Source organism: Mixophyes fleayi, chromosome 3, assembly GCF_038048845.1.
Source record: "Mixophyes fleayi isolate aMixFle1 chromosome 3, aMixFle1.hap1, whole genome shotgun sequence".
Lineage (NCBI taxonomy): Eukaryota > Metazoa > Chordata > Amphibia > Anura > Limnodynastidae > Mixophyes > Mixophyes fleayi.
Genome location: NC_134404.1, coordinates 138,426,118 through 138,561,203, shown reverse-complemented (window position 1 = coordinate 138,561,203; position 135,086 = coordinate 138,426,118). Strand labels below are relative to the sequence as shown.

Here is a 135,086-nt window from a genome sequence, read left to right as displayed (position 1 = left end):
ATATTATAAGCTTGTCTGAAAAGGTTGGTTTTCAGAGAACGCTTGAAGGATTGAAGACTAGAGAAAAGTCTTACTGTGCAAGGGAGGGAATTCCACAAAGTGGGTGCAGCCCAAAAGTCCTGTAATCGGGCATGGGAGGATGTGATGAGAATAGAAGAGAGACGTAGATCTTGTGCAGAACGGAGGTGTCGAGTTGGGAGATATTTTGAGATAAGTGAGGAAATGTATGTCGGTGCAATTTTGTTGACGGTCTTGTATGTTAGTAGAAAAATTTAATATTGGATTCATTGAAAAACAAGTAACCAATGTAGAGACTGACAGAGTGGCTCAGCAGAGGAAGAATGGTTTGCAAGGAAAATCAATCTAGCTGCTGCGTGCAAAATAGATTGTAGGGGTTCAAATCTAATTTTGGGAAGACCAGTAAGGAGGGATTTGCAATAGTCGATGCGTGAGATGATGAGTGCATGAATTAATGTTTTTGCAGTGTCCTGTGTGAGATATGTGCGTATTCTGTAAATGTTCTTTAGATGTATGTAACATGATTTAGATATTGAGTTGTCTGAAAGCGCTTCAATCAGCTGGAGAGAATAGACACAGACCAAGTTCTGTATAGAAGGAATATTCTCTGTTTATTGATACCAAGATACAAGATTTTTTAGCCTGAATAAATGAATCCTACGTCATAAGCATACAATAGTCTATGTGATGCGCTGCGGATTAACTATCTCACATATTCTTGAGGTGTTTAACTTTCTTCCCCTTCTCAGACAGATGTGCCATTTATTCTTATCCCAAGGGGGGCTGGAGTTTATCCTGTCTGCCATATCGAAAATCATGGTCACAGCTTCCACACTACAAGCTGAAAATGAAACCACCTATTGTTCACAAATCTCGCTACATTCTTACAGGAGTTCTCTATGTCAGCTTAACCTCAAGGCTGTGGGCTTACATCTTGCAAAACTGCATTGCAGCAGAAAATTGAATAACCTCTTTTAGCAAATAATATATCTGCGAGTTAAAATCGCTGAACAAAGGCCTTATGAGGCCTTAACAAAATATCATATTTAAGAGAGTCGATGTGGGGAATAAACAATAGTTGTGAGGCAAGGATTACACCTAGACAGCGAGCTTGCAGTGTGGGATTTATGGTCATGTTGTCAACAGAAATAGAAATGTCGGGCAGGAAGCTTCTGTTTTTGGGTGTGAATATTATTAATTCAGTTTTTGAAAGATTGAGTTTTCGAGAATACATCCAAGATGTAATGGCAGCAGAAAGACAGTACCGCAAGACAACACAGATGGTGAAAGATCAGGAGAGGATAGATAGATTTGTGTATCGTCCGCATAGAGATGGTACTGAAATCCAAAGGAGCTTATTAGTCTTCCAAGAGAAGTGGTGTAGATAGAGAATAGCAGAGGACCTAGGACTGAACTGTGTGGTACTCTAACTGATAAAGGAAGTGGAGCAGAGGTGGATACAGAGAAATTAACACTGAAAGAGCGATTAGATAGGTAGGATGAGAACCAGGATAGGACAGTGCCTTCAAGACCTAGGGATTGTAGCATTTGTATGATTGTAGCGTTTGAGATCCAGGAGAATTAAAAGAGAGTAATGGCCTTCAGTTTTTGCTGTGATCAAATTATTGACAACCTTGGTCAGCGGAGTCTCTGTGGAGTGTTGAGAGCGAAAGCCTGACTGAAGAGAATCCATGAGGTTGTTTGCTGTAAGAAAGTGTGTGAGGTGAGTGTAGGCAATTCTCTCGAGATGTTTGGAGGGGCATGGGAGCTGAGAGATGGGGCAGTAATTTGAGAGAGAGTTTGGGTCAGAATTTGTTTTTTTCAAAATAGGAGTAATCACTGCATGCCTGAATAGGGATGGAAAAATACCAGTAGGTAGAGAGAGAGAGAGAAAGATTACAGATTTTAGTTAGAGGTGGAATGAGCACAGGAGACAGGGACCTACCAATTTGTGATTGTATGGGATCAAGAGGACAGGAGGTAGAATAGGAAGATGAGAAGAGAGTAGAAACGTCCTCTTCATTTGTGGGATCAAATGGAGAGAGTGTCACAGGGTGCTACAAAGGAATTGAGCTGATTGCTTGTCGAGGGAGATGATACTATTTTAAGCAATTGTATATGTAGTAACCGCAGTGTCGGTGCTGGCTCTTAGGCGCTCTCCCCCATCCTTGGTGGCGGCACCCTGTCCATCATTCCCACCGCTGTGCTGCTTACCTTAGGAGGGGGATGCAGCATTGTCTGCTCATGAAGAGTTGGTGTGGTTCTTGACCATGACATCATAGCCCAGCAGCAAACTCCAAACCCATCAGGGGCTGGCTTTGCTAAGGGGAATCTCCCAGGCCGGTCCCATAGTGAGCCACCTTGGGCTGGGTCACTGGACTACCTGCATTTTCCTAATAGGCTGCTGAGCCGAATCTCTCCACCTGGGTTAAAAGCCAGCCTGCCCCTGGTAGCCCATCACATTCACATGCAAGTAGCTGCTGGCTGATTCTCCATGTCAGCAGCAAGTGCTCTAAAACACTGGTTGAATTACATGTATTTCACTTATTCAGTGTTTTAGACAGTTGCCTACTGGTAGACCCTGAATGTTTGTCTCTACATTAATCCTTGTATGACTGTATGCAGTGTACAAACTTTCTTTCAACATCTTTAATAAAAGTTTTTGGGAAAATAAATCTCCAACTACAATTAGTTTACTCTAGTTTACACCTCCCCCAGAACTGTAAAAAGGGTCCAGGCATGGGGAAGAGTCTAGCACTCCCCACCTAAGAATCTTATTCTACTCGCATCAAAGCTTGGTGACAAGTTTAAGTCTAATCTGCAAACAATGCAGTGTGTTAATTGCATAGGGAGTCCTATAGGAAAATGTTCCAAACAAGGAATTAGAGCAGTCCTAGAAAGTTAACACCGGAAATTAAATTTCTCTCCAGTTTAGTTATACCAATTACCAAGAACGACAAAGGAAATTTAATTGGGGAGAGGATTTGAAGAGGCCTGGGTATGGAGGTTTGAAGAAGCCTGGGGAGGGAGATTTAAAGAGGTCCTGGGAGGGGGATCTGTCATGAAGATGCCCATGGAGGATGTGTGTGATGAAAAGGCCCAGATAGGGGCATGTAAAGTGAAGACGCCAAGGGATGGATGTGTGGTGAAGAGGCCCAGGTAGGGGAATGTGTGATGAAGAGACACAGGGAGGATGATGCGTTGTGTGTTTATTTGCTGCATGATCTGTGGTATGTACTGTGTTCACTTATTGCTTGACTTTCCATATTTTGTGTATCTATACATTTTCCAATAGGCCTAAATATACCAGGATCCAGACAAAAAAAACAGCAGCAGGTTGTGAAAGCTGCAATAACAGATAGGAGAGAATAACACAGTCCACCAACAGCCTCATCCTTTAGTCCTCTTAATTTTGTTTCCGAATCTCCCTCGCTCTCTCTTTTGCTCTATTTTTTGCCCTATTTTTTGCCCTGTCCCTTGCTCTCCTCTATTTCTCACCTTCCACAATCTTCTGTCCATCCACCTGCAGTGTTTCTACCCTCCCTGCCACCTTTACTCCTCCTCATCCTCTCCAATCTTGCCCACTCTTCATAGACTTTCAGGAGAGTGAGAATTGGCTTTTGGCTTGAGGCACAAAGAGCAGAGTGAAACTATTAATTTTCACCTAAGTGAAAATGTTATTTTATTTCAACTTATATTTGTCAGAGAACAACTATTTTTTTTCCACTTTAGCTTGCCCCCACATGCTGGCCATGCCCCCTCCCCTTGTGCCCATGTATTCTACACTACACCTTGACATTCAGCAGCCCCAGGAAAACTGGGTTCCAGGAGAATGGGGGGGGGGGGCTGCATATTTTACTTGTACAGGGCCTCACAGTTTCTGGTGGCAGGCCTGCTTGTTTGTACTATGGTAGGGGGGACCCCACGCTGTGTATTTTTGTACTATAGGGTCACCAGTCCTGGTCGGCATGGCAAAGTGCTGGTATTGGCATTTTTGGGGAGACCCATAAGTTTTGTCATCGATACCAGCCTAGACTTTTTTTTTTGGCGGGGTGCGTTAACAATGATCCAGGAATGGGAGAGGTTAATAAATATCTTACCAAAATTAATTCAGTGACATGCTTTCGGAGAACTTACAAGCAATAACTTTGATTTATAATTTCCAAAGTCATGGGCTCAGTAAAGCAATATCAATCCTATGTTCCTGAAGATTTACCTGAAGGAAACTTTAAATAAGTTATGTCTGTGGAAGCAAGTATTCGAGAAGGGTCAATATTATGGGTGAGTTCATTCAATGATTTGGAGTCATTGCAATCACATTTTTAGGAAAAGCTGTCTGTTTTTAGTGGGGTTTTTTTTAACCAAAGTGAAAAGCCAACAAGAAATCAAACTAGCAAAAGAAGGGGGGGGCAGTGGTCCTTCCAGGCATTCATAAATTGTACCTTTTGAATATAATACAGGTTCTTATAATCAGTATATCAATAAAGAGTGGTTTATCATAGGGATGAGCGCACTCGGATTTATGAAATCCGAGCCCACCCGAACGTTGCGGATCCGAGTCGGATCCGAGACAGATCCGGGTATTGGCGCCAAATTCAAAAGTGAAACTGAGGCTCTGACTCATAATCCCGTTGTCGGATCTCGCGATACTCGGATCCTATAAATTCCCCGCTAGTCGCCGCCATCTTCACTCGGGCATTGATCAGGGTAGAGGGAGGGTGTGTTAGGTGGTCCTCTGTGCTGTTTAGTTCTGTGCTGTTTAGTTCTGTGCTGTGCTGTGCTGTGCTGTGTTCTGCAGTATCAGTCCAGTGGTGCTGTGTGCTGTGCTCTGTCCTTCTGAGGTCAGTGGTGCTGCTGGGTCCTGTGCTGTGTCCTGTTCAGTCCAGTGGTGCTGTGTCCTGTGCTCTGTGCTTCTAAGGGCATAGTTATTTCCCCAATATTCCCCTGTGTTTAAAAAAATAAAAAAAAGTTTTTTTAAAAAATACCAAAAACTACTTTAATTTTTTTTAATTACCACAAAATTTGCACAACCAATCCTGCAGTATAAGCCCATTGGTACTGCAATATTACCAAGTTCACACATTCAGCAGTAAAAGTCCAGTGGTACTGCAATATTACAAAGTTTACACATTCTGCAGTATCAGTCCAGTGGTGCTGTGTCCTGTGCTCTGTCCTGCTGAGTTCCGTAGTGCTGCTGGGTCCTGTGCCGTGTCCTGTTCAGTCCAGTGGTGCTGTGTCCTGTGCTCTGTGCTTCTAAGGGCATAGTTATTTCCCCATTATTCCCAAGTTTTTAAAAAATAAAAAAAAAGTAAAAAAAAATTAAAAATTAAAAAAAAAAAAATATATATAATAATTATAACCAAATTTGCAAAACCAATCCAGCAGTATAAGTCCATTGGTACTGCAATATTACCAAGTTCACACATTCTGCAGTATCAGTCCAGTGGTGCTGTGTCCTGTGCTCTGTCCTGCTGAGTTCCGTAGTGCTGCTGGGTCCTGTGCCGTGTCCTGTTCAGTCCAGTGGTGCTGTGTCCTGTGCTCTGTGCTTCTAAGGGCATAGTTATTTCCCCACTATTCCCAAGTTTTTTAAAAATAAAAAAAAAGTAAAAAAAAATAAATTTTTTTTTTAAAAAAAAATATATAATAATTATAACCAAATTTGCAAAACCAATCCAGCAGTATAAGTCCATTGGTACTGCAATATTACCAAGTTCACACATTCTGCAGTATCTTGTGCTACATATAATGGAGACCAAAAATTTGGAGGATAAAGTAGGGAAAGATCAAGACCCACTTCCTCCTAATGCTGAAGCTGCTGCCACTAGTCATGACATAGACGATGAAATGCCATCAACGTCGTCTTCCAAGCCCGATGCCCAATCTCGTAGTACCGGGCATGTAAAATCCAAAAAGCCCAAGTTAAGAAAAAGTAGCAAAAAGAGAAACTTTAAATCATCTGAGGAGAAACGTAAAGTTGCCAATATGCCATTTACGACACGGAGTGGCAAGGAACGGCTTAGGCCCTGGCCCGTGTTCATGACTAGTGGTTCAGCTTCACCCACGGATCTTAGCCCTCCTCCTCCTCCCCCCCCCTACAAAAAATTGAAGAGAGTTATGCTGTCAGCAACAAAACAGCAAACAACTCTGCCTTCTAAAGAGAAATTATCACAAATCCACAAGGCGAGTCCAAGGATGTTGGTGGTTGTCAAGCCTGACCTTCCCCTCACTGTACGGGAAGAGGTGGCTCGGGAGGAGGCTATTGATGATGTAGCTGGCGCTGTGGAGGAACTTGATGATGAGGATGGTGATGTGGTTATTGTAAATGAGGCACCAGGGGGGGAAACAGCTGATGTCCATGGGATGAAAAAGCCCATCGTCATGCCTGGTCAGAAGACCAAAAAATGCACCTCTTCGGTCTGGAGTTATTTTTATCCAAATCCAGACAACCAATGTATGGCCATATGTAGCTTATGTAAAGCTCAAATAAGCAGGGGTAAGGATCTTGCCCACCTAGGAACATCCTCCCTTATACGTCACCTGAATAACCTTCATAGTTCAGTGGTTAGTTCAGGAACTGGGGCTAGGACCCTCATCGGTACAGGGACACCTAAATCCCGTGGTCCAGTTGGATACACACCAGCAACACCCTCCTCGTCAACTTCCTCCACAATCTCCATCAGATTCAGTCCTGCAGCCCAAGTCAGCAGCCAGACTGAGTCCTCCTCAATACGGGATTCATCCGAGGAATCCTGCAGCGGTACGCCTACTACTGCCACTGCTGCTGTTGCTGCTGTTAGTCGGTCATCTTCCCAGAGGGGAAGTCGTAAGACCGCTAAGTCTTTCACAAAACAATTGACCGTCCAACAGTCGTTTGCCATGACCACAAAATACGATAGTAGTCACCCTATTGCAAAGCGTATAACTGCGGCTGTAACTGCAATGTTGGTGTTAGACGTGCGCCCGGTGTCCGCCATCAGTGGAGTGGGATTTAGAGGGTTGATGGAGCTTTTGTGTCCCCGGTACCAAATCCCCTCGAGATTCCACTTCACTAGGCAGGCGATACCAAAAATGTACAGAGAAGTACGATCAAGTGTCCTCAGTGCTCTTAAAAATGCGGTTGTACCCACTGTCCACTTAACCACGGACATGTGGACAAGTGGTTCTGGGCAAACGAAGGACTATATGACTGTGACAGCCCACTGGGTAGATGCATCCCCTTCCGCAGCAACAGCAACAGCTGCATCAGTAGCAGCATCTACAAAATGGCTGCTCATGCAAAGGCAGGCAACATTGTGCATTACAGGCTTTAATAAGAGGCACAACGCTGACAACATATTAGAGAAAATGAGGGAAATTATCTCCCAGTGGCTTACCCCACTTAGACTCTCATGGGGATTTGTGGTGTCAGACAATGCCAGTAACATTGTGCGGGCATTAAATATGGGCAATTTCCAGCACGTCCCATGTTTTGCCCACACCATTAATTTGGTGGTGCAGCATTACCTCAAGAGTGACAGGGGTGTGCAGGAGATGCTTGCGGTGGCGCGCAAAATTGCTGGACACTTTCGGCATTCAGCCAGTGCCTACCGCAGACTAGAGGCACATCAAAAAAGCATGAACCTGCCCTGCCATCACCTCAAACAAGAGGTTGTGACGCGCTGGAACTCCACCCTCTATATGCTGCAGAGGATGGAGGAGCAGCAAAAGGCCATTCAGGCCTACACAGCCACCTACGACATAGGCAAAGGAGTGGGGATGCGCCTCAGTCAAGCGCAGTGGAGACTGATTTCCGTGTTGTGCAAGGTTCTGCAGCCATTTGAACTTGCCACACGAGAAGTCAGTTCCGACACTGCCAGCTTGAGTCAGGTCATTCCCCTGATCAGGCTGTTGCAGAAGCAGCTGGAGAAAGTGAGGGAGGAGCTGGTAAGCCATTGCGATTACACCAAGCATGTAGCTCTTGTGGATGTAGCCCTTCGTACGCTTTGCCAGGATCCGAGGGTGGTCACTCTTTTAAAGTCAGAGGAATACATTCTGGCCACCGTGCTCGATCCTCGGTTTAAAGCGTATGTTGTGTCTCTGTTTCCGGCGGACACAAGTCTACAGCGGTGCAAAGACCTGCTGGTCAGGAGATTGTCCTCTGAAGAGGACCGTGACATGCCAACAGCTCCACCCTCATTTTCTTCCACATCTATGGCTGCGAGGAAAAAGCTCAGTTTTCCCAAAAGAGGCACTGGCGGGGATGCTGATAACATCTGGTCCGGACTGAAGGACCTGCCAACCATTGCAGACATGTCTACTCTCGCTGCATTGGATGCTGTCACAATAGAAAAAATTGTGGATGATTACTTTGCTGACACCATCCAAGTAGACATGTCAGACAGTCCATATTGTTACTGGCAGGAAAAAAAGGCAGTTTGGAAGCCCCTGTACAAACTGGCTCTATTTTACCTGAGTTGTCCCCCCTCCAGTGTGTACTCGGAAAGAGTTTTTAGTGCAGCGGGGAACCTGGTCAGTGAGCGGCGAAGGAGGTTGCTTCCTCACAACGTTGAAAAAATGATGTTTATAAAAATGAATAATCAATTCCTCAATGAAGTACAGCACTGCCCTCCAGATACTACAGAGGGACCTGTGGTTGTGGAGTCCAGCGGGGACGAATTGATAATGTGTGATGAGGAGGAAGTACACACTGTAGGGGGAGAGGAATCAGAGGTTGAGGATGAGGACGACATCTTGCCTCAGTAGAGCCTGTTTAGTCTGTACAGGGAGAGATGAATAGCTTTTTTGGTGTGGGGGCCCAAACAAACCAATCATTTCAGCCAAAGTTGTTTGGTAGGCCCTGTCGCTGAAATGATTGGTTTGTTAAAGTGTGCATGTCCTATTTCAACAACATAAGGGTGGGTGTGAGGGCCCAAGGACAATTCCATCTTGGACCTTTTTTTTTTGCATTATATGACCAATCAACAGTCGTTTGCCATGTTCAAAAAGTAAAACCAAATTTAAAAAAATACAAGAAATTAAACCAAAAGTAAAATGCCGTGTCATAATTTAAAACAAGAGGTATTGACGTGCTCTAAAACTACTGTATTGTTGTTTATATTTTATAAACACTACACTTGAAAGCTTGAGTCTTTCAATAAAAAAGTAACTGTCCATTGCACGAATATTTGCAACAGGGACAATTTTAGGGTTAAGAAAGTCAACTAATAACACTTCGACGCTGTCTGTCTTTATAAACACTACACTTGGAAGTTGGAGGAGGTATTGTGGCCCCGGCACCAAATTTACTACCGGGGCCACTCCACTGTGCAGTCCATATTTAGGTGTATCAGATATTAAACAACGGTGACAGTTGATGCCCAATTTTTTAATTATATTGTGGCCTCGGTACCAAATTGTGTACCGGGGCCACCACACTACGCAGTCCAGATACTTGTTTGGTGGAATTCAGACCAGTTGAGGGTTTTATTATTATTATATTGTGTGGACCACTCTATCTATACCACACTACAACTCTATATACCACTCTATTTCATACTTTAATTCTATGACTAATTACCATAAAGAGGAACAAAATAAACCAATTTTACCAAAAGTATAATATGACTTAGACTTACAAACACTACACTTGAAAGATCGTGCCTTTAAATGAAAAAGTCAGTCTTCATTGCACGACTATGTGCAACAGGGACAGTTTTTTGGGTTTACAAAGTCAAACAATAACACTTTGACCCTGTCTGTCTGGGATCTCAATGACGAATTGTCTGTACCATGTTTGGAGGAGGTATTGTGGCCCCGGTATCAAATTGGGTACCGGGGCCACCCCACTATGCAGTCCAGATACTTGTTTGGTGGAATTCTGACACGTGGAGGGTTTTATTATTATTATATTGTGTGGACCACTCTATCTATACCACACTACAACTCTATATACCACTCTATTTCATACTTTAATTCTATTTCATACTTTAATTCTATTTAATACTTTAATTCTATTTCATACTTTAATTCTATTTCATACTTTAATTCTATTACTAATTACCATAAAGAGGAACAAAATAAACCAATTTTACCAAAAGTATAATATGACTTAGACTTACAAACACTACACTTGAAAGATCGTGCCTTTAAATGAAAAAGTCAGTCTTCATTGCACGACTATGTGCAACAGGGACAGTTTTTTGGGTTTACAAAGTCAAACAATAACACTTTGACCCTGTCTGTCTGGGATCTCAATGACGAATTGTCTGTACCATGTTTGGAGGAGGTATTGTGGCCCCGGTATCAAATTGGGTACCGGGGCCACCCCACTATGCAGTCCAGATACTTGTTTGGTGGAATTCTGACACGTGGAGGGTTTTATTATTATTATATTGTGTGGACCACTCTATCTATACCACACTACAACTCTATATACCACTCTATTTCATACTTTAATTCTATTTCATACTTTAATTCTATTTAATACTTTAATTCTATTTCATACTTTAATTCTATTACTAATTACCATAAAGAGGAACAAAATAAACCAATTTTACCAAAAGTATAATATGACTTAGACTTACAAACACTACACTTGAAAGATCGTGCCTTTAAATGAAAAAGTCAGTCTTCATTGCACGACTATGTGCAACAGGGACAGTTTTTTGGGTTTACAAAGTCAAACAATAACACTTTGACCCTGTCTGTCTGGGATCTCAATGACGAATTGTCTGTACCATGTTTGGAGGAGGTATTGTGGCCCCGGTATCAAATTGGGTACCGGGGCCACCCCACTATGCAGTCCAGATACTTGTTTGGTGGAATTCTGACACGTGGAGGGTTTTATTATTATTATATTGTGTGGACCACTCTATCTATACCACACTACAACTCTATATACCACTCTATTTCATACTTTAATTCTATTTCATACTTTAATTCTATTTAATACTTTAATTCTATTTCATACTTTAATTCTATTACTAATTACCATAAAGAGGAACAAAATAAACCAATTTTACCAAAAGTATAATATGACTTAGACTTACAAACACTACACTTGAAAGATCGTGCCTTTAAATGAAAAAGTCAGTCTTCATTGCACGACTATGTGCAACAGGGACAGTTTTTTGGGTTTACAAAGTCAAACAATAACACTTTGACCCTGTCTGTCTGGGATCTCAATGACGAATTGCCTGTACCATGTTTGGAGGAGGTATTGTGGCCCCGGTATCAAATTGGGTACCGGGGCCACCCCACTATGCAGTCCAGATACTTGTTTGGTGGAATTCTGACACGTGGAGGGTTTTTTAATTATATTGTGGCCTCGGTACCAAATTGTGTACCGGGGCCACCACACTACGCAGTCAAGATAGATAGATGCGTATCATAGATAAAGTACATTCAGTGGTGTGGGGCAAATTGAAAAATATTCAAAATGCACTGACATTATCAAAAACAAGAGGTTGTCACACGCTAAAACTCCAACATGTATATGATGGAGAGGATGGAGGAGCAGCCGTATGTGTAGTGTAATGCAGATCTGTTGAAGGTTTTTTATATATTTTATTGTGGTGCCCAGTGCCCACTCCTCTACGCAGTCCAGGTACATTTATTGGTGCGATTCATAAAAGTTCAGGGTTTTTAAGATATTGTGGTGACCCACTCCTCTACGCAGTCCAGGTACATTTATTGGTGCGATTCATAAAAGTTCAGGGTTTTTAATATATTGTGGTGACCCACTCCTCTACGCAGTCCAGGTACATTTATTGGTGCGATTCATAAAAGTTCAGGGTTTTTAATATATATTGTGGTGACCCACTCCTCTACGCAGTCCAGGTACATTTATTGGTGCGATTCATAAAAGTTCTGGGTTTTTAAGATATTGTGGTGACCCACTCCTCTACGCAGTCCAGGTACATTTATTGGTGCGAATCATAAAAGTTCAGGGTTTTTAATATATATTGTGGTGACCCACTCCTCTACGCAGTCCAGGTACATTTATTGGTGCGATTCATAAAAGTTCAGGGTTTTTAATATATATTGTGGTGACCCACTCCTCTACGCAGTCCAGGTACAATTATTGGTGCGAATCATAAAAGTTCAGGGTTTTTAATATATTGTGGTGACCCACTCCTCTACGCAGTCCAGGTACATTTATTGGTGCGATTCATAAAAGTTCTGGGTTTTTAAGATATTGTGGTGACCCACTCCTCTACGCAGTCCAGGTACATTTATTGGTGCGAATCATAAAAGTTCAGGGTTTTTAATATATATTGTGGTGACCCACTCCTCTACGCAGTCCAGGTACATTTATTGGTGCGAATCATAAAAGTTCAGGGTTTTTAATATATATTGTGGTGACCCACTCCTCTACGCAGTCCAGGTACATTTATTGGTGCGAATCATAAAAGTTCAGGGTTTTTAATATATATTGTGGTGACCCACTCCTCTAGGCAGTCCAGGTACATTTATTGGTGCGAATCATAAAAGTTCAGGGTTTTTAATATATATTGTGGTGACCCACTCCTCTACGCAGTCCAGGTACATTTATTGGTGCGATTCATAAAAGTTCAGGGTTTTTAATATATATTGTGGTGACCCACTCCTCTACGCAGTCCAGGTACATTTATTGGTGCGAATCATAAAAGTTCAGGGTTTTTAATATATATTGTGGTGACCCACTCCTCTACGCAGTCCAGAAAGATACCTTGTTGCAACGTTTTGGACTAATAACTATATTGTGAGGTGTTCAGAATACACTGTAAATTAGTGGAAATGCTTGTTATTGAATGTTATTGAGGTTAATAATAGCCTAGGAGTGAAAATAAGCCCAAAAACTTGATTTTTAAACTTTTTATGTTTTTTTGCAAAAAAATCCGAATCCAAAACCTTAAATCCGAACCGAGACCTTTCGTCAAGTGTTTTGCGAGACAAATCCGAACCTCAAAAATAACGAAAATCCGGATCCAAAACACAAAACACGAGACCTCAAAAGTCGCCGGTGCACATCCCTAGTTTATCAAGTCAATGGCTTCACTGTCCGAAACCTAGTTTCACAGCCAAGTGTTCTCAATCTCCAGTTCAATAATTATCTTCCTTAATTGTCTCCACGTCCGGCTCTTCCACCGCCCCCACGCCCCTCCAAGTAGGAGTCCCCCAGGGCTCTGTTCTCGGCCCCCTTCTCTTTTCGCTCTACACTTCCTCCCTTGGTGCGCTCATCTCCTCCTTTGGTCTTCAGTATCATCTTTATGCTGACGACATTCAACTCTACATCTCCTCTCCTGATCTCTCGTCCACCCTCCTCTCTCGTGTATCTGACTGCCTCTCTGCCATCTCCTCCTGGATGTCCTCACGCTTTCTCAAAATTAACATCTCCAAAACGGAACTCATAGTCTTTCCTCCTTCCAGACTCCCCTCTCACCACAACCTCTCAATCGTTGTTAACAACACTACCATCTCATCTGTCACCCAACTCCGTTGCCTGGGTGTCACCCTTGACTCCTCCCTCTCTTTTGCCCCCCACGTCCAATCCCTTGCTCAAGCCTGTCGCTTGAAACTGCGCAACATCGCCCGCATCCGACCCTTCCTCTCACAAGACGCCACCAACACCATCATCCATGCACTCATCATCTCCCGCCTGGTCTACTGCAACCTCCTCGCTGGCCTCACTCTCTCCCATCTCGCCCCGCTCCGATCTGTACTCAATGCAGCTGCCAGACTTATCTTTCTCTCACGTCGCTCCTCCTCTGCCTCCCCTCTCTACCAGGCCTTACACTGGCTCCTTTTCCCTTACAGAATCCTCTTTAAACTCCTTACTACCACTTACAAAGCTCTCTCCCAGTCTACTGCTCCCTACATCTCTAACCTCCTTACCATTCATACTCCCGCTCGCTCCCTGCGCTCGGCAAACGACCGTCGCCTCTCCTCCACTCTCATTACCTCTTCCCACTCCCGAGTCCAAGACTTTTCCCGAGCTGCCCCCCTGCACTGGAATGACCTCCCTCGCTCCATCCGTCTCGCTCCCAATCTGTGCTCCTTCAAACGGGCACTCAAAACTCACCTGTTCCTGAAAGCCTACCAACCATCCACTTAACCCCTCATCCACTCTGCTTGTTCTCCCTCCTCTCCCCTGGTCCCTTTTTCTCCATTGCATCACTGCCTCCCTTCGTGCCTGTTTTGTCCACCCTCCCTTAGGATGTAAGCTCGTATGAGCAGGGCCCCTCTCCCCTCCTGTCTTCATACCGACTCTTCTGCTCCGCCCTCACTCCATATGTCTGCCTGGAGTTTCCGAAGCATTGGTACTTAGTGTTTATTGTTCTGTGATGTTTTACCCTGTATGGTCTACTGTTCGTATTATGTAAGGCGCTGCGAAAACCCTGTGGCGCCCAACAAATAAATGTTAATAATAATAATAATAATAATAACTGTACGTGACCGTAGAGCGCAAGATGTAATTGGTTGTTGTTATGAGGTGTCTCGGCTGTTGTCTGTGGTGTCTAATGTTGGCAATTCGGTCGTGATCCGTGGAACCGGATGATATTTTCTGGGGCCAGCTTGAGGTAAATTGGGTGAAAAAATGTTAATATAGAGCAGTGGTTCCCAAACTTTTGCAGTTCGCGGCCCCCTTAGAGTCTCCATAATTTTTTCAAGGCACCCCTCCAAAATAATTACTGAGCAGTCCCATTTTATAAGTAGCTGGGTCAAAAAACGTAATAAGTATTTAGGTCAGGACAGAAATACTTATTTAGTTGTATGCAAAAATACACATAAATCCAAGGGAAAATAATATTTTTATATATTTTTTTCAATTATATTTCTGTCAAAGAATAATTTACAGCTAACTCACTCTGTGCCCCCTTGCATCATCTCCACACACACTGCCCACCTGCATCATCTCCACACACAATGTGTCCCCCTGCATCATCTCCACACACACCGTGCCCCCTGCATCATCTTCACACACACTGTGCCCCCTGCATCATCTCCACACACACTGTTACCCCCTGCATCATCTCCACACACACTGTCCCCCCCTGCATGATCTCCACACACACTGTGCCCCCCTGCATCATCTCCACACTCTGTGCCTCTCTGCATCCACACACTCTGTGCCCCTCTGCATCCACACACTCTGCGCCCCTCTGCATCCACACACTCTGCGCCCCTCTGCATCCACACACTCTGCCCCCTGCATCCACACACTCTGTCCCCTGCATCCACTCACTCTGTGCCCCCTGCATCCACTCACTCTGTGCCCCCTGCATTCTTTCTGCCCCCTCTGCATTCTTTCTGCCCCCTCTGCATCCTCGCTCTGCCCCCTCTACATCCACGCTGTGCCCCCTCTGCATCCTTGCTGTGCCCCCTCTGCATCCTCGCTGTGCCTCCTCTGCATCTTCGCTCTGCCCCGGAAGCAAAAAAAACTTACCAATTCGGCGACGCCTAGGAGCCAGCATCCTCCTCTCAGGTAGTGAGCAACCAGGAGGTTAATAGCAGAACTCAGAGGCAGACAGGCAGGGGGGAGAAGACAGCAGTTGCTTTAAACAAGCCAGAGGTCAGGGCAGGTAGATATAGAGCAAATCTGTTTAACAATCCAAAGGTCAGGAGTAGAGAAGACAGCACAATCCTTTAAACAAGCTAGGGGTCAGGGCGGGTAGAGCTATGCAAATACGTTTAACAAGCCAATGGTCAGGACTGTAGAAGACGGCAGAATCCATTAAACAATCCATGTCAAACACTAATAACAAAACAGGCCATGTACACTAGGTCAAGCAGGAACTATCAACATCATTGGACTGGCAAAAGGAAGCTGTTTATAAAGCCAGTAAAACCAAGATTGCAAAACCAAGAGTGCAGCAGTGATTGCACAGCAGATGTTATAAACTGCAACATGAAGAGATGCTGGTTGTTATTTACATAGCAACCAGGTAAATGAATGAAATCCTGACTGAGTATATGGAGAATGCCAGCAAGAGATCAGATATGTGGAGGTGCTACACACATGAGAGCCCCAGGCATTGTTAACTGACAGGGAAGGAATGCAGATAACGGATCAAGTATACAGATGAGATTCTATTTCTTACCAAAGTGTTCTCTTCTTTGGAAAGACAAGAAAGAACATCCCACTTGAATGGAGTCGTCATTGAAAGAAAGAATGGTTGTTAAAAACTTAGCGTTAGACCAGAGCAGATTATCTGACTTGTTTCTTTTCCAGACAGCGTTCTCTGCAACGAAGATTACTATTATTACATAAGGTGAGCAGGTCATTAAAGGTTGTCAGATGACTTAGAAATGCTATCTTATCATTAATAAGCTTTGAGAGACTCTCTTAAAATGCCATGACTAAAGCCTCATTATTCCAACCCAGTTCTGAGGCCAGAGTCCTGAATTGTACAGAATGTTGACCCACTGTAATGTTGCTCTGCTTAATATGTAGAAGACTGGCAGAGGCAGAAGACTTTGCTGATTGATAAGATAAAGGCAGAACAATTGTAAATCATATGGTAATTTTTTTCTCACACATGAAAAGACCAGGCAAAGGTTCAGATGCGACATTGCCTGATGATAACTCAAAGTGTATTAATCACTGGTTGAGGAAACCTGTGGCAATCCATTATAGTTAGGTGGTGGAGAAATATGATTGCTAGCCATTTCTTGTGCAGGAAGAGGCATTACAGGTGCAGGATCCGGAGTGTCACTGGAATCTCTAAACACAAGAAGTAGGAGCTAAAGAAGTCTGAAGTGCATTCATGTGTTTAGGACTTTCAGAAAGTGATTCAATTTTTCTACCTTTCTTTTCAAATGGAGAGGCCCCATTAAGTAGAGACTCAACATCAGCAGAGTCCATTGCTTGAGTTAGCTCTGCAGTGCCCCACCAGTCTTCATGAAGTGTCTTCCCCAGTCTAATCTTGCTAGGTGACTACCAACATACAGGAGAATTGGTCAAGATCAGGGCTGGCAGCTCAGTTACAAAATCAGAATATTAGCTGAAGGCTGCAGTCCCTAAACAAGGAAGCTTCAGCCACGTTACATCATCTCTGGAGATCCAAAACCCATCCTTTGCACTATAAACAGACCTGCCACCTGCAAAAGTACTTTAGTACTGCCAAGTGCCAATGGAAGAAACTTTACTCCAACACTGACTTTCTCCACTGCAAATGTATCATGTCTTCTTCCTTCAGTGGCCTCTATCTCACCAAGGAAACCTACTTTAAGTTCTCAACATCCACCCAGTCTTATCAACCCTGGTAATTTATTCAACTAGCATCTCTTCCCTTCCCACTCCCCAATTCTACCCAGCTTGCTCTCAACTTCACTACCTACTTCAAATGCAATTTCAACACTATCTTTCTATAAAACCCCTCTTGCCATATTGAACACCCTACCCCCAGCTTCTCCGCTACTCCCCTATCCATTCTCAGTTCTTCCTAGTAAACTTGTCCCCATTATCTTCCAACTTCTCTGTTCCCACCCCCAACAATTGTCAACACCTAGCTCACCTCTACAACCTGTCCCTCTTCACTGGCACTTTCCTTTCAAAAATGCACTAATCTTTCCTATCCCCAAGAAACTGTATCTCAAACCTACCTTTCTCTCTAAGTATTGCTCTTTCTCCTCCCCTTTGCTTCCAAACTACTGGAGAGGTTTGTATACAAACACTTAAACCCTATTGCTCTTCTATCACTCCTTCATTCACTTTACCAGATTCTCTCCTGCCAGTGTCACTACCCCCTGCTCTAATCTCCTCCACAGTTGACAACATCACACTCTCCCCAGTCTACCATGCCCACTGCCTCTGTAACATTCTTGACTCCGCCCTCAACTTCACTCCGCCCTCACTCCCTTGCATTTTTCTTGTCATTTCCTGCCATGATACATCCCTTTCTCATTTTAAAAGTTACCAAAACACGTATCCATCCACTCATTATTTCTGCCTTAACTACTGCAACCTCTTCTTATTTGTCATCCCCTCACCCATCTTTCACTGCTCCAATCCATTCTGCTTTTCCTCTCTCGCCATTACATACCCTTCTGCACCACACTTCAGATCCCTACAATAGCCTCCATAATCCAATTTAAACTACTTGTAATCACCCTCAAAACCTTAACCAATACCTTGGGCCTGATTCATTAAGGATCTTAAATGAAGAGGTATCTTATTTCAGTCTCCTGGACAAAACCATGTTACAATGCAAGGGGTGCAAACTGGTTTTCTGTTTTGCACATAAGTTAAATACTGACTGTTTTGTCATGTAGCACACAAATACTTGATAGCTTATTTGTACACTGAAATCTAAAGTTGATATTTGTGTGGTACATGAAAAAACATCCTTAATGAATCAGGCCCCTTGTCTTTATATATCTATGACTTTGTCATGAGATAATCTACCTCACGTAGAGCACTTAGGCAAAAACACACTAAAATGTTTTCAGCCGATTATCGGGTCAATCATCTGATAATCGAGTGCTTGGCCCAAAATCGCATTAGTGTGTACGCTCCAAAGATGAATGAGAATCGTTCCAAAGCACATAATATTGTTTTATTTGATTTATAAACTGGACTAAAAATCTTGTTCATCACTGGAATGACGTTGTTCGATCCTGCAGTGTATACGTACTCGCGACTAATTGCCAACTGCAGACTGCCAATAGTTCCTCCACCAGCGACACCTTTCTGGGGGTTTATATTTCAATATATGATGTTGTCTCAATGTCTGTACTTATGATTATTTTAACGGTTAATCTGGCTACAGGCTTCAAACATGACTTTCTCATACATGTGACAAAAGTTCAGGTAATTTTTATCCAGTTTGTGGAACTTTTTCTTCACATCATTTATTGTCACACTGCGGCCCCTAGACGGGGTCCAACGTTCTTACCTGCTTCCCTCCTGAGTGCTGCGATTCCCCACTGCCTGCCGCCATCCTGGATTCGGGTCTGCACATGCACAGACACCATCTTTCTAATCTCCAATTCATTGGCCTGTCAATCATCACTGCCAGGATATTTAAAGCACCTGCGACAGCACTATGGTGCCTGTTCTTTGTGTCAGTTTCCCTGCTAATGATCAGACGTGGCTCCTAGTGCTCTGGTATCTCATTTTTGTAGCAGCCAGCTTTTCCCTGTTACTCCATTATATCCTGCCACACTGTCCTCCAGTGGTTACTAGTACTATACAGACTATCACACCTTTGTGTCCAGCTTGTTGTATCCAGTGGTTGCTAACAAGTCTGCAGACTATTACTTCATTGTAACCTGCTCCGCTGTCTCCAGTGGTCACTACAGTTCGCAGACTTCTACTCCATTGTATCCTGCTCCGCTGTTCCCGAGTGGTGACTACTACTCCGCAGACTACTTTGCAGTGGTTACTACTGGAGTGCAGACTATTACTCCATTGTATCCTGTTCCGCTGTTTCTACCTCTCAGCAGATTATCACACCCTCGTATCCAGCCCCGCTGTTCTAGCGGTTACACAAGTCCACAGACTACCAAACCATTGAATCTTGCGCCACTGCTTCCAGTGGTTACGTCGGCAGACTATCTCTCCATAGAGTTCTGTTGCCAATAGTTACTACAAGCTCTGCAGAACTTCAAAGTTCTGAAGACTTTCTCCCTTCCAACCTTTCCGGGTTCTCCTAACAGGTCTTGTCTAGCACTATCTTACCTTCTTGCGGGGTTCCCTGAATACCATCTGCCTCGTTAGACTTCACACTTTAGGGTAGAGTAGAGCTAAGCCGGACAGACCCTAGGGTCCTACTAGCTTTGTTTTTGTGACATTTATATTAGCCCTCATTTCGTTCAGCTTTTCCATCTTCTCAGCCACACCTTTTCCAACACCGGAAGTTATATCAATGTTTGTGTTTGTGCCCTCCTCTCTCTTTCCATACTTTCATCAGAAATGATGATGATATCTAAATGAAGAAAGGAAAATTATTTTAATTATGTTTAACAAAGAAATGGAACACAACATCGTCTTCAACAGTGGAACTACTACCATTTGCTCACCTTGGACACTGCTTGAAATCAGTTTATGCTGATGTCCCTCCTGTGTCTGTCCAGGCATGCTGCCATGCTGGGCCATTTTTTAATATAACAGTAAAAGTCACTGCTTACATTTTTTAGCCTTTTTAATGATGTTTAAATACCATCTTTTGGTTCCTTTTATTTCTGAAATTTCTATGTCTATTCTTTTTTTTATAGCATCTTCTTCCATTTTTAATTTCTGTATATCTATGCAGCACATTTCATTGCACATTTTTCTTTCTGTAAATAATAAAAAGTTTTACTAATCATACTAATCGTTATTGTTACCGTTAATTACTAACACTGTTTACTAACTAGCTCTACAAAGTTTTAATAACCACTTTTAATACTTTTTTAATGTTCACTCTGATTCTCTTGAGTCTTCTTTGCTCCTTGCTCTTTAGGTTGGACCTGTCACGCACTAGGCTCTCAGGTCCTGTTACTCCTTTGCTGTCTTTCTAAGTTGTCCCTGCAGTCCACAGGCTCTGCTGGTCTCAGATCTCTCTGCCCAATCTGTCTCCACTTCAGAGATCCCTCCAAAAACAATGCATTGGTGTTGCCATCTTGAATTCAGTCACCTGCTCCCTCTCACCCTCCTCCCTTTTCAGCTCAGCTGACCGCATCTTCCAATCAGGAGATAGCAGTCACTGCTCCAGAGTTCCCTCCAAAACCAGTGTCTGGGCACTGCCATCTTGTATCTAGTCACCTGTTCCCTCTCAGCCAGTCAGAGTGCTGCTTCAGCTCAGCTGACCGCACCCTCCAATCATGTGATAGCAGTATAAAAGGAATTCCTGGAATCCTAACCTGTTGCCAGTGCAATGTTGATTCCTCAGATGCCAACCAGGTTTCCAGCAGTCTGCAATCTTCTAAGTTATTCATGCTCAGACAGTGCAGTCTGCATTCCGGTTCCAGTCCGGTCCAGCATTCCAATACAGCATTCCGTTTCCAGTCCGGCACATTATTCCAGTTCCAGCAATACGGTTCCAGCCTGGTGTCTCTTGCTAAATCCGACCACTGTCTTGCTATTCTTCACTACTTGCCAGTCTCCAGTGCCATTCTGTAATGGAACTTACCTCTCGTTGCTCCAGCACCGGCTTCTCTGTGCCGCTTGCGGGAATCCCGGGAGGTGGGTCACATGACTCGTTTTCAGAGGCAGGTTTTTCAAACTTGCCTCTCTACTTAAGACACTGTATAAGTGTCAGTGCAACTTGTTTACTGTGCCACTGACTCCTGAGCTGCTCCCTGTGTGTTCCTATTGCCTGATCTCCTATGTACTGAACCTTGCCTGTCTAACCCTAAGCCTGATTTCCTGTGTACGGAACCTTGCCTGTCTGACCAAGCGCTGCCTGATCTCCCATGTACCGTGCCTGGCCTGTCTGACCAAGAGCTGCATGACCTCCTGTGTACTGAACCTTGCGTGTCTGACCAAGCACTGCCTGATCTCCCGTGTACCGTACCTGGCCTGTCTGACCAATATCTCATGCAGTTTCTTCAAGGTTTATCAGTCCGGCTGGATTCTCTGCAAAATACCCTGATGCCACCTTGTCCAGCGGTCACCCTTGCTGAGCCTGTTTCTGTCTCCACAGCTACCTCTCAGTTGCGAATTCCCAATCCTCCTATGTTCAACTGGAACCCCATGCTTTGTAGATGATTTTAAACCAGTGTGCACTACAATTCAAATTGTTGCCTGGTAATTTCTCCACTGAGAAAGCTAAGGTTGCCTATATTATAGCTCTTCTTTCAAGTCAGGCCATTGCCAGGGCTTCGCCTCTGTGGGAAAGGAATGATAATCTTTTACAGGATTGTTCCCAATTTTTGAAGGCTTTCAAAAAAGTATTTGATGAACCAGGACAGGTATCGAGCGCAGCCACAAGAATTCTTCACCTACGTCAAGGCTCTCAGTCATTGGCACAAAACGCTGTCCAATTTATGACAATGGCATTCAAATTATGCTGGAACAATGAGGTGCTAGTTGCTACCTATTGGCAAGAATTGTCTGATAAAATAAAATATGAATTAGCTTCCCGTAATCTCCGGTCTTCCCTTGACAATTTCATATCTGTACGTAAAAGTGGACTTACGATTCAAAGGAACATCAAAGGAGAAAGAACAGACTCGGCGCCCCATCATTTGCTTAGCCCTTCAGTTTCAAGCTCCTCCTGTACCACCTGAGGAGCCAATGCAGCTAGGTTGCGCTTGTCTTTCTCTTGAAGAAAGGGAGAGAAGATTTAAAAACAAATTGTGTCTTTATTGTGGAGGAGATAGTCACCTTATTGGTTCTTGTCCTATCCTTCCAGGAAACGTCAGAGCCTAGCGGGACAAGAGGGGGTTCCTTTGGGTTCAGATGATCTCTCTCTCCTCAACTCTTTTCAGAAAGAGAATCTTCTTTTTGCTGTTTTCCTCTGCTGCAGGGAACGTTCTTTCCCTCTTTATGCCCTTTTAGGTTCCAGAACAGCAGGTAACTTTATTTCTTCTGCTGTGGTACCAGAATTTAGTATCCCCACAACCCCGCTAGAACATTGTGTACGTCTCACGGCCATCGATGGCAGTAAGATATCTGGGGGTCTAATTCAGTTCCGGACGGTTCCTCTTACATTACAATTTGGAGTTCTACTTGAGGAGATTTCTTTATTTGTAATTTCCAAGGCTATCAACTCCCTGGTCCTGGGTCTTCCATGGCTTCGTCTCCACTTTCCTACGTTGGACTGGCAATCTGCCCAAATTCTCGCCTGGGGACCGCAGTGCCACTATCGTTGTCTAAAGAAAGTGGTTCTGCCCGCCTAGCTTCAGTTTCTTCATCCTTGTCCTTATCACCCCAATACCAGGAATTCTTGGACATCTTTGTGAACTGAAGGCAACCAAACTTCCACGTCATCGATTCTGGGATTGTGGTATTGAACTTCTCCCAGGGAGACCCATTCCCCCATGGACGCGTCTACCCTCTCTCTATTCCTTAGACCCAGGCCAAGTCCGAATTCATTCAAGAAAATCTTAAGAGGGGCTTTATCGTCTCTGCATTGATTTTCATCGCTTCAACGCCATAACTATTAAAAACAAATATCCTCTACCACTGATATCTGAACTTTTCAACTGTATCAGAGGGGCTACTATCTTTTCCAAATTAGATTTACGAGTAGCTTATAGCCTTATCATCATCGTCATCATTTATTTATATAGCGCCACAAATTATCTGCATCAATGAAGGGGACGGCAAGTTGAAGACGGCATTTAATACCCATGATGGCACTTAGAATATTTGGTAATGCCCTTTGGGCTATTTAATGCTCCAGCTGTGTTCAAAAATTCTTCTTTACCAGTTTGTCATCATATATCTGGACGATGGGCCTGATTCATTAAGGATCTTAAATGAAGAGGTATCTTATTTCAGTCTCCTGGACAAAACCATGTTATATTGCAAGGGGTGCAAACTAGTTTTCTGTTTTGCACATAAGTTAAATACTTACTGTTTTTTTATGTAGCATTTGTACACTGAAATTTAAAGTTGATTTTTGTGTGCTACATAAAAAACAGTCAGTATTTAACTTATGTGCAAAACAGAAAACTAGTTTGCACCCCTTACAATGTAACATGGTTTTGTCCAGCAGACTGAAATAAGATACCTCTTCATTTAAGATCCTTAATGAATCAGGCCCGATATCCTTATCTTCTCTCGGGATCTCTCCTCCCATAGGAGACATGTACAAGTAGTCCTTAGTCGTCTTAGGAAACATCATCTTTTTTGTAAATTAGAGAAATGTCTCTTTGAGCAAAAAACAATTACCCTTTTGGGTTATATTCTGTCAGGAACTGGCCTACAGATGGACCCTGCCAAACTGAAAGCCATCTTAGATTGGCCTCTTCCCACTGGCTTAACGTTTCCTTGGATTTTTCGAATTACTATAGGCAATTCATCAAGGGCTATTTCACCATCATTGTCCCAATTACTGCTCTTGCTAGGAAAATGGCTAACCATAAGGTTTGGTCCCCTGAGACTTTAAACCCTTTTGATCTACTAAAAACAGCATTTTCCTCAGCACCTATTCTTCGCCAACCGGATTCCCAGCTTCCTTTTTTCCTAGAAGTGGATGCCGCTACATACGGTACTGGTGATGTTTTATCTCAGCGAGGCCCTTCAGGAAAATTGCATCCTTGAGGTTTTTTCTCCCATAAATTTCTTCCTGCGGAAAGAAATTATGGTATTGGAGATCAAGAGTTATTAGCCGTCAAGTTAGCCTTTTCTGAATGGCGTCATCTTTTAAAAGGGGCTTTGTTTCCTATATATACAGATCTCAAAAATCTTTTTTATCTTCGTTCTGCCCAGTGTCTGAACCCTAGTGAAGCCATATGGTCATTGTTCTCTTCAAATTTTGAAATTATTCTAACCTTTCGGCCCAGGTCTAAGAACAAGAAGGCTGATGCGCTCTCCAGATCTTTCAATTCGAATGATCAGGACCTCCCAGAAGAGATCAAGCCTATTCTGGACCTTCATATTGTCCATACAGAACTTGTACGATAGCCTTACAGGTCTCAGGTATGATCAAACTGTTACGAGCCGCTGCAGTATGCCGCATCCTGGCGTGAGGTAGCAGCCGAGCACGTGCATTAGTTTCAATGCACTGTTATATTTGTAGAGGTTGTAGGGACATCCTCCAACTCCAGGGGGAGCTCTCGCATGATTTTATTTGTCATTCATACATGTTCCTGGTTGTGATATGACCTATGCTAGTTCCCAGCTAGTAATTAATCAGCAGCCTCCTGAGGCTGATTATCAGCCCTGTCCTCCTCCTTTCTGATTTGCCCATCATAGTATTTAAGGCAATGAGGACTGGGCCTCACTGCCGGTTATAGTTCCTGTTTCAGTGCTCTAGCCTGCTCTCTGTACCTGCTTGCCTTTGTACCTGTTTATTGTTGCCGACCCTTGCCTGGATATCTGACTACGTTTGACTGCCTGTGCCCCTTGATCTATTGCCTGGACTATTACGCTGCTGTTTTGCCTGCGACCTCTGACCTCGGCTTGTTTACTAGATACGCTGTCTGCTGTCGGCCCTCGACCCTTGCTTTGGATTTCACTCTGCTGTTTGCTCCTACACTCTATCGCTGGGTTCTCCCCAGTCAGTGCACATCTCACGACCCTATGTTTGTCTGTGGCCAAGTTTGTCCCCACCACTAGGGGCTCCAGCGAACACCAGACTTTCAGAGCAGACTCCGGATTTTGATGCACTGGCTGGAGGGGTTCCTAACATTATAACCGGCCCAAATTATACACTATAGAGAGTGAATTGTTTTGCATTCGGTCCTATGGAAAAAAGTCCGGCGCAAGTTCTGGCAGGGCAAATCCAGACCTTGTCCTAAATAGTCCAGGAGTTGCCTCAGCGGCAGACTGCCCAGGAACAGGTGTCAAGAGCTTCACAAGCCGCTCAACCTTCTGTGGTGGAGCCAAAGATGAATTTACCGGATCGTTTTTCAGGAGACCGCAGACTCTTCCGCAACTTCCGTGAAAGCTGCAAGCTTTATTTCAAATTGAGACCACTCTCGTCCGGATCACCCCAACAAAGAGTGGGGATAGTGATTTCCCTGTTACAAGGGGATCCTCAATCTTGGGCTTTCAGCTTGGATCCCAATAGTCCCCAATTACAATCTGTGGACGCATTCTTTTCTGCTCTTGTTTTGCTTTATGACCCGGACCGAGTGGCTTCTGCAGAAGCGCAGCTGCGATCTTTAGTACAAGGACGACGGTCCACGGAGGAATATTGCTCCAATTTCAGACGTTGGGACTCAGATTGTGAATGGAATGACCCAGCTCTCCGTAATCAGTTCCGGCTGGGGCTCTCAGAACAAATTAAAGATTCCCTTGTCCAGTATCCCACTGTGGGATCTCTCGAGGAGCTCATGCAGCTAGCAATTCGGATCAACAGACGATTCCGGGAAAGGAAAGCTGAGAAGTAAAATCCTTCATCCTATTCTCTTACGCCTTCCCAAATTTCATTCACTGACCAGGTCGAGCCTATGCAGCTGGGAGCATATCGACTGTCGTCTGAGGAACGTACCCGGAGGCGTAGTTTGGGTCTCTGCTTGTACTGTGGAGGAAAGGGCCATCTTCTCCGTTTCTGCCCCGTGAAACCGGGAAAAGACCAGGCCAAGTGAACATGGAGAGTGTCCACTTAGACCTACAAGTCATCTCTCCAAAAGATTCCCTGCCTGTACCTACTCAGCTCACTTATAACGGGTGGGATATTTCCGTTCCTGCATTCCTGGACAGTGGAGCTGCCGGAAACTTTTTGGACTTGGCCCTCGCCCGGTCCCTGGGTTTCTCAGCCGTTCCTCTGGAATCCATCATCACTGTTCATGGTTTGGACGGGAATCGCCTGGATAAGGGTGAAATTCATCATCGCTCTCCTCCTCTGCAGTTAAACTTGGGTGCCCTCCACTCAGAGACCATCTCTCTGTATCTAATTCATTGCCCTTCGGTACCTTTAATTCTGGGCCACCCCTGGCTTGTTCTTCACAATCCTTGTATCGACTGGACCAAGGGTGAGATCATCAAGTGGGGTCCTCGGTGTCATTCCTCATGCTTGTCTCTACCACTCAGAATCACTCAGATCTGCCCTAAGCGGTTGCCTTTTCATTACCATGAATTCTCTGACGTTTTCTCTAAGAAGGAAACAGATATTCTTCCTCCTCACCGGGAGTACGATTGTGTTATTGACCTTATTCCTGGTTCTAGGTTGCCCAAGGGAAGATTATATGCTTTATCTATTTCAGAGACCCAAGCCATGGAATCGTATGTAAAGGAGAACCTGCAAAAAGGCTTTATTCAGCCTTCCAAGTCTCCTGCCAGAGCAGGCTTCTTCTTTGTGGCTAAAAAAGACGGTGGGCTTAGGCCTTGTATCGATTATAGAGGGTTAAATAAAATAACCATTAAAAATACTTATCCCTTTCCACTTATCTCAGCCATCTTCGATCAACTGAAAGGAGCTAAAATCTATTCTAAAATTGACCTACAAGGAGCCTACAATCTGATTTGTATCCGAAGTGGCGACGAATGGAAGACGGTTTTTAATACTCAAACGGGCCATTATGAATACCTCGTTATGCCCTTTGGCCTCAGCAACGCTCCAGCTGTTTTTCAAGACTTAATTAACGATGTCCTTCGCAAATTCTTGGGTTCCTTTGTAGTGGTCTATTTAGATGACATACTGATTTATTCCCGCTCATTAGAACAACACCGGGAACATGTTCGACAAGTACTTCTGAAGCTCCGTCATCATCATCTGTACGCTAAACTAGAAAAATGTGAATTCGAAGTCTCCAGGGTCACTTTTCTGGGATATGTCATTTCTCCTGAAGGCTTCGCTATGGACCCCACAAAGGTACAGGCTATTCTCGATTGGGTGCAACCCTCTAATTTGAAGGCCATCCAAAGGTTCCTGGGATTCGCCAATTATTATAGGAAGTTTATCAGTTCTTTTTCTATTCTCATCGCCCCCATCACAGCTCTGACCCGCAAGGGTGCTGATCCTAAAGCTTGGCAGCCTACTGCAGTTTCCGTCTTCGAAGCCTTGAAACGTGCTTTCATGTCTGCCCCAGTTCTGAGACATCCTAATCCAGACGTTCCTTTCATTGTTGAAGTTGATGCTTCGGATGTAGGAGTTGGAGCCGTATTGTCTCAGAAAGATCCTAAAGATCACCGCCTTCATCCCTGTGCTTATTTGTTTCGAAAATTCTCTTCCGCTGAAGAACATTACGATGTGGGCAATCGTGAATTACTGGCCGTCAAATGGGCATTAGAAGAATGGCGCCACTGGCTTGAAGGGGCAAAACATACTATCACCATCTATACGGACCATAAAAACTTGTCCTGCATCGAGTCCGCTAAAAGGTTGAACTCTAGGCAAGCACGGTGGTCCCTCTTCTTCTCCCATTTCCATTTTATTATTACCTTCCGGCCTGGTTCTAAGAACTTAAGAGCAGATGCCCTGTCTCGTAGCTTTATCTCTTCTCAAACTTCAGTTTCTGAGCCCTGTTCCATTATTTCAGCTTCTTCTATTTTGATTGCCTTCACGCGGGAACTGGGTAAAACCCTTCAGCAGTGTCAACCACAGGCACCTTCTGAAACGCCAGTGGGCAAATTTTTTCGTGCCTGTACACTTTAGAAAGTCGGTCCTCTCACAGTGTCATAATAACAAGGCTTCTGGACATCCCAGTATTGCCAAGACCATTGAAATTGACTCTCGTACTGTCTGGTGGCCATCATTATCTGCGGATATAAAAGAGTATATAGCATCCTGTGACCTGTGTTTCAAGAACAAAGTTTCCCGAAGTTCCCCTTCTGGGCTATTAATGCCGTTACCTATCCTGGTCAGACCTTGGACCCATGTGTCCATGGACTTCATCGTTGATTTACCTCTATCTTCCGGGTGCAACACCATCTGGGTAACTGTGGACCGGTTCAGTAAACTGGATACGCTGTCTGCTGCTGGCCCTCGACCCTTGCTTTGGATTTCACTCTGCTGTTTGCTCCTACTGGGTTCTCCCCAGTCAGTGCACATCTCACGACCCTCTGTTTGTCTGCGGCCAAGTCTGTCCCTACCACTAGGGGCTTCAGTGAACACCAGACTTTAAGAGCAGAATCCGGGTTTTGATGCACTGGCTGGAGGGGTTCCTTACACAAACCAGGAGCTTGCGGTGAAATTGTTGTGCTGTATTTGAGATCATCCATTGTCCTTCCTGTGGCCAAAAATCTTATGGTAGCAACCAGTCTCTGCTCTGCAAATATATTTTTCCTTAAATAGGTGTACTCCTTCTGGATGAGTGGGGTGATAAGCTGGAGCAGCTTCTGGAATGTGGGATCAGGAAATTCCTGAAGTCATCTGGGTTGTTGTCCTGTATCTCCTGTTGCAGGGGCATATGTGTTAGGCAGACAGGTCTCGTAATGAACTTACAGAACTAGCGGAAGAGGTCTTCGCCTACAGCAGCCACCTTTCCCATAAAGTGATGTGCTCACAGGTACTCAGAGTCCCCCAGGTCTTAACTCTAAATGTAGTGTAAGTTCATTAACAAAACCGCAGCGGCAGGGCCGGAGGAGGGGATCCAGATGGTAAAGGGTGGTCAGATGTAAGCCTAGGTCAAGGGTCCGAAGCAAGCAGAGTAGTCAAATAACAAGCCAAAAGGTCAGGGTCACCAGCACGAAAGCAGAATCCAGAAACAGACTAAAGGGTCACAAAGGGGAGGTCCAATAACAGAGGGGCAGAGTATCCACAGGAACACTGGAACAGGACAGGAGCAGGTTGGCAACAGACAGCATCTACGCTATATGCTATAACTCATCTACGCTATAACTGGAAGGGAATCTAAGCCCTCCCTGCCTTAAATACTAAATGTAGCCAGTCAGGAGCAGGAGTATGGTCATATGATTAGCCCCCCCAGGCACACTATAATTAAACTTTATTAAGGCTAATTAACCCACAGGCTATATAGATAGACGTGCACGCGCCCGGCTGCTCTGAATCGCTGGGACGCGGGAAACTAGTTCACAAGCGTCTGACCATTGCCCTAGCAACGGTTGGCCCGGAAGTGACGTCCCGGTCGTCAAGGAGACGGCCGGGACGCAGGAGACAGAAGGGAGCGAGTCGCGGTGGTGCATGCTGCTGCGGCTCATAACAATATGTGAAAAAGAGTCTCCTCTAGAACCTCTCCTTGGCACAACAAGTTTGATTCTTTCTTCTTCGTTCCCTTCGTGTTTGCAGTGTTCTTGCCTTATGGCTGGCATTCCTTATGTGTGTAGATTCCAATGGTGTCAACCCTATCACTATTTACTTCTCTATTATTTTCAATAACAATAGGTGTGCTGCTCACACTTGGGCTTTTACGCCTAGGATACAACAAGCCATCACTACCTTATCTATTTTGTCTAGGCGTCGATGATGATATATTGTTGTGCAGTGCAAAGGCCTCATCAGCAACAAAAAAGCAAAATTTAGCCCAAATTGTGGACAATCAGAATAATGATAAAGAATCTTTTGTAGTTGTAGTAATAGGATCCACTTTTTGAGGGAGGCATAATTCTCACGTTTGCCATCTATGACGCTGCCACAATTGGGGAAATTCCAAAGTCTTTCAAAATCTTGAGCAATAAGTTGCCATTCCTCAATCATTGCAGGAAACTGTAAGTGAAAGATTGTTGTAATGTTAAATCAATACTTGCATACATTATCATACTGACTAGTTTACATTCTATTTTTATTACACAGCCAGCTGTTTTATTTGAAGCCTGATTCTGTGATGTGGCAGAGCAATGTGAGACAACGCTGCATGTCTCCAAGCTGACAGAAGACAGCCAGGAAAGCACAAACATGCCCACACAGCTTACCACAGACGGACCCACACAGGTCACTGTTAAAGCCAGCTAGTCACAAGGGGATCAAACTGGCAGGAGGGGGAATAAAAGGTACGTGATCTTGAACAAAGCGACTCTGCTGTGCAGAGATGGGTTTTATGTCCCAACAGCCTATAGGCCAAAATCAGCACTCACTGCTACACTTTTACTGTATGCTGGCTTAAGAGTCTCCCCTCTGGAACCACTCCTTGGTCCAATAAGTACGATTCTTTCTTCTTCGTTCCCTTCTGGTCTATGTTTGCAGTGTTCTTGCCATAGCGCGAAGCAACAATTTTATCATAATTGTGCAGTTACAAACGAAGTTAACGAACGTACACTATAGGCAAAGCTGTATGGTAGAATGAATGGTGATGTTGTATTTCCTTATCCGAGATCTGTTTGTAGGTGTTGTGTGCATTGAGCTTCAGCCTTTTATTTAAATTTGTTTAGCATATTGCAGCTGGGAGATCATATATCAGCAGAGTGTGTCGAGTCACAATCTTTTGAGACAATGTTACGCCAGAAAGAAATCACAGCCTGGGCAATAAATCATTTAAACCATGTATAGTGTGTACGCGTGAGTCTGCATGCTGATCGGAACTTCAGTTGTTGGTAAAATCGTTATAGATAACAAATCGTTCAAACATTTTTGCAGTACCCAGCTTTAGAACTGCCTATGATCTCCGCCTCGCCTTCGCTCTGACTACCACTCTCTCTCCTTCTGGGCACTTCCAGCCACCATGTTCCACTAGCTCCTATTGTCTCAGTATTACCCTTTCCCTCTACTTTCTGTTTCCTGATGAAGGTTTGGGACAGGCTGTCCAGAGTTATAAAGGATAACTACATCAAAAGTCACAAGCAAACAAATGTGGTAAAAACGAGACAGGATGGTACAGATATACAGTCTGATAATTGAGAAGCTCAGACAACTGTTGCTAAGGCAAACAGTTTGCTAAATACAGGGTGGAATAATTAGACTGTAGTGGCAACATTGTCATGTGCAGACAAATCTGCTTAATTTGTAGCAATAATAAAGCAAGTACTTATTGTGCAGTATTTGAAACTGGGGTGATCAAGAAGCAGGGCAAAAAGAAGCAGGGCACTCAATCAATGTAACCGCAAGAATACGTTTGTTACACCAGCATAAGCCATACTTGCTATAATTCCCATAAAATATATTATGCATAGAGCTTACTGCGTTATTTGACAGACATTCTGGGTCTGACTCATTAAGGAAATAAATGCGGATACGTGATGTATTTTGTGTTAAATTTCACTGCGCATGCCCAGAAATTAACTATACGTCAGTGAATGCAAGAACAACCAATTCAACCTTGAATGCACAGGACACTTCTGACAACCTCTGACTTCATGAGCGGAACGAGGTGAGGAAGGGGCAAATGCACGTAGTCAATGTTCAGTAAGGGCATGCCAAGCTCAAGCGCAGGTAGCACCATCCAATTCAAGCTTTGGGCTTTTTTTTTTCTCCCTCAAAGCAATCGCATATGCACATCAGTAGAGGCCCAAACAGACATGAAGGCTCGCTTCTACTCATCCTGCTAATGCAGACTCATCAGTATGAATTATGCAAAAATAAGCACTGCCAGTTAAAGGTTTTTCGACAAATAGGAGTCTGTCTGTGAAAAGCCGGAACACATGGAAGCCCAAAACAGGTGACAGCATTTCTTGTCAAATCAACAGCATTAATAAAGTATCTGCTCAGAGCAATAAAACTGGTATTGCATCATAAACACTTTTACAAATACAAAAGGAATTTATTTGTAATTATTTAAAAATACTAGTGATGTCAGTTTAACAACTTAATTGCTATCTTCATGGCATTTTTCTTCACAGTATTGTGCTCACGTGCTTTTAAACATTACTTATCTTTAGTGAGCTTTGTACACTATCAATACTGTTATCTTACAGTACATACAGTACAACTTAACAAGCATCATTTACAATTTTTCAGACATAAAGTTCAGTCCTATTTCTAGGGAAAGCTTCTTAAATACTAACTAAACAAGCTGTTAAAAGGAATGCTAAAACAGTATTTTATATGTTTTGTGAGTGTATACACACACTTTTGTAGAAATATGTACAAATGTATGGCAGATGCATCAACATCGGTCTTCATTTAGAAAAATGACCTTAGTACCTCATACCAATGTATTGATTCACACTTATCTAAATGAAAGCATTGGGATTTAAATTTACAGATATACACACACTTGATTACATATATGAACATATACACCAGGTTAGTCGCTATTTTGGGGCCCAGCAGCTGCTCCTCTCTGCCATCTCAGCAGAGAATACTACTGTGTCCACGCTCATTAGAGAACTTAATGAACTCCATTCTGTATGACCACTGACACAGTAAGGCATTTGAAGCCCAAGATTGCCTTCCATATAGGCTGTCATTCTAAGGCTCCAAAATTAAATCTTCTCAGAAGTGAAGGGAATTCTGATGTTCCCTTGTTCTCTGAGCAGTAAGTTTTGTATGGAGGCAGAATGCCAGTGAGAGGAGGGTGTCCTTCCTTAGAAACTTTGCGGCCCCCTTCAAAATATTGCTGTGAGGCTCACAAATGTCTTGTTACACACCTGATTTCATATATTGAATTATTTATTTACCTGTGAGGTTCATTCAGGACCCGCATAAAATGTAGATGAGGAGCGTAAACACCAGTTTCTTCCTGCTTTGAGATGTTACGCCCCTATATTGTACAGTTGCATTTGTGCTATGGAGAAGCACATAGATTAATGTTTTAAAATGATATCTGAAAAAAAACACACATTTTCTCTCTAATCCTTGATTGCTTATGCTGACAGTAACAGGACAGATTGGGCATTCCATGCAAAACATGCAATAGCCTCAGTAATACATTTGATTATGAACTTGACTACTAAGTCAGAAGTTGACATTATCAGACTGATATCAACAATAAACAAAATGAGGGAAGGGAGCGCTGACAATCCTGATTGAACTTTATTGAATTGATTTCGGGCGTGGTGTTTCAGAACACTGTTAGAGGGAACTAGAATATTAATTGATATCAACAACAGTTGTAGTTTCGGATACTAGTTGCAATGTACCTTAATACACACACAAATATAAATATATATAGATACTAGAGATGGTCACTGACCCCCGTGTTTTGGTTTTGGATTCGGTTTTGGATCTGGATTACCGTCGTGTTTTGGTTTTGGTTTTGCAAAACCGCCATTGCGTGTTTTGGTTTTGGTTTTGGTTTTGTTTGGTTTTGTTTTGCTATTTTGTTGGAAAATACATGTTTTTGTGCCTAAAATAACCCAATTTAGTGCTCCAACTGTTTTAGAGATAAGTAATCTAATTGTTGAGGTAATAAATCATCCAAAAAAACTGTTTAATTCTTCGTTGGTAGGCCTTCATTTATTCAACACACAAAACAGATTGTCTTCCTCTCCATCTATGCATATTGGCAATGCAGCCATCATCTTTGGATGTATATTACACCCTACACTTATAGTTAAATATGTAAAGAAATGGAAAAAGACAGTTTGCTTTCTGTCTCTATAGGCCCCCCTCCACTTTTTTAAAAAAACAAAAAATTCAGCCATTATAGACTGTACAATATTAATTGACATGGAGAAAGCCAGTTTGGTTTCTGTCTCTCTAGGCCCCCCTCCACTTGTATAAAATACCAAAAAATCCAGCCATTATAGACTGTACAATATTAATTGACATGGAGAAAGCCAGTTTGGTTTCTGTCTCTCTAGGCCCCCCTCCACTTGTATAAAATACTAATAAATTCAGCCGTTATATACTGTACAATATAAATTGAAATGGACAAAGGCAGTTTGGTATCTGTCTGCATCAGATCCTCTCTCCACTAGGAGTAAAATAGAAAACTATTCAGCCGTTATATAATCTAGAATATAAATAGAAATTGAGAAAGGCAATTTGGTATCTGTCTGCATCATAATCATCAACATCATCATTAGCGCCCTCGTCGCCTACACAAATCTCCCCCTCATCCTCTTCTAATTCCAAAGTGGCATCCTCAATTTGGGTATCACCGGCTACACTCGGGCTATTAAGGCACACATCAGCAGAATGCTCACGATTAGACATCCCACTGTTGGATGGACTCTCCACAGGGATTGTTGTCATTTGTGAATCAGAGCAAATATTCTCCTGTAATGCCTCACTGTTATCTTGCAGCTCGGCTTTGACGCGTAACAGTAGTTGTGCACCAATTGTAGGCTGGGTAACTTTTTGGGATCTGCCACTAATAGCCAAAGGTGAAGGCCTCATTCTCTCTTTGCCACTGCGTGTGTAGAATGGCATGCTTGCAATTTTTTTTTATCGTCACTTAACTTTTGCTCAGTTACACTTCTTTTTCGCTTCAATACAGTAAATTTTTTTTTGGTTTTTTGCACTAATTTGAAAACACTCTGTTGTTTGACATCGCCTTGGCCAGATGACGTACTGGGAACACTAACATCAGGACTGGTGACAGAACCTGGTTGCTCATTCAGATCATATGGGGACTGCTTTGAATCCATTCTGAGCGCAAACCACTGGGGAGTGCTAAAAATTATTTAGTAGATACTGCTGACAGATATGACTTTTGACAGCCAGAAATATTAATGCACAATTAGGGAGGACACCCCAAAAGCACTGAGGTGTGCTAAAAATTATTTAGTAGATACTGCTGACAGAAATGACTTTTGACAGCCAGAAATATTAATGCACAATTAGGGAGGACACCCCAAAAGCACTGAGGAGTGCTACAAATTATTTAGTAGATACTGCTGACAGATATGACTTTTGACAGCCAGAAATATTAATGCACAATTAGGGAGGACACCCCAAAAGCACTGAGGAGTGCTAAAAATTATTTGGTAGATACTGCTGACAGATATGACTTTTGACAGCCAGAAATATTAATGCACAATTAGGGAGGACACCCCAAAAGCACTGAGGAGTGCTAAAAATTATTTGGTAGATACTGCTGACAGATATGACTTTTGACAGCCAGAAATATTAATGCACAATTAGGGAGGACACCCCAAAAGCACTGAGGTGTGCTAAAAATTATTTAGTAGATACTGCTGACAGATATGACTTTTGACAGCCAGAAATATTAATGCACAATTAGGGAGGACACCCCAAAAGCACTGAGGTGTGCTAAAAATTATTTAGTAGATACTGCTGACAGAAATGACTTTTGACAGCCAGAAATATTAATGCACAATTAGGGAGGACACCCCAAAAGCACTGAGGAGTGCTACAAATTATTTAGTAGATACTGCTGACAGATAGGACTTTTGACAGCCAGAAATATTAATGCACAATTAGGGAGGACACCCCAAAAGCACTGAGGAGTGCTACAAATTATTTAGTAGATACTGCTGACAGATATGACTTTTGACAGCCAGAAATATTAATGCACAATTAGGGAGGACACCCCAAAAGCACTGAGGAGTGCTAAAAATTATTTGGTAGATACTGCTGACAGATATGACTTTTGACAGCCAGAAATATTAATGCACAATTAGGGAGGACACCCCAAAAGCACTGAGGAGTGCTAAAAATTATTTGGTAGATACTGCTGACAGATATGACTTTTGACAGCCAGAAATATTAATGCACAATTAGGGAGGACACCCCAAAAGCACTGAGGTGTGCTAAAAATTATTTAGTAGATACTGCTGACAGATATGACTTTTGACAGCCAGAAATATTAATGCACAATTAGGGAGGACACCCCAAAAGCACTGAGGTGTGCTAAAAATTATTTAGTAGATACTGCTGACAGATATGACTTTTGACAGCCAGAAATATTAATGCACAATTAGGGAGGACACCCCAAAAACACTGAGGAGTGCTAAAAATTATTTAGTAGATTCTGCTGACAGTTATGACTTTTGACAGCCAGAAATATTAATGCACAATTAGGGAGGACACCCCAAAAGCACTGAGGAGTGCTAAAAATTATTTAGTAGATACTGCTGACAGATATGACTTTTGACAGCCAGAAATATTAATGCACAATTAGGGAGGACACCCCAAAAACACTGAGGAGTGCTAAAAATTATTTAGTAGATACTGCTGACAGATATGACTTTTGACAGCCAGAAATATTAATGCACAATTAGGGAGGACACCCCAAAAACACTGAGGAGTGCTAAAAATTATTTAGTAGATTCTGCTGACAGTTATGACTTTTGACAGCCAGAAATATTAATGCACAATTAGGGAGGACACCCCAAAAGCACTGAGGAGTGCTAAAAATTATTTAGTAGATACTGCTGACAGATATGACTTTTGACAGCCAGAAATATTAATGCACAGTTAGGGAGGACACCCCAAAAACACTGAGGAGTGCTAAAAATTATTTAGTAGATACTGCTGACAGATATGACTTTTGACAGCCAGAAATATTAATGCACAATTAGGGAGGACACCCCAAAAACACTGAGGAGTGCTAAAAATTATTTAGTAGATTCTGCTGACAGTTATGACTTTTGACAGCCAGAAATATTAATGCACAATTAGGGAGGACACCCCAAAAGCACTGAGGAGTGCTACAAATTATTTAGTAGATACTGCTGACAGATATGACTTTTGACAGCCAGAAATATTAATGCACAATTATGGGGGACACCCCAAAAGCGCTGGGGAGTGCCAAATATGAAGAAAAAATAATAAACCTCTATCCTCCTCTCTGCACTAGCGATTTTGGTTAGAGCAATTGCAAGAACAATATTGTATTCTCTGTCCCTGCTCTAATTAGCCTATGACTACACCCTGCTCTCTCCCTCTGTCAAATGGCGATGGATTGCTGTGGAGGCGTGTATTTATAAAGTTGAAGTATCGCGAGAACCGAGTCCCGAGATCCGACGACGTCACAATGACGTTCGGCCTCGATTTGGATTCGGAATGGGCGGGAGAGTACCGAGCTGCTCAGCTCGGTACTCGGATACCCAAAGTTCGGGTGGGTTCGGTTCTCGGAGAACCGGACCCGCCCATCTCTAATAGATACATATATATATATATATATATATGTATATGTATGTATATATGTATTTATGTATATATATATATATATATATATATATATATACACATCTGCTGAATCCCTTTCTCACCTGTGAAGCAACCAAAACTCTGATTCACTCTTTCGCAATCTCTCACCTAGACTCCTCCTCCTCCTCCTGCTCTCTGGTCTACCCTACTCCCGCCTTGCCCCTCTTCAGTGTATCCTCAAAGCTGCTGCATGCCTTATTTTTCTCTCTCACCACTGTACCTCTGCAGATCCTTTCTCCCAGTCGCTTCCTGTCTCCTTAAGAATGAAGTTCACACCTCACCCTCACCTACAAAACCCTCAGTCTCTCCTTCTACATCTCCAAACTCATTTTCTACCCACACTTCCTCCTGCCCCATCTCTCTGCCAACGACCGGCACATCACTACCACACTGATTACCACTTTGCACTTCCACCTTCTGACCTATAAAACACACTCTCTTGATCCATTAGGTTAGCCGCTAGTCTGTAAGGCTTAAAAACGTACCCTCCAACTCATATCTTCATTCAAGCCCTACTCCTAACTTCTCTGCCTTTGCTACTATCTCTGCTTCCCACTTGCTGCCATCCTGTTCGTGTATAGTCCCCTTCCCTCTAAGATGTAAGCTTTGACGAGCTGGGCCCTCTTTCCTTGTGTTTTCCTTCCTACCATTGCACCTCCCCAGCCCTCTTTCTCGAGTCCATGCTGCTGGGAACAGACCTACTCCACGCAGGTGCTACTTATCTCTTATGCTTACTATTTTCCAGTAGCTGGATCTGCAATTTGTTCTCTGTTTATACTCTGTTAATTTCTTGTTGACTGGTCATTGTATACTTTTGTATTTTGTAATTATGTATTGTTCATAGTTGTCTGTGAATTGTGTAATACTGTTAAATGTATACACTGTTCACCCCTATTGCTGCATACTATTTGTGTCACCTTATAAATAAAGGATAATAGTAATAAACTTTACAGCAGTGGTTCCCAAACTTTTGCAGTTCGCGGCACCCTTAGAGTCCCCAAATTTTTTCAAGGCACCCCTCCAAAATAATTATTGAGCTGTCCTGTTTTAGAAGTAGTTGGGTCCAAAAAATGTAATAAGTATTTAAGTCAGGACAGAAATACTTATTTAGTTGTATGCAAAAATGGCCCCTCTGCATCCAGACACTCTTCCCTCAGGTACTCTGCCCCCTCTGCATCCAGACACTCCGCTCTCAGGCACTCTGCCCCCTCTGCATCCAGACACTCTGCCCTCAGGCACTCTGCCTCCTCTGCATCCAGACACACTGCCCCCTCTGCATCCAGACACACTGCCCCCTCTGCATCCAGACACACTGCCCCTTCTGTCACGCTGTCCCCCCTCCTCTGCTCTCTGTCACGCTGTCCCCCCTCCTCTGCCCTCTCTCACGATGCCCCCCCTCCTCTGCCCTCTCTCACGATGTCCCCCCTCCTCTGCCCCTCTCAGGCTGTGTCCCCCTCCACTGCCCCTCTCACGCTGTGTCCCCCTCCACTGCCCCTCTCGCGCTGTGTCCCCCTCCACTGCCCCTCTCACGCTGTACTCCTACTCTGCCCCTGTCACGCTGTGTCCCCCTCCACTGCCCCTCTCACGATGTCCCCCCTCCACTGCCCCTCTCACGATGTCCCCCTCCTCTGCCCCGCTGTCACCCTCCTCTGCCCCGCTGTCTGCCCCGCTGTCACCCTCCTTTGCCCCTCTGTCTGCCCGCTGTCTGCCCCGCTGTCACCCTCCTTTGCCCCTCTGTCTGCCCGCTGTCTGCCCCTCTGTCACACTCCTCTGCCCCGCTGTCACACTCCTCTGCCCTTCTGTCTGCCCCTCTGTCACGCTCCTCTGTCTGCCCCGCTGTCACGCTCCTCTGTCTGCCCCGCTGCCACGCCCCTCTGCCACCATCCTTTGCCCCTCTGTCTGCCCGCTGTCACGCTCCCTCTCACTCCTCTGCCGCGAGCCAGCTATAGGAAAAAACAAAGAGCACATAAACTTACCAATCCGCCCGGCGCCGGGACCCAGCATACTCCTCTATCCCGCAGCTGTCACTGACGTCGATATTCAGTGACAGCTGTGGGAGAGAGGAGTCTGCTGGGTCCCGGCGCCGGGCGGATTGGTAAGTTTATGTGCTCTTTGTTTTTTCCTATAGCTGACTTGCGGCAGAGGAGTGAGAGGGAGCGTGACAGCGGGCAGACAGAGGGGCAAAGGATGGTGACAGAGGGGCAGACAGAGGGGCAGCGGGGCAAAGGAGGGTGACAGCGGGGCAGACAGTGGGCAGACAGAGGGGCAGAGGAGTGTGACAGAGGGGCAGACAGAGGGGCAAAGGAGGGTGACAGCGGGGCAGAGGAGGGGGACAGCGGGGCAGAGGAGGGGGACAGCGGGGCAGAGGAGGGGGACATCGTGAGAGGGGCAGTGGAGGGGGACACAGCGTGACAGGGGCAGAGGAGGAGTACAGCGTGAGAGGGGCAGTGGAGGGGGACACAGCGTGAGAGGGGCAGTGGAGGGGGACACAGCGTGAGAGGGGCAGTGGAGGGGGACACAGCGTGAGAGGGGCAGTGGAGAGTGACAGGAGAGGGACAGAGGAGAGTGACAGGAGGGGGACAGAGGAGAGTGACAGGAGGGGGACAGAGGAGAGTGACAGCGTGACAGGAGAGGGACAGAGGAGAGTGACAGCGTGGCAGGAGAGGGACAGAGGAGAGTGACAGCGTGACAGGAGAGGGACAGAGGAGAGTGACGGGGGGGACAGGGGGGGGGGCAGAGGAGAGTGACAGCGTGACAGGAGGAGAGTGACAGGAGAGGGACAGAGGAGAGTGACAGTGTGACAGGAGGGGGACAGAGGAGAGTGACAGGAGGGGGACAGAGGAGAGTGACAGGAGGGGGACAGAGGAGAGTGACAGCGTGACAGGAGGGGGACAGAGGAGAGTGACAGCTTGACAGGAGGGGGACAGAGGAGAGTGACAGCGTGACAGGAGGGGGACAGAGGAGAGTGACAGCATGACAGGGGGGGGACAGAGGAGAGTGACAGCGTGACAGGAGGGGGACAGAGGAGAGTGACAGCGTGACAGGAGAGGGACAGAGGAGAGTGACAGGAGAGGGACAGAGGAGAGTGACAGCGTGACAGGAGACGCACAGAGGATAGTGACAGCGTGACAGGAGGGGGACAGAGGAGAGTGACAGCGTGACAGGAGAGGGACAGAGGAGAGTGACAGCGTGACAGGAGGTGGACAGAGGAGAGTGACAGCGTGACAGGAGAGGGACAGAGGAGAGTGACAGCGTGACGGGGGGGACAGAGGAGAGGGACAGCGTGACAGGGGGGGGACAGAGGAGAGGGACAGGGGGGGGGACAGAGGAGAGTGACAGCGTGACAGGAGGGGGACAGAGGAGAGTGACAGCGTGACAGGAGAGGGACAGAGGAGAGTGACAGGAGGGGGACAGAGGAGAGTGACAGGAGGGGGACAGAGGAGAGTGACAGCGTGACAGGAGGGGGACAGAGGAGAGTGACAGCGTGACAGGAGGGGGACAGAGGAGAGTGACAGTGTGACAGGAGGGGGACAGAGGAGAGTGACAGCTTGACAGGAGGGGGACAGAGGAGAGTGACAGCATGACAGGAGGGGGACAGAGGAGAGTGACAGCTTGACAGGAGGGGGACAGAGGAGAGTGACAGCGTGACAGGAGGGGGACAGAGGAGAGTGACAGCGTGACAGGAGGGGGACAGAGGAGAGTGACAGCGTGACAGGAGGGGGACAGAGGAGAGTGACAGCGTGACAGGAGGGGACAGCGTGGCAGAGGAGCTGGGACAGCGTGAGAGAGGGCAGAGGAGGGGGACAGAGGGCAGAGGAGCTGGGACAGCATGACAGAGGGCAGAGGAGCTGGGACAGCGTGACAGAGGGCAGAGGAGCTGGGACAGCGTGACAGAGGGCAGAGGAGGGAAACGGCAGAGGAACTGGGACAGCGTGACAGGGCAGAGGAGCTGGGACAGCGTCACAGGTTAGAGGAGCTGGGACAGCTTGACAGAGGGCAGAGGAGGGGGACAGCGCGAGAGAGGGCAGAGGAGGGGGATAGCGTGTGAGAGGGCAGAGGAGCTGGGACAGCGTGGCAGAGGAGGGGGACAGCGTGACAGAGGGCAGAGGAGGGGGACAGCGAGGCAGATGAGCTGGGACATTGTGACAGAGGGCAGAGGAGGGGGACAGTGGGCAGAGGAGGAGGACAGCGTGAAAGGGGCAGTGGAGGGGGACAGCGTGGCAGGAGGGAGACAGCATGACAGAGGGCAGAGGAGGGGGGACAGAGTGACAGAGGGCAGAGGAGGGGGGACAGCGTGAGAGAGGGCAGAGTGTCTGGATGCAGAGGGGGCATTTTTGCATACAACTAAATAAGCATTTCTGTCCTGACCTAAATACTTATTACAATTTTTTGACCCAACTACTTCTAAAACAGGACTGCTCGGTAATTATTTTGGAGGGGTGCCTTAAAAAAATTATGATGACTCTAAGAGTGCTGCGAACTGCAAAAGTTTGGGAACCACTGGCTTACATTATAACAGCCTAAAAATAGAAGTTTGTTTATTAAGACACCTACCAATAAGTAGGTTTTCTGTTGCTGCGTAATGCAGAGATAGAACATCCTTCATCAAGCAATTTTATTAAGAACATTTTACCGGGGTTACAGAGCGATGTCAGTGATACTGGCTGACAGCAATACTACTCCTCTCACCCTTTGCCAAGGTCCTGGTCCCTCTATACATGCTTGAGCTTACATCTTGGCTTGGGCATGCAAACTAGCCTTGGGCTTCCAGCTCCAGATTCCACAAAAACAAAATGTTAAAAAATAAAATAAAAAATATAGCTACCTTTACTAATTAGGGGCCTGATTCATTAAGGATCTTAAATGAAGAGGTATCTTATTTCAGTCTCCTGGACAAAACCATGTTGCACAATGCAAGGGGTGCAAACTAGTTTTCTGTTTTGCACATAAGTTAAATACTGACTGTTTTTTCATGTAGCACACAAATACTTGATAGCTTATTTGTACACTGAACTTTAAAGTTGATATTTGTGTGATACATAAAAAAACAGTGAGTATTTAACTTATGTGCAAAACAGAAAACTAGTTTGCACCCCTTGCATTGTAACATGGTTTTGTCCAGGAGACTGAAATAAGATACCTCTTCATTTAAGATCCTTAATGAATCAGGCCCTAGGTCCTGTAGTTTAAAAGACCAAAATGTAAACCTGCCTGACATAACTGCCACCAAAAAAATTAGTGATTTTTAGCTTAGCAAAGTAAATTTTGATATCACTGGAAACATGCAAATTTGTTTAACTCTCATTAAATTTTGCATTATGTTTGTAAGCTCTTGGAAGGTGTAAACTATTGTGCAAAATAACTTACATTTTTATATTGAAAAACTATGGAGTACAACGTACTGCCTTGTATATGTCAGTTGTCACTCAAGTACAGGTGCACCAAGACTGCTCTTACCGCTGCCACCCAGTGTCGTCAGATAACTGAGTATCACTCCGCTGCTAGGGCAATATTTTCTTGGTATATCATGGTGATAGGATGTTTTCTATCTCTGCGATAAGTGACAATAGAAAATCAGCCCTCTAGCCACTTTTTAATAGTCTCCTAAGACACTTGGACTAAGACTCGATGTGGAACTCTACATAAACACATTTATGTGTTTATATAATGACCTTTTGAAAGTTATGAGGTAGATGAAAGTCACCAGATCAATAAAATATTTTATTCAGTTTACAGTCTCATGAAGAAAATGGTGTATACTTGAGGTTGAATGGCATGTCTTTATTCAACCCATGTTCTGTTGGTTCTTTGCACAGGAAGAAGTACAAGAGAAAAGTAGCATATTTAGAGCAGCTGAAATTGTGTGTCCTTTCATTAATCCACATATCTATATGCAATCAGGGTGCCTGGTTCTATATGTGTCATCTGCAGTTGACTTCTCTCAGGCTCTGCAGAAAGAAAGTTACTTTTCCCTGAAGCAGTTTGACAAATCTGTGGAAAATGTCCATGATGTCTGTAGAGTTAATGGAAATAACATCCGAGGGATTGAGAGATACTTCCTGAGCCAGATCAGTGTTGTTATAAGCCTGCTGCCATGCTCTTTTAACAATTCCTTGGATCTCTGTTATACGACCCTTCAATCTTTTAAGCTGCTTTGACACACACTCGTATGTATCCACTTTTTGTGTAACATTCAAAAGATGGTTTAGATGTGAGAAAACCTCAGTCCCTTGCTGGAACACCTATTGAATAACATATTGCAAAATTAGAAAATATAGGAAATACAAAACTTATTGGCACAAATCTATCTTGAAAATAACTAATTAGAGATAGTTATTTTTTGTGTGAATTGACCAAACTAAAAAGGTCCTGAGTTTAGATGTCTTTTCATTTTATGGTTCTTGTAATGGTACAATGTGTTCTACAGCATATCTCTCAACTGTCCAGAATCAGCCTGAACATTTATGATTCAGGTTGATTGTCCCACTGTGAGGAGCCACCTCATTACTGGCTAACAACCCTCTTATATAACATTTACAGAACTCAGTACTTCTGCTAAAGGTCAAGTAAAACACGACTAAGATATCCTACATGCATGCAGTCTTTACAAGACCCTTATGCCTACTAAGCTTTGCATGACCAAAGGTTGGATTTGAGTTTCTCTATTGGCACTTCAGTATACTAATCTCTGCTTCATATAGCTCAGAGCATTGTTGAAAAGCATCACACGGCAACTCTACCTAAGTGTTGTCCTTGTTGCACACAAGTTTAATGTCATGGTGCTGGTTGCCCTCTGAAGAAAACCACTTGGCTGAGGTAGCTATTAGAGACACACCTTGTCCAGCCAATCCACTCTGTCCTGAGAGGTTGGGTAATGAGGAATACAACTGAAGTCTATGGATTGTATAAAATAGAATTGTGACGGTCTAAACCGAAGTAGATAGGTATGAGAAGGTAGAATACTGAGGGATGCACTTGAAGGCAATAGCAAGAGTGAAGGCATATGAGGTCTCTTAGATATGATTAACTTGTCCTTTAGCAAAAGTGCTGAATTCAGCAAGTGTTATATAATGGTGTTGCAGTGTCAGTGTAGACGGTGCACTGCCATCTGTCATCCATAGTCAGTATTGCAGTGAATGTTCGCACCCACCAGCTGGACACCAGGGATCTATGTATCCATCATGCGTATGTACAGTACAATAATTTTACATCAGAATGCACATAAATTTTATTAACATCTGCTAACAATGCAATACATATAAAAAAAAGAATTTCAAATATGCATTTTTTTGTTTTCATTTCATAAATTATTTTACATCAAATAACTAAATATTTAATTTTTCAATGCATATCGTGCATACCATGAATTTTGAAAATCAATTTTAAATGCATACAGTGGTTTTGTGATAGCTAAATCATTGACTATGCTTTTACACCTGCCCTGGAGCAGCTGTAACAAGGCGGCTGAAACAAGCGTGCTTACAATAAACACAGGACTTGAATTGGCCACATCTGTGTTAACAAGCCCTTATTGTACATGGGCTACTTTAGTCAGCCCTTTCTTCCCCCGTTCTGCCTTTCAAGTCGTAAGGGGTCATAAGGATATGTGGATATGGATTACCTGCAATTGCACTCAGTGGCGTAACGTCCATTTCTGGGCATTCGCAGTGCAGAATCACACAAGATACGCTACGTAAACGGACGTATGTCCGTACTTGAATCAGGCCAAGTATGCTGATCTGATTTATATATATACATAGAAGGCAATGGAATGCTGTAGATAGAAGGAAATTAAGAGCAATGTTTACAAGTACTTTTACTTTCTGCAAGTGCACACGTGATAGACAGTTGTAGACAGGAGGTAGCAGAATACAGTTGTGTCAGATTCAGAGTTTTTTTAAATGCATTATTATCCACTAGTCGATATATAGGAGTTGTGAATTGTCCACTAGTCATCAGTGAATGTGGACCTGTATTGTGCATATTTCACGATACATCAGGATAGATATCAGGCGAGAGTCAACCCTGTTCCTCTAATACCGTATTTTTTCGCTCCATAAGACGCACCTGTTACGGACTTACCTTATCCCCGCCGCTCCGTCCAGCCGCACTTCCGCATTCTGGACCATGTGACCGCACCCGGAGGCGGTCACATGACCACAACCTAGAGGCGGGGATTTTGAATCCCCTTCTGTATAAAAACCTCACTCTGACACTCGCTGAGTGTCAGAGCAACACTTACCTGTTCCTGGCTCCTGCTCTTCGTGGATTGCAGTGTCTTCCTGTTCCTGTGTCTCCTGTGTGCTGATCTCTGCCTGTTTGACTTCCCTGGCTCTCTATTCCCTGTGTACCGACCCGGCTTGCTGACCATTCTCCTATTCTTGTGACCCGTGTACCGAACCTGGCTTGTTGACTCCGAGTTGCCTTCTGATTCTGCCTGACTCCATTCCTGTGTACCGAACCGGCTCGTTGACTCCGCTACCACCGCTTCACTCCGCTGTACTACATCTTGAGGCGAACCTGGGGACCGCGACCTGCGACTCCTGGCAGCGAAGCCCACCCCGCTTTGCGGCGGTTCTTGGTGAACACCGGGGAGATCGTTAGACTCCGCACCTCAGGTAAGCCAGCGCTAATCAAGATTAGTAATATAGTATCCAGAATCTGTTACAGTTTGCTCTGACCATGGATACCACAGCTAAAGATCTGTTGGAGCATTTAGTAGGAAGGATGGATAAACAAGAAGCTAACCAAGAGCAACTTTTAAAATTCCTCAATAGTCTATCCACTCGCTTGGATGTTGTCCAGAACACCCTAGTGGCTGGTGGATCACCTGGGCCGGCAGTGGCCCCTGTACCTCAGGCCGCAGCAGCAGCTTCTTCCTCGCAGCTACGGTTGCCTAACCCACCTAAGTTCGATGGAGACCCTAAAAATTGCAGAGGTTTTTTAAATCAATGCTCCATACAATTCGAGCTTCTACCTGGGAACTTTCCCCTCCGGAAAAACGAAAGTGGCCTATGTGATTTCGTTATTGTCCGGTCAAGCTTTAGCATGGGCTTCCCCCTTGTGGGAGAGGGACGACCCCATTCTACATAACTTCAACCTCTTCTTGTCCACCTTCAAGAAAATATTTGATGAGCCAGGAAGGGTGTCCAATGCCGCTTCCGGCTTACTACGTCTCCGCCAGGGAAACCAGTCTGTGGGGCAGTATGCGGTCCTCTTCAGAACCATGGCCTCTGAACTTCGCTGGAACGATGAGGCTCTAGTAGCTACATTCTGGCAGGGCCTTTCAGACCGAATCAAAGACGAGTTGGTATCCCAGGAACTCCCTACGTCTTTGGACGAAATTATCTCCCTCTGTGTCAAAGTTGATTTGTGTTTCAAGGAACGTAATTCTGAGAAGGAACAGTCGCGGCGTAGCATGATTCGCTTGGCCCCCAACTTCCAAACCCCTGTTCTTCCCCCTGAAGAGCCCATGCAACTTGGGAGGACCCGCTTATCAGCCGAAGAGAGGGAGAGGAGATTTCGGAACAAGCTGTGTTTATATTGTGGAGAGAGTGGCCATCTTCTGAGTTCTTGTCCCAAACGCTCGGGAAACGACAGGGCCTAACGAGTTCTGGAGCTGTGTCGTTGGGCCTCTTTTCTCAGTGTCAGTCAGTTCCCAATAGTAATGATTGCCTGTCTATTCCCATTTCCCTTCAGTTAGGACAAAAGACCTTCCCGCAGTCGGCTCTTCTAGATTCCGGAGCCGCAGGAAATTTCATTTCCGCCACAGTAGTTAAACAATTCGCTATTCCCACACAAGCCTTGGAACAACCCATCTCTCTGATGGCCATTGATGGGGGAAGAATCCCTGAGGGGTCCATCCTGGTACGCACTATTCCTCTTCTACTTCAGATAGGAGCACTTCATCGGGAGAAGATTTCTTTTTTAGTAATACAAAGATCTACCAACCCAGTCATCCTAGGACTTCCTTGGTTTCGTGCCCACTCTCCCACCTTGGACTGGAAATCTGGTCACATATTGTCCTGGGGACAGTCCTGCTTCTCTCGCTGCCTACAGAGAGTGGTTCCCCCGAATAGTCCCAGACGTACCCAAGAATTTCCTGTGACTCTCCTGCCTGAGCCATACCAAACCTTCTCTGATGTTTTCTGTCAACAAGAGGCCACTAGACTTCCCCCTCACAGAATCTGGGACTGTGGCATTGATCTGATACCTGGTAAACCCATTCCCAGGGGCCGTGTTTACCCCCTTTCCCTCCCAGAATCTAAGGCTATGGAGGAGTACATCCAAGAAAATCTAAACAGAGGCTTCATCCGCAAGTCTGCCTCCCCAGCTGGGGCTGGCTTCTTCTTCGTAAAAAAGAAAGATGGGGGCCTCCGCCCTTGCATTGATTACAGAGGCCTGAATGCCATTACCGTTAAAAATCGGTATCCACTGCCACTGATTTCTGAACTATTCGACCGGATCAAGGGTGCCACCATCTTTTCTAAACTTGACCTCAGAGGAGCGTATAACCTTATACGCATTAAGGAGGGGGATGAATGGAAGACGGCGTTTAACACCCGAGACGGCCACTTTGAATATCTGGTCATGCCTTTCGGGCTATGCAATGCCCCAGCCATATTTCAGAGCTTTATGAATGAGCTGTTTCAAGACCTCTTGTACCAATCTGTAGTCATCTACTTGGACGACATTCTCATCTTTTCTCAAGATCTAGCATCTCATCGTACTCATGTATTGGAGGTCCTCTCTCGTATCCGAAGAAATCAGTTATTTTGCAAATTGGAGAAATGCACCTTCGAGCAGAGACAAATTCCCTTCCTGGGATATATTATTTCGGGCACCGGTCTACAGATGGATCCCACAAAATTGAAAGCCATACTTGACTGGCCCCAACCTTCAGGCCTTAAAGCCACTCAACGCTTCCTAGGATTCTCCAACTATTATCGTCAATTTATCAAGGGGTACTCCTCTCTCGTGGCTCCCATCACAGCATTGACCCGCAAATCTGCTGATGCTGGTATTTGGTCCTCTGAGGCTATCCAAGCCTTTATATTATTAAAGTCTCTCTTTTCATCCGCACCCATTCTTCAACAGCCAGATTGTTCTCGTCCCTTTGTCCTGGAGGTAGACGCCTCTTCTGTTGGCACAGGAGCCGTACTATCACAGCGAGGTCCTTCTGGAAAACTTCATCCCTGCGGATTCTTTTCCCGTCGCTTTTTACCTGCTGAGAGGAATTATGGGATTGGCGACAAAGAGCTCCTGGCCATCAAATTGGCTCTCTCCGAATGGAGACATTTACTAGAAGGAGCGCAATTCCCTATCACCATATATACCGACCATAAGAATTTGCTTTACTTACGCACTGCCCGATGTCTAAATCCTCGTCAAGCAAGGTGGTCCTTATTCTTCTCACGCTTTGATTTCAACATCACTTTTCACTCAGGATCTAAGAACACGAAGGCAGACGCCTTATCTCGCTCTTTTGATCCAGCTGACATGGAATCCTCGGAAGATAAGAAATTCATTGTAAATCCATGTCAAGTATTGGCAGCTACACACCTGAAAAAGGGTTGTCCTCCAGGCAAAACATTCATCTTGCCACATCTACGCACCCGGCTCCTTCACTGGGCTCATCACTCACTCTTCTCTGGGCATGCTGGCATTCGCAAGACCTGGGACTTATTGTCCCGAAGCTACTGGTGGCCTTCCTTGCTGGAGGATGTGAAGAGATTTGTTGCTGCTTGTTCCAAATGTGCTCAACACAAGACCTCTAGGAAGAAGCCTTATGGATGCTTGCTCCCATTACCCATTCCTGATTACCCTTGGTCACAGATCTCCATGGATTTTATCACGGACCTTCCCCCTTCCAAATCCTGTACTGTAGTGCTTGTGGTCACGGATCGCTTCTCTAAAACAGCCCACTTTATTGCTCTCAAAGGCCTTCCTTCTTCCTCCTCCTTAGCCGATATTTTTATCAAAGAAATATTTCGCCTCCATGGCTGTCCTCAACATATTGTCTCCGATAGGGGATCACAATTCATATCAAAATTTTGGCGGTCTTTTTGCAATAAATCCGGGATCAAGCTTGACTTCTCTTCCGCATATCATCCCCAGTCCAATGGGGCTACTGAGAGAACCAACCAAGAATTAGAGAAGTTTCTCAGAATATTTATCTCTAGTAACCAAGACAACTGGGTGGACCTTCTCCCTTGGGCCGAGTTCGCCCATAACAACCATTTTCATGAGGCCATCTCTAACTCCCCCTTTTTTGTTCTGTATGGCTGCCATCCTAGACTACCCACCTTCTCTCAAGTCTCATCTTCTGAAGTTCCAGCAGTGGACTCTCTGGTTCGTAACTTCTCTGATATTTGGGAACAAACCAAGACAAACTTAAAACAAGCAACTACTCGTTCCAAAAAATTCTACGATAAAAGGAGAAGAATGACTCCAAGTTTTGCAGTTGGTGACAGGGTATGGCTATCCACCCAGAACATTCGTTTAAAGGTTCCCAGTAAAAAATTTGCTCCCAAGTTTATTGGCCCATTTGCTATATCTGAGATTATTAATCCCGTAGCCTTTAGATTGAGTCTGCCTCCCTCCTTACGCATACCCAATGTCTTCCATGTCTCCTTGTTAAAACCGATGGTAACCAACAGATTCTCCACCTCATCCAGAACTCCTCCTCCTGCTGTGGATCGGGATCAAGTGGAATACGAGATTAAAACTATCCTAGATTCTCGTAAAGTTCAAGGTGCCATACAGTTCTTGGTGGATTGGAAGGGTTACGGCCCTGAGGAGCGCTCATGGGTAAGAGCCATTGACCTACATGCTCCCCGTCTACTTAAATCCTTCCATAAAAAATTTCCTTTGAAACCCTATTAGGTGTTCGGAGTCCACCTTTATGGCAGGGGGTACTGTTACGGACTTACCTTATCCCCCGCCGCTCCGTCCAGCCGCACTTCCGCATTCTGGACCATGTGACCGCACCCGGAGGCGGTCACATGACCACAACCTAGAGGCGGGGATTTTGAATCCCCTTCTGTATAAAAACCTCACTCTGACACTCGCTGAGTGTCAGAGCAACACTTACCTGTTCCTGGCTCCTGCTCTTCGTGGATTGCAGTGTCTTCCTGTTCCTGTGTCTCCTGTGTGCTGATCTCTGCCTGTTTGACTTCCCTGGCTCTCTATTCCCTGTGTACCGACCCGGCTTGCTGACCATTCTCCTATTCTTGTGACCCGTGTACCGAACCTGGCTTGTTGACTCCGAGTTGCCTTCTGATTCTGCCTGACTCCATTCCTGTGTACCGAACCGGCTCGTTGACTCCGCTACCACCGCTTCACTCCGCTGTACTACATCTTGAGGCGAACCTGGGGACCGCGACCTGCGACTCCTGGCAGCGAAGCCCACCCCGCTTTGCGGCGGTTCTTGGTGAACACCGGGGAGATCGTTAGACTCCGCACCTCAGGTAAGCCAGCGCTAATCAAGATTAGTAATATAGTATCCAGAATCTGTTACAGCACCTGACCATAAGACGCACCTAGTTTTTAGAGGAGGAAAATAATATTCTGAACCAAATCTCAAATCTTTTGAACCAAATGGCACTGCTACAATGACAGTCTGCTCCAAGTTCTCTACTGACTATACACAGCAATTCAATACAAAATCCACCCTCACGCCACAATATCAGACCTAATTAATCCATGAGCAAACCACCTGCACTCTGATGCCAGTCTGTTCTTTATGCTCTGTGCCAACACAGCTGTATCCCTTCTACAAAGCTTCTGGTATGCTATATTTTATCTTTGAAACTCCCTTCATCTCACTGTATGCCAAAAATTATTTTAAACCCCTTCATGCACAGAGTATGAAATGACCTAGTATTGCACTGTGTAGCAAAAGTAAAGATTATGTCCAACCAAGAGCACTTTTGTGCCCCTTAACAGTAAAGTTAGAACCCACATGTTACCGAACTATGGATGTTTATTATACTTCATGCACTACTCTCTTGCAATATAGCTTGAGTCCGTACTAGACCATAGTTCAAAGCACATTAATGCATTTGCTGTGTATTGGCCAATATGTCATAAAACACCCAAAACAACTTACTTCACAACCGCTCGTTCAGCGGCACCCCACGTCACTAACATGCGCACAACACTGCAGAATCAAGACATCCGCCCGGCAGCAGGACGCTGGAGCGTCCCCACGGGACCAGGTATTCTGTACAAGTCTTTTTTTTAGTATTCGCTCCATAAGACGCACACACTTTTTTCCCCACTTTTTTGGGAGGAAAAAGTGCGTCTTATGGAGCGAAAAATACGGTATGTATAAATATATCAGGGATCTGGATGGCAGCAGATAATACAAATAAAAAATATCAGAAAATATGTAGAACTATGTTACTCACTGTCATGTTCTTCCAATCTGCAACTCTGATCTCAACATTTGGAAGAGTGATGGGAGTCATTAATATTTTTGGGTCTTCACACTGTTCCTGAGGAAAAAGACTAAAGTGAGATCCAAATGCTCTATAAAATCACATGTTTTATCTAAGTATGAAATGGAATGTAAGTATGTAATGTATGGACATAATTGAATATAGTGTCAATTAAGTGGCTGAAGGTTGGAGCTGCATGAAGTCCTGTATTTAAAGGAAAACTATAGTATAAATTGCACATCAGTATCAGCTCTGTGAGGATTTATATTCAATAGTTTTAAGCCAGCCACAGCAATATCTCTGCCAACATTGGCCAGTAGGCCAGACAACACAATGTGTGTGCCCCTCACCCCCCCCCCCCCCCAAATAAAAGATGGTTGCCAATATTTTTTTAACATGCTGGATAATGATCTGATTGCTTTCAAATGAATCACTATGTGGCATGTTAAGTGCAGATAGCAGTGGAGATATAGGCCTGGTTGCTCAGTGATGCTCCGCAGTAAGTTTCACGGATAGGAGTGGGCCTTAAAATGTAACAGATATTTAGGCACATTTGTTTCATTAATTGTTTTTAGTTTCTTCTATGTTCATTTTTCACATGTCTGCATGAAGTTCAGTGATATGAGTGTGTTTAGGGTAGGTGTAAATATTCACACGCATTAATGAATGAACTTCACATGTACTGGCAGGAGCTACTGGAAAGCATTCTGTAATATCATCAAACTGTAGGATGTCTTGGTGCTGAAACTTAACATATCCTGACTAACAATGACAACAAGAAAAAAATCATTGCACATGAACACACCCACCAACAGATCATTTGCATGATGCCTAAAGCAAAATAAGAACAGGTACAAGGCAGAGGCATCATTAATAAGAGCACTTTGCAATTAGGTTGTACTCAAATTATACCTATATTGCTAGAGTTTTCAATCAAACATGAATGTCACTTTCAGTAGTAATAAAAATACACATTTGCACAATACATATTCAAATTATGATAAAGTTTGGAAACATTGGTAAAGATACAATACAGCACCACTATCTGAAACAGGATATATTTTTAATACACAACTTCTCCCTAAAAATAATGAATTGCCATTGATTTACCATTGGGCATAAAACGGCCAAGGATCAGTGCAAAATCCTCTTTGGAGATCCTTTGTGCCTCCATGTGGACAAGTGCTCCTAAATTTCTTCCAAAGCATATAAGTATACGGAGCCTAATAGCGATGTTTGTGGAAGAGCATAAGTTTGCACTGGCTGATGGGAAGTGAGGGCCCTCTTTGCAAAGCATGGTACAGGTGCACCTGCACATTAGTTTTGCAGAACAGTATAAAACTGAGATTTGTGAAGTGACATTATTCAATGAGCACACAACCATTTGTGTTTTAATATGAGTTTGCTAAACCTCTCACCGCCCTTCCCTTTCTTTTTAAGGCTTCACTCATTGGGGGATCTCTCCAATTTCAAAATATAATCTGATACTAGATCAAAACATAAAGCCAGACACACTTTATCAATGAAGGAGAATTACGATTGCAGATGGCAGTCCAAGAAGAAATATCTTTACCAAAGTAATTGAAAACATCAAGAAAGATCTGTTTAGCTGAGGCAAACGTTACCTATCATGGGTTGAGAGATTAACAGCACTAAAGATGAATGTCCTCCCTAGGTTACATAGAAACATAGTTGATGAGGTTGAAAAAAAGACACCAGTCAATCAAGTTTAACCTATTCTGGATCTCCTACGATCCCTCTCTTATATTTGAAATTGATCCAAATAAAGTAACTGCAAATTTGTTTAATCTGGGAAACATCGCTCCTAACCCAATATTGCAGTCTTAATTCTACCTGGATCCACTACTATCATTCATTTTATTTAACAGTCATATCCCTGAATTCCTTTTTCCGCTAAAAATTTGTCTAACCCTCTCTTAAACATATCAATTGAATATGCCTTCACAAACTTCCCTGGCAGTGAATTCCATATAATGACTGCCCTTACTTTAAAGAGCCCCTTCCTTGCTGGTTGTGAAAGTTCCTCTCTTCTAACCTTAGGAGGTGACCGCGTGTCCTATGTACTGTCCTTGGGGTAAAAAGTTCCCATGAAAGTTCACTATACTGACCCTTAATTTATTTGTATCATATCCCCTCTTAGACACCTCTTTTGTAATGTAAACATGCCTAAACTGGCTAACTTTTTCTCATAACGTAATGAATCCATACCATTTATCAATTTTGTTGCCCTTCTCTGAGTCCTTTCTAATTCCAAAATGTCTTTTTTATAGACTGGTAGTCCACATTCAAAATGAGGTCTTACCAGCAATTTATATAGTGGCAAAATTACACTTCCCTTGCATCAATGCACCTTTTTATGCATGCCAATCCTTTTTTTTTTTTTTAAAGGTTTATTTATACAAGGTCAAACAAATATACAACCAGTACGAAGAGTTAACATATATCTAAATAACAAGAAACCAGGTGATACAACCAGCGTAACTTCTTAACAATTCTATACAAAGGTATCACAATGAGAGTAGTAATGATGACCAAGGTGCTGTTGGAGATAGTAAAGGGGGATGAGGTCAGGCCTTTCGCCGAAATTGTAGCCGATGGGGAGTGGTACAGGGCTGAGATGCCAGTCATAAATTTACTAGGGAACCCCATCTCTCCAAACACTCCGACCATAAAAGACCAGGAAATGTGGTTGAACTCCTTTTCAGCATCGAGGCATCCCATATCTTTTTTTGGCCCTTGCAGCTGCTGCTTGACATTGCACACTATTGCTAAGTCTACTGTCTACGAGCACTCCCAAATCCTTCTCCATTATAGATTCCCTTAAATGTATCCCATTTAATTTATAGATTGCATGCTTGTTTTGTTCCCTAAATACATAGTCTTACATTTATCTATGTTAAACTTCACATGTATCTATTTTATACCTCATCTTACATTTGGCCGCCCAGTCCTCCATTTTATTCAAGCCCTTCTGTAGAGAGATCACATCTTGCTCTGATATTATTACCTTACAAAATTTAGCGTCATCTGCAAAAATGGAAACTTTGCTCTGTGAAGGTCATTAATAAAAAAATATTGCAAAGGAGTGGCCCTAGCACGGAACCTTGAGGTACACCACTTAAAACTTTTGACCAATTAGAAAATGTTCCATTTATCACAACTCTGTTCCCTATTCTCCAACCAGTTTTCGACTCAAGTACAAATGTTGTTTGCTAGACCCAGTTCCCTTATTTTCTAAACCAACCTCTTGTGTGGCACTGTATCAAAGGCCTTTGCAAAATCTAAGTAGACCACATCCACTGTACTACCACTGTAATCCTGAATACTATCTCTTAATATACCTTCCAGTAGTTTCCCCACTATTGATGTCAGGCTTACAGGTCTATAATCTCTTGGTGCCGAGCCTGGTGAAATTGAATCTATGAAAATTAAGAATAACGGTCAAGCTATTTCTGAGTTTAACTCCATATGAGCCCTTGGGTATATGCCATCTGGACCTTGAGCTTTATTTATCTTAATTTTATTCAATTGTCTTTGGACTTCTTACTTAGTCAGACAAGTATTAATTAATGGTATGGTTGCATTTCCATTTTTATTAATTATTCCTACATTTTCTTCCTCTCTAATAAATACTGAAGAATTTATTATTATTATTATTATTACCATTTATTTATATAGCGCCACTAATTCTGCAGTACTGTACAGAGAACTCACTCACATCAGTTGGGGCTTACAATCTAAATTCCCTAACATACAGCCAAACACACACAGACAGACAGAGACGGACAGACAGAGACAGACAGACACAGACACACAGACTAGGGTCAATTTTGTTAGCAGTCAATTAACCTACCAGTATGTTTTTGGAGTGTGGGAGGAAACCGGAGCACCCGGAGGAAACCCACGCACACACAGGGAGAACATACAAACTCCTCACAGATAAGGCCATGGTCGAGAATTGAAATCATGACCCCAGTGCTGCAAGGCAGAAGTGCTAACCACTTAGCCACCGTGCTGCCCAAAATAGAAGGTGCTTAATACCTCTGCTTTTTCCCTATTATCATTAATCCACCTATCTCACTTACCTGTCTTTTGCCATTAATATACTTAAAGAACTTTTTAGGGTTTGTTTTACATTCTTTTATAAATTGTTTTTAATTTTCTAATTTAGCCAATCTAATTTCCTTTTGCATGTTTTATTACATTCCTTATAGATACGGAAAGACTCCTCAGTCCCTTCAAACTTAAACAAATTACCATACTATACCTATTTTAAATACTGCCTGTTAGAATTTCATCACATGTGCTCAAGGATACACAGAGTAGCATCTCCAAATTCATTTGGCCATGTAGGAGTCCTAGATTAAAATCTTCACATTCTATATAAGTACCAGAGGAAAGGGGATCTAGGTCTCAATAAAATATTAAAGTATTATTTTGCAGCACACCAAACCTAAGCCATTCTATGCCATGCCAATATACACACAGGAATGTGGGTAGACATAGAGGCAAATCTTTTAGAGCTCCTCTCACCGTAAACACTATTTTGGATTAGTCCAAAAGAGAGATGATTTCTGCTGCAAAACTACCACCTACTCTTATAATCTTGCTTAATATCTAGAATTATTAAATACAACGTAACAGGCCAATAAGCAAACCATCAAAAATGGCACCTCTTTGGAACAACCTGGCATTCATCTCTGATCTTGACCACAGGTCATTTGAAAAATGGTTTGTCAGGCAAGGCACCTCTACAATATTTCATAAAATGTAGTGAAATGAGGGACCACTGTTATCTATGCGCAGCTAGATAATAACAATATATACAGATCAGACACTTTTAATTTGTCATCATCACCCCAAGCAGTATTTTACTTTTCTACACTAGAGATTGTTTGCCTATGCAGCTTGGATTCCCTTTCACTACGTGTTATGATTAATAAATACATAGCCAACCTCTAAAAGTTCCCCATGAGCTGAAGTGGGAAGGGTACATAGGGGAGATTCTGGATCCGAAGGAATAGGTATGGATTACAGAAAGTGTCCAAAAGCTCAATATGTGTTAGAATAAAGGAGAAATCATACACACAGCCTGGCTTATGGGACACACACTATATTCAGCATAATGTCTGCAGCTAACTGGAAAACAAAATTCAACCTCTCTCATTGGCAAATCGAGTTGGCAAAGTCTGGCAGATATACCATTTAGAATACATAATTATCATTTCACTTAACTACACCAATAAATTAAATAGCACCTGATCAGCCTGGAACACACATTTTGAAACTTCTTCCTAAGAGTCATATCTTCAATCAAGGATCCTCCCATCTCAGACTCCCCTACTACCCTACTTTGCCAGTACTAACAAATCCCACCTCTTACCACTACGTAAATATGCCCCTTGTGTCTACCACTTTAGACCAAGCATCTGATTAGCAATATATAAAAAATATTTAATGGCATGTGATTTAAATGAATCCATACTACGTACCATGGAAATTTTATGTCCTTTCATGGATTGTCAAACCATCTGTGGTCAGATTGAACAGTAGTTGGATCTGCTGGGTGCTGATATGTTTTTGTGAAAGTCCACCCCACCTTCTTACTCACTGACTTTAAACCATGAATAAACAGCCCTCTTAACAACAATGTATGCAGCAGTCTTTTTTTTTTTACGTATTTTGTGCATGCCATCGTGCCGGCCAAACATGAGAAGATCCTTCTGCTTCTACTAGAGCCAAGTTTCCGAGACACTACCAAATTCGACCACATACATAGAATTGAATGAGATCCAGCCAAGCAGTTGGAACTCTTCTGGCGTCACTGGGGCCTGTTAGCAATGTCAGAAGATGACTGCACACACTGGCCAATACCATTCCTCTTCTGACCTCATAAGGATCAACTGATCAAATTATTGGCAGACATCAAGGTTGTTCTAGGGCCATGCATGCAGCAATATCGATTTCATTGCTGGACATTGTTGCTGATATCACAGGATGTATGGCCAGCTTAACACTTGCTTACAGAAGTACAGTATAAGCGAAAATAAATTTGCTGTGTTATCATTATATATGGAACAGCACGACTCACTTAGTGACAGCTCATCATTATAGCTCCCAGCTAGGTGAAGCAGAGACAGAAAAATGGAATTTAGTCAGAATAAAACACCAATGTATCCCTTTCACATGTATGAAAAGATGCTTTATATATGGACTTTTGGCCACTTTAAGGCCCCTATTTATTATAATGCAACAATAACAAATAGCAGTAATAGAAAATCAATTTTCTCTGCAATTTACCAACAAAATAACACTGGAGAAGATGACATACTCAGCTGCCCAGTGATACTGGCTGGCGGCAGTAAAAGTAGTATGTATGCAAGTATGAATATGCTCAACTGGCTATAGTGAAGGGAGAATTCCGGTGGTACATGTATCACCACAATTCTTGTTAAATAGGCTTCCAAAGCACGAGAAAGCTTTTGCTCCCTGGTTAACCTCTAAGCAGACAGGAACTACCGGTGGCGTTAGTCCATAATATATAGGGAGAAGCCTTATCTCCGATTACAACAACATCCATTTTCGCTGGAGATATGGCTTTTACTTACATAATAAAGGATTTTATCAGAGCACAAAATTGTTGAGCATGGCTCAATACTTTGGTGGGTATATTTTAGTTGTGGAACGGATGTGGCCCGCATAACAAGGGCACCATTATGATTTCTAGTTATTACTTAGACTGATACATATGACAAAATTTCCCTTGATGCCAAGCTGTGGTTTATTTTGCTATATATTAAAAAACAGCAGCAGAAAGAAATCTAGGGGTATAGTTACTAAACTGTGGTTTTAAAAAAACTGGAGATGTTGTCTATAGCAGTCAAATTCTAGCTGTCATTTTGTATAAATAAATTATATCTAGAATCTGATTGGCTGCTATATACAACATCTCCACTTTTTCAAACCTGCAGTTTAGTAAATATATCTCCTAGAGTGTTTTCAAGAAAATAATATCAAAAAGATTAAGTTACAGCAGCACACACCACCAATAATCTGTCCATGAGTCTCTTGGAAATAACTAGAGTTGGGATTTGCTGGTCCACTTTCACGTTCCTTTTTAATGTATAATACCAGAATGCCACATATTGTGTGAAATATGTGCTTATGGTATAGATATAGCTTGCATCTTAATAATAGATAAATGCTGTTGGGCATTATTTTATATTTCCTGACACTGCTAAGGATGTTTTTCCTGCTATTACAGGCTTTTCTCCAACTGTGCTTCTTATGCTATTTCCTGCATCTCTGAATACATTCAAAATGTTCATTAGAAATCTGATATATAAAAACGCTGCACCATGTGCGACCCAACAACGTGAGCATTTTGCTTATTTTAGTGCTGCTCCTGCCACTGTTTTCATACCCCTAAAGGTGCACTGTCCTGGATCACCACCCCATTTTTCATATCACTGAGATCTCTTCACATAAGCCTCTCCTCACCGCCATCCTCTCCATATCCCGGGTGCGTTTCACAAAAACCTGTATGATGCGATGCTCGCAGAGTATTCTCGAAGACGACCTGCTCATGTCAGGGCTCAGAACAAGAATAAGCAGAAGATAGATTCCTACAGAGAAAAGAAAATTATAATGTGATATTTAGTTAAAAATACGACTTTTTCCCCCCAAAGACTCAGTAATCACTGGACATATTAACTTGGGAGTGTATGTGTTTTTTATTTTTAAAGTTCATTAAGCCTTAAAAGTATAACTAAACTTGTAACAAAACTACATGGGGAAGGAGTCTATTACAGTCTGAAGAAATACAGCTATTCTTACACTAGGAACGGCACAACAGGGCAATTCAGCTTCTAATAGAATAGACCAAAGCATGTATGTAGTAAGGCAAATATGGAGGAAAGAGCAGCGCATTTAAACTCTTTCTTCCATATTTACCATTGGACAGCCGTTTTAAGCAGCCATGTATTTTTATTATTATTATTATTAATTTTTATTTATAAGGCGCGACAAGGCGTCCGCAGCGCCGTACAGAGACAAACAAATTACAATACAATGGGAGACAGCACAGTACAGTAAACAGTAAGCACAGCAACTCAGTAAGCTCAATGCACAGCTAGAGAGGGCGGGGAAGGGGGAGGTAGGATCCGCAAATGACGGGGCCCAAGAAGGAGGGCGCGGAAGACAGGGAGATCCCCAGGGGGGAGGAGGGAGTGAGAGTGGACGTGGAGTGGAGCCTCGAGGAGGAGGGCTAAGTAGCTGGAGAGCAGAGTTAGAAGTGGTGGAAACAGGAGGAGATGGAGCAGTGGCATGCTAGCATGGCAATGTTATCCTCCTAACTGTGTTGAAATTCTGTCACCTCCACCAATTTTGGAGCAGAGCTATGTTATTTGTAAAACCTTAATACTACATATGGTGCTGCTCTACACTAGCATTCTATATAGCTTAATAAATAGAGACCCAAATATTTTTTCAGGCCTAGCGACTCTCTAAGGCGCATGAACAATTTTTGAGGAAGATTCTTAAAAACAGCTGTAGTCATATACAAGGAATGAAAGGAAAGACAGGAATTTACATATTAACTATATTCAGAAAACATTTGTATTATACATGGATATTTTTAATTATTCATCCTACATTTAAAATATTATTGGCTCTAGTTGCTAGTACATTAAAAGCATGTCTGTTACCACACTGCAGGGGTTGCACTTGGGGCGGGGTTCTGTTGCCCAGAAAACCATGGTCGAATCACGAGATATACTGGAATATACCAATAATTCCCCTCAAATATAAGAGCCACTTTAGTTGTGCCAAGAGCATAAAATAGATTCAGCCTGAAGCGAGTTATCAAGTAGTAAAGAGGCAACAACACTAGCTGCTAGCTCCAACTGCTCATATAACCACATAACTTATAAGCCATAAGACTACTAGATGCCAGAACAGAGTCAGACTGTGGTTCTCCAGCTGCTATGGAGCAATGAGTTTAACCATATTTGCATGCACTGACAGTCTACCACTGGACTATAAATCCCAGCATGACTTGCCATCCTGAAATCAACAAAGTGACGAAGCCTGCACTACACATTACATACATACTATAATTGTAATCTGAATTTATATGCAGCTTTGCCTGAGGCTGTCACTGTCATTTATCTGTAACTTTGGTAATTCACCTATAGCCCAATTTTGAACTGATTATGGTTACTCTCCTCAGGTATTAAAGCGGCCAAAATTATTAAAAGTGCAGTGGGAATTTACAAGCTTCTAAACTCATGTTATATACTTGTCAAATTTGAAGAATCTTCTATCTTCCCTTAAGAGAAGTGATATCTGAATATCCACACTATTATCATTTTTCGCATTTATTTATTTACGTGAATAGTTATCCAAAATAATACAGATTGAATAAGATGAAGAAAAGCAAGGTGATTTTTTTGGTTAGGGTTTGTCAGGATACAGAACTCCTCTGCTACAATGTGTTAAGGGTAAGTTTAGTTACTGATATTTTGTCATACTCTACTGGCTAGAAATACCACTTAAAATATTTTGGAGGAGTAATCTTACTCCATAAGTAGTTTTCTGTTTTTTTTTGTCTTTGTTAGGAAATCGAGCATTTGGAATCCCTCCTCTAGAAACCCTGCGTTTGCCTCTGCTCTGTTTATATTTAATTACTGTAGAGCAGTAGTCCCTAATCATATGAGTCATAGTTCATCCAACTGAATGTTTCTTACAAACTAATGAGCTAATTATTAACTCCTTAATCACCTAAAGTATTTTATGCTAAAGTGACCAGATCAAAATATCACTAGTTCACACTATCACCATGTAGTTATGACAATAATAACTTTTTAACCACTTTGTCTACTGAAGTGAATTTCATCTTCAAAAAATAGACAGGACTTTCATTTAAAAGCCTACTGTAATGAATATTTATCTGTATTGTGTTTATATTCTGTTGGAAACATTGACCAGAAAATAGAAGAAAAATAATTGTACTTTAACAATGATTGTTATTTTTATGCAATTAGCCAAACTCTAGAATTACCAAATGTATTTTCTAACTTGGGATGTTTACATGGTTACCAAATATTATATGGACCATAAGAAAGTGTTTTATATTTTTTTCTCCACTTTCTTCTTCCTTTTTATCTTATATTATTTTTTCTCCAACAGGGAATAACTAACTTTATATTTATTTTTAAATAATTACAAGAAATGATGACTAATAAGTAATGATTTCTTATTTTAATGCTGGCAGCAACACACTCACCCATCCACCTCCAAATACATAGGAAATTAAAATTAAAAAAAAAATTAAAATATTACACAAACCACTGGCAGCAATTTAAATGGCAACCTTGCTGTCCTAATTCTTTCCACAAATCCAGTGGTGTAAGTTATAATGCTGCAATATGAGGGGGGGAGGGGGAATCTGCATATACTGCTGCAATGATGGGAATCACTGAGCATATTGCTGGTATTGTGTAATGCTGTTTAGATAGCTTTGCAAAAATTGTAGTTAAGTTAACTTGTATGTATATCATGAAATAAATAAAAATGGCAGATGCTACATCCATTATAATAATTTCTGATACCCTATTTAAATCACTTGTCAGCCTGACCATTAGCCTAACCATTAAATAAAAACTAACCATGATAGAAACATTGGGGTTCCATGTTCAGAAGCCCTACAGTTGCAGAGTAACTCACCACTGCTAAAACCAATACCGATGCATTCACCATGGCTCGGTATCATGGAGAAGATTAAATAAATACACTGCTTGGTGCTTTATTCCTATTATTTTGATTAGAGGGTAACTACCGAAATACTGCTGATGTCCAATCGCCGTTCATACCATGCTGCACTAAACTGTATTTAGCTGTGGGGAATGGACAATTCTCAGTGGCAAAAGGGGCATATTACTCTGGAACTGGAGGGAAACATGGATCCTAATGTGTATTTTTGTTTGTGTTTGTGTTATAAGGTTTTCACTGCTGGTTTTTATTTAACAAGGGGTTAAAAGCTTTAACTATTTTCCATTGCTTATTGTGGTCCCCATAGACCTCTATGGAGACAGTTGTATTAGGCAATTTATGAAGCTGTGAAAAGCTGTTCGCAGGATGGCGTTACTTGCTTTTAACATGGGATCCAGATGAAGCCTCTCCGGCTTCCCTGCATCTCTAGCCAGTTAAAGTGCTATGTACATGGACCAACATAAACAGCAGCTCCTCCTTTCACCTGTGAATAAGAAAAATGTCATTACGCAGGAGGAAGTCTTCATTGGGGGCTCCCAGAACAGACAAAAAGCAGCGGTACTTCATTATGTGTAGCTGCAATTTCCAGGATCTGATGTGAATGTTTCAATATTCCCTGGAAAGCATTGCTTAATGTGGTGGCGCTATACAAATAAACAATAAAAAACAAATATAAATTGTTTGCAAGAACAAGAAGCAGTATTCCAAAAAAACTTATTTGTTTTCATTATTATGATGTATTGTTGTTTGTTCTATTATTAAGATGTGGAATTTAAGAGTGAGGGATCTATTTAACATTAGTTGCTAGCGGGTGGCTGCAAGTATCGTTTTGTATCGCTGAATATAGGTTCCATGTTATGGGCAGCACAGTGGCTCAGTGGTTAGCACTTCTGCCTAACAGCACTGGGGTCATGAAATCGATTTCCAACCTTGGCCTTAGCTGTGTGGAGTTTGTATTTTCTCCCCGCGTTTGCGTGGGTTTCCTCCCACACTCCAAAACCATGCTGGTAGGTTAATTGGCTGCAATCAAAATTGACCCTAGTCTCTCTCTCTGTCTGTGTGTGTGTTCGGGAATTTAGACTGTAAGCTCCAATGGGGCAGGGACTGATGTAAGTGTGTTCTCTGTACAGCGCTACAGAGATGGTGCCGCTATATAAATAGCTGCTGCTGCTGCTTATGATGATATTGCTATATTTGCTATAACAATACTTTCTCAACATCTCAATTTCTCCTTAATGTAACATACAATGCAATTGGACACCCTGACCCATGAAAGCTAGTTGTGCAGTAAATTATTCAGCACTAACCAGCTTATGCTACACAAATCTTTCTGTCAGGTGTTTATCATTATAGCCAGTTAAAAAAACAACAACAAATGATATATCATGCCATGTACCTTCTCTGTAAAAAGTAAACATAAGCCACCTACAAGGAAAAATGGATTTGGTAAATGGAATATTGTTATCATATAGTGCTGGGGAATGTCAAACATATTTTCCCATTAATGAACAGTGAAGCCCTGCACACAACTGGTACAAATGCACGTTGTCTGTTCTGATATCAAATCCTAGTCTGAATGTGAGGTGAAGAATGTGACACAACATCAGTCTTGGACAAAAATTACTGGAAGCCTTTTCTTCCCCACTTCCCCTGTAGCTTCCTGACCTTATCTCTTCCAGGAAACCATGGCCATGAGCAGATTAATAGTTTCCTCTAAAACCTTTCAACTTTTAAACATCTCCAATTATTACATTTTTAGTCGTTCTTACTTAAAATAATAACATACAATCATGCCTCATTTATCTGCAAAGTTATATAAACAAACTACTTATGAAAACGATGCCTGTCTTTTTACTAGGATGCAACTAAAAGGGAACTATGAACAACATTGTGTATTTGTATTTATCTGTTTAAAAGTTTGCATAAATCTCAAGTATTACTGTTTCATTGCTGTCAAAAATATCCCAATATCTTAGAGATTTAGTAATTATCTAGGTGACTTTTTACCTCAGTCTGTAGAGCTTGTTACTTTTTACAGTGCCGCTAAAACATGGGTAGCTGAATTATCTATAAGTAGCTGATAGTGTTGTCTATAACCATATCAAAGGTTATTGTGTGAATAGAGCCAGTGTTTTCATCAGGCGAGATCTTGTTGCTATACAAGGCTTTTGTAGAAATACTGTCTATACACTGTGATGAGGTTGGTATTTACACTTTACTACAGGATAGCTAAATGAAATGTCCAACTTTATTGTCAGGATAGTAAGGACAGCAGTTTGTTTATGATATGATGATACCTGCAACTATCCATCTTTGTCTAGACATACATCTTCTGTCTAGTCAAAGGCCAACTAACTGGTCCTGGTTGCCCCCCGACCAACATTGAGTCTTTTATTCTCCTCCCAAGCACAAATTGATCAGTAAGAAATAATCAAACTATTCATACCTATGTCGAAGTCAGCAAATTGGATAAAGTCATTTCAATTAATATCTAGCAAACTTGGTTGTCTTTGTCTGAAAATATGCGTAGAGCCGAACTAGTAGCATTAAGGAGAGCGTGTGAGTTGGCAAAGGGTAAGTCAGCTAATATATATACTGACTCTAGGTATGCCTTCGGGGTTGTGCACGATTTCGGGGCCCTTTGGCGTCTTAGAAACTTTACGACAGCAGCAGGTACGCCAGTGGCACACTCACGACACATAAAAGGACTTTTGACAGCGATACAGTTACCCAGGACAATAGCCGTCATAAAATGTAAAGCCCATACCTCTGAAGAATACCAGGGGGTAAATGTATCAATCTCCGGTTTTGTCAACTCACGGGAGTTCGGCGAGATGACAGCTTAAATTTAACGCGGGCTTGTAAAGGGAAACTTCTCTTTACAAGGCAGCGCCGCTTTAAATTTAAGCTGTCATCTCACCGAACTCCCACGAGTTGACAAAACCGGAGATTGATACATTTACCCCCCGGTGTCATTGGGCAACAACAGGGCAGACGAAGCTGCTAAATGGGCAGCAGGGCAACCTATGACTGTATCGACTGAGACTATAATGGTTTTTCAGACATTAGACATTTAATTAATTGAAATGCAAGATTTGTGTTCCCTGCAGGAAAAGGCGGTCTGGAAGCGAAGGTATGTGGTCAAGAGTCCTCAGGACTCTGGTGAAATGGACAAGGTAAGCCTGTAGCTCCCAGAACATACTATCCAAGCCTGGCTGAAAAGGATTAAAAGTAACTAGTATTGAAAAATTTGATCCAACGCCAAGAGGTGGAGATCGTTATCAAAAATTATGCAAAAGTGAAGTTTCATGGATGTTTAAACTGGAAACTCTTGCACCTGAAGGTTTGAATGAGACCATGGATTTCAATGATTGGCAATCATGATTTAGTATAGAGTCCTTACTAATTACACGGTTGATGCTATTTTTATTAACATCAATTTTTGTAAAAGCATGGTCATTCATCTATATTTCGATTATATTTACATTTTAATATTTTATATATTTTTGGAGGATTCATGTGTATATGTAGATTTAGCTTACTTTATATATAAATTATTTATACTGTATATATGGTTATTCCTCTTATAACTAATATCTATTTAGATCTATTTGAGTTGTATAGTACATTCTTATGTATATACATTTCTGGATTTTTTATATATTTTTATTATTATTTTTATTTTTCTTATTTTTATGTTTATTTTATTTTATATTCTTACATTTTTCAATATTTTTATATTTTGTTGGATTATTTTAACTTTATTACTACATAGGCATTTACTTATATAGTTCTATATAAGGTATTACTATAGGTCCATTGTTAAGACAGATCCACTTGTATATGCTTGTTGTCTAGACATATGTTTCTAATTAAGGTTAACGAGGTATTTCCTCTTTGAAAGGCAGCCTCCTAGTTAGAGATTTACTGCTTGAGAAAGTCTGTTATACAGACGAAACGCGTCGCTTTGTCTGCTGCCTATCATCCAGATCATATTGCTACAAGGTTTCACCCTACCACTCACATGGAACTTTCACTCATGCTAACTGTTTTCTATCCGGACGTCTGAATTGGTGCGCACCGAAGACTACATGTATTATGCTTTCATTAACCGCTCACACGGTAAGAAGTTAGACTATTCTACTTTTATTCCGGACAAGAGATTACATTTATCATCTTTGAAGGCAGAACTATCGGAGGTACGTGTTTCAATCACTTTTCAGCTGCTTAGACGGTAAGAAGCTGTTTACTATGTGCCGATTCAGTTATTAGCCTCAGATACTGGACTAGATTTAATTATCATTATTTCTGAAGGCAGAACCATCGGAGGTACTTGTTTCAATTATTTATCAGCCGCTTAGATGGTAAGAAGTTGTTTAATATGTGCCAATTCCGTGATTAGCCTCAGATACTTGATTTATAAACCTCTCTATGGATTTTTTATGTCATAACTACAACTGTGATATAAAAGCTATATCAGGAGATTTACTGTTTAACCCTGAAGGGTATATACTCGAGGAAATTTAACCTTACTCTGGACTGCAAATATTTACGTGATTCCTCATTATTGGATCACTGTTCATATATCCTGTGGATCCCATACCTAAAAGACGCATGCATGATTGTCTAAATACTAATGAGGGATATCCCTGTTATTTACACCAATTTATCTGGACATCATAACAACAATATACAAGTTGGATATCATTATATACCGTTCACCATCTCAGGCTTAAGTGCAATTTATGAATAGTAAACATGTCATTTGTATTATTACTTGTGATTTAACTTTGGCTTGAAGATCTATTCATTTGATCTATTTATTATTGCATTTCCACATTGTGCACATATTTTATATGTTATATATGTCTATATTGATTCATCAAATAAATACTAGGAGATTCTGCGTAACTCTTGTTTTTTCTATTTGCCAAGCCTGGCTGAAGCAGCACACGGTTTGACTCACCTGGGTAAAGAAGGTATGTGCAAACTGGTGAGAGCCTACTGGTGTGCACCTGGATTTTCCTCTCAGGCTGGTAAGAAGGCAATGTCATGTCTTACTTGTTTGAGGAAAATTGTCGGGAAAACTATTCCAACTGAGCCATCCAATATCCCTTCTACAGACGGACCTTTTCAGGTAATTCAAATTGACTATATCCAATTACCACCTTGCAGGAATCTAAAGTATGTGTTAGTATGTATTGATGTGTTTTCTGGTTGGGTAGAAGCATATCCGGCAACCACTAATACTGTTGTGTTCACTGCAAAGAAAATTGTACAAGAGTTTGTGTGTAGATTCGGTATCCCTAGAATCATCGAAAGTGATAGGGGTACCCACTTTACTGGTGATATCTTCCAAAACATGTGTAAGCTCATGGGAATCAGTAGCAGGCTTCACACCCCTTACTGACCACAAGCCAGTGGTAAGGTAGAAAGAGTGAATGGTACTATTAAGAACAAGCTTGGTAAGATAATGGCTGAAACTGGGCTGGCGTGGCCTGAAGCTTTGCCACTAGTCCTCCATAGCATCCGAACCACTCCTAGACCTCCTCTTAATCTGTCCCCCTTTGAGATACCGTTCGGCCGACAACCTCATTTGATCGTGAGTCCGCAAGACGACTTGAAGTGTAATAATGAAGTGACTGTGCAATATCTTATAAAAATGAGCAGACAGCGAAGGAACAACAACAAAAACTCAAAATGCTGTCACCTGGTATGCCAGAAACGAACTGTCATGATGTTGAACCTGGGGACTATGTTATGATCCGCAATTTCTTATGTTCAGGTTGTTTAACAGACCGTTGGGAAGGCCCGTACCAAGTGCTGCTGACCAGTACCACATCACTGAAGGTTGCAGAGAGAGACACTTGGGTCCATTCCACCCACTGCAGGAAAGTCAGTAACCCGGAGAAAGTGTGAGATAAAGCTGAGATTGACAACATCGATCTGTCACTCGTAATCCGGGAGACCTAAAGCCTGCAGTCAAGACACCTGAGCCAGAGACGTTGCCTCAAAACTATCTTTCCAGCGATGGAGTGGCGGTTTTTGTTTTTCTTTTTTTCCAGGATTTTTCTTGTTTTTACTTTTTATAGGACACTCTATTTTTGTGAAGGAGGATGGAAGACAGAGGCGGGATCTGGTTGTGATACCGATGAGATGGCTGTCGAGGAAAGGTTTTTAGAATACCCAGAGCAGCCCATTATCAAGCTTGGTCCAGGGGTTATGAAAAGGTCTGCTAGCTCTGGAACTCGGAGACAGTGTGAGGGGCTATTGTCTGATGAGTATTGTATCTGTAAGTTCTGTGACTCCCTAGTTGAAGAGAAAAGCATCCAGCGATACCAGTCCACTGGTAATCTGGACGTGGGTGGGCATCCTATGGAGCAAAATCACTACTTAGTGGGTAAGGTTCTAAACCAAACTGAGTGCTGGGTGTGCTCTCATGTGCCTCAGCGACAGCATAACATAGGACTAGTGCTGTTCCCATTAAACATGTCTGAGGTACTCGAAGGGGAGGCCCATAGAAGGGAGGTACAATAACACTAGGTCCCATAGTCTGAAGCTTCGGCAATACTCCTTAGACAGATCTTTACTGTGCCTAAACATCTCTCATGCAAAGCGTCTGGAGAATTGGGAAGCTGACCTATCAGATCAGACAAGGGCTCGCCACACTCATGTTGGAGGGAGACTTACAAGGTCACCAATAGGCAGGAATGTTGATGGACACCACAAATTAGGGCGTGTAACCGAACATAAGAAAATATCCATTGGGAAGGTCTCTATAGGTAATTGTAAGAATGTCATCCATGCTGACACGTGTCTTGAACAAATGGAGACACTAGGCAAGGGTAGTTTTGTCAAAACCTTATGTGATATAATTGATGGGCATACTGTTCCTTATGTTCTCCCTGATGATGTGTACTTTGTTTGTGGGAGAAAAGCTTATTCCTGGGTGACTCCGAGTTCCAAGGGTTTGTGTTTCTTAGGTTAACTGGTTCCTGAAATCATGACTATTACTCATGAGGAAATGGTTGGTATTCACAAGACTACATCCCCATCCCCACCATACATACACACACAGTATGAACACCGTGGAAAGAGAAATATGATTCCTGGTGAGGAACCCATAGCTACAAAATTGATTAGTGAAACCGCTGCTTTTCAAGTTATGGTTGCTCTAGATATCACCAGGACCGCTCGGGGAACTAAATTTTAAATATATTCAAGACCTAGCTAAATTGATAGACAATATCACCGAGATGTATGATGACACTTTCAGATATACGGGAAGGGAGCTACAAGCGTGCAAGAAGGAGTTGGTGCAACATAGGTTGGTACTGAATTTTCTCAACCCTATTACTGGTGGATACTGTGTGACATTGGCCATCCAGTTTGGTGTCAAGTGTTGCACGTACATCACCAATAATACAGATGACCCCAAGGAGGTTATAGACCGGAAGATGGATGAAATTCTGCAACTGAAATGGGGATTTCGAAGGAACCATAATTCTTTGTTATATGAGGTCGGGGAAAAGGTGGCAGGTTGGTTCTCATGGTTGAAACCTGTGAAATGGTTCTCTGGTCTGGGGGAGTGGGTACAGGAAATGGTTGCTAGTGTAGGTAAGCTCCTTCTCCTTATATTTGGTGTCATCTTAGCAATTGGTTTATGTGTCAAATGTGTTCCTACTGTGTTGAAGTGTGGAAAACAGTCTTCTAGGGGAAACACTGAAAACGAGACTGAAAGGGTGGTGAGAGATCCCAAGATCATGGTCTGTGAAGAAGTGTTGTACAATCCTGAACTTGAAACAGTGATTTTCTGATAGTTTATTACACTATCAAACGGTGGAGCTGTCGAAGTCAGCAAATTGGATAAAGTCATTTCAATTAATATCTAGCAAACTTGGTTGTCTTTGTCTAAAAATATGCGTAGAGCACGCTACGGCGTGGAAGGGCGTATCCAGCCGCAACACGTGGCAATAACAGTTTTTACACTTTTTATATACATTCGCACAAACACACACATTTGTAATTAGTACACATTAATTGTAGTTACAACACATAGTTATTTATGTCGAAATATAGTAGTATTTATGTGTAATATTATAAGTTATATGCATGTTAGTTAAACATATGGTTCAGGTTAAAGGAAAGGTGTCATGTATGGTATCATTTTAATCCCCTATTCATCAGCAGCTGTCCGGTTCATTCGGCGAGGAGATCGCACATTGCATACTCTAGTTATTGATGTTAGGAAATTAACCTTTAAAGTGATGCTGACTATAAAATGCTAATAGACTAGTTGAGAATGGATTCTTGGTGGGAAAGTTGGAACACATCCCTTGGAGAGATGACCCCCACCTTTGGATATTTTGGTTTGAACTAGCCTATGATCTGCAACACCCTGGACCCTCGTGAAGCCTGGACCAATAGAAGCAAACCAAATCATCTGCATTGTTTTACTGTATTTCTATCTGCATATAAGCAGGAGCTTTTCATCTAGTGAACAGTCATCTTTGACCATAGACTTCAGACCTGAATGACTGTTCACTGGATCCAGAGCGCCTGCGATAAGTAACGGCTGTACTTTTTATTATTTCGCTTGAATTATTCTGCTAATTTTTGAGAATAAATATTTGTGCATTGGAAACACAAATCGAGATTCGACAATCATTATTGGATAGCGACAAAACGTGCATAACACCTATGTGGTGCACCTGTGTGCTGTATGAAAGCATGAGTGGGAATTTAACCCTGTCTCCAGCCTGTACCTATAGACATAGTTACAACATTAAATATGTTGTAACTATGTCATATCTCTCAACCATCTCGATTTAGGCAGCACAGTACCATTTTGAGGGCTCTACCCGCAAACACTTTCAAGACAGCTTTGTTCCACAGGTGTTAAATTTAGGAGATACTGTGATGAATGGGTGCTGTCCACGGCAATGGAGGTGTTTGTGCAGGAGGACAGTATGGGGAAGCCTAGCTAATTTTAACTTTCTTATGTCCACGCATATATTAGAGATGCTCACTGACCCCCATGAAGTGGTTTTGGTTTTAGATCTGGATTAGCTTTGTGTTTTGGTTTTGGAAAAACCACCCTCGTGTGTTTTGGTTTTGAATCTGTATTTTTTTAGAAAAATTGCTAACATATGCTAAAATTACATAATTTAGCTTTTTTTTTTGATCCTACATTATTATTAACCTCACTAAAACTAATTTCAAGTCATTTGCAGTCAATTTTGACCACCTCACAGGTCACATTATTATTTTCATACACTTCCGGACAAACTGCAGTGACCTGGCTGGATGCTAAGCAACAGAGCAAGGACTCCATCACATGGCAGTTCCTAGCACATCTAGGACACATTGGCACACAGCATTGGCAGAAAAGAAAAGTGGTGCAAGATGGAATTGTCCTTGGAATTATATTGGATCTTAAAAAGGACATGCACACTTTAAAAAAACTAAGCACTTCAGCCATAAAAGTGACACTCCTTGTGGCTGAAGTGCTTGGTTTGTTTGGACCCCCACAAAACAAGGTAACAATGGCATTGAGTCACCTAAGTTCACAGTGCTGGTAATTAACTCTACTGTGGCAAGATGTTGTTGTCATCATCCTCAGCTTCATCAGTGTGTACATCATCCTCACACATTATTAATTCATCACCGCTGGAATCCACTGTTACAGAAGTCTCAGTATTTTGAACTAATTGGCGAGAAAGGCCTTCCTCGTGGAACTTGACGTTCATTTTTATGAACATCATCTTTTCTACATTTTGAGGAAGTAGCCTCCTTCGCCGATCGCCGACAAAGTTCCAGCTGTGCTGAAAACTCTTTCCAAATAGACACTGGAGGGTGGGCAGCTTAGGCAGTGCAAAGCAAGTTGGTACATGGGTCTCCAAATTTCTTTTTTTCCTCCCAGTATGTAAAGGGACTGTCTGATGTGTCTATTTCTATGCTGTCGTGAAAATAATCCTCCACCATCCTTTGGATGCTGATAGTAGGATCAGGTGGAGTTACAGCAGAGGTGTCACATTTTTTGGTCAATTCTTTTAAACCAGATGTCAAAATCTGGGGCAGAGTCATCTGCATAATCCCTGGGTGTCTTGAGAAAGCAAAGTTTGTTCCTAGCAGCAGTTGAGTGAGAAACTGAAGGAGGATACGCCGTCCTGTCACTTAACACTTGAGCTAATACAGAAAATAGATGTCAAATCCCTTACAGCGCTTCAATAGACACTGCTGCAGATGTATTGCAACACAGACCAAACACCTAGGTCCAATTAAACATAAAACAAATACAAATAGACCAATATTTCTGCGCTGTGGTCCCCCAAAAAACTGATATATAATTCACTTGAGCTGTCATCTTCCTCACCAGGAGCTCCTTGCATCTCTTCAGATCTGGGTCAGTTGGAAACAAAGAGAAAACATAGGTCTTAAACCGAGAATCAAACACAGTCACCAAAATGTAGTGATCCAATTTCAAGATTTTGATAACTCTTGGATCCTGGCGAAGCGAATAAAGTACTTGATCTACAAGTCTGACATACTTAGCGGAATTGCTTTGTTTAATCTCCTCCTTCAGTTTCTCAAGCTGCTTTTCCAAAAGTCTAATTAAGGGAATAACTTGACTCAAGCTCACAGTGTCTGAACTCACTTCACAGGTGACTACTTCAAATGGTTTCAGAACCTTACACAACACGGAAAGTATTCTCCACTGCGCTTGACTAAAATACATCGCCCCTCCTTTCCCATTGTCATAGCTTGTGGAGTAAGCGTGGATGGCTTTTCACTGTTCCTCCATACGCAGAAGCATATACAGGGTAGAATTCCACCTTGTCACCACCTTTTGCTTCAGTTGGTGGCAAGGCAAATTAAATTGCTCTTGCAGCTGCTGCAATGTCTTACACGCTGTTGCCGAATGCCGGAAATGTCCAGATATTTTACGGGCCACAGACAGCATCACCTGCACGTCCCTGTCATAAAAAGCTCTGCACCACCAAGTTTATTGTGTGAGCAAAACAAGGAATGTGATGGAGATATTTTTATTAAGTCTTGCAACATAAGCATACAGTAATATTACGAAAAGGTGGCACCACTTTTTTATAAAATCACAAGCTACAAAGTAAAGCACTGGAAATGCTCTTAATCAAGCTCAGACAGAGTCTAGCAATATAAATAGGACTATAAATACATATATATAAAAAATAAAACCACATAAAATAGAAAAGGGTGCCACCACTAAACCATAACACATTCAAATACAAATTCACAAATACACTACCCGCCGCAAAGAAGCAAGCTGTATGTGCATGCTAAGCCATACTTGAAAAAAACACTTAATCACCAAAATCTAGGGGGTGAAAGAATAGGAAGGAAAAGCCATTTAGAAAGGAGAAAGTGCCGGACTTTAACCTCCCTACGGAGGTCTCAGACCCCGCCAGAGTCTGAGCCAGTTGGCATTGTTCATCCGACGTCCCTCCATATCCCTCAACTTCCACACCTCATGGAGAATGTCACCCACCGCCACTTCACAAGGAAGAATTTTATGTCTGATGGACACCTGACACCGTGCATTCCACGTGAAATATCTAACCACTAAACTGACTAGAAAAAGGGTACAGAAATCAAAAGCCCTCCACCTGGCCTTGAATGCCCTGTAGACCCATTCAGGGTAACTAAGCCCCGAAAGGTAGGGGATCCCCAAGGACCCAGAGACTCTTATAAACCTCTACGTTAAAGGGACACCGAAGCAAGAAATGGTCCATAGTCTCCTCCACCCCTAGACACTCCTCCCATGGGCAGCCACGATCATCAGCATTTCTATACTTGAGATTCTGTCTCACGTAGAGTCTCCCCTGAAAGGAGAGCCAGGCAATATCCCAAAGCTTCAATGGGATTCTCCCCGAATTGATCAGAGAAAGCCCTGCCGAACTCACATCACTCGGGCAGTCCCTCAGTGACAGCGGGACCCAGAAATGGGAGTGCAGGAGCCTCTTCTCCAGCTCCCTTCTAGAAGAGCTCCCGACTTCCCCCGCCCTCAGGCCCCAACGCCTTCTCACCTTCAATCCCAAGGAAACGTAGGCCGGGAGATACCCGTGCCGGACCCGGAAGCTTTTCACCGTGCCCCCCCCATACCATGCACTAACGAAGGGATCCACCCAAACCCTGAAGCCACCCACCCACCGAGGAGGGGTCTCAACTAGAAGACTGCTCAGGTGCAACTTTAAAAAAGTTGTGATGAAGAAAAGCACTGGCTTAATCATGCCCAGGCCACCATCCCTCCTCGGTCGATCCCTTCCCCCAGAGTAACTGGAAGAAAACTGCATAAACCCTAGACCATATAGATTCCGGAAAAAGGCACACATAGCTGATATGCAAGAATACCAGGATCAGAAAGGTCTTGACGAGGTCCACCCTTTACCTGAGAGAGTGTTCCACCTCTTCCAGCTCTCTACCTTCCAGGAAGCTTCCTCCAGCCTAAGTTCCCAGTTTTGCTTGGCATAATCACCAGGGCCGAATTGAATCCCTAAGATCTTGATCTTGTTACTAGCCAGAGGGAGACTGTCTGGAAGGCTGAATTCACAACCCTCCTGCCCCATCCAGAAAACGTCACTCTTTTCCTGGTTTACCAATGAGCCACATGCCTCGGAATACCCGCAGACCAGAGTTGCTACCTCTATTGCTTCCGCGGGACTCGACAAGACAACAGTAACATCATCGGCGTAGGCCACGACCTTCAGAGGACACTCCGGACCCAACAGCACCCCTCCTATCGAGCCGCCTTCAATCCTTCGAACGAAAGGATCTATTGCAAACACATACAGGAGGGGGCTCAGGGGGCAACCCTGCCTTACTCCAGAGCTGACCACAAAGGAAGGACCCACCCAACCATTCACAAGAGGGAAGCTCTCTGCCTGCTTGTAAATAGTACGAAGCCAATTCACCACCCGGACTGGAAGAGCATACCACAGAAGCAGAGCCCAAAGGTACTCATGGTTTACCCTGTCAAAGGCCTTTGACTGGTCTAATGCTAAAAGGTACTTCCCACACTTCTCAGCACGACACCGCTCAATGGCGTCCCGCACCCCCAGGACAGCACTAAAAGTGCTTCGACCCTTCACAGTGCAATGCTGAGAGGGAGAATGCAACTGGCCAGGAACCTGCATCAGTCTATAAAAAGTACCTTTGCCAAAATCTTCCTTTCGGTATTGAGAAGAGCTATGGGGCACCAGTTCTCAAAACACGATTGAGCCTTCCCCTTAGACAACAAAATAAGGGTGGAAACCCTCATGGAGGGAGGCAATAAACCTCTACCCAGGCTCTCATTAAAGACCTCCGCTAGGCACAGGGCCAGGTTGTCCCCAAAGGTTTTAAAAAACTCAGATGTCAGACCATCCGGGCCCGGGGCTTTTTTTGATAGATAAACCATCTATCGCCATCCTGACCTCGTCCACCGTTACCTTACTGCCCAAGGACTCAAGCGAGCCGCTTAGGTCTCCAAGACCAGGGGTTTTCCTCAGGAACTGGTCCATCTTTTCTCTGTCAAGTGACTTCTCCGACAAGAGATCGGAGTAGAAGGACTGCACGACACCAAGGATGCCCTCCTTATCCTCCCTGAGCACACCCCCAGCATCGCGCAAGCCCCTCACCTCCTTAACATCTACCAAGTTCCTACAGCTCTGGAAGGGGTCGGGCGAATGGTACTTCCCATAGTCCCTCTCCAGAATCAAGGAAGCGTACCGGTCATATTGTATCTCTCTCATCTGAGCCTTCATTCAGGAGATCTCCCCACCGTCCCCATGGCCGGAGATCAAGAATCCGAGTTTCCTTCTCAGCGCCAGGTAGGTACTTTCTTTTAACAAGTTATTTCGGGCTACCAGTCCACAAAAAAACACCCCGGGTCCTCTTTTTAAGCATCTCCCACCATTCAGACCTACTCCAACCCACCTCCAAAAGTGTTTCCTGGGATTCAAAGAAGTCCCTAAAGGACTGTCTTATCACCTTCTCTTCTAGGAGCTTAGAGTTCCAGCGCCAGAGGCCCCTACCCTTCCGAAGAGTCTCCGAAGCATTCAAGGACACAGAGAGGTAAACGTGATCGGAGAACTCTACTGGCCTCATCTCAGGAGCCAAGGATTTCGAGCTCTCCTTAACGAAAAACCTATATATCCTAGACCTACAGCTACCTCTAAAGTAGGTGAACCCCGTGTGGTCCGGGAAATGGCGAATATGAACATCCACCAAACCAGCCTGCCTAATTATGCTAGCTTAAAATGGGAGTCATAGCCCAGAGAAGTCCTTGAACCTCCCCTGTCTTTAGTCCTAATGACAGTGTTAAAGTCACCACCAAAGACTTTCTGCCGGGCTGAAAAAAGGTAGGGCTTTATCGCACCGAAAAGGCACTCCTTTCCCACCTGGATTGGGGACCATAGACATTAATCCACCTCAGGTCGTGCCCTCTCAGATTGACATCCAAGATCATGCACCTACCTACCTCTAGTTCTATAACTCGCTGGATGGTTATCATGCCGATAAAAAGCACCGCCACCCCACCGTACGGGTCGGCCGCAAGAGACCAGTAGGAGGGCCCATGCCTCCACTCCCTTTTGGCTTTATGAAGGTCAGCCAGCTGACCCAATCTGGTCTCCTGCAAAAATAAAAAAATCAACCTCAACCGTGCTGAAAAAAATCAAAGGCCATATAGCGAGCTAGTTCGGAACGTATAGATGCCACATTAATGGTGGCAAATCTAATGGGCTGGGAAGCCATCCTTCAGAGCTATAAAGTAGGAATCAGCTCACATCTTTTTTACCTGTTTGGCAGAGTCCTTATCCGAGTACCCATACCTCTTGCAAGGCCTTCCCCTCCTGAAGAATATCCTCTTCACCAGAAAGGGCCCCACCAGACCCAACATTGGCCACCACGACTATCAATTTAGCCCCCGAAGTTGGGGTACTAGGAGGATTGTTAATGGGCAAGACTCCCGACAACACTGACACCTGACTCACAGGTGCTACAAGGAGGGGGACAGGATGAACAGGGTTGGGAGGAGGAAGGGAAGGAGGGACGGGAATATAAGTCTGGCTATGGGAAAGGACCAAACAAGACGGAGAGGCAGGGACCGAACCTGAACCGGCAACCAAGGGAGATACCTTCTGAGCCGACCCAGAAGGGATCAGAGCAGACACAGAGGCAGGAGAAACAGGAAGGGGGGCCAGATCAGGGTCAAGGTCAGGAATAGGAGCTGGGGCTAATTCTTGCATGGAGGGAGGACCCTTGGGGGCAATGATTTAAGAAAGGCCCTCAGGGACTCTGATTTATCTTTGGGCTTCTTAAAGACTGCTATATCACCTAGGACAGGGCCGGAACGCTTCCTTCTCTTGCTGCTAGTACTTTGTCTAAGAACTAGATCCCCCTCGTTTGTTCTTACAACCTCCCTCTCCTCTGATTCCTCCCCCTCACTAGACAAGAATTGGAACTTATTAGACAAAACCAGGTTCTTTTCCCTTCTTGATTTGTTCTGCCTAATACACTTTTTTGGCTCCACCCATTCCTTGCCTTTGGATGAAACTTTGGTACTAGGGCCAGGCTGTTCAACACTCGGCCCTTGTCGGAAAGGGGGGGGGGAGGATTGGTACAGACTTCAGCGACTCAGTAGAGACTTGATCGACAGGTTTCACCACACCCTCACCCCTCTGCGCCTCTTCTATCCCCTCAGCGGCCTGTACCAACAGCTCATCAGCTATTTCTGTGTTATGGAATGCATGAGGGCATCTACTGAAGGGATGGCCAATTGCTCCACACAAGTTACATCTAATACTGCTACAGGAATGGGTTTCGTGCCCGGTGTCCCCACAGTGCCCACACTTTTGATGCGGGCAATTAGTGCTGAGGTGGCGGAAGTCACCACAGCGGTGGCACATCCTCGGCTGACCCGGATAAAAGCATGGAATCCTGTCTCTCCCCAGGAAAGCAGCACTTGGGATATGGACCAGGCCAGCCTCCGTGCACCGCAGGTCTACCATGGCGGACCACCCCACCCAAAAGGCTAAGTCAGCTACAGGGATAGACTCATTTCTAACCAGGATGGTAATCGTGACCCTTTCCTGTCTGGTGACAGCAATAGCTTTAAAATTTGCCCACGGATCCCGTCCCCTACATCCACCCCATCGGCCCCAGAATGCCGGCAGCCCCTGATATGTCATAAAGCTGACATCATAGTCGGGGGTCCCGACAGGATGGATGCAGGCAAAGATATCCGCTGGGACAAAACCAAAGGAGGAAAAATAAACCTTCAGAAAATCACCTCTATTTGGGGGTACCTTAGCTGTACAACATTCCTTCTCTTGGGGGATTGGCCTGTGAGAGACGGGCCCCCAGACTGAGGACCCATAGGAAGAGGGCGACCGGAAGGAGGCACCACAGGTCTTTGTGCACCCGATACCACAAACGCTACAAATGGCTAGACAACTGTTGTCAGGATTTGTGTAAAAATAATTGCACACATAAGAGGTGGATTTTTGGTCTTATGCCCAGGTATGACAATGGCCTTTTTGTTATCACTGGCAAGAACTGCTGCAATCTTTGTTTGAAAGTGTATGAAAATAATATTGTGACCTGTGAGGTGTTCAAAATTGAATGCAAATGACTTTAAATAAGTGTTAGTGCGGTTAATTATAATGTAGGTCAAAAAAAGAGCAAAATTATGTGATTTTTGCATATTTTAGCAATTTTTAAAAAAAAAATACAGATCCAAAACCAAAAGCAATACACACGAGGGTGGTTTGGCCAAAACCAAAACAAAAACATAAAGCTAATCCAGATCCAAAACCAAAACCACTTCACGGGGGTCAGTGAGCATCTCTAGTTACGACTCTGGGTGGTGAGCACTGTACACCCAGCTCCTTCTGCCTCGTCCTGTCTCATTAGTAGAGTCTGCCATGTACTGTGTGTGGGCAACCAGTTTTGGAGGTAGAGGGATTTCATATTATATAGCAAAGCACAGCATGTCTGGGGGAAGAGAGAATGTGACCTATCCCACTTAGCTGCACACCTGCACACGAGTGAGACTGTGGGAGAATTATATACATTGGGCCTGATATAGAGAGAGAAGTAAGTCGATTTGCACCATGTAAAAATGCAACTTATGTTAGTGAGTGGGAAGCAGAATAGGGAAGGGATAAGGACGAAGTGGCAGTGCAGAGATAAGGATGAAGTGGAAGTGCAGAGATAAGGCAAAGAGGCAGGTGGCAAGGCAAATGGTAAATAAAAAAACAAAGGTAAAATAGCGCAGCCAAAGAATCATTGTTCTCCCTATTCACATTCTAACATGTACTAACATATAAAGTGTTGAAAAAGAACATGCCTTTTTTCCCCCAGTGTATTAAAGAGCAGAAGACATTACCATAGGGAACAATATTTCCTGCACTGATGGTTTAAGTGGAGTCAAAGTGTAAATAGCACATTTCCAACATTGATCAAGATATTTTAATGGAGACTGAAAAAAAACCTCAAGTGGAAATTCCCTCTTTGGGAACTATCCCCCTTGGGTAGTAGTCAGTGGATTCTCTCCTTTTAACCTTGTTTCTGGAGAGTTGAGAAAAGACTCAATGGTTATTGGGATAACAGTGATAATTGCTTGTGAGTTGTACAGATAGTAGGTTAGGCTCTAGTAAAGATGTGAGTTTTCAGAGAGCTGGGGGTCTGATCAGCTGAGTTAGAGAATTCCATACTTGTGTAAGTGGGAGTAAGTGGTAGTTATCCGACGCAGGTCAGAGACTGATCACAGACAGATCCAAGAGAACATAAGGGTATTTCAAGATGAGGTCAGAGATGTACCAAGATGTGTTGTTGTTGAAGACTTTGTAGGTCAGGCCATATGCACATGTTACTCTGATTTTCTACAGAAGAGCATTTAATCAGTGCTGGCCCCAAGGAGCTTTAAAGCCACCTCTAACTTTCCTATTAACAACCCGCACACTGATTTAGCCTACAGGCTGAAGCTAGCTACAGTGCACTAACCCCATCAAAGCATAACTTAAACCTAACTTCCACCATCAAGCTCACAAAAAATTGTGTTGTAGCCCCCAGATTATGCATGCAAGCTTTCCTGAACTTGTAACTTGGCGGTTTAACGTTTCCTGTAAAAATAATTAAACATTTTATTGATAACATACCCCTACAATTACTACTCACTAATAGAAGAACTCTGATAGTTTCTGGTATTCTTGTTCAACCATATCTTAATCAACTGCACCAAGACAACTTATGGCACCTCCACCTGCAAAGATGTGAAGCCGATACTTAGTCCAAAGCTAAATGGGCCTCATAAATGTTTATTGAAAAGTTTGTGTCCCCTCCTTTTCCCATCCCATTCTTTGTTTATTGCAGTGTAGCAAGTATTTTCCATACCAATATGTCCTACAAGAGCAAAAAACGTCTCAGCCCAGTTCTTTACAAGGATGTCAATGGCCACATCACAAAGCTCCTATCAGTCTGGACTCTGCAGTCCCACTTCTTCAACAGAAATGGAGCTTGAACCCAATACACAAGATATTATTACCAAATTGGTTGACAGTATTAAAGCAATGTTTCAACAGGATTTAAAGACGGCACTAGAATGGACTCCCTAGAAGCCAAGGCAGATAATTTTTGCCACTCCTAAATGGTGTTTTATAGAGAGCTGGCAACATTAGTTCTGATGTTGAAGATCTCAAGGAGAAACAGGTAGATATGGAAAACAGATCAGCAGAAGAAATGTAAGAATATGCAATGTCCCTGAAATACTCTCTACTTCCTCTCTTCTGGCCCTGCTAATGGTGCTCTTTAAACTTATTTGATGAGGAAACCTGCTTGACATTGAGCTTCACATGGATAGGGCACACAGGGTATTTATGGCCAAACTGATAGCTGAGCATAGTCCAAAGACATTGTCCACTTATATTATTTTAGGAGCAAAAAAAGAGTCCTCTCTGTTACTAGATGCACCATTGAGTTGTATGACATGACAATTTAAATCTCCAGTATTTGGACCCTTCCATCTCAATATCACAATAATTCTCCTTTAACTTAATTACTAATACCATAGGGTTTCCCAATTTCAAGTCCAGGTATTTGCAGTCCACTCAATCTTCTTTGCAAAACAGTGAAGCAAAGCCAGGAGATTCTTTCCAAACTGAAAATTCTCCCTGAACCTAATGTGCCAATCAACCAAAGAAGCTCTTAACCCTTAGAAACCTACACCACCAGCACTTCAGTGGCAAGACCATGATGACAAACTGACTGTGAAACTACCCCACCCAGATAATGACAAACTTGTTAAGTTTGTAGATAACCTTACTCTAAATGAGAACTTTTTTCCAATTGTCCTAAGGTGACACTTCTGGTTATTCAATGATTGTGGACATCTTTGCATTTTCGCTACTCCTGTCCTTAATTGCTATGTAGTTCTCCAGGACATTTCCATTAGTTGATCCAAGTCGCCTTTCTAGTCTTTAGCCTTATTAGGCTTTCAAGGATGGTCGAGAGAATACCCACCACCCTTTTATTTTTCAGTAATCCGAACAGTCAACCTTATGATGCTGCTACTGACAGACTTAAAATAATAAAATCACTGATGAACCAGCGCAAATGATCAGATGCAGCCCTCTATTCCCTGGCCCTTGATCTTTATGTGATCCAATCAGTACATGTACCCTCATCAATTTTTTTTCTTTTTCTAGCTCACATGATTGCATTATTTTTCATTCATGTTTGCTGACATATTAGAGTAAGTGGATTATTGTGATTAATAGTGCCATCTCTATTGCCATTTTGATGAGACTTACTCAGTTGTTACACATAAGGTCTTCACATGTGATGATGGTGCTCATCATCACATGTTCTGGATAGGAGCGATATCAATCCTTCTTTAGTACACCTTTTACAGTATATTGAAAAAGATAATGGACTTTCTGCTTTATGAATCATTTCAGAATCTATCATTTCTAGCTACTTGTTGTTTAAAGTTTTTTTGTCATATTCTCTCAGTTTCTATGTTTTCCACTCCCACTGGGGGATTTTGGACTCCCTCGCCCCCCCCCCCTCACCCATTTTACCTATAGCACATTGTCCTTCTGCCTTCTCTCTAACTCCCTGCCATTCCCCATTCCTTTGTCCCTCTTCTCTTCTTTTTTGCTTCTATTTCCCTCTGACCACTGGGATCCTACTGTTAGAAGATTCCTCTTCCTCCTCTGCCTTCCCTCCCCTCTTAGACACACACTTTTTATTCCAGTTTTTTTCAAATAGCATTCCATTTTGTTAACTCACAGCTCATGGTCCTGGCTGGCCTCACCACCACCACACAATCATCCCCAAAGCACCCTTTGTTCCCTAATAAGAAAACATTTTTCTTGTGCACTTTATTGGGCCTTTCTACCCTATTTTCCTATTTTCCTCTCTTCCCATTTTCCTTTATTTTACTCTTCCTCTTCCCCTTTCTCAGATCCAAATGTACTAACCTTTTTCTCATTTATAGTGCTCATCCTTGCTGCTAAAAGGCAGCCCTCCATATGTTCTTCCAGTGGGTCTTAAATCAATATCCATTAATGTACAGGCCTCAACTCCTTTAAAAAGACTATGGTGGTCCTGGGAGCCTGCAGGAGGGAGAGAGCGGACATAGTCTTTTTGTGTGAGACTTAGCTGACGTGTGCACATTCTTGTCTTCAAGGTAAGCCATGATACACAATAAAGTTCCAGTTCTTCTAACTAAATCGCTATCAGACCCAGAAAGTCGCTTCCTAGTTGGGAGTGGTACTGAAACAGCTACTCTGGTACCTCTATAGGCCCTTTTTCACTAAGGCATTTGGATGCATTGAGAGAGTTACACAGGGTCACATATTTATTGGGGAGATTTCAATATAGTTTTAAACCCAATATTAGACTAAATATCTTCACCCTCTGCAAAGATGAAAGCAAACCCATGGAAAGAATCCTGGACCCTAGTGGGTTTCATTAAGCAGATGGCCCTGTATGAATTTTAATGCTTGAAAAACTCCACGATAAAGGACAATACACATTTTTCGGTAACACGTCAAATATATTCTTGGATAGACACAATAATCGTTACACAATATCTTTTACATGCGCTCACTGAGACTAGTACGACCCCTGTCTATTGGATTGCTCACACAGGAGTGTTTACATGGAAGTGAGCACACATTGCTTGATCTAATTAAATCTCCTTGGTGTCATAGATTGTGCCTGGATGATTTTCAGCTTTTGAACCAATCCACTTTCCAAGACATTAAAACAGCAGAGTATTTTGCATTCATTCCTCCTCCTGGAGTCATATGAGAAGCCCACAAGGCTATTATTAGAGGCAGACTTATCGGTAAACCCTGCTGCAGCAAAGTAACATGTGAAATAACTTCCTTGGAAGGGAGGATATCTGCACTCTTGTCACAACAACCCACTCGAGAGTTCTTCTCACCCAGATTGACTCCCTCTAAGGTTAACTTAACACAATACACTCACGTAAAAGCGGCCAACAACGATTTTTTAACAAAGTTAACAAGGACGACTATATCCTGGCTAATAAGTTAAGACAAAAGAGGTCTGATTGGTGAGATTAAAAGGAAAGGTATGACCCCTTGGAAATGATAAAATAATTTAGGGATTATTACAATTCTCTATTCAACTTGCCAAGTGTCTGGCCCTGCCTGGCTCGTTGGAGGAGGAATTCAACTCTTATTTAACAGCAACAGGTCAAAAAATGAATAAGGGATACTAGCATGCGATAATTGCATTAAGATGTGGAATTGAGTTTTAAATTTAATGTAATGTACTCTTGTCAACCAGTCTAGATCTTACAAGAAGTAGCACAATAAGTTTGCATTTTATTTTTCTAAACTACAGATGGATTTATAATGTTTTGTCAGATACACTGTAATCATGCTGCCCTGACGTGGAGAGAATTGTTTTATATCTCTATATTTTAATTGGGCATTTATGAACTCTCCATTGTGGAATATGCCTAAAGAAATGTATGTTTCTTACCTTCGAACAAGTGATTTATTAAACTCTCGTTATTAGTAAATTATACCGCATATGTCTTATTTAACTTGTCTTATGTGAACTCCTACACTCACCGGTAGACTAATGAATGGAGGACAGCTATTGGTGAATTGCAGTATAAATGTTAAACTAACCACAGAGCCCAGTATCCTAGCCTACTAGTTTAATGGACTTAAAACCTGTCTGTTTTTATCTCCTGGAATATCGGAATCCAATGCTACTCGCAGAGGAACTTGCATATGCAGGATTGGTGACAATTTCGAATACACCAGTCTCCATTATTACCATTTGAAATTCGGAGGGACTGTGTGAGTTCTGAAACATGCCTCCCTTATGCCCTAAAAACTAGACTCTGCATGTATATTACCTTTTTCACCGGGACCTGAGATACAAAATTGCTTGTTCCAGTACAAGTGCTTCTACATTTCACTGCTGTATGTAATACAACTATAATACCAGGATGTGTCCTACCAAACTGTGTTTTTAATTGAACAATATGAATTTTGTGTATGACATGTTGCCTTATTTATATTTGAATTTTAAATGTTTGGATTTTTTTTTGTTACTTAAGATATCATTAAATTGTTATTTATAGACATCTGCAGTACTTATATTATTTTTTCTTTAACTTGAAATGCTTTATGTGAAGCAAAACTGGAGCTTTAATCATTTTTTTAGTAAATTTTGTCTTAAAGGGTGGATAAATAAGTGCAGCTCAGTTGTTTGATCTTTAATTAGATTGAAACAATGCCTGTCAAGTAGCATAAGATATATGAATTACATCAAACATGGATATAGATAGATTATATATATATATATATATATATATATATATATATATATATATATATATATATATTTATTCCCCACCTTCTCTGAGATACAGGTGAAATTTAATATACCACACACCAAATTTTTTATATCTTTGCTACTGAGACACTATAATATAACTATCAAAAATTGTTGGACTTGCAGTCCCTTAACCACTTTTGAATCACTTACTCAGAGAAGTCTCATCAAAGGGTTGGGTTGAGTCCACATTATATGTTATCCTCAAGGTTCTCCTGAGCTAGCATGGGAGGAGGACAGTGAGGAAATATGTGAAAATACAACCACCAGTTCCATTGGCGTAAGAATCAAAAAGAGAACACATACAAGCTAATATGCCATTGTTTTATGTACCAATGGGGCTTTACACAATTAACCCTGACATATGCAGTAGATGCAAGAGTGGCTGTCCCACAGATGGATTTTTCTTACATTTTATTGGGGGTGATGGGTAATTGACGTCAACACTGACGTCATACCCGGAAGTGGAGCCAGCGATCGCTCTCATACCACTGACCAAGTGGTTAGTACTTTAGAATTTCCTAAGCAACAGTGCTTGATATATATATTTAGCTAGGGAATCATCAACCATCGCTATAGCTAGTTGGTGCGCTTATGTTTAGGTTATCATATATGATCGCCGTGAGTGCTCTTATACCACTGACTAAGTGGTTAGTGCTTTAGAATTTCCTGAGCAACAGTGCTTTATATATATCTAGTTAGGGAACCATTAACAATCGCTATAGTTAGTTGGTACGCTTATGTCTAATTTACCATATATGACCACTCTATCTTGTCCTATACTAATTATGGACATCTAGTGTAAACATCATGACATACACTGATTTGGGACATTACTCTATTTACCTATGCTTTTGTGTCAACTTTGACTAATATATACCACTGACTATGTGGTTAGCATTTTAGGATGTCTTTACTAATAACGCTTTGTATATATTCAGCCAGGGAATCTATGGCACTCGCCACAGCCATTTGGTGTGCCTATATTTAGATCAGTTATGGACATCTAGAGCAACATTATGGCACATAATTATTTGGGGTATTATGTTATCCTAACCATGCTGTTCCTGGTAATTTTTGACCAATAAATATCACTATATTAATATTTAATCTAATGACAGCAATTTGATCTATCAATATCTACATCTATTCCCACCAATTTGCATGTGCTATATATGCTCCTAGCAATGTGATTTAACCTAATATCACATATACCAACATTAGCTATTTTCACCTGCCCAGAATATATCAATTATTTGTGGCCCTTTAAGGTGATAACTGTATTGGTACTTAGATGTCCTACTGTATCATCATATTACCTGGCTCCACTATCCTAGTTTTTAATACACTTTTTCCATTTTTCTTTACACCATATTCTATATCTTTCTTTTAATATTTCACTTTTTTACCAATGAGGTTATATATCATCATCTGGATGGATATGTTGCAATTATTAATAAAGGCTTTTGCCCGCAACTATTAAGTAGTAATTATTGAGTTACTTTTGCAATGTGGATAGGAGTGCTCTTATAATCCTTTCTTTCCTTGATCTCCTTTCATGTTCTACTATGGTAAGGAGCACCCCCTCATTTATGTAGACTATGATCTCTATATAGCTTGAGGTATATCCCAGCTTTGTGCAGGACAATGTATTTTTCTCTATGATCAAATATGTCAAAAGTGGACATTCCTAGCAGCAGGAAGACCTATAAATATCATATCTACAAATATAATACCTTGTCCGTCAGCAAAACAATTATGGTTGATATTTATTAAATCAAATAGTATTAACAAATGTATTACTACCATTTGCATATCTATGTTATGTTCCTGAAGGGAGTTATGCTGTATTTTGGGGAAATGTTCTGGGACAAGAAGGTCATAAACCACTCAAAGGGCTAGATTTACTAAACGGCGGGTTTGAAAAAGTGGAGATGTTACCTATAGCAACCAATCAAATTCTAGCTGTCATTTATTTGGTACATTCTATAAAATGATAGCTAGAATTTGATTGGTTGCTTTAGGCAACATCTCCACTTTTTCAAACCCGCAGTTTAGTAAATCTAGCCCAAAGTCTTTTTGATCAACCTGATGTCCAACATTCTCCTGTATCACAAAAGAAGGGTATTTGGACAGAGGGAAAAATGATTAAACATTGAATGACATTTCAATTTGCCATTTTCTGGGGATCAGTCTGTTGCTGAGAAATTATCCAACTTCTTCTAGCCTTTCTAGCCACTGGTAACTCCAGAATTACGCAAGTCTAATTTTACAGAATCTGTTTTTATTTCTGTATTATTAAAAAGCTGTTTTGTATTTATAATTCTGGTTGTCAATTTATTATATTTTTTTTTATTCAATAAGCATTCAAAATTAATAAGCACTGAAGCTTTTTGTCATATTGAATTCCAATAATGTTCTGCCATCATGTTCTTAAATAATTCACATGGCTTTTTATAGCACTGTATTTATGTATGGAATTGTTTGGTTTACACTAGAGATGGGCGGGCTCTGTTCCCCGAGATCTGAACCCGGCCAAACTTTGCCTATCCGAGTACCAAGCCGAGCAGGCTCGGTACTCTCCCGCCCGTTTGGAATCGAAATCGAGGCAAAACGTCATTGTGACGTAGTCGGATCTCGGTTCTCGCGTTATTTGAAATGCATAAATACCCGCCTCCACAGCAATCCATCGCCATTTGACAGAGGAAGACAGCAGGGTTAGGTCACAGGCTGTATTAGAGCAGGGACAGAGCAATAATTGTTTAACTTATTCCTTTAATTATTATTGCAATTCTGATACCAATTCTATTAGCAATTGTTAGAGCAGGAAAAGAGGAGGATAGAGGAGGCATTTTTTTCAATATTTTGCTCTACAAGTGCTTTGGGGTGTCCCATATTCCCCAGTGTAAAAAAATTTACTGTGTTGAAGCGAAAAAGAAGTGTAACTGAAGAAAAGTTAACTGCCTATAAAAAAAATTGCCAACACGCCATTCTACACACGCAGTGGCAAAGAAAGAATGAGGTCTTCGCCTTTCTCTATTAGTGGCAGATCAAGAAATGTTACTGAGCCTTCTTCTTGTACGGTCACTCGTGACCAAGCAAGACCAAGTAATTTGAAGTCTAAAAGTGGTGTGAAAGGCGAGCTGCAAAAAAACAGTAAGGCATTAGAGGATAATGTATGCTCAGAATCAGAAATGACACCAATCCCTGTGGAGAGTCCATCCACCAGTGGTATGTGTAATCGTGAGCATTCTGTTAGTGTACCCATAAAGAAGGACCCTTGCAGCAGTTCTGCTGATGTGTGCCTGAACAGCCCGAGTATAGCCGGTGATACACCAATTGAGGATTCCACTTTGGAATTAGAAGAGGATGAGGGGGAGATTTGTGTTGGCGACGAGGGCACTAATGATGATGTTGATGAGGATGATGCAGACAGATACCAAATTGCCTTTCTCAATTTCTATTTATATTCTACAGTCTATAACGGCTGAATAGTTTTCTATTTTACTCCTAGTGGAGAGGGGGTCTGATGCAGACAGCTACCAAACTACCTTTGTCCATTTCTATTTAACATACAGTCAATGCAGGCTGATTTAATTCTATTTAACTACAAGTGGAGGGTGTAATATACACCCAAATATGATGGATACATTGCCAATAGTCAAAGATGGAGGGGGAAGACAACCAGGTTTGGCGGTATAATTTGCAGGCAAGTGTTAGAATTAAGGACGGCCTACCAGCAGGTAATGCTGCCTAATGGTAGTGCCGGGCTTTTGGGGGCGCCACCCGCCCGTAAGCAATGTCAAAACAAGTATAAACTAGAAATTAAAAATATTTTAAGTTACATAGGTGCCGGCGTGGCTTTGGCAGGTTCCGCGCCGGCACCATTTTACCGGCGCACTTCATCATGGTGGTCTCCCGATGAAAGAAATCTTGCTCTTGCTGTCGGCTGACTGAGCTGCACCTAAAGCAGAGGGGACCTGAGCGGCAAGCAGACCAATCACAGACTAGCAATGTCCTGACACAGTAAGCTCCAACCAATCACAGTGAGAATTGCCTGACAGTTTGTCAGACGATTCTCACAGTGATTGGTTGGAGCTCTCAGTGTCAGGACATTGCTGGCCTGTGATTGGTCCACTTGCCATCCAGCTCCCCCTGTGCTCTTGGTGCTTTTTCTCTGCGGGGTGACATGCTGTGTTCAGGAGGTAGTGCGGATCGGGGGCGGCTTCATCAGCTACTGTAGAGTGTATCCTGACCCCCACCTGCACTTTGATGCTGAAAGCCTGGGACTGGACTGTGGTGCTGAGCCTTGCCCCTGTACATGGAGCTGACAGCCTGGGACTGGACTGTGGTGCTGAGCCTTGCCCCTGCACATGGAGGTGACAGCCTGGGACTGGACTGTGGTGCTGAGCCTTGCCCCTGCACATGGGGCTGACAGCCTGGGACTGGACTGTGGTGCTGAGCCTTGCCCCTGCACATGGAGTTGACACCCTGGAACTGAAGGTAAGTACATCTTGATAAACATATTATAATTTTATATGCTTTTCTGTATACACAATCTTTCTTATCTTCACTGCTGTCTGTGCCATTATTTCTGCCCTTCCCCTGTTTGTGCCAGCCTCTTTGCCATTCCCACATCTATGCCATCATTTCTGCCCTTCCCGTCTGCACCAGCCTCTTTGCCTTTCCCCATTTATGCCACCCTCTGCCCTTCCCTCATCTGTACCACCCTCTCTGCCCTTCCCCATCTATGCCAACCTCTCTGCCCTTCCCCATCTATACTTCTATGCCCTTCCCCATCTACGCGAGCTTCTCTGCCCTTCCCTCGTCTGCGCCAGCCTCTCTGCCCTTCCCCCGTCTATGCCAGCCTTTCTGCCCTTCCCCCATCTATGCCAGCCTTTCTGCCCTTCCCTCATCTATGCCATCCTCTCTGCCCTTCCCCAATCTATGACTCTGCCCTTCCCTCATTTGCACGACCCTCTCTGCCCTTCCCTCATCTGTACCACCCTCTCTGCCCTTCCCTCATGTGCGCCAGCCTCTTTGTCCTACCTGTCTGTGCCAGCCTCTTTGCTCTTCCCCCATCTATACCAGCCTCTCTGCCCTTCCCTCATGTGCGCCAGCTTCTCTGCCATACCTCTGCCTTCCACAGCCTCTCTGCCCTCCTCATCTGTGCCAGCCTCTCTGCCTTTCTCCCATTTGTGCCAGACTCTCCGCCCTTCCCCTATCTGTGCCAGACTCTCCTTCCACTTTCTGTGCCAGTCTCTCTCCTTCTACTGCCTGTGCCCCACCTGTCTCCCCTTCTTCTGCCTGTGCCAGTTCCTCCACTTCCTATTTTTGTGCCAGTTCTTTGTCCCCTCGTCTGTACCTCTGGTGGTGGTATTGGTGTAATGTATGTGGAGAGGGGTGGGGCTGTTGCTGGCTTATTGTCACAGGTTTTTTGTTTTGTTTTTAAGTCTAACATTTGGAAACCCCTCCTTCTGGCATACCTGTGTTTGCCCCTCTGACAGCGTTCTGCATCAGACATCAGTGCATCTGGACTGCAGCCTTAACTGCCAACCAGAAAGAGGTAAAAGTTACTATTTTTCTTTTACAAAAGTCAAGTGTATGAGGGTGTTCAAAGTTGGTAATTTTTGGGGGTGGTGGGGCGGTAGGTCATAGCTTTGCCTAGGGTGCTGAGAATCCTTGCACCGGCCCTGCCTACTAGGGATTAAACTGTTTTTTTCATAATTTATTAGCTTTAGAATTACCTCACTTATCCACGAAACTGGTGGAGCACTAAATTAGGTTATTTTAGGCCAAAAAAAATTGATTTTTAAACAAAATTGCGAAACAAAACCAAAACCAAAACACGCAAGGGTGGTTTTGCCAAAACCAAAAACCGAAGGTAATCCAGATCCAAAACCAAAACCAAAACACGGGGGTCAGTGACCATCTCTAGTTTATACTAACATTGCTAAATTGGGTTGTGTTTTAATGTTTAACAAGTCAGTGACCAACTGAAGACTTCCTAACCATGTAAGCTCCTGAACTAAATTTTGGTGGCAGCAGTGCTGGGTTTTTCATAGTGAGTGTGAGATCGATTTTTGGGGTTTTCAGTAACTTCTAGACAGACCAGATGGTTTTGTTTTGTTTATAACCTTTACGTGGGTCTTGGCATAACAATAGTTTAAACATGGTGCTGTGTAGTGCCTGTGGTCTCCACTGTGATGCAATACAGTTTGAAGGAAGCATTTTATATCTGCTTTGACTGAGCGCTGCTTAGTAAACAGTGGCCCCAATGATGAGAATAAATGTGTACGACCACTGGGACATGTTAAGTGAACTGTGGCAGGATCAGAAAATGTAAATACTTGCTTAGAGTTACCCCAGTTGCAGTTGGCTGTTACACCCCTTTGAGTTCTGACATACATTATGACTGTAAGGCGAGTGAGCCATATTAGAGAGACAAGCTAGTCTGAGCTCCAACAGGGAGGCCCCATGCTTCAGTGACCACTGTGCAGAGTTGTGTGAAAGCCAATAGTATCAGCAGGTATGCTGGGACTGAGTGCGCCAAGTCCAAAAATGATTGTTTGACTGCTGAGAGTGCACGTAGACAGGATACCTGAATAGATAACAAGAGCCCATTTACCTGTAAAGTGTGTTGCACTCCGTGACAGATAGAAAGAGATATCAGATGAAGGAAGACAGATGAAAGACACAGTGCAAGTTGAGAGACAAACCCAAGGAGAGTAAGTGTCAGGTCTGATAAACTTGTGAATCTCTGTCAACTTGCTTTACCATGTACAACTAAGTGATGTGCTGGAGGAGTAAATAAAGGCATGTGATTTAATTGATAGATGGTCTGGCACCTATTATTCTAATATCTGTGTTTGTACTGCACTACTACCTCTGTGTCACCTCAAGTACTAAACTGGTTATTAAACGTGCATGTGAAGGGCCCATTTCATACCTCAAACCACAATTAGTCTGAGACATGATAAGGAAGGACTGAGCTAGACTTAGAGAACCCAGAGCAAGAGGTAGTGAAGATGTGTGAAAAGTACCTACACCACAGAAGTGGAAAAGGAACAACACATCAGAACATGAAAATATCTTTCTTATTCATACTTATATCCACACCAACTGTGGAGCCTATAAGTGCTCAAGTTCACAGCCAGTGCAATATAATTTGCCACTCTCACTATTGGCTTTAGCACACCTCACTAAGCCACCCCACCCATACTGCTGCAGGCCAGATCTTCAGCCACCATAGACAACCTGACTAACAAGCTTATGGCTAATAGGTCTATGGGACTAGTTTGTCTTTCTATCACATCTACATCCCATATTAAGGTTTGTAAGTTACAATAATTATTCTCAAGTTTGTGCATTTGTATGCATTTGAGTTTTCATGGTCTAGTCAAAGCTACTCCTCCTCCTCCATATAGCACTTTTGTTATCTGTTTGTTACTACTTCCATATCCCATATATAATACTGCTTTGGTTATTTCATTGGCTCTCAGATTTTTTGTCAAAGATTAATTGTTAACCTAAATTTGTCAATGGATATACAATAAATCAAAATGCATACTTATTGATTATCACTTGTAACAAATAATCTTTGTAGCTGTACTGAAAGGATTAGACTGTATAAACAAGGTTTTTTTTGTTGGTGTTCAATACCTCATGGTGATGTAGTGATATACTGCATTGCTGTTTTATGGTTCTTATTCATTGCAGTCTAACAACAATTCATCATCAACATTTATTTATATAGCGCCACCAGATTCCGTAGCGCTTTACAATTGGGAACAAACAGCAATAAAACAATACTGGGTAATACATACAGAGAGGTAAGAGGGCCCTGCTCTCAAGCTAACTATCTATGCTACAATGGTTTGATACACAAGGGTAAATGCTACATCATATTGAATATTTGTCCAGCTAGAATGCAAAGGTTACAAAGTATTTAGTGGGCTGTATGATCAGTCACACAACTATGTTGGACAGAGGGTTGTTGTCTTGTGTTAGCTGTGTAGAGGGTGCTAATAGGGTAACCTAAGAAGATTAAGAGGGTAGTAGAGGAATATAATAAGCTTGTCTGAAGAGGTGGGTTTTCAGAGAACACTTGAAGATTTGAAGACTAGAGGAAAGTCTTGTGGTGCGAGGGAGGGAATTCCATAAAATGGGTGCAGCCGAAAAAAGTCCTGTAATCGAGAATGGGAGGAAGTGATGAGAGTGGAAGAGAGACGTAGATCTTGTGCAGAACGGAGGTGTCGGGTTGGGAGATATTTTGAGACAAGCGAGGAGATGTATGTCGGTGCAATCTTGTTGATGACCTTGTATGTTAGTAGAAGAATTTTATATTGCAAAATAGACTGTAGGGGCTCGAGTCTGATTTTGGGAACACCAGTAAGGAGGGAATTACAATAGTTGTTGCGGGAGATGATGAATGCATGAAGTAAAGTTTTGTGTTTTGTGTGAGATTTGTATGTATTCTGGAAATATTTTTAGATGTATGTAGTATGATGTAAATATAGAGTTGATGTGAGGAACAAAGGTAGTTACGATTCAAGGATTATACCTAGGAAGCATATATCTTAAATTAGGTTCTAACCAAATAAGACATTTTAATAGAATTTTTTTTATGGATATACCTTTAAAAGCAGAGTTGCCAGCCTTTGAATTTTTGTTTATACTGCTAATATTCTTGAAATGTACAGATGTCTTATATTGCCACTGATACAAACACCAAAATGTTCCAAAACAGCATCTAATAGACAAAAGGGCTAAAGGATGGTAAATCAGAGCTATATGCAGCCTCTGTGGTTTACAAAGATATTTACTCAACTATTGTACCAAAAGAAAGCCCTGTCTGTCCCAAAAAGCAATAGCAATTTTGTTAGGTATAAAAGAAATTTCTGGAAAAACAAATAATCAAAGCAGCACTAAATGTAATAAATTAATAAATAAAATTAATCTTACAGCAAAATAGTAAAACTGCTTGAATACCTATTGATTTTTCCTCCAGCCTCTCCTTTGTCAGTATAAAATCAATAATTTGATAACACCGGTCAACATTCCTTGTATTGCCAATCATAATAGTGACTTTGGGGTAACTTTGTGGTGCTATTTCCGAATATGACTTCGGTTTTGCTAGTTTGGCTCTGAAATTTTAGATAATTGGTACCCCATTGAAAAACATAAAAATGTTAAATATTTAATGGTCAGGGAGAGCTTACTTACAATTTGCATTGAAAAGGTCTCAAATCATTCAAAAGTAAAAGTAAACACATGAAATACATAATGGCATTTTATTCAGTATATGAATTTTATAAGTTTATGAATTTGAGGTCTATCAAAGATTCCATCTTTAATTTTTCCATACTTAGTTCAGGGAACAATCTACAAATGTATTTGAAACAATCAATATGTTTGTTCAAATTCTCAACAAATTGTTTCATTAGTCCCAGCTTGATATGGAGTGGTGGGAGAATTTTTTATTTTTTTTCCTGTCAACCAATGGCTCGTTAATGTTTTTCGCTGCACCTACAATCATATTTTCTCTTGAAGGCCAAGTCGTTTTTTTTTACACTAATTACATGTATACATATAAATTTCATGGATGAGAAACAAGGAAAACACAATAGACAACATGAACAGCTCAACTGTCAACTGACTGCTGATTGGGTGACCGAGCACTTCTATATACGGAGAAAGAATATTCTAGAATGATCGCAGAGTGAATACCTAGAATATTTGCGTGTCTCACCTTATAGAATATTGTGGTAGATTCCAATATGGTCGCATTATAGCTAGGTTCCCTATTAATTGAGGGTATCTATTAGCTCGGCGGTTCCCAAAGTGTGCGCCGCGGCTCCCAGGGGTGCCGCGGCTCTGTCACTGGGGTGCCGCGAGCCAGCCATAGAAAAAACCAAAGAGCACATAAACTTACCAATCAGCGCGGCGCCGGGACCCAGCAGACTCCTCTCTCCCGCAGCTGTCACTGAATATCGACGTCAGTGACAGCTGCGGGAGAGAGGAGTCTGCTGGGTCCCGGCGCCGCGCTGATTGGTAAGTTTATGTGCTCTTTGGTTTTTTCTATGGCTGGCTCACTGCAGAGGAGTGAGAGGGAGCGTGACAAAGGAGCAGACAGAGGGGCAGGAGTGTGACAGCGGGCAGACATAGGAGTGTGACAGCAGGGCAGCGGGCAGACAGAGGAGTGTGACAGCGGGCAGACAGAGGGGCAGGAGTGTGACAGCGGGCAGACAGAGGAGTGTGACAGGGGGCAGATAGAGGAGTGTGACAGCGGGCAGACAGAGGGGCAGGAGTGTGACAGCGGAGCAGACAGAGGGGCAGGAGTGTGACAGCGGAGCAGACAGAGGGGCAGGAGTGTGACAGCGGGCAGACAGAGGGGCAGGAGTGTGACAGCGGGGCAGACAGATGGGCAGGAGTGTGACAGCGGGGCAGACAGAGGGGCAGGAGTGTGACAGCGGGGCAGACAGAGGGGCAGGAGTGTGACAGCGGGGCAGACAGAGGGGCAGACAGGGGCAGGAGTGTGACAGCGGGAGACAGAGGGGCAGGAGTGTGACAGCGGGCAGACAGAGGGGCAGGAGTGTGACAGCGGGCAGACAGAGGAGTGTGACAGGGGGCAGACAGAGGAGTGTGACAGCGGGCAGACAGAGGGGCAGGAGTGTGACAGCGGAGCAGACAGAGGGGCAGGAGTGTGACAGCGGGGCAGACAGAGGGGCAGGAGTGTGACAGCGGGCAGACAGAGGGGCAGGAGTGTGACAGCGGGGCAGACAGAGGGGCAGGAGTGTGACAGAGCGGGGCAGACAGAGGGGCAGGAGTGTGACAGCGGGGCAGACAGAGGGGCAGACAGGGGCAGGAGTGCGACAGCGGGAGACAGAGGGGCAGGAGTGTGACAGCGGGCAGACAGAGGGGCAGGAGTGTGACAGCGGGCAGACAGAGGGGCAGGAGTGTGATAGCAGGCAGACAGAGGGGCAGGATTGTGACAGCGGGCAGACAGAAGGGCAGGAGTGTGACAGCAGGCAGACAGAGGAGTGTGACAGCGGGCAGACAGAGGAGTGTGACAGCGGGCAGACAGAGGGGCAGGATGGTGACAGCGGGCAGACAGAGGAGTGTGACAGCGGGCAGACAAAGGGGCAGGAGTGTGACAGCGGGCAGACAAAGGGGCAGGAGTGTGACAGCGGGCAGACAGAGGGACAGGAGTGTGACAGCGGGCAGACAGAGGGGCAGGAGTGTGACAGCGGGCAGACAGAGGGGCAGGAGTGTGACAGCGGGGCAGACAGAGGGGCAGGAGTGTGACAGCGGAGCAGGAGTGTGACAGCAGAGCAGACAGAGGAGCGGGAGTGTGACAGCAGGCAGACAGAGGGGCAGACAGAGGGGCAGGAGTGCGACAGCGGGCAGACAGAGGGGCAGGAGTGTGACAGCGGGGCAGACAGAGGGGCAGGAGTGTGACAGCGGGGCAGACAGAGGGGCAGGAGTGTGACAGCGGGGCAGACAGAGGGGCAGGAGTGTGACAGCGGGGCAGACAGAGGGGCAGGAGGGCGACATCGTGAGAGGGGCAGTGGAGGGGGACACAGCGTGAGAGGGGCAGTGGAGGGGGACACAGCGTGAGAGGGGCAGTGGAGGGGGGACACAGCGTGAGAGGGGCAGTGGAGGGGGGACACAGCGTGAGAGGGGCAGTGGAGGGGGGACACAGCATGAGAGGGGCAGTGGAAGGGGGACAGCGTGACAGAGCAGAGGGGGCAGGGCAGTGTGTCTGGATGCAGAGGGGGCAGAGTGCCTGAGGGCAGAGTGTCTTGATGCAGAGGGGGCATTTTTGCATACAACTAAACAAGTATTTCTGTCCTGACCTAAATACTTATTACATTTTTTTGACCCAACTACTTCTAAAACAGGACTGCTCAATAATTAGTTTGGAGGGGTGCCTTGAAAAAATTTGGAGACTCTAAGGGTGCCGCGAACTGCAAAAGTTTGGGAACCACTGTATTAGCTCCAGAACTAGAGCCAATTTGAAAAAAATACTTTCATTTTTTAATTCAGCATCCCCAAAATACTAAAATACTCTAAATTCATTCAAATATCCTTAGCCAATAAAACATTTTTTTTTGTTGGGCTGTGTAATAGCTAACCTCAGTGTGTAGCATGCCACATAATGTACTATTGACATGTAGTTTAGACTCACATGTGGGGTAGGGGCCCATAGCACTCATGCATACAAAGGCCATAGATCAATCTTGATGGCTATGATTTCACCCTCCAGTTCAACTCCCACTCTGGCTACACATCCTCTGCATGCTGGTCACATCCTCTGCATGCTGGCTGCACCCCCTCCAATGGCGTACTTTGGTACTGGAGTGAGGGTGCCATAGCATGTGCTTGCTCCAGATGCAATGGTTCCTTCCTACACCACTGTCTATAGTTAGGGAAACTCGCTGGGTAACCTTTTGTGGTGTATTGCTGGGTTTGGCACTAACTACTTAAAAGTAGCTTTGAATCACTGAAAAGTTTCTGTTTTATTATTTTGCCCATTTTCCCCTACATAAATCCTATATTATAAAGAAAAGGGAATATACTGCCAAATGAAAGCCATGTCTTTCCTGAAAGAAATACAACTAAAAATGTGCTTTGATAGACTAACAAATAAACATTTGAGTTTCCAGTAAAACTGTCACATTATCAAAACATAAAAATTTGGTCATGAAACCCTACGATCATTAAGTAGTTAAGGAAAGAAAATATGACTTATGTGTGCAATGTGAGTTATGATCACCAAAAAGCACCAAAGCATTGTAGCTTACAAGGGAAAACCCAGATGTATTATTGTTAACTGCAATTTGTGGTGAATCATAGATCAGGGAACAATTTCCACCTAAAAATTTTTTTAAAATTCTTACCAATACATTAGAGCAAAAGCTATGGCACAGCCCCACAATGGTCCAGATTTAGCATCAGCATTTGTATACCTAAAAATATTCTACAAGGGCAGAAAGTTTTATCTGATGAAGAGAGGAAACTATCACAAAATTTACCATATTGGGGTAGATTCCATTCCCCATGTAGTTCTTAAGAACAACATAGGCACGCATCATTACCGTTACTACGGTAATAGATACGCATTATTACCGTTAGTACGGTAATAGATACGCATTATTACCGTTAGTACGGTAATAGATACTCATTATTACCGTTTGTACGGTAATAGATACTCATTATTACCGTTAGTACGGTAATAGATACGCATCATTACCGTTACTACGGTAATAGATACGCATTATTACCGTTAGTACGGTAATAGATACGCATTATTACCGTTAGTACGGTAATAGATACTCATTATTACCGTTTGTACGGTAATAGATACTCATTATTACCGTTAGTACGGTAATAGATACTCATTATTACCGTTAGTACGGTAATAGATACTCATTATTACCGTTAGTACGGTAATAGATACTCATTATTACCGTTAGTACGGTAATAGATACTCATTATTACCGTTAGTACGGTAATTTCAACGCTGATTTTTGCTCGCAGCTCTTTGAGCCACGGGCAAAACCCCATGTTAAAACTACCGTACTAACAGTAATGATGCCCGCCCCCAGAACTGAATCTGTACCTATATGTCTCTGAAACGTTTGATAAGTGTATATAGTCTATGACAAAACACACTTCAAATATAAGTGTCTCCAGTGTTGTGGAATGATCTGAGATATAGAGTCTCATTACTGTTTATTTTCTGTCTAGAAGTCTGCCATAATATGAATCATCTGCAATTGTTTTGAAATACGGTATTATTCACTAGTTTAGCCAATGTGACATCCTCAAAGAAGGGATATATTTACAGTTTAAACTGCCACAAATCAATGTAAATGATATGCTCTTTACTACCAAAAGTGTCTTTTTGTGGGTGAGAGGGTGGATGTTTTCTTTGTCAAGTATCTAGGTAAAAGAAGGACACATGAATTATACAAGATACTAAGGCTGGGCACACACTAAAGCTTTTTCAGCTGACTATTGGGTCAATCTAGTGATAAACGACCGTTCGGGTCAATATCGCATTAAACAAAGCAGTCAGTACCAGTTATAACTACATACGTAGTAACCTTGAACCTGTTTGAACCTGCATGACAAGCTGCAACACTCTATGACTTTCAGTTGACTGTGAGTTGCCATTTAGTTTGGCTGTGTTTTCTGTAGAGTGCCGAAAAAATGCTAAGTTTAAAAGTTGAACAACGTGTCAATTTGAAATTTTTAGTAAAATTGCACAAAACATCAACAGATGGTTTCAAATGCTTACTATGGCCTATGGGAATGACTGCCAGTCTCGTGCGCGTGTGTTTGAGTGGCACAAAAGATTTAGCGAGGGACGAGAGAATGTCGAAGATGATGAATGCCTTGGAAGACTTTGCACTTCAAGAACCAAAGAAAATGTAGAAAAATCAGTTAGATTGTTCAAAAACACCGCCGACTCAGTGTTGGAATGATAGCTGAATCCGTGAACATTGACAAAGACACGTATGGAAAATTTTGCACGAGGATCTTAACATGATGAAAGTTTGTGCAAAGATGGTCCCAAGGGTTCTCACACCAGAGCAAAAAGAACATCGCAAGGAATGTTGTGTTAACATTCTGCAGCAACTTGACACAGATACAAACCTGTTTCATAAAGTAATCACTTGTGATGAGACCTGGAGCTTCCAGTACGATCCTGAAACCAAAAGACAGTCAATGCACTGGAAAACACCATCACCAAGAATGAAAAAAGCTTGTCAAAGCAAGTCAAAATTCAAAGCAATGCTCATTGCTTTTTTCGATATCAAGGGTGTAATTTGGAAGAATGGGTTCCAGAAGGCACAACAGTTAATCAGCATTATTATAAGGAAGTTTTGAAAAAGCTGAGAGAAAGAGTCAGAAAGAGACGGCCGCAACTGTGGAAAAATGGTTTTTTTCTTCACCAGGACAATGCGCCTCCTCACACAGCACTTTCTGTGATGCAGTTTTTGACCGACAAACACATTACTACACTTGAACATCCTCCATATCTGCCCGATTTAGCACCTTGTGATTTTTATCTTTTCCCAAAAGTTAAATCAGTGCTAATAGGGACACATTTTGAGTCAGTTGATGCTGTAAAGACGAAAACGGCAGATATGTTGAAACAAGTGATAGAAATTGATTTGCTCCATGCCTTCGACCAGTGGAAAACAAGACTACAGCGATGTATTAGTGCAAATGGGGAGTATATTGAAGGGGACAAACATTAAATTTGTAATACCAATAAATAAAGGTGAGTTATTTAATCAGTCTCGTTATTTAATAGACATACCTCGTACATATTCTCATTAAAGTGTCATTTATTTCCTGATGTGACATGTGTCCATCCATTTGATTTCGTATTATTATATGTAATTATTTTTGAAATACAATGACATAGTAGTCATAGATTTATGTGCAATGATTGTACATATTATGGCCATTAAAACCTCTATGTGTATAAAACTTTCTTAAAGTAATGGCTGAGTAGGCAGCAATGTATACAGATGTGTACTGCATATATCTCCTTGCATCATTAGACACTGGTGTCTGTACTATCTGGACCAATAGAACAGAGCTGTGTATTGCATAGTTGTATATTGAATATGTCACATTGCATAATGTTTCACCTGCATCCATCCTGTGGGTCTAAGTCATTGAGGAGAGCAAAGCATAAAAAAGGAGTAACTTTGCACCTGGGCAAAACCATGTTGGATTTGAGTGGGAGGTAAATATAAAATGTTGGGACAGATTTATAGTGGGCATAGGGCATGTCCTAGATCAACTTTAAAGTTAAGTGCAAGAATAAAGATATCAATTATTTGTTTGCTAGATGAAGATATAGCCAGTATTTTCATTATGTGCAAAATAATAAACTTATTTGCACCCATTCCATTTTAACATGGTTTGTCCAGGAACAAACTTATTCCTTTTTTTGCTTTACTCCTTAATGACTCAGGCCCTGTGTGTTTCCCAAAGACCATAGATGTGTTGTGAACATGTTCATTGGTTTTCCCTTTATTTGAAGTCTATCTGTCTTGCAAATGCACCAAATAAACCACAAAGGTGTTCTCATGAATCTACCGAGCGATCGGAAGTTCAGTCGTAAGTACAATCATTGTAGATAACACATTGGTCGGGAATTTCTGTAGTGTGTACCCAGCCTTAGATAGCATGATATATTGAGCATTGTCTAGCGTATTTCCTGCAATCACCAATATGTACAGCAATGAATAGCATCTCATGACCACTTTATTCATACATATATATGACCAGTATATGTCCCAATATTCCTAAATTTGTACAGACAGACCCAATTTATGAACCTGGGCATGTCCAGGTGGATGTTGGGTGGACTATGGGCCCTGCCTTGTTTAATCCGAGTCTTGCTTTTTGAATAGTTGGTGAGATAACTACAACTCTACAACTAGTCAATACAATCCCATGTCCAGTGAATACAACCCAATGTCCAGGAAATACATTCCAAGGAACTACTGGAAAATGTTAAAATGTGACTGTTCTGTCACAAGCTCCATCTTTACCCCCCTACAAACACACACACATGTACACACATACACATATAGGGGGTGATGCATAGTTGGCCAAAAAAAGGAGTGAATTAAAGAGAATTGAGACAAGCGTATTTCCACTCATATGCAGACTCCTCCACATCGACTGTATATGAGCTTGGTTTCCAACGAGTCATCATCACCAGCAAGTATTTGCACTTGGCCTCTAGCATGTGCAAAATATATACCTACTACCATGTGTACATATGTGTTTCGACAGGACTGCATGAGCCACATTTACCTAACGAAACCTTTACTGTACTCGGCCAATGTTAGAACGCCTTTCCCCCATCCCACCTCTTCAGGTGCAGGCAGGTGCCAGATTTGCAAAAGGACATGATGACATTGTGGACAGTCCTGGAATTGCCAGAAACATAAGTATAAATTATAAGAACACTATCATAATAAAGTGTTAAGCATTTCTGAAAGCTGTTTTTTTTCTGTGAGATTGCTTTGAGTAGGAGACAAAGTTGTCTGTCAGATAGATTCCTGTACTTCATATGAGAGAATGCTGCATGCAGCATGTACTAATTGTTACTTAATCAGGCAGTAGACAGGTTGTTTTTGTCACTACCATGGTTTGCTTCTTAGGGCAGAAGAAAGGATGTTTCTGTATGGGGATTTTATATCCACTTTATCTTTTCATTGTTCATACTGTCTTATTGCAGAAAGATCCTATTCTTACAAACACACGCACACACTGATATTAAACAGTGATGGAACCATGGTCGCAGTGGGATGACAGTGGGCCCAACCCCTATTGGGGCTTGATTAGCCCACTACACAAAGACCCTACATAGACAGATTGTGGCAATGATATCCTAGGAAATTGATGTTTTTTTCGCCAGCCACTGCAGTTATTAGCTGATGAGAGGGCACTGTGTGATGAGGGGAACAGTGTGATGGATGGGGAAGCAGTGTGATGAAGGGGGAAACAGTGTGATGGATGGGGAAGCAGTGTGATGAAGGGGGAAACAGTGTGATGAAGGGGGAAACAGTGTGATGGATGGGGAAACAGTGTGATGGATGGGGAAACAGTGTGATGGATGGGGTAGACATATCTGTTAGTTATTGTTCTTAACATTGTGATTTTATAGCTATATGGTGCTATATATATATATATATATAGATATATACCCAATTATAATCAGCCAGGTATGTAAAAAAAAAGGTGCTGTAGGGAGAAGATTTAAAAAATAAAATGCAATATAAAGTGAGGTTTGCTTGTTGTTGCCATATTTCTCTTCCATATATAAGATTTATCCTTTATAGTAATAAAGTATTGCTGAGTTAAACAATACTAAAATAGCCTTTTTTGTATTGATAAATATATATTGTACCGAAAACCACCCTTTAAGGATGGACAGCTATTTATGGGCCAGAGCTGTGTGCTTGCCCTCTGGGCTAAAGTCTGCCAGCTAGCCCCTGCTGCTTCCGTTGTTATACTGATCTCTGGAAGTCAACTAGACTTGCAGGATAGGAAAGTGTAATCTGATGGAAGCCCTGTCACCCAACAGGAACAGGATTCAGCTGATTGGAGTGTGCTTTGTGCACTAGCATTCAGCATGGAGAAATTCACCTGCTACCAAATCATGTTCTTCTTTTTAAACTTGCCAGCTCAGGAGTGTTTATGAAAGCTGAAAGAAAGAAAGAAAGAAAAGCCCCAGAGAAGTCACCCAGAAGGGCCACGACCGCAGCAGAGGACCTGCCCCGTGCCCAGCTTTTTCAATGGAGTGGTGTGTGACTGGAGGCATTGTGAGGGTTAATCATGTGTGGCAGACAGACATTGCTGGGACCGGGGTGGTAGATGTGACCTGATGTGAGGCAGTAAGGGACAGTTACATGTAAGCATTTTGTTCACTCACCTCTTGTTTCTGGACAATTTACTCGGAAAGGAAAACCGCCCAGCCTACCGTATATATGTTAGTGGAAGATTAGCGATATATGATTCTAGTTAGGTTGTTTTATTATTGTTCATGTGTTCTTTATGATGTTATGCATCATGTTCTGTAAGCCTTGATACTTTAAAAATATAATTTGAATAAATAAGAAAATAAGGAAAATAACAATAAATAAAATACATGAATAGAGAAAGAAATCTAAGTAAAACAAAATAACAGAATGGCAGTTATTAAGATTTTGAATTAAAGATAGGACAAAACAATATTTTGTTATGATAATAGGAGATGTGTTGGTCACAGCCCTGTTAAAAGGAGGGGCTTTTATGGTTGCCTCCAGCTGAGATGGGGCTGATATATATATTTATATTTGTAAGATCGTATTGGGGTTACCATCTTCTGGGGTAGACGGAAGAGGCTGGCTGGCGGCAGACTTTAGCCCAGGAGGCAATCACACAGCACTGGCCCATAAGTAGTGGTACGATGTATATAAAAGGCTATTGATCATCTATACAAAAATGTCTATCTAGATTTATCTGGAATGGCCAGTCTCCTAGGATTAAGCTGTCTCTCTTAAAGAGACCCACCAGAAGTGGTGGTAGGGGTTTGAAAATTTACTATTGGGCGGCTCATCTGAGCCAGATTGTAGCCTCCTTTGCCCCCCCTGTGGCACTGTCGTGGGTTGACATCGAATCTGCCTATCTTAAATTTCCAATTCTGTCCTGAATATGGGGTCTCTCAAAACAAACTAGATATCTCCTCGCCGCCCAATGTCCTACCTTATTATTCACAGCTGCGATATGGGAGACCTGCCGACTCCATCTCCGGTGTCCTCTCTTACTATTCTACCTCTTTGGGGTAACCCTGCCTTTCCTCCTGGGCTCTCCTCTGCCTTCTATAGTCCCTGGGTCACTGTGGGAGTTCGATTTGTCGGAGACCTATTATCTCAGGGGGCCTTTATCTCCTGGGATGATCTACGCTCTAAATATCCAATTCTCCATCCTAAATTCTATGAATATTTTCAGTTACGACACTTTGTGGGCTCTCTCCTCGGGGGGGCTCCTCTCCCCTCTCTTAAGTCTCCCTATGAATCCATTTGTCTCTCCTCACCTTTGGGTAGGGGCACGATCTCCTTTATCTACAGCTTAATTCTTAATGCACTCTTACCTCCAGGTGGCAGGCATGAGAGGGAGTGGGAGAGGGATCTGGACCCCCCCAGAGGAGGATTATTGGGAAACCATAAGAGACCAAGTCGCCACCAGCTCTATTTCCACCTTGGTGAAGGAGAACGCATATAAAGTATACTATAGGTGGTACTACACACCTGACAAACTCACTAAAATGTTCCCCTCTAGTTCTCTATTATGTTGGCGGGGTTGTGGCCAGATGGGATCTTTCCTACATATTTGGTGGTCCTGCCCTAAAATATCCTCCTTTTGGGATCAAGTTAGGACCCTCCTCTCCTCCCTCCTCCCATGCCCTGTCCGGAAAGACTCATGGTCTTTTCTTCTCTGTTATCCTCTGATTGATGATGATAGACAATCTGCAAAATTGGCTTCCCATGTCCTGGCTGCTGCGCGATGTCTAGTAGCTAAGTCTTGGAAACAGGTTGAACCCCCCACTTTGGCGGCCTTGCGATCCTATATTTGGTTTATTGCCCGGATGGAACAGATTACATACCACCTACATGAAAAGGATGATAAATTTCATCAGATTTGGGCTCCTATAATCCCATACCTTGTGTAACATCCCCTCCCTTCTAAGAAGAATTCCCTTTTTATTTATTAGTCTCTGTTCTTAAAAAGGGGAAGGGGAAGGATAGTGATGAGGAAATGTGACAATAAAGGAAAGTGTGTGCTATTTCTCTTTCTTTCTCGGTGACTACCAGTACCCCCCCGACTATATTGTTAAAAAATGTTATAGTATCCTGAATACTCTGGATAACAATTGTATACTTACCTGTCTGTTTAATGACAACCTGTTGTTGTCTTTGATATTTGCTACTCAATTACTTTCAGCACCAGTGACATATGCCCATGATCTGTATTGTTCCCTGTTTTTGTTTCTATTCCTGCAAATGTACTAATTGTTGATTGTTATCTGTACATCATTCCTATTTTTCAAAATAAATAGTTAAAAAAAAAAAGGCTATTGATGCTGCTCCTCATTACTGTGAGCCCTCATCGCACTGTGACCCCCATTAAACTGTGCCCCCCTCATCACACTGTCCCCCTCTGCCCACATGCTTTACTTACACATGACCCCAGTCTGCCCACATACTTTACACAGGCCTGTCACCCTCTGCCCACATTCTTTAGTCTCACATGTTCCCTGTGCCCATATGCCCCCTCTGCTCACATGCCATGCCCCTTTCTGCCCACATGCTTTACTTACACAGCACCCTTTGCCCCCATGCTTTACAAACATGCACCCTCAGCCCACATGCTTTATACAGACATGCCCCCTCTGCTCACATGCATTACTCACACATGCACCTTCTGCTCACTGCGGGTGCATCATCCATTCACAGAATATTTTACTACAGCTTGTAGTACAATATTCTATGAATGAACAATGCGGTCACACTGAGTAGTATGCAATGTGAGAGCCCATGAACGGACCGCACAGGCTGTCTGCATTACATTACCACTGGACAGCCAGGTGGCCCAAAATACAATTTAATTTTCCGCCCCAGCCGACCCTTGGTAGACGGCTGCACTTCAGACAGATCAACCACGGATATCATAGCAGTCAATTGTTTTTGGCTCAGCTAGCTGCAGTTACATTTATTCAAAACAAACAAAACATAAACAAAAGGCCTAGCCTGTCAGGCTTCTAACTAATACACTGGATCACCCTCTCTGAAGTGAAGAACCTAGTGTCCCACACACACACACACACACACAATACAACAGCACTTACTGGTCATAAATTGCAGTGTCTCTCATTAGCATCCAACTACTCCCCAGATTGTGAGAGACTGAGCTGTGAATTACATATATATATATATATATATATATATATATATATATATATATATATATATATATATATATATATATATATATATATATATATATATGTATATATATGTATATATATAAAATCTATGTGAGTTTGAGGAGAATCTCAGGATTGGCTAAGTGGCAGTCTTGGAGGAGTTCTCTGGCCTACGGTTGGGTTAGTATACCCTGCTTTTGGTTTGTCACCAGGATAGGAAGTGTGAGGTGGCCAGTTGATTGGGCACTGTTAATGTGACCCTAGATTTGTGGATTAGCCAACATGGTGGACATGAGCTGGGGCATAATGGGTTTCCCTGGTATGCCTCTCCCCATAAATTATTAAAATCTGTGATTTTAAATAACAGGCTTTGGTCATTTTCTCTCCACTGCTTTGTGTTGTGTATATTGTGTGATGAAAAGGAAAATTGAAAAAAGAGAGAAAAGAAAAAGGAAATAGAGAAAAGAACAAAAGAGAAAAGAAACTCTAAGGGGCACATTTATCATTAATCGGCAAAAGTGAGAAATAGTTATCAATCCTTATCGCAAGGATAAGGATTGAACTATTTCTCAAATTTATTAAAAAGGGAACACAGAAACAGCAGTTCCGAAAAACTGCTGTTTCTGTGATATAAAAAAATTACACTTACCCCCCTCTTTGGATGCACTGTCTCGGGATCTCCTCTTCGTTCCTCTTCTTCCTTCAATTGCGCATGTGCAGTGCACATGCGCACAAAGTCCCCACTCTGTCTCTGCAACTATCGTTGCAGAGAGAGCGCGGTGAGTGACAGGGAGGGATCATGTGATCCCTCCACACATGCGCTGTCCAGCTCTGCTCTTCTCGGAGCAGAGCTGACAGCAGTGGATTCCTTCAATTCTGATAAGGTACGCCAGCTTCAGCTGGCGTACATTATCAAGACAAGTTCCCGGAAAAAACGATCAGGAGTGCAAAGCAGCAGATATCCATGATATCTGCTGCGATGCACCTTTAATAAATTTGCGGAGGGCACATCGGGACTTTAATTCCACGGTAAGTGCACTATTGTGCACTACCGTGATTTGTTAAATATGCCCCTAAGAGAGAAAAGAAGAAAGAACAACCAAAAAGAAAATGAAATGAGAAAATAAAGCTTTGGAAATTTAGTAAGACATGGAAAGATAGAGGAGGAGGAATGGAAATATATTCACAAGGTAAAGAGAAAAATAAAATTAAAAGGGAAAAGAAAGAGGAATGAAAAGAAGCAAGAAATAAAATAAGAATAGCGCAAAGTAGCAAAGAAAGAAGAAAGAAAGCTTTGTACTTTAGCATCCAGATTGGGGTCTACTTTACATACTGGTGCATGGGGTGAGGTATAGTAAAGTGGGAAGAGGGAAAGAAAAGAAAAAGGCTGCGTTTAAAAATGTTGACCAAACCATCTAATGTAAAATATTTCATTTTACTGTACTTATAAAAATATTAGTACAGTATATTATCACAAGGAAAGATATTTTCCACTGTCATTTCGATCTTACCCATCAGAAATATTCAACAGGTAAAGTGAGTGTCTGACGCCAATATTTTCTGCCACTAGTAAACTCTTGTTAACCTTTAATAAGCATTCAAAGAAATAAATATCACATTGTTGTGACATAAACAGTGAATCATCACCTATAGTATATTTATGTATGAGTCTGAACCACAGAAAGATAACATTTTTCTTTTTCTACAGGGCTCATTCATAAATGCACCATCACATGGAAAGTAGGATAAATGGTTTCCAATAGGCTTGTTCTCACAGTGCATTCTAAAATGCTAACATCATGATTCAAATTTTAGTATGTGACGCAATCAATTTCTCATACATTAATATAATTTATTGTTAGGGTAATGCCATGCATTGTACCCATTTTTCCAACACTTATGTGTCAATTAGCCCTCATTGTCCCCAGTTTTGTCACTACAGACACGGCAATGATATTCAATGAGGTATCAAACTCCTTATAAGGAGGCATGAATGAAATAAGGTTTCCTGTAGTATGTGGTTAGTGTATTAAATCATGGGGATGTTACATCTGGCCACCCCATTAATGTAACATTATGCAAGTCAGTAAGTACTATACTGTAGTAAGATTACCTGATGAGAAATTACACCTAAAATCTCTATACTAAGAGGAAAAAAATAGACATCTATAGATTCCAGAATGTGCTTATTGGAAATATTACTAGTTTCCTTCCTAAAATACAAAGGTATTTTACTTGTGCATCTACCATCCAATGGTGAAGTTACCACCATTGCAGGGTGTGCAGTGGCCATGGGTCCCAGAGGTGAGGGGGCCTGATTATGCCAGTCCATGTGCTGCTGTCCCCCCAGCTCTGTTCTGAACTTTTAAGGGGGGCCGAAGCATACGCAGCGAAATACCATTTGGGCTTTCGGTTCATGACCACCACCCCCACATGCTCAGAATAGCAGAGCAGGAGCTATTAAAGCATGGATTAGAATCCCTATGTTCCCACCTATGATCCCCACCTCCCCCTGCAAAAATAAATGTTACAGGGTTTTGTGATGAACTGTTAATAACTGCTACCATTTGATAGCTTTGCCATTTAGTATTAAGATTTGCACCTTTGTCAGCTCACATTTTGCTTCTTGTTTCACATGTTGGAAGTCACCCTTACTTGAACCTTTTTATTCTACTTATGTGCAGTTGTAATGTAAATGAAATTCATCATGACATGTGTTCTAATTATTTTCTTTCCCATGAGGAAACGGTTTATCTTCTTATTGACCTTCTGTGTCTGCTGTGCGTAAGGCCATAGAACAAGAGGTTTTCCTCTGAGCACCACATCCTGCTTAACACCTTCATGACCGAGAGTATTTCATACCTTAATGACAAGATTCAATTTCACTTTTAGAAGGTGTGCCAGGTTCATCAGAAGTAACTTTTTAATTAATAATTTAGTGATTTTTTTATGTTTCTTGGTGGGGATTGATACAGCTTTTTTTAGTATCTTAGTCTAGCTGGGTTAAACATTTTCATTTATGGGCATTGTATAGGGAAAACAAGATAAAATGGCAAATAAGACACACTTTTCCATAATTTTCGCCATATTCACTTTTTTCATGCAATTTCTGCAACCCTAGAAGTTTACCCCAAAATGTAATCAGTTTCTTTTCCCAAGTACCACTAAGAGAGGGACTGACAGTGTTTGGTGGGCAAGGAGACCGCTCAGCTAATCCAAATCCATCAACTCCATTGAGTAATCTTACATGAGCAAGGTATTTAGGAGGGTAAACACAGCAAGTGCCCAGGTCCACGGGTCTCCTGAGTGCTCTTATTTATTTATTTTACAAAATAAGACATTTTTACAAACATCTCTAGAGGCCAATCAGAATCCACTGTAAAACATTATTAACCAGGTACAGCTCCTGGAGCGCTCTTCTAGTTGATAAGATCGCAATGCGAGCACTAATTGGATAATAGTGATAGGCAGTTGTTAGTGGATGCAGCTTGGCTGCTACTGTCCACAGCATAGCTGCCCAGCTCTATGACATCTGACCAGCTCAGTCATTCTAACAGCAACTGTAGTGAAAGGAGCAAGGGAGGAGAGAGAGATGGCACGAAGATAAGCAAGGGTCAAGTTGGTTAAGTAAGCGCACATATTAATTGACACCAGATAGGGTTCTACATAATACTTGCCACCAGATACTACTCTGAGCATTAGACTTGATACTAGGGGGAAGATTCAATTCCTGGCGATGTTGAGTACGGACATCACACCGTGCACATTGCTGGCTTGATGGTAGAAATCTCCACTCATTTTTCCTTACATCTCTATAGGATGTGAGGAATAATGGGTGGAGATTTCTGTCCAAATCTCCGCCGGGAGGTGTCTCGCGGACCTTCCGGAGGCTAATTGAATTACCCCCTAGACATTGTTCTGCACATTGGCACTTGATAACAGTCTGCACATTATACCTGGGACTTTGCATCTGATATGGATCTGAACTAAGGCTTGGCACCATAGAAGCCTATTCACATTAGACATAGCACCATATAAAGCTCTGCATATTAGAGCCATCAGTTATATTTGACACAATACATGGCTTAGTTTTGTGTGCTTGGAACCAAATATTGTTTAGCATATTGTACTTCACAGCAGGTAGTGGTGGACCTGCCGCCACTGCATAGGTGCAGTTGCTACAGGCCCAGAGGTGGGAGAGTCCTGGCAATGCCATCTGAGAGCTGTGCGGGGGCCCACAGAGATGGAACAGCATGATAATTTTGCAATGTGTCCCAAAGATTCCGTTTTCCACCCCTGTCAGCAGTTATGACTCCACATTGTATGTGGCAGCAGATATTGCTAAGTGTATTAAATTTGGCAGCAGTAATTAGTCATTGTTTAAAAAGTTGGCGTTAGGCAAGATTAAGCATATTATGCTAGGCACCAGATATAGTTTAGATTTGTATGCTTGGCATTTGATATGATATAACAAACAACATTGCCTAACTTGCAGCAAGTTATAAGATGGGACATATTTGTTAAGTATTGTATTGTGCCTCAAAATTCTGTAAATGAAAGATTAGCCAGTTTCACACTTCTTATGTGTTCATTATTATCATCAAAATTAAATGGGAAGCTCTGGAGCAGATCATACTTAGGTCCAAGAATGTAGCCTACAGAACACAGATCTGTAATGCATGCTAGTTTTGTGTAGTATTAAGGTTACCTGAAAAAAACATGTATGAAATATTAAATTAAGCTACTGCACAGTGAAAACCTCGGGCATGCAGCACACATATGAAGTAATTACAGAGCAGCCACGCAGCCTTTGCAATACAAGTGTACAAATTTACCTGGTTGAATAAACCTATATAACGAGTCCAATACATAGTACAATATTATGAAATTTAAATGTATCATTTTATTTTCTATCTGCATCCATAAAGATCTTACTTATTTGATAACTAAACACCACCCATTGTGTAAACTGGTATTTCTTGCTGAATTGTACCAAATAAAAATAACATGAAAACACAATCAAATTTTGTGTGCTGAACAGTAGAGCCTAATATATTTAACTGTGATGTCCACACCTAACCACCGTCTGAATGCTGAACATAAATCTATTAGATACAGTGTTACATTAGAAAATAAACTATCAGTAGTCATCATTTATGTAGATAAATAATTGTCATTCTCAACAAAAGATCACTCTACAGAGAGGTCAACTTTACCCAATCCATTCAGCTGGAATTTTTCTACCAACCTAGAACTGATTTAAAGCAAGCCTTTTACATCAATACATTAATTAAGATGAGGTTAATTCAGGTAAAAAAAGTAAGTACTAAGTTCAGGAGCGAGAAAACTATTACTATGAAACTACTGTATTGTTAAAGTATATACTAAGAGTACTACTGATGTTTAATCACTTTCTAAGACTTCATTAATGTACCCAGCAAATTTCAAGTCATGGTGCAATCATGTTAAGATGTTGTAACAGTAATTTTGTATCATAGTTTTATTGCTTTAGTACATCTAAATTTATATCGCTGCTTTCTGGACTGGTGGTATTAGTCCATGGGAGGAAAAACCAGGAGAAAGACACAGCTACACAAATGTCTGATCTTAAAAGCATAAAGCCTAAATGAAATCAAAATGTCATCATAAAGACTAGATTAAAGAAGCAGCAAAACAAATCTGACTATTACTTGCATTATATCTACCTATTAAAAGAACATAGCTGCTGAGCAATTACCGGAATTGAACAAATTCTAGATACTTTTTGCCTGATTCATTAAGGGAAGTATGGGGCGATTTTGTGCGTATAACCCGTACAATTACTCTGTGCATGCCCAGAACCATAAGCCACAGAACGCAGCCACATTCAGTTCATCTTGGAGTGTAAAGATCACTTACTTCAGCCTACGATTTCAGAGAGGCAACGGGACGGGGAAAGGGCGTGCATCCATAGTCAGTGCCAAGCTCATGTGCAAGCAGCAGCGTACAATTCGAACTCTGGGCATCTCTCATGTGCATGTTCTTCAGCTGTATCTGTTGCTCCAGCTGCAGGTCTACTCTAAGTGCCGATGACAGCTGAGTATGTATGCTAGAACATGTGTTTGCAATCAGGAAAAACTGTACAAATGTATTTTATGTACAGTAGATACTCATTACATCATAATAATTGTATTTCATGAAAAAAAAAACTATTATTAACAGGTGATATTAATTAAATATTTTTTTCTATGCATTCTTTTGTGAGTTTATGTTGCACGTAGGTATTGGACATATTCTGCAGGGTCCTGTCTAGTAAAGCAGAGCAGACCTACACCCGTGTTCATCACTACACGTATCTTCACATCTACTCTTTGTTGAATTCAGTCATGCGTATACTCTACTTATGTGCATTATTTTTAAAAAGCTTCACTTAATGAATCAGGCCCTTTATTCAAATTATTTTTTCAAACCCAGAAATGTCAGAGGGATGGCATTGCGGGCGAGTTTGAGTTGCTATAGACCACATATGGTCTCCCTCACACTGGATAAAATATAATTCAGCTGCACTTAATATTAAATATACTATGCTAGGGGTTGTACATATAATTGCATGCTTAGTGAAGAAAAAATATGCAAAGGTGGATTTAATTTATAAAAAAGTCTAATAAAGTAGCACTATAACAGTAAATGCAAGTTAATATCGCACTAATAAAAATATTACTCCTATGGAACAATATGCATCTGTAAAGAGTATAAACAAGGCCCTCTAAGCACCCTTCAACTCCCCTAGAATACCAGCAGTGTTTCCTAACACTCTTGCCATATTTAATCTTCCATCAGCCATTGTTTCTGTGACATCACTCAAGCAGGGAACTTGGATGATCATAGCAAATTAAATTGTTGGGTACTATAGAACACTTAGCCAACATGACGAACCTGGTGCTTGAACTGCTGCCTCTGGTTTGCAGCAGTGCAGTCTCTTTTGCAGTAAGTCATAGGCACATATTTATAATTTCACCTGTGTAGACATGCACCAAAGAATACCATAATGACCTGCTGCTGGTAATGAGTTGCCAGCACCTGAAACTTGTCAACAGCAGCTTCCTGTGAGCCACACCTGGCCAGCTTATTGAGCTGTGAACCAGTATTCTGAATTCTGGTTGCTTTCCTGTCCTTTAACCCCTGACTAACTCTCTGCCTCATGACCCCTGGCTCTTGGATGACTACCTCTCTGGCTCTTGGATGACTACCTCTCTGGCTCTTGGACCACAACATCTCTGGCTCCTGACATGTGTCACTTGGATTACTACTTTCTCTGCCTCCTAACCCCAGGCTCTTGGATGACTACCTCTGGTTGTGGATTCCTGACTTTTCCTGGACTACACTTGAGTCCCCAAGAGCATCCTCTTTACTTACAAGTGCAGAACACCTTTTTCACTATAAACTGTTTCTGCCATTGGAATCCATCAAACTAGCAACCAATATAGAAATATCAGAAACCCTGACATTATAATACTGGACTTTATGCTGCTGATTTATAAGTACATCAATGTTTAAAGCAAAATAGGAAACTATGTGCAGGAAGAAAGTTCGCTGGTCAATTCCCTTTGCGAGTGAGCACTATGTTAACTCTAAGATGATGCCTTTTATGTACTATTAAGCTGGTAGACCCTTTCCATCCCCCCCCCAGGGGCGGGCTGGGCCAGGGGGCAGGGGGGCAGCGCCACCCCCCGGGCCGCTCAGTCCAACCGCTGTTAGGGCCGCTCCCCTCCCCCTCCTCCGATGCAATATTTATATTTATTTACTTTCGGCCGCATCGCATGTTATGTGATGCAGTGCACAGTGCACAGGCAGCCGCGTCACGTGTCACGTGATGCGGCCGCCTGTGTGCCCCCCGGGCTTACACTTGCCAGCCCACGCCTGCCCCCCCCTTTTCTTTTTCTCTGCCCCATCCCTTGTACTGGAAAACAGTAAAAAACAATTAAAAATAAATTATTTAGCGTTTTAGCTACGTCTTGAAAAACCATATTGTGTTGCAGTTGCGAAAATATTATATTAACAGTTGTGAGGGAAGCAAAGCCTAGCCCAAACTAACATACAGTGTAAAAATATAGCTGCCCGGTATATGTGTGCAGTGTGCAAGAGCATGCAGTATTTGCCCTGTATGCAAAAAGAAAGTTTGCATTTCCATCCCTTGCAGAGACAAATGCTTTGATCATTGCACCTAACAAAACATTAGACCAAAACTGTGCACTACTGAGCTGCATGTCTTCAGATAAATAAATGGAATGATATTGAAAATGCTATTGATTGCTTATTTTTTCAGTGTGCAAGAAGTAAAAAATACACCATAATATACATCTTTATTAACAAGAAATGTTATTTATTAATCCAAGTCACTGACTTTCACAAAACTAAACCTGTCTGTAATGAGTAAAGTCTAATAGAACGTTTGCTCTTATTCAGACATTAAGGCATCATGTTTCATCCTCCATTGCAGCATATGAAAAAACGCATATGTCTTTTTTTAGGTTTAGGTCTTCTGTGAAACCCACTTCATAGGACAACTTTATAATAAAATAAATACTTGCATATTTATTTGTGAAAGCAAATATCTGATTTAGCCTTGAAAACAACTAACACGCTGGTGCCTTCTGCAGCGCTATGCATTTTCATATGAAAGATAGCCTAGTGGCCCAGGAATAGTACTATTATTTGGTATATATATATAAAGCCAGGATTAGAAACAGTTTATATTTCAATCTCCATACTATTCCCATATTACACAATGGAATATTTCTGAGGGAAAGTGCAATAGAAATAGAATACTGTTATCTTGTATCTATAGTACTTACGGTTTATATCCATCCCCAGCCAGTTTCTATATTGTCTCCATTGTTGTGTTGCTGGAAGCACATGTATCCATGTCCCAGTTCCATTTATACAGAAAAGGAAAAGCTGGTTTAGCAGAAGACAGTTGAATGGTAAATGTAGAAAAAAAACTGAATTATGTGGAAGATCGAGACATTGAGAAGACTTGGTTGAAATGTTATTTCCAGTTAAAAAAATTAAGAAAATTATAAGGATCTTGTGAAAAATGTGACAACTACAAACAAAATGCAGGAGATGCACAAAAATAAATAAATGTTTCAGGATCTTTGTCTGACTCTAGGAATAAGAAACTGAACTGAGAACACAATCTCGATTCCTTGCCAAGCACCAGAAATGTCCACATCCTGTTGTTCTGAAAGATGTCATTGGGCAAAATGAGAACATGGTCCTATGTGTGAGAGAGTACATATCTCAGAGACATTCCACTTTTCAAGACACTGGGGGAGGAATGACAGTAGGAAAGGAGATCATATAGTGCATTTACTGAATCATTTGTCTTCTGTTGTCCCAAATTGTTCTTAATGACGCAGGTGTAGCATGTTCTGTCACAATACCAATTTCACTTGAACTCATCTACAACACACTAAACAAAGCCATCTGTATATGCAATTCTCGTACCCTGAGGATTAAATTTTTAATTAGACAAACTGATATACTTCAAATCCCACATATGCGGCCCCTAGCCTTAAAAAGGGCTACACCTTACCCTTAATAAGCCCCAAAAACTACCTCTGCACAATATCACTCGTCCCAAAATGCCCCCAAATTTTCTTCACTTGTTCCAAAATTCCACATTTCATACCATACCAACATTTCATGCCAACCTCCCACTTGCCATAAAGTGCCCAAATGCCCTCCGATTCCACTCTGACCTTCCCATCAGACATCCATGATGCTTCTTCTGTTCAGTCTTATTCTCTGCTTTAAAAGCTGATAAACTTTTAAAACCACTTCGACTAACAAAATAAATTAAAGGGCTAAAGAAATATGGGTTGATCACAATCTCCCTGCTGGCCTGATACGTAAAGCAAAAAGTATACTGCTTTTATTATTTGCAGCAGATGCGATGCAGCTTAGTGTTTCCATTGTTAATGAAGCAAAAAGCAGAAGGAGACTAAAATCTGTGAATGTATATAATAATGTATAGAGATCAGTATACCACAGGACCTGATTATCCAATAGGTTGATCGGCTGCAACCCGGCCCTCTGAGTCTTGGGGGAGATGCGGCACTGCTGGTATATAATTTTTTTTAACATCCGCATATATATTTTACTAATATAACTGCTGAGCGCTCCCAGGGCTGGTTGTGATCATCAGGGGCTGCCTCTGGTATAAAAGGTGGCAGCTCCGACAGTTGCTATCACGTATAGGCAGCCTGACAGCAAATCATGGTGCTGTCAGCTGCCTGTCAGTGCGGCCGCAGTTCCTAGTCTGGTCTCGCCAAAATTACTACATCTTATGAGACTGGATTAAGAACTGTCCGGCAGCTAACCGCAGTCGACTGCCTGTTCCCTGGAGAAGAAGATTTCTGTAGAGCTTGAGAAGAGAAAAGAGGCGCAGAGTCTGAAAATTGCTGTTGGTGAGGAAGGTAAGTGACATGTGCTCTTGGTAGGGGAGGTAATAAAATGGTTGGGGGGGGTGAAGGCTGGGGAAGGGTCATGAATTGACCACTGGGGGTTAAGAGACATTTATGCATACATCCTTTTAATGGGCCCGTGGAAAGTAAGAGTGGGGCAGGAATGGGCAAGAGTAGCTGAGTTGGATGATGAATTGGCTGTGGGTGAGTGGGTGATGAATTGCCTGGAGGAGTGTGTGATTAAATGACTGGGGGAAAGGTGATGAAATGAATGAGGAAGTAGGTAATGAAATTGCCAGTGGGGTCATGAATTGGCCGCTGGTGGTTGATGAATTGGCTGGTGGGGGGGGGGGGCATGATCTCTGAATTGTTTAGCCTTCGCTCTCTAAAGATCCTAATAATTCAGGGTTTGTTAACATTTTGCATTATAATACAATTTTTGCACATTTTCAAAACAGGACCCCAACTTTCCAAAAGACAGCTAATTGACAACAAAGCTGCAAGAATAAGTAAGAAAGAATAGCAAGAACAGGTAAGAGAATCTAAATGAGAATACTGGAGAACACTCCTGAATTTTCCACTAATGATTTGGGGGGGGTGCTATGGGTACAATAGCCTAGGGCGGATGGAACCTTTAATCAGGCCCTGATGTTGCATCATCGTATTTGAGTCAAAAATGAATGTTATTAAAAAAAGGCAAATTATATTGCTGTTTACTTTCTGAGACATTTTAGTTACACACCTCACTGTACAAGTATGACCATATTGATATCTAAGTGATCTATGAACTAATAGAAAATAATTTTCAGTGCTTGAATTCTTTCTTAATCATAGTTGGTAACATTCCTCAGTTAAGAAGAAATAACTTGGAAAAGGAGGAAGAATAGGAGGGAGAAAAAGGGAAAAAATAATTCTATACAAACAGATAGTTTGTTAATGTTAATCCTCTATTAACTTCAGATATCTTTCATCATATATAATGCATTATATCTTAAAAAAAACAAGTCTATGGGGTCTATTGGGGATTTTTATGATCCCTCATATTTTCTTTAAATAAATTATAATTTATAATCACAGTGATCAGCGCTTGAAGTGGGGCGGTATGTGCCAGTATGACATACCGACACTTCTCTGCCCCACTTCTCCACAAGCAGCCAGGGCCGGCAGAAAGCGGGATAGGCAAGGCAGGGGAGCACCATTTCTGAGAGGCGCTCCACTCTACCTGCCTTCCCTGCATTCTAACTTACTGTCGGGACATGATGACGTCACACCCGTCAATGAGAATGGAGCAGGGAGAAGAGAAGAGCGGCGCAGAGAGGAGCAAGGACACAGAAGGAGAGGAAGAGAAGAAGACAGAAAAATTAAGGTAATAGAAAGCTAAGTATAGAATGGAAGATGACATTGTGGTGAATGAGGGTACATGGTAATGATGGAGGGGTACAGGTAAATGATGGAGGGGGCACTGGGTGATGAAGGAAGGCACAGTGTGATGGAAGGAGCACAGTGTGATATGGAGGGGGCACAGTGTGATGGAGGGGGCACAGTGTGATATGGAGGAGGTACAGTATTGTGAATGAGGTCACAGTGTCATGAATCAGGGCACAGTGTGATGAATGAGGAGCCATTGTGCAATGAAGGGGGCACAGTGTGATGAATGAAGGAGCAGGCACAATGTGATATGATGAGGCTATATTGTGACAGATGGGACACAGTGTGATATGATGACACAGTGTATCCAAACATATTGGATATAGAATTGCTGTAGTGGAAACTTTCATCCACAGTACACAGCAATTCTATATTGAGTCTATATAAATCAGTGAAAAATGTAAACTCATATTGTTCTATAGCTGCCTGTAATGTATGACATGACCTTCACAGTCTGTCTACATCCCCTCAGCAGATATTACATGGGCCCCTACCATTGGTTTTCCTTAGTGTCCTTTATGTCCCAGTCCAACACTGCCAATGGTTACCAATGGCACATACTGAAGTAGTAATAACAGATGGGCAAACAGAACAAAGCAACTGTATTTTATTGGCAAACTGTCTGTAACGTTTTGAGACCAAATCTGTCTTAAGATGAAGAAATTGCATCAAACCTACAATGACTAACTAATGTATTAAATGAGGACCATACAGGTGCACTGTATAATTCCATCGGTATGACATATGTAATCATCTTACAGATGGATATTTTGGACTGTGGACTGTTTTTTTTCTGTATAAGTAGAAGGCATTCAATCTTCCTGATGACTTGGGTTCTCTCCAGGTTTATTCACCGGTATTTGATGGTATCAAACTTAAGCCATAATTCCTAGTCAGTGGTCCGAGTATTAGGATAATACCTAGGAATAGTTATCTAATGATTTATATAGAAGGTACAGACCACCTTGCATCTGAAAGGTTCTTTGGACACCAGAATAACTCTGTAATGAGAAAAGGACAGGTAGAGCTCACAAGTCTGAAGAGCATGCATGTGATTCAACCAAAATTTAGATTTTTCTAGAAAATTTCTAATGACATCTCTAAAGGACCATACTTGTGTGACTCAATTTCCTCGAGAACAGCGGATGACGGTCTCAGGTTGGCATAGATCTGACTTGAGGATTGAGTTGTTGAGTTGTTGCACAGCTATTATGAACCTTTTAACTAAAGGTTCTACTGACCATCTGTAATCAGTGAGTGCACACCTTAATGCAGTGTTCCTTATCTCCAGTCCTCACGCACTTCCAACAGCTCATGTTTTGTGACCCAGCCCAGTAGACTAAATCCTGAAAACATGAGCTGTTGAGGACTCGAGTTAAGAAATACTGCCTTAAAGGATAGCTGTCAAAAGTTGATTGTAAAGCTTTAGTCCACTTACTATTGTTTGAGCATGATGAACTTCACTCTGTTGCAATAGATGGCAAACAATAGATACTGTCTCCAATTGCAAGAGATAAACTCTTAGCTAAACAAAGTCAAGTAGAACAGCCATTTAACTTGTTTAGGTCTTGTTCTCTCATTTGACATGCAGGATGTCATCAGAGTGCATCCCCAGTCCTCTCTACTTAATGTGAAAATGGTCTACAGAAGACAGACATGAATCACTGCATTCTATTTGACTTACAATGACCTAGTGAAGACATGCTTACCTAGTTCTGACAGGCAAAGGATCCCCAGAGGATGTTTCTAATATCAGCACCATTAGCCAAAGAGAGGGGATAAGCCCCTATCCAGAATCAGTGGTGGAAGTCTGTTTACACAATTGATTGGTGACTTTGGACATGACACAATGTTGGATGCAAGCATCCAGCACAAGAGAACAGTAGTTGAAAACAAAACGATACAAATTCTGCATAATGATATAAAAACATGGCCAAATAGCACAGAAAAGTAAATAACTAAAGCAGTGTATTTGGCAAGAGTTGCTGGATGACATGTACAAGCCAATAATTAAAAATGTAATTTGAAGGTGGATAAACCTTTTGAAGGCAGGGATCAGACAGTGTCTGTTTCCGTGGGCCATTGGTATACAACATGTGGTCCAGGATACTGTTTTTGCAGCCCTCGGAAAGCCTATCACTGTGGATTCGCACCCTCAGGCACAGTGAGAGCTGGCAGTCAACAGTGAGGTCAGTCTGGCAGTGAATCAGAATGAATATCTGTCATTCTGATTCAAAGCCACTGTCCCTGCACAACTGCTGAGCTTAGTCTTGCTGATAGACTAAGGAGGACAGGTAAGAATGTGCATGAGAATGTGTTTCAAAAAGGGATCTGGGAAAATGCTACATGGGGAGAAGCGGAGAAAGTATTGCTAAAGGGTGGGAGAGGGTGGAATGTTTGGCCACGGGGGTGTGGGGACATGGTTAAGAGGGCTTGGGGGAATTACTTGCTCTCTGTGTGACCACACCTACTGCATGAAATGACCACACTCGCACTGGAGATGCGCCAGGGAACAATGTGCTGCTACATGGGCAGGAGACTGGAGAAAGTGTCGCCCCAGGGGGAGACTATGTAGCCACAGATGTAAAGAGGGTTCTCTTTTCCTGTAGTACTATCTCTCAATGCAGCTTTCGGACGAAAAATGTTGTGCACCCCTGACATAAACCATGGATTTGAGATTATATAAATTATTATATATTATTCTCTAAATATAGAGCTCACTGTCTGAAATTGGTACATTGTCAGCTGCTATCCTATGTGTAATACCTCATGCTGTCTTTATTATTATTAACATTTATTTATATAGTGCCAGTATACTCCACAGCACATTACAACTGGGAATAGACACCACAATAAACCAAGACTGGGTATTTGCAAATAGGTAAGAGAACCCTGCTCACAAGCTTACAATATAGACTTTATGGATGGTTCGATCGATTCAAGGTACCAGACATACGACATTGAATATTCCTGAAAATTTGGAAAACATCCAAAGACAGTAAAGCATTAACTAGTAGTAGCAACAAATATATTCATGAAGGTCAACCTATGAATGCGTTCACGAATCCTGTAGTTAAGACATGTGTTTCGCATCACATATAGTGCTTTGTTTAATGAGGAAAAAATTTATACCATCCCTCAAGGTCTGTTTACTAGTGACAAAAATGTGGATCACTAATATGTATGTACTTTTATTTTTGGTATATTTACCATCACTAACAGAACGCTGACAGTATACAAATTCTAACACACAGATTGAAGAACTGTCTGTTTTGCTTAATAGGACATTATTAAAAAGAATGAAGCATTGAAAATAATGCTCCATAGAATACAATTTACATCATGAACGGTGCGCATGTGGTATAGAATGTTTGTGCAATTATCTCAGTTATTCTGATTAATAACTAAGCTAATCAGAGATCTGAAACACGATAGCACGGATTCGCCACTTAATCCGTAGGCATGGTGTGCCATTAGCTATAACAATGTAATGAAATAAACCAATAAAAGCAAAGGTCTCATTGCAAAGATTTACCACTCTCTGGCCACCTAGCAGATCCTTTAAGATCCTTTATTAGTGATCCACATTTTTGTCACTAGTAAACAGACCTTGAGGGATGGTATCAATTTTTTCCTCATTAAACAAAGCACTATATGTGATGCGAAACACATGTCTTAACTACAGGATTCGTGAACGCATTCATAGGTTGACCTTCATGAATATATTTGTTGCTACTACTAGTTAATGCTTTACTGTCTTTGGATGTCTTCCAAATTTTCAGGAATATTCAATGTCGTATGTCTGGTACCTTGAATAGATCGAACCATCCATAAAGTCTATATTGTAAGCTTGTGAGCAGGGTTCTCTTACCTGTCTGCAAATACCCAGTCTTGGTTTATTGTGGTGTCTATTCCCAGTTGTAATGTGCTGTGGAGTATACTGGCACTATATAAATAAATGTTAATAATAATAAAGACAGCATGAGGTATTACACATAGGATAGCAGCTGACAATGTACCAATTTCAGACAGTGAGCTCTATATTTAGAGAATAATATATAATAATTTATATAATCTCAAATCCATGGTTTATGTCAGGGGTGCACAACATTTTTCGTCCGAAAGCTGCATTGAGAGATAATACTACAGGAAAAGAGAACCCTCTTTACATCTGTGGCTACATAGTCTCCCCCTGGGGCGACACTTTCTCCAGTCTCCTGCCCATGTAGCAGCACATTGTTCCCTGGCGCATCTCCAGTGCGAGAGTGGTCATTTCATGCAGTAGGTGTGGTCACACAGAGAGCAAGTAATTCCCCCAAGCCCTCTTAACCATGTCCCCACACCCCCGTGGCCAAACATTCCACTCTCTCCCACCCTTTAGCAATACTTTCTCCGCTTCTCCCCATGTAGCATTTTTGAAACACATTCTCATGCACATTCTTACCTGTCCTCCTTAGTCTATCGACTAAGCTCAGCAGTTGTGCAGGGACAGTGGCTTTGAATCAGAATGACAGATATTCATTCTGATTCACTGCCAGACTGACCTCACTGTTGACTGCCAGCTCTCACTGTGCCTGAGGGTGCGAATTCACAGTGATAGGCTTTCCGAGGGCTGCAAAAACAGTATCCTGGACCACATGTTGTGCACCAATGGCCCACGGAAACAGACACTGTCTGATCCCTGCCTCCAAAAGGTTTATCCACCTTCAAATTACATTTTTAATTATTGGCTTGTACATGTCATCCAGCAACTCTTGCCAAATACACTGCTTTAGTTATTTACTTTTCTGTGCTATTTGGCCATGTTTTTATATCATTATGCAGAATTTGTATCTTTTTGTTTTCAACTACTGTTCTCTTGTGCTGGATACTTGCATCCAACATTGTGTCATGTCCAAAGTCACCAATCAATTGTGTAAACAGACTTCCACCACTGATTCTGGATAGGGGCTTATCCCCTCTCTTTGGCTAATGGTGCTGATATTAGTACCATCTTCTGGGGATCCTTTGACTGTCAGAACTAGGTAAGCATGTCTTCACTAGGTCATTGTAAGTCATATAGAATGCAGTGACTCATGTCTGTCTTCTGTAGACCATTTTCACATTAAGTAGAGAGGACTGGGGATGCACTCTGATGACATCCTGCATGTCAAATGAGAGAACAAGACCTAAACAAGTTAAATGGCTGTTCTACTTGACTTTGTTTAGCTAAGAGTTTATCTCTTGCAATTGGAGACAGTATCTATTGTTTGCCATCTATTGCAACAGAGTGAAGTTCATCATGCTCAAACAATAGTAAGTGGACTAAAGCTTTACAATCAACTTTTGACAGCTATCCTTTAAGGCAGTATTTCTTAACTCGAGTCCTCAACAGCTCATGTTTTCAGGATTTAGTCTACTGGGCTGGGTCACAAAACATTAGCTGTTGGAAGTGCGTGAGGACTGGAGATAAGGAACACTGCATTAAGGTGTGCACTCACTGATTACAGATGGTCAGTAGAACCTTTAGTTAAAAGGTTCATAATAGCTGTGCAACAACACAATCCTCAAGTCAGATCTATGCCAACCTGAGACCGTCATCCGCTGTTCTCGAGTCACACAAGTATGGTCCTTTAGAGATGTCATTAGAAATTTTCTAGAAAAATCTAAATTTTGGTTGCAATCACATGCATGCTCTTCAGACTTGTGAGCTCTACCTGTCCTTTTCTCATTACAGAGTTATTCTTGTGTCCAAAGAACCTTTCAGATGCAAGGTGGTCTGTACCTTCTATGTAAATCATTAGATAACTATTCCTAGGTGTTATCCTAATACTCGGACCACTGACTAGGAATTATGGCTTAAGTTTGATACCATCAAATACCGGTGAATAAACCTGGAGAGAACCCAAGCCATCAGGAAGATGGAATCTTTATTAGTTATAGGGGGAAAAAAACAGTCCACAGTCCAAAATATCCATCTGTAAGATCATTACATATGTCAAACCGATGGAATTATACAGTGCACCTGTGTGGTCCTCATTTAATACATTAGTTAGTCATTGTAGGTTTGATGCAATTTCTTCATCTTAAGACAGATTTGGAGGTAAATGTATCAAGCTGAGAGTTTTCAGGCGGGTTTGAAACACCAATCAGGTTTTAGCTATCATTTATGTAGTACATTCTATAAAATGACAGCTAGGGGCATATTCAACTGTCGGCGTAAACGGTGAAAATCTCCCGCTCCGCACACTATTACCGTTATTATGGTAATAGTGCCCAGAAAACCGTTATTACGGTATTTTTCTCGCTGGATATCAGCTCGCAGCTCCCTGAGCCGCAAGCTGAAATCCAGCTAACTATTACCGTAATAACGGTAGTAGTTTTTACGCGGTGGGAAAAATAAAGAAATGAATATGCCCCCTAGAATCTGATTGGTTGATATAGGCAGCATCTCCACTTTTCAAACCCGCCGGAAAACTCTCAGCTTGATACATTTACGCCATGGGCTCAAAATGTTGCAGACGGTTTGCCAATAAAATGCAGTTGTTTTGTTCTGTCTTTGTCCATCTGTTATTACTACTTCAGTATGTCCCATTGGTAACCATTGGCAGTGTTGGACTGGGATGTAAAGGACACTAAGGAAAACTAATGGTAGGGGCTCATATAATATCTGCTGAGGGGGTGTAGACAGTCTGTGAAGGTCATGTCATACATTACAGGCAGCTGTAGAACAATATGATTTTACATTTTTTCACTGCTTTATATAGACTGAATATAGAATTGCTGTGTACTGTGGATGAAAGTTTCCACTACAGTAATTCTATATCCAATGTATAGTATTCTGTAAAGAAAATATAGTTAAAAGATCATTGCCATGATAGCCTTTGACTCACATGTCCTAGCATGCCACAAAAACCACTGACATGGCATGCTGGGACATGTAGTTCCATCACTGATCATGTATACTAGATATAGAAGTATTGTGGACGCATGGTGGAATCAGGACTCCTACTTCTATATACAAGAATACAAGGGGTAGGAGTATTTTATGAATTTAGTAGTCTTGTGTGAATGAGAAATGCTTCCCCCTCCATATGTGACAAGGGAAGAATGGTGAGGGACATATTACCACTTCACTCTCTACTTGTCACATATGCTCCCCCACCATTCTCCCCGAGTTACATGTAGCTGCTGTGCTGGCACTTGCATAGACTGTCCACATCATGGAGCAGTAGTGTGAGCTGCTTCTGTGTAGTGCAATGCAGCACTTTGACCCGTTTTCTGCCGGCTGTATGGGACAGTTCCCAAACAGTTGGCAGAATGACAAGCTCCTTCCTACTTGTTTTTACAGATTCAGTACCTGCTGCTGCTAGTGTTAAGCTCTGTTGTTACTTTTTAGGATTCTAGAATGTTGGGGCTTTGGAGAAGAGATAGGTATCTATCTCCTGGAAAGATGAGTAATGAGTAAATGCTCTAGGCCTTCCTTCCCCACTCCTGCCGCCCCAACATTAAATCAATAACACCCACATTTAATAAATAGGCCTCTTCCCTCCAACTAGTCCTCTCAAGTAGCACCCACATGTAAAACAGTGGCCTCATATTGCATTATGATCCCTTACAATATATCAATAGCCCCCATCAAATTATTAGCCCCTACTTCCTGCTACATTATATAAATAGCTCCCACCAGCTTTCACATGACTTTAATACCCTCACCACATTTTATTAATGTAGTGCAGGCACCTGTGACAGACAACGCATGTGAAACAGAACACATGGAGACCACTTGGAGACTACATCCCACGACTGCCTTAGGGCGAGACAGAATTCAGGGAGACATGCAGAGACTGGTAGAGGCAGGAATATTGTGTGTGAAGCCAGGAAAGCAGTGGAATGAGTAGCTAGAGAGCTGAGAGGAGGTTGTGTGAGAGAGTCTGGGATCCCGAAACAAAATTGAGAGATGCAGAATTGGAGAAAGCTGTGCTGTGGAACCAGGAGTCAGGTTCATAATTCAGAGTCCCAGTTAAGGAGAGGGAGAGACTGGATAAGGATTTCAGGAGTGTGAAAAAACAGTAATTTGGAGAAGAGTGTGTCAGACTGGCAGGGAAGGACAGCCAGGGATTCTGGAACTGAGATATCTAGAAGAAATAGTCGGTTTTAAAGCGGCAATCCCTGGACCCCACGTCTGTATAATGGAATATAGGTGTGTGGTCCTGGGGTTGCTGCTTTAAAACCGGCATTTTCACTCTGCACATACTAAGTGACGGAATTTCACACTGTAGCTGTTTAACACAATCGGATGGTACAGTGGACGTGAATTTCAGGCGCCGGACAAACTCCATGTCTGAAATATGGTAAGTAGTTATTTGATTAGTGTAGGGCTTAGAGGCATCGTTATTTCAAAGTTGTTTACAAGCTTTTCGGATTTAATGTGGCCGTGGTAATGAGTACCACCGGAACAAAGGGTATGGGGGACCTTGCTCATTAGAGAACTTACATTCTAAAGGGAAGAAGCAGCTGAAACAAGAGAAGCGAGTGTGGCTCAGTGTGGAGATTGGGAAAGTTGTGAGGGTGCATTAGTGTGATATAGTGCTATCGAGGATAATGTCACCTCTAAAAAAGAGATGGGTTTTCAAAGAGCATCTAAAGATTTGAAGGCTGCGGAAAGTCTGATTGCGCGCGGTAGGGAATTCAATAAGTGGGGAGCAGTACGGGAGAAGTCTTGAAGGCGGAAGTGAGAGGTGGTTATCAGAGACGAGACAAGGCGCAAGACAGAGGTAATACCGCTAACAATCTGTTTGGAAAAACTAAGCGATATCCTTGCAACATGGCTTATCCTGCTTGGACCCTCGAGAGGATATGTGATTTCTGATAACGCCACCAATATTGTTAGAGCATTACAGTGGGGGGGAACTCCATGACATTCCCTGTTTTGCTCATACAATCAACTTGGTGGTACAGAACTTTTTAAAAATTGACAATGACATGCAGGAGATGCTGTCTGTATCCCAAAATATTTAGTGTAATTTTTGGGATTCTGCAACAGCATGTAGGAGAATGCAGCAGCTGCAAGAAGAATAGATTTTAGCGAGAATATACTTTAGTACAGCGCAGTGGAGAATACTTACCTTGTTGTGCAAGGTGCTGAAACCACTCAAGTCACCTGTGAAGAGAGTGCAGACACTGTTAGCTTGAGTCAAGTGATTCCCCTAATTAGACTTTTTGAAAAGCAGCAAGAGAAATTGAAAGAGCAAATGAAACAAAGCAACTCCACTAATTATGCTGGACTTGTAGATTAAGTACTTTATTCGCTTCGCCAGGATCCAAGAGTTATCAACATCTTGAAATCGGATCATTACATTTTGGCAACTGTGCTTGATCCTAAGTTTAAGAGCTATGTCTTCTCTTTCTTTCCAACTGAGATGCAATGAGCTCCTGGTCAGCAAGCTGACAGCTCAAGTGGTACATGACACAATGACTTCTCCTCTTCCAGTTTCTCTGGAAATTGCTGCTAGGAAAAAACTTTCCCAAGACACCTAGTGGTGATGCAGATGAGTCTGCACAACATTTTGACATTTGGTCTTGTCTAAAAGAATTGCCCAAAAATCGTGACAGCTCTTCGGTAAAATGAACTACAAATTCCATGAGGAAGGCCACTACCGGCAATTACATCAAAATACACAGACTTCTGTGATGGTGGATTCCAGCGGGGATGAATTAGTATTGTTTGAGGATGATGTACGCACTGATGAGGGTAAATATGATGACAGTGTAGACTGCAGGTGCTGATATCTAGCTAGAGAAGAGGGAGCTAGCTAGCTAATGCTGTTATGCTTGGAAATATTTTGGGTAGAATAGCATGTTTGCAATTTTGTGTTTTTCTACAGTAAACTTTCACCTTTATTAGAGAGGTGTTTTTTTCTTTAAAAAAAAAGGTACAAGCTTTATATTTACATTTTTGTTTCCCTGACTTAAAACTACTATGCACTTGACATAGGCTTTGGCACATGAGGTAGAGGAATTAGTATCATCATGACTGAGACTGGAGAGTGACAGAACAATGTGATTGAAGACTGGAGAGTGACAAGGACACTGACAACCCTCCTGTTTCTATATGAGCTATGGAACAGTAAAATGTAACTGCAGATTTTGAAGAACACTGCCAGCCCTTTTATTTCTATTTCAGCAATGAGAATTAGCAAAGTAGCAGCTCTCCTGTTTGTATGTTACCTATAAAACACAGTACAATGTGACTGCAGATGTAGACCAAGACTGCCAGCCCTATTATTTCTATTTCCGCAATGACAATTAGCAATGGAGCTCTCCTGAATGTCACTGGAGACTTTGAAGAACACTGCAACCTCTCCTCTTTTTTTTCTACCTATGACGCTGGCCAACTGCCCTAGAGCCTGCCAAGAACCGTGCTACCCCTTCTGTGTCCCTCTGTGAAATGGCACTGGATCGCAGTGAAGGGCAGTACTTATAGAATCCAAAGCTTGCGAGATCCGACGACGTAACAATGACGTTTTGCATTGTTTTCAAATCCGAGGACACGCGAAAGTATCGAGCCGGCTTGGTTCACAGATCTGCTATGTTTGAGTCTGTTCGGTTCTCGGGGAACCGAGCCTGAGCATCTCTTTTTGTAATGAGGAGCACATTAATGAAAGGGACAATGTCATGAGGGGGACAATTTAATGATGGGGACAATTGAATGAGGGGCACAGTAATGAGGAGGACAATGTAATGAGGGGCACAGTAATGAGTGGGACAATATAATGGGGGGACATTGTAATGAGGGGCACAGTAATGAGGGGCACAACGTAATGAGGGGCACAGTAATGAAAGGGACAATGTAATGAGGGGCAAAGTACTGAGAGGGACAACGCAATAAGGGGCACAGTAATGAGGGGTACAATGTAATGAGGAGCACAGTAATGAAAGGGACAATGTAATGAGGGGCTCAGTAATTAGGGGGACAATGTAATGAGGGACACAGTACTGAAGGGTACAATGTAATGATTTGCACATTAATGAGGGGCACAATGTAATGATGGGCACAGTGTGATGAGAGGCACAGTGTGGTGAGGGGCATAGTGGGATGCAGGGGCACAGAGGAATACAGGGGGCAATAGTGTGATGAAGGGGGAACGTGTAATGCAGGGGGACAGTGTGATGAAGGGCGAATGGTGCGATGAAGGGAGCGGCAGTATGATGAAGTGGGCCGCCGTGTAATGAAAAGGGAACAATATGATGATGGGACAGACATATCTGTTATTTGATATTGTAAATTTATAGCTATATAGTGTTATATAAAGCCCATTATTATCAGCCAGGTATATAAAAATGATGCTGTAGGGAGATGATATAAAAAAATAAAATGCAATATAAAGTGAGGTTTGTTTTTTATTGCATTATTTTTTTTCATTATTTTAGATTTATCATTTATAATAATAAAATATTGCTGGGTTAAGCAACACTAAAATAGCCGCTCTTTTATATTGATAAATATATATTGTACCAAAACCACCCTTTAAGAATGGGACGGTACTTATGGGCCAGTGATATGTGCCCCTGGGCTAAAGTCTACCAGCCAGCACCTGCTACTGGATACCAAAGATTTGGACACTTATTACTTAATTACTAACTTATTGCATGATTATCGGGTAACATTCCAGACAATATTGGATCTTTCCATGGTAAATTCCAATGTTTAATTGATTTGCATGATGCCACTATTACAGTGACTGCTTGCCTTTCATAATTCCATTTGCATTGATGTAATTTTTAGTGGTAATAGATTTATTTCTCCCTATGTAGTTCATTATATTTTCTGTTACTTTATTTATCTGGAAGCGCACAATCAACCTGATTTTTTTATTTATATTTGATTGAGGTTTGATGTGACATTCTTGCGTTGAGCGTAGGCTACATCCATCTGTGCGTTTATTGATTGTAAATTTGACCATTCATATTGCTGTTGTGTTTATCTCATCGCACTGAAAATCCTGTTTGATATGCTATTTCATTTGACCCCTTTATGTACATATTGCAAAGCAACCTTCTTTTGAAAAGTATATTTTTGAGATAAAAGTTAAAACATTTAGTTGTCCCCATGCTTTAGAAATAAATGTACCGGTGTGGCTTCTAAAGACCAGCCTGAAGCACCGCTATTTGATTTGTGTGTTTGTGTGTGGTCATAGATAGGAGATGGGCAGAGCGTTCCTTAGTCTCCCTCTAGTGTAGCAGGTTTCCTGGACATTAGCCAATGAAGACGCCACGTGATTCTACCAACGGTGGAGGCATTGTGCAGGACAGCCAATGGCGAGGTAATATTCTACTACAAACTCCTCTTCCACTGGCACAATTGGGAAAGTGGTGTTATATTAATAGCCCCCACCAACTCCCCCTTTGCTATAATAGCCCCCCTTTACATTAATAGCACACATTACATTACATTCATACCTCACACACAGACACACACACACACACACACACACACACACACAATTTACCCACACGTACCTGATCTTAAGAGCTTAAATCCTGTATGTGGCAAACTCCTCTTCCCATGCGAAGAGGAAGGGAAGAACAGGAGAAGAGTCAAGTTGACATCATGGAGGAACATATCAGGCCCACTGCCCTTTTTGGCTGCGCACCCTGTCAGTCAGCCTAAGCATCCTGAGACAATCAGGTCAGGGGGCTGATACCTGCTGAAAGCACTAGGACAATTACTTAGGGTGGCTGGTCTACAGAGAGGTGTCAGCAACCAAGAAAGACCAAAATGCCAAGGCATTGGGCCATGTTCCCGTCACCTATCAGTTGGGACAAGAAGTTTATTTTGCTATCAAAGCACTAGATTCCCGACCCACTTCTTCTTGGCTTGTTCTATGGAGACTTAAATAGGAGGGGAGGGTAATATTCTTATCACATCACTGTAATTGGCTGTCCATACACAAATGAGATTATGCTTTGTAACAGGAAAATAAAACTACTGGCAAGTATGATGTTACATTTTCAAATACATCTGCAGCAATAAAAAAAGGAAAACAAGGTTTTGTTTGTAGGATTATTTAAACTAGAGATGGACAGGCTCGGTTCCCCGAGATCCGAACCCGCCCGAACTTCACCTATCCGAGCCGCCCATTCGGATTCAAAATAGAGGCAAAACATGATCGTGACGTCGTCGGATCTCAGAGCTTGGTTCTTGCGATATTTGAAATGCATAAATACCTGCCTCCACAGCAATCCATCGCCATTTGACAGAGGGAGAGAGCAGGGTTAGCTCACAGGCTGTATTAGAGCAGAAACAGAGCAATTATTGTCCCTAAACTAGTATTGGGTTTGTACTGTAAGTGACATTATTGGCAGAGAGTCAGATTTGTACTAGCCTAGCCTGTAAAATTCCTGCCTATTGGTAACACTAATTAAATTACAGTAATGATTTCACGGACTGCAGTGCTATCCAGTTATCAGTCTCTTCAGTAAATCCACCTTTCATCAGCAACAATACCCAGATTGTAACTATTCTCTCCCCATCACTATTTATCATCAAGGTGCAGGCATGTGAATTGAGAGGAATACTGATCATTTCCTGCATTGATACAAAACATCTAAGGGTGCAATAAAACCTTGTAAGAGCCATTTTCTCGATCTCCCAGAGTCCTTGATGCTTGTAAATGTCCCAAAGTCCTCTCTCCAGCACTCAAAGCACTTGCAACGCTGAGCGAGTGTCGACAGGGCCGACACCACCATTAGAAGAACCTATCATGTCTGCCCAGGGTACCAATGGATAGAGGGAGACAGAAAAAGTGACAATGTTTCTCATCAAGTGATTGTGATACCCCATTGGGAGTTCCGACCACTGGGATCTTCTTACATTGAAGCTGCTGGCTGCTGCTCCTGTCAGTGTTACGCTGGGAGTTTGGTGCTTGCTTATGATGTCACATCTAATCCGCACTCCCAGTCGGACAAGCCTGCAAAGGTAAGAGGCAGCAGGGATGGGAGTGCCAGGTGCATCCCCAGGGCCTGCACTGGGTGTTCATGCCTCTAGCCCAGGGGTAGGCAACCTGCGGCTCTCCAGGTGTTGTGAAACTACAAATACCAGCGTGCCTTGCCACCTATCTGCTGGTTATCTACTGGCAAAGCATGCTGGGACTTGTAGTTTCACAACACCTGGAGAGCCACAGGTTGCCTACCCCTGCTCTAGCCTATGTATTTACTATTTTTAAGAATGAGAAGTTCATGGTGGAAGGGCAGTAACATCTGCTTGACTTCTTTGAACAGGTGAAAGGATAGAGCCCAGAGCAGAGTGACGTGGGGCTGTAACCATCACCTCAGACCCTGGTGAGTGCAGCAAACGGCATATGCAAGGTAAACTTTTTATTTTAATATATTGTACCTGACTCAATACTATTGTTTATTGTTCAGGTTATTTATTTTATTTTTATTTATTTTTTTAATATTTCCCAACTTCAATTAAACTAACTTTCCTTTCACAAAAAAGAAAAATTAGTAAGGGTTTGACAAACACACTATGCAAGGAAAGAGCTACCTCTCAAACTTAGCTGCCCCTAGGCAGAAGCTTACTGTGCCTAATGGTAAATACATCGCTGCTTACAGTTATAAACCTGCAACTGACTGGGATTACCTGAGAAAACATTAGTAAACTCAATATTTAATATAGGTACCAATCATCTTCTAACAAAGCAATTAATTTGCCAGCAAGAATAACGACTAGCTAGGGCTACACAAGCAATTAACTATTTATATAATGATCACCTGTAAAAGTATATTGTAAAAATATCTATTGTATCAATGAAGAAGATCTGGTGATCACGTGACAACAAGAGGCTGTCCCCGTGTGTACAAAAGATTGTGAAGGACCCAGGAGCCCAACATGGAATCTCCACCCATCCCAGTGATACATGAGAGAAATTACTGGGGGTGGGATTTTAAAGATTATTATTATATTTTTCAATAAAAATCAAAGAAGGAAATACAGACTGTTCTAGCGGTTATTATATACCAGACCTTCCATCATGACCTATTTCTTCAAGTACACTTTCCTATGCTCTAGATCTTGTAAAGTCTTCTATAACAGGCAGCACGGTGGCGTAGTGGTTAGCACTTCTGCCTCACAGCGCTGGGGTCATGATTTCAATTCCTGACCATGGACCTTATATGTGTGGAGTTTGTATGTTCTCCATGTGTTTGCGTGAGTTTCCTCCCACATTCCAAAAAAATACTAATAGGTTAATTGGCTGCTATCAAATTGACCCTAGCCTCTGTCTGAGTATGTATGTTAGGAAATTTAGACTGTAAGCTCCAATGGGGCAGGGACTGATGTGAATGAGTTCTCTGTACAACGCTATAGAATTAGTGGTGCTATATAAATAAATGGTGATGATGATGATGATATAACAGACCCTACAATGCAATGTATTGAGCAATCTAAGTAAACATAATGTGGAGGGGCAAAGGTTCAATTCCCTTATTAAAGACAGTGAAATCTAATAGTGATGAGGATGACAATGTTACTGGTGATCATGTGACCTAACCATCTTTATGTTTGCTATGTGGAGGGCTGTGAGCTTGTTTATGTGTCTGCTGAATGCAAGCTGCATCTCGCTGGATGAGAATACATCAGCTGCACTATTTGTTGCTCCTTGTCTTGGCTGACTAGTGTATTACTTGTGTGTCTTCTTTAGGGTTCATGCCCTGTTATAGACCTGATTAATTATTTGCCAAATTTTGTGTGAATCATAGTCTATTAGCATAATAACTCATTAACATTATTAGGATGGTTTCCAGCCTGTCCATTACCCTCATGGAAAGAGGAGGATAACTATAAATAACATCCTATTCCATCTATCCAAAGTGAATGGATTATAGAAGATAATGTTATGCCATATAATTTAAGAATATTATTCGGTAAGATTATATAAATTAATGGTTGTAGTAAAGTTATTAATATTTTAAGTTGTTTAAATTACTCAGAAATAAAAATCGCTAAAAAATACATTGATTTGTGCCCATTTTACAACGTTTTAGATGCTGACCACAACTATATGTAATGATATAACCAGACTCTCTGTGCAGGTTATGGTGCTTGGTTTGGTCA

The 135,086-nt window shown here is 42.3% G+C and overlaps 1 protein-coding gene across 3 annotated transcripts; it reads right to left on the bottom strand.

The window, feature by feature from the left end:
* Nucleotides 1-43,095: 43,095 nt before the first annotated feature.
* Nucleotides 43,096-116,411, bottom strand: THPO (thrombopoietin). 3 transcript variants are annotated; one of them, XM_075202453.1, is made up of 4 exons: nucleotides 115,946-116,411; nucleotides 59,432-59,556; nucleotides 51,881-51,967; nucleotides 43,096-43,711 (listed from the first exon to the last, which is right to left on the bottom strand). In XM_075202453.1, exons 1-4 carry the CDS (start codon nucleotides 115,956-115,958, stop codon nucleotides 43,391-43,393), a joined length of 546 nt encoding a protein of 181 aa, XP_075058554.1. In that variant the 5' UTR covers nucleotides 115,959-116,411; the 3' UTR covers nucleotides 43,096-43,390. The 3 variants fall into 3 exon arrangements, with proteins under 3 accessions (XP_075058554.1, XP_075058555.1, XP_075058556.1); XM_075202454.1 differs by lacking the exon at nucleotides 115,946-116,411 and adding an exon at nucleotides 113,010-113,070; XM_075202455.1 differs by lacking the exon at nucleotides 115,946-116,411 and having other exon boundaries at nucleotides 59,355-59,479.
* Between the last annotated feature and the right edge of the window lie 18,675 nt (nucleotides 116,412-135,086).

Bases quoted from the DNA above. Each gene is read 5' to 3' on its own strand.
- THPO (XM_075202453.1), bottom strand. The intron at 51,968-59,431 runs GTGAGGAGAGGC...CTTTTTCCTCAG, and splicing joins GGGATATGGAGAGGATGGCG to GAACAGTGTGAAGACCCAAA. The intron at 43,712-51,880 runs GTGAGTAACATA...GTTATTCAATAG, and splicing joins CAGATTGGAAGAACATGACA to GTGTTCCAGCAAGGGACTGA.